This window comes from Pelophylax lessonae, assembly GCF_965119305.1.
Source record: "Pelophylax lessonae genome assembly, chromosome: 8".
Lineage (NCBI taxonomy): Eukaryota > Metazoa > Chordata > Amphibia > Anura > Ranidae > Pelophylax > Pelophylax lessonae.
This window is the reverse complement of record NC_138775.1, coordinates 108,252,301-108,395,937: the sequence shown is the minus strand read 5'-3', so window position 1 is coordinate 108,395,937 and position 143,637 is coordinate 108,252,301. Positions and strand designations below refer to the sequence as shown.

Below are 143,637 nucleotides of genomic sequence, written 5' to 3'. Positions count from 1 at the left end.
CCAAATTGCCTAGACAGACTAGCAGTTAGAGGAATGAGGCAATCCATTTAACACTGACATTGATGCCTAAAATGGACATCATTTATTCATTTATGTAAAATGTTTATCCCAAAAGGAAAAATAAACAGTTTGTTCTGTGTCTAAAAAGTGTTCCTTTAAATATATGTAATAATCAACTGTGATTGAATCTATCAAAAAACAATGCAGCAATAAAGTATCAGTGCACGGTTTCTTGAAATGAAACTTGCATAGATTCAACCTTGCATAAATTAAGACAAATGAGGTTGCATATAAAGGCTCAATAACGTGCAAATGTTAAATTGCTGTGCAAAGGTGCAGTAAGAATCAACAAATTAACATGATGAATATAAAGTCCATAAAGAGTGGCAACAAAGAAAAGTGCTGGGTGCTCTACAATGTAAAAACCACTTCAAAAGGTGCTTCAATATGGCAAGAGGTGCTCCCAAATAAAAGCAGATGGCCTCTTACCCAAATGAGTGAATCTCGATTACAGAGATCATAGACAGCCTGCGCTCATTATCCAAGGCGTAGGTTTCATTCAAAGCATGTCTTGACAGCAAAAGTCAGATGAAATCCATTCATCAGAGTAACATGTATAAAGCAGGGAGAAGCCTCATAGCGTGAATCAGTCAAATGTATTAATGAATAAAAACACTTACAATGAGGCAAAGAAAAACAAGCATAACAGATGAGCCAAATACATTTATTAATGAATAAAAACACTTACATTGAGGCAAAGAAAAACAAGCATAACAAATGAGTTAGCCGCTGTGTCATCCGTACAGCCAGCCACAATGATGTCACGTAGTCCCCACCCGACACATTTCCCCAAAACTGGCGTTTTCTGGGATTGGAGAAGACGCCAGTTTTGGGAAAACGCGTTGGGTGTGACATCATTCTTTAATACATTTATTTGACTGATTCACGCTATGAGACTTCTCCCTGCTTTATACATGTTGCTGTGATGAACAGATTCCATCTGACTCTTGCTGTCAAGACATGCTATGTATGAAACCTACGCCTTGGATACTGACTGCAGGCTGTCTATGATCTCTGTAAACGAGACCCACTTGTTTGGGTAAGAGGCTATCTGCTTTTATTTGGTTGCACCTCTTACCATATTGAAGCACCTTTTGAAGTGGTTGCACGTTGTGGAGCACCCAGCACTTTACTTTGTCACTCTTTATGGACTTTATATTTATTATGTTGATTCATTTTGCACAGCAATGTAACACTGGCACTTTATTTAGCCTTTATATGCAACCTAATTTGTCTTAATTTATGCCATGTTAAATCTTTGTGAGTTTAAAGTAACAATGCACTGTCGCTTTTTTGCTCCGTTTTTTTTTTTATTGATTGTTACATATATTTAAAGGAACAACGCACCATGTTGTTTTTTGTTTTATGTGCATTCCTTATCCGGATTTATAGTTGCAGTTCTATAGGGGGTCTAGCGCAAAATATAATTGTTTTGTGAGTTTATGTAAAGTGTTAGCTTCAGTTTAGCTTCAGTTTGTTAGTCAAGTCCAACTAAATCTGATAGTCTAATGGTGCTTTTCCACTGCATGGAACCGAACGGTTCGGCTCGCTTTTGTGCTTTTGCACTGCTGGTACCGCATGTTACGGTTTAGGAACAGTACGGTACAGTACGGCGGCACTTTTCCACTACATGGAACTGAACGGTACGGCTCTCTAAAACAGTACCACCTCGATTGTGGTTCCAAGAGGTACCATACCTGGTACCATATCCCACAATCCTTTGCATGCAGTCACTACTAGCCACTGATTGGTCAGAGAATCGTTGTTATCTCACCCACTTACTTTAGTACTACTTTAGTGGAAAAGCAAACCATACCGAACCATTCCAACACCGTACCATGCGGTACCATGCAGTGGAAAACCAAACCGGGCCGAGTAGAGCCGAGCTGGTACTTGCAGTGGAAAAGTGCCATAACACTATCCTACCCTCAGATTGGCAATGCTGCTGCCCAAAGGTAGCTGCTGTACTACTTCATCCAGAATGCAGATGCAGGAAGTGCGTTACCGGCAGGATCACAAGGTGAATAAAGGGAAAAAGTGTTTTTTTTTTTTACGGCTTTAAAAGCCCACTTGAGAAAACAAAAGGTCCTAATTAAAAACCTCTGCAAAACCAATTAGAAACAAAATATTGGTGGTGCTATGCACACTTGTCAACCCTAAATATACAAAAGTACAACGTCTTGAAATATTTAAAACAAATCACCGGAACTAGTTGGACCACGGTCCAATTAGTTCTGTTGGTTTGTAAAAGTAAGATTTTTGTATGAGCCGTTTTGGCATTACAGATAGTTTTTATTGTCTCCCCATCACCCCGCCCCCTCCTTCCCATTTCCAAGGGCTCAAAAGTTGTTAGATTATCTAACCTTATTGTAAAAATATTAATAGTTTTCAGTGCTTTGTTTAAGATCCTCTGTGGTCGATGACTGCTGAAGTCTGGAACTGCCTTCAGTTTTAAATTTAGCAAGTGAATTTTATGTTTAAATGGGTTAAGGTTAGGTGACTGACTTACAGTTAACCACTTAAGCCCCGGAAGATTTTACCCCCTTCCTGACCAGGGGGTATTTTGCGATTCGGCACTGCGTGACTTTAACGGACAATTGCGCGGTCGTGCGACGCTGTACCTAAACAAATTTGGCGTCCTTTTTTTCCCACAAACAGAGCTTTCTTTTGATGGTATTTGATCACCTGTGCGATTTTTTGATCACGCGCTATAAACAAAAAAAGAGCGTCAATTTTGCAAAAATAGCAATATTTTTCACATTTTTTTATATGAAATTCCCCCCAAAAAAATGTAAAAATCAAAATTTTTTAACATTTTCGGCCAATTTGTTTTATGCTACCTATGTTTGGTAAAAAAAATCGCAAAAAGCGTATTTTGATTGGTTTGCGCAAAAGTTATCACGTTTACTAACAAAGGGAAAGATTTTTGTCATTTTTGTTGTTTTTTTTAACGCATAATGGCGGCTATCTGCGATTTTTTTGCGGTACTGCGACATTGCGGCGGACAGATCGGACCCTTGACTGACATTTTTGACACTTTTGGGGTTACCAGTGACAGTTCTACAGTAATCAGTGCTATACATATGCACTGTTACTGTATAAATACACTGGTAGTGAAGGGGTTAACTTTATTAGAGAGGGAGGGGCTGTGTGTGTCCCTAGGGGCGTGCTTTCTACTGTGATTGGCTGTGGCTTCAGATGTATGAAGAGTGATTGACGGTTCTACATAGTAGAACCGTATGATCAGCCTTCATACACTGGAGAGAATGACAGGTGGCTTGTTTACACAAGCCGCCTGACTTTCTCCCTCTCCCCCGCCGATCGCCGAGTGACCGGCGGACATCGGGTCCGCTGGTCACACGCGCGGGGGGGTCCGTGACCACGCGGGAGCGCGCCTCCGGGGGCGCGCGCTCGCTCCCTAGACCCTCACAAGCTAGTGACGTAGCCCTACGTCACTTTGCCTGTGAGGGGCTGACTGCCGACGTAGATCGGCGTTAGGCAGTCGGCAAGTGGTTAAAGTGGTTGTAAAGGCTGAAGGTTTTTTACCATCATACATTTTATGGAAGAAGGTAAAAAAAAACACCTGTTTGCTGCTCCCCCCTAATACTCACCTGAGCCCCCTCCCGAACCAGTGATCTTCACAGGTGCCTCTATCATGGGTCTCTCTCTCTTTCCCTTCCATGTGCCTGAGACACAGCAGTGGGAACCAGTGGCTTCCACTGCTGTCAAACACAACCAGTGAGCCATTAAGGAGAGAGTCGGGGGCAGGGCTGAGCTATGGCTTTATACAGTGCCTTGCGAAAGTATTCGGCCCCCTTGAACTTTGCGACCTTTTGCCACATTTCAGGCTTCAAACATAAAGATATAAAAATGTAATTTTTTTGTGAAGAAGCAACAAGTGGGACACAATCATGAAGTGGAACGAACTTTATTGGATATTTCAAACTTTGTTAACAAATATAAAACTGAAAAATTGGGCTTGCAAAATTTTTCAGCCCCTTTACTTTCAGTGCAGCAAACTCTCTCCAGAAGTTCAGTGAGGATCTCTGAATGATCCAATGTTGACCTAAATGACTAATGATGATAAATAGAATCCACCTGTGTGTAATCAAGTTTCAATTATAAATGCACCTGCACTGTGATAGTCTCAGAGGTCTGTTTAAAGCGCAGAGAGCATCATGAAGAACAAGGAACACACCAGGCAGGTCCGAGATACTGTTGTGGAGAAGTTTAAAGCCGGATTTGGATACAAAAAGATTTCCCAAGCTTTAAACATCCCAAGGAGCACTGTGCAAGCGATAATATTGAAATGGAAGGAGTATCAGACCACTGCAAATCTACGAAGACCTGGCTGTCCCTCTAAACTTTCAGCTCATACAAGGAGAAGACTGATCAGAGATGCAGCCAAGAGGCCCATGATCACTCTGGATGAACTGCAGAGATCTACAACTGAGGTGAGAAACGCTGTCCATAGGACAACAATCAGTCGTATACTGCACAAATCTGGCCTTTATGGAAGAGTGGCAATTAGAAAGCCATTTCTTAAAGATATCCATAAAAAGTGTAATTTAAAGTTTGCCACAAGCCACCTGGGAGACACACCAAACATGTGGAAGAAGGTGCTCTGGTCAGATGAAACCAAAATCGAACTTTTTGGCAACAATGCAAAACTTTGTTTGGCGTAAAAGCAACACAGCTCATCACCCTGAACACACCACCCCCACTGTCAAACATGGTGGTGGCAGCATCATGGTTTGGGCCTGCTTTTCTTCAGCAGGGACAGGGAAGATGGTTAGAATTGATGGGAAGATGGATGGAGCCAAATACAGGACCATTCTGGAAGAAAACCTGGTTGAGTCTGCAAAAGACCTGAGACTGGGACGGAGATTTGTCTTCCAACAAGACAATGATCCAAAACATAAAGCAAAATCTACAATGGAATGGTTCACAAATAAACATATCCAGGTGTTAGAATGGCCAAGTCAAAGTCCAGACCTGAATCCAATCGAGAATCTGTTAAAAGAACTGAAAACTGCTGTTCACAAACGCTCTCCATCCAACCTCACTAAGCTCGAGCTGTTTTGCAAGGAGGAATGGGCAAAAATTTCAGTCTCTCAATGTGCAAAACTGATAGAGACATACCCCAAGCGACTTACAGCTGTAATCGCAGCAAAAGGTGGCGCTACAATAATTTTGCACGCCCAATTTTTCAGTTTTTTTGTATATAAAAAAGTTTGAAATATCCAATAAATTTCGTACTACTTCATGATTGTGTCCCACTTGTTGCTTCTTCACAAAAAAATTACAGTTTTATATCTTTATGTTTGAAGCCTGAAATGTGGCAAAAGGTCGCAAAGTTCAAGGGGGCCGAATACTTTCGCAAGGCACTGTATGTCTTATGAACGCATAGAGCAGGGCTCGGGCGAGTACGCACCAGTGCCCTTATAGCAAGCGGCTTGCTTTTGAGGGCACTTGTCAAGGGGGAGGAACAAGGAGCGCTGGTGGGTGAACCAAGAAGAAGAGGATCAGGGCTGCTCTGTGCAAAACCATTGCACGGAGCAGGCAAGTGTGACATGTTTGTTTTAAAAATAAAAAACAACCTTTAAAATCACAGGATCATGCCACTTCTTTTACCTTCAAATGCTCTGGGCTTGCTTTTGCAGTATAATTTGGGGTCATTATCCATCTGTATTGTGAAAAGCCATCCTATCCTGATAGCTTTTGAACCCACCCTGTTTGAATTACATAAGGCAATCCTATGATGTCATATTGCATATTGTCTGAGACTGCTGTTGGTCATTTACATGACTACATTACTTGTTTAACATAATTGGGCTTTTTTTTTTCTTGTATACTCCTTGAGAACCATTTGTCCTCACTGTCAAAAATGTACACCCTTCGGTTCTTCAAAGAAAATACGTTTTCCCCTTGGTAGTAATAGACTCAATGTGGTTTATTTACTAAAGCTAGTCATAATTCTGCAGAGAAACCAGTCAGCTTCCAGGTTTTATTGCTAAAGCTTAATTAAACAAGATTAGAAGCTGATTGGTTTCTCTGCAGATTTGTGACTAGTTTTGCACTCTCTAGCTCTAGTAAATAAACCCCAATGTGTTCTGTTTCTCCTCTCTGGATGTTTTATTGTCAACCTTTTCTGTGTAGCCACAAAATACTAAATTTCATGAAGTCTTCTTTTGAATTTAGGCCTCATGTACACTGCTGCTGATAAACGGACGTTTAGGAGCAGTTGGGCGTTTTTTTCAGCAGCCCCTGAACCCTCCTCTGTTATCTGTCCATGTACACTGAGTCGTTTACAGTCATTTAGAGGCAGTTGAGTTTAGTGTCGTGTTTTGGAAAGCAATTATTTGCGTTCAGGATGTTCAGAATGTGTGTTTACTGGCATTCCAAACGCCAAACGTGGTCACCTGCGTTTAGCGCTTGCGTTTTTACTATTTAAAAGGGGAATGATTTTTTGACCTCTAAAAATTGATCTGAGCGCAAACGCCCGCTAAACGCTGCATGCAAACGCGACACAACGGACGTTTTAAACGCCGTTTACATTAGCTGTTAAATTCCAGTGTTCAAAGGAGTTTTACAAACGTCCCGTGTACATTTAGCCTTAGACTTTAACAATGATACACCTACCTCTTTGAAAGTCTTCTTGACTTGGCTAGATGTTGTAAAGGTTTTTTTTTTTTTTTTCAATGTTTTTACTAAGGATTTTCAGAACATAGAAAATGTGTAAACATTCAGATATGATATATTCCGTGTCCGATTATTGACATAGTAGGAACATGTATATTAGGCTAAACACAGACAATGCGATCTAGAGGAGCAAATTGAGCTGATTAGTAAGTATGATAAAGAGTAAGAGGGGAGCTTTATAATATACTGCTGGAGATGGAGATGCCGGCTGTGCCCCCAGAACACCCGAACACCTGTGATCAACTGCGATCGGGTGGGGACCCAGCCAGTCTTCCCCACTCTTCTCCATCTTTTCTTTTCCCCTATTAGTTTGAACGGTCGAGTTTAAGAAAGACATAGGTGCACATAAAACAGTGAATTATACACTTAAACGGCAAGAGGCGGCTGTAGGACGCGTAATATCACAAATAACGTGTATAATATAAAGAACTATCAGAAGTGAGCATTCAACTCAAACAAGTGGGGGGATTGGGAAGGGGGAATGCAGAGTATAATTGGACGGGTCTGTGCGTAGTTTTACCAGGATTTGTAAGTCCCAATGAGTAAAGGGGGTCGTAAAAGGAAAGTATGAGGATAACCATGGAGATGTCAAATCGGGTGAGAGGGGCAGGTATTTGAGTGGTACTATACCAGGAGGGGAGGGAGGGGGTGTGTGGGGGTCGTTTACTTTATACTGTCCCCCCTTAGATTTCTGAACCTCTCTCCTCTTAATGCCTTTGTGCCCTTTTAGGCCAAGCTCCTAAAAGTTATTGTTATGGTGTGGGTTTGATAACCTGGCGAATACTGAAGAGTCCTCAAAATTTAGCCAACATGCCCAGGTTGTACAGAATTTTGCAGGTGTCTCTCTTGTCTGATGAACTAAATCCTCCATATGGCGTTGTTTTTTTTTTTGTTTTTTTGTTTTTTTTTAACATAGAAAGAGTTCTCCTGTTATCCAGCACAGTTCTATTCCATGGTCATTCAGACCTTTTAAAGTTACCTAGCTCACCTGCACATTCCTTCTTTTTAACAATTTGTTTAAAAAATTGTTCACCTGGCCACTCCTAATCCAGCTCTTTGAACTTGAGAGCTCACAGCAACAACTTTCAAATGCAAATCCCACAATTGGAATAAATTAAAGGCTTTTTACCTGCTAATAAGGATACTATTCAAACCTGGATTTGGTACCACTCGTCGCATAATTTTTATTGGCTTTGGTCTCTTGAAAAGGTGGTGACTACATATAAAAAGTGCTGCAATTCCTAAACTACTCACCTAATTAGGGTACAAATACCCTGGCATTACAACTGTCAAACTACCAATTATGAGCTTTGCTTTATTGGATAAAATTGAGTTTTGGTAAATCCAAAGGAGTGGATGCAAAAATTGTACAATCTCATTCGGATTGTAACTTGCATGTTAAGCTAAACTGTATGCAGTGTATATGAAAACTATTGCAATCTTTGATGAAACTGCTGTAAATGTGTTCAACTCACAAATAATTTAGATTGCGGGGGATATATCTGTTTAAAATTAGGTTAGAAGTAGTTAAAGTATATGTAAACCCAGATGCTAAAATCTCTCTCTTTAACAATTCAGGATAATTTCAAAAGCTTTTATATAACTCCTAATTGTCCATGAAAGTCCCTGTTTTGTCACTCTAGTGAAAGGCTGACAATGCTCTATTCCTGTCTCCCATTTGTACTTTTGTATTGTCCTCATTACACTGAGCTTCCAATGGAGAGTACAATTTCAACACACATGTAGGCATTGGCCAAATTTATCTTGTATCCTGCCCTGAGAAATTGCTGCACTGCATGCATGTATACAAGAAGTGGCTGTAAAGATGCTACAAGAGATCAGCAGCACTAAAATGCAACAAAAAGGTGAGTTGCAGTTGTTTGATGCACAGTGCTTTAAAAAACTGGCATCTAGTTGGGATTTGCATATACTTTAAGTATTATAGACTCTTCTATGACTTATGCCCATATGAAAAAAGCAGAATGCCAAGGTGACTTGGTATTCACAGAAGTGGCAAATCTTGACACAAGTAAAGTATGCTAATCCAAGGGGCGTGACCCAGTGAATGGGTGAAGCTTCACTACCTCTGAAATGTTTTGCAATACAGGAGTCAATAAATAGCGGCTTCCATCAGAGCCCATTATGGCCCCGTTCACACTGGGGCGACGCTACTTGCCGGGGCGACCTCATAGGTCGCGGCGCGCTGCTCGCACCGCGACCTCGGAGCGGCCGGCACGGACTTCATAACACTGAAGTCTATGCAGGTCTCTCCAGGTCGCCCCAAAGAAGCTCCGGACCCTTTTTCTAAGTCGGAGCGACTTGTGTCGCTCCTATTAGAACGGGTCCGCAGCTTCTCTATGGAAGGCGACCAGGTCGCCTGACAGGTTGCCCCAGTGTGAACGGGGGCTCACACATGCTTTACTTTGTTTCACATTCATAAACTTAAACATGTATTTGTAACAAATGTATGGCTCTGAAAATGGCATATGCTACTTGTTCAAAGCTGTACTGGCAAACAGTATAGCACCACACCATTCACATGAGTCAAGGGATATACTTTAAAAGAATGTTATTCCAACTGCTAAGTATTAAATTGTGGATCTGCCTCTCAGTACTCATCTGGTGTTTGTATTGCACTATAGTCTTCAGAACTGCAGGCCAGTGGGTGCTACCTTTTTATGTACCTTACTGTTTTTTTGTTCAGATTTGCCTACATATATTTGATAATATAAATATACTGCGTTGGACTTGAAATAATTAAAATGTAAAAAAAAAGGCAGCTGACACAAAATCTTTAAATGTATACAAAAGATAAAAGACAATTAAAATAAAAGGTGCAGCGCTGAATAGTCTCTCCCAAAAGCCTCATCAGAAGAGGAGAAAACTTGGCGCCCTTGGAGTCCAGGACACCGCAGCCATTTTAATTTTGATTTTTATTTATCTCCACATGACGATATTACCTGAGACCTTGAGGAGAGACAGTACATTGGAGGCTATTGGGACTGGACACCATGTTACCAAAGGAATCATCTGTTGATCTGCCTACATAGACCTTTGTAATGGGGGTCTATGTTATTTTATAAGAGGCTGTCAAGTTGGGTGTTTATGGTGGTTCCCTCTATACATGATCCAAAGAACTTTCTCCTCTTCTGATGAGGCTTTTGGGAGAGACTCTTCAGCGCTGCACCTTTTATTTTAATTGCCTACATATATTTGCCTGCAGTTTTTTAAATCTAGGGCTATTTGAATAAAGGAATTTTATATAGACAACAATTTATTGTATTTTGCTGCTACATTGCCATCTTTTGCTTTTGCTGTCAATTCTTAGAAAATAAACACATGGAAGCTTGTTTACTAAGGGATTTGAGGATGTTCACACAATAAAATGCATGAAGATTCCTTTTATTTGTCTATCTATGTGCATATTAATTTGTTTATTATTCACAGGATTGAATAATTGAAGGGAATCTTCACATGCATTAAGATTGTGAACATTTTGAAATCCTGTAAACCTTATTTAGAATGTGGGCAGGTAGGCAGCTGTGTTCAGATATGACTTAGCCCTTGTTTACATTGATTGCGGCTTTGAAATTGTGTGACTTCCCCTGAAATCACACCATTTCAAAGCCACATCTCCAAAAATAGTGCATGTGCTATTATTTCAAATCAGTGCGGCACTGCAAAGTTGGTGTCGCACTGATTTGAACAGCGTCATTGCCGGCTATAGAATACCACAAGTCGCTCCAATGTGAACGGGGCTAAACGTTGCCATTAATGCAGCAGTCAATTCTATTGACGCATACAAATTGGTCTGGTAAAGGCGAACAAAAACTGTATCTGATCACCACAAACATTTTAATATTCAACACAAACCCCCATCTGTCCATGTCTTCATTGTTTTTGTTGAGAAATCAAAATAAAAACACCCCCCTAGCATTTCTAGCTGCGGCCACTTTGAATAAGTGCAGATGATTCATGTAGCATTTACTTACTGTAATCCATCTTCCCTTAGCTCAAGCAGGCAGGATGGTATGCTTGGCTAGGAGAGCCCCTTTTTGAAAGAAAAAAAAATGGCTGGGATATATGACAATATTTTGTTCTAGGCCTGACACAAGGGAGCAACTGAAGTGTAAAAAAAAAAAAAGTGATTCTTTTTTTTTTTTTTTTTTTTTTTTTTTTCTTTTTTAATGTAATATATACCTGCTCTGTGTAAGCCCCTGGCTCTTCCTCTGAATGCCCCTATAGAAAGCTCCTTCCTATGGGTGCACTTGTGCCTGCTCAATCCTGAGCCGCGCTGCCTGCATCCTTAGAGACAAAGTATGGCTTGGCCTTGTTCCCCCACTCCCTTGTCACAGGATTTTGATTAACAGCAGCAGGAGCCAATGGCTCCTGCTGCTTCCTCTCTGTTCTGTGAAATGAGAGAAGCCGCTGCTCTTGAGCACATCGCTGTTTCGAGATTGGCTCAGGTAAGTATTTAGGTGGGCTGGCTGGAGAAACATTTGAAAGGTTTTTACCTTAATGCAGAGAATGCATTAGAGTAAAAAACCTTTAGCCTTTAGAACCACTTTAAAAACAAGTAAATATAATCTACATTCATATCTATTTACTAACGTTAGCATCATATAGATTAGAAATAGTTGATGCTGATTGGGAGAGTTTAGTTCCACTTTAGCTGACTGGTTTGTATATGTCCAGAAATACTACCCCTGGATATGAACTGCTTCCAGTGCTGGTCAGAGTCCCTAATTGCATGCGACTGTTTCGAATAGGCAGTTTAAGGTAAAACAGTGGCGGCTCCTGCCATTGAATATACAGTATACAAATCTGGCTGTAGATGCTTTTAAGTGTGCAAAGAACTGAAGTTTCTCCACCAGCAAGAATCCCTCTTTCCTGTCACCAAAGGGCCTTGCCTGTATGAATGAAGCCTTGATAAATCAGTCTCTCATGACTGTTTACACTTTTTAAGAAGAAATACACAATACAGTACAGCTTGTCGCTTGAATTCTGCAGGAACATACAAACGTAGTGTTTCTGTCTTGTATGCCGAATGAAAGCTACTCAGGAGTAAGGTAAAACATAGCATCTTTCATGAGTAAAATACATGGTGTAAAATGTGCTGCTAATATTGAGTCTAAAGTATAGCCATTTTAGTAGTTGTGCATTTCAAAAGTAAGCAAGCCATGTTTTCAATAGTGATCACCTTTTCACTGTATCATTAGTAAAGTGGGTCACTATAACATTTAGGCAGCCTTAAACTAATTTCTTCTGCATACATAACTGCATGCATACACATACCTGTTCGTGACTAGTCGGCCAAACTTCATGAGAACAGCCATTTTGTTAATCAAAACCTTTGGTTATACTCAACATGCTATACCAAAAATGTGCTGCATGTCCTAGCTTAAATCTGCCCGCAAACAACCCCTTTGCTTTTCTATTCCAGCATGGAATAAGCTGTTAAAGGGAACAACTACACTCTGTTCAAGTTTATGCAATTCAGGTGATGCATCTATATTGCTAATCAGTACAAGCAACAATGGCATAGGTCAGTTTAAAAGTAGAAAATTTAGGGGTCCATAACACAAAGTGTTAGTGGTCCAGTAGGGATTTTTATTTTTTAAAGTAACTGGGGAAGCTACTTTTTGACACTTGAGGAGCCATCACTGTTTCTGTTTTTATGACTTTTTGTAAAAGGATGAATTAATCTTCTCTTTTTGGCGGGTGGTGATATCCATAGTCACTCCATCATATGAGAAACTTCCAGGGGTGTCGGATGCCTGGTTTCCTGCTGTTCCTTGTGGTTCCTCTCACTGGTTACTACATCACTACTGGACACCAGATGATGAGCTTTCTTTGGCAGCCATAGTTCCCCAGAAAATAAAGCATCCCCTGCTAAAAGGGAACTATGTAGTATTACATTTTCTAGAGCTAATTTCTTGAAAAAAAACATTTCAGGTGACAATGCTTTGCAATTAAATAGCACTGTTGAAAAATACAGTTTAAACAAATGACCAATTAAAAAAATAATGGGCAGGCTTCAGTCTGTGTATGACATGTAAATTAATTTTAAATAAATTTAATAAAGATTTATTTGGGCTAACACTCCTTAAAATGACAATTTGCATACCTGTGAAACACTATTAATCCCCAGCAGACATCGTAATAGAGTAAATTCATAATTATCTCTATAGGTATGTATATACTGGTAAATGTTTTCTTACTGGGGGTTTTCTCTTTTTTTTTCTTTGCACATTCCATTAGCAAGTTGCAGTCAACCTTTTGTATGAATGGGGGGAAAAATCCTGCAATGTTTCTGTAATGGTGCTATTTGTCAAGTTTTTGTGTAATGGAGAGTCTGGCTGATTCAATAAACTGTGGGAGGAGATAATTACAAAGTGTGCTACCCCTTAGTGACCAGAGGACATTCACTATAGTGAGTTCAGCCCAGCATTAGATATGTTTTGGTTTTGAATACAGAATTTTGCAGTTAACACTTTTTGCTTGTGTTTTGTTTAACCAGTTTGTGTATGTTTTGTTCTGGGTGCTTTTTATCTGGAATAGGTAGAAAACCTCTCTTCTGTCATTAGCAGAGTCAAAACCTCTCCTCTATCCCATAAAGAGTCAGTGTTATCAAAGAATAAATTGTTGTTCTTTGGTTTTAACACTATGAATGCTAATGTAAAAAAATGTATGATTAAGTGCCGGTTCACATTTCTGCGATCACAGAGATCGCATGTAATTCGGAGCGCACTACTCCTAAAATTACATGCAATCTCTGTGCAGTTGTATGGCTGAATTCGCACTGCAATGGCACCCAACTCGCACAGGACCCTTTTTTTTGGTCCGCAGCAGAATCAGATCGCATGGTGGTTCACACTAGTACGATCCGATTCTGTGCGAACTTTCAGATCGCATTGCGATATGCGATCGGATCTGGGGGTGTCGTTAACTTTTAATTGACACCCCCAGCGTATCGCATATGGCAGTGTGAACTGCCAGGGGTGCGGATGCGATGCGGGAACATGCTGTATATTCGCAGCGTTCCCGCATTGCAGAAATGTGAACCGGCACTAAGGGCTTGTAAGTGTTAGTTGTGTTTTACCAATCATACCTATGTCTTGTAAGGAGGAGTAAAAAAACAAAGCACAAACTAATTTTACCAGATTTTACCATTATTCATAATGGCACTCCAAACGCTGTACAATTTTGCCACACAATAGAATCATACAGCAAAAGCGTGTTTAAAAAATATGCAAAGCTTGTCACCGAAAAAGGAGCAGGAGCTTCTTTTGAGTGACAAATGCATATACTGTATGGTCGCCCATCGATGTAAATGTAGTGCCCTGTGTGCAACACACCTAAATGCATGTAAATCACGCTTTAAAAATTGCAAGTGGGAGTGCTCATTTCCGCTGTGTGATATCTGAATTGGGCCCAATGATTCTAAAGCATTGCAGCACCAAGATATCTTTCTGTATTTTGTGTTTGCACCATTTACTACATATAATTCCTCTACTTTAGACTCAAAATATTAAGTAACAACAGTAACTGTAATGTTCCTAACAATAAAGACTACCAGCTGTTTGAAGGTACATGGGTTCTTTTAAAAGTGGAATGAGTTAAGCCCCTTTCACACCGGTGGACCTGATCGGACCACCCATTGTTCTCTATGGGGTGGCGGATGTCAGAGCATCCGATCCAATTAAATTCCGCTAAAAACAGACGTATGGCCATATGTTCACTATCCGTCTGACGGATCTGATGGAAATGCAGTCAGTTTCCATCCGATAGCCCCATAGAGAAAAGCACACTGTGTCCACTACGCATAGTAGAGTGGACACGGACCTGTCATCCGCCAGTGGGGATAAGCGGAGAGATCCCCTGCTGAGAAGATACATTCTGCTTGAACAGATCCGCTCCTTCTGAAAGGGACCTTAGGGTTGGTCAGTACAGAGTAAGAGTGTATTTAATTGTGTTCCAGTAAGTAAATCTTTTTAGCGGTTTAGGGAACTGCAGATACATTTCAGAATTGTTTGCCTAATTCAATGCAGCTTCATAATTAAGTTAAGCTACTAAACATTTGTGTTTTATAAAAAATTTCTAAGTTTTCAGATTTGGTTTATTTAATATGGCAGTCCTTCGTCCAGATACAATATCGTAGTAGCCTACAAAGCCAAAATTGTGTGTTTTTAAATGAGATTAGTAGAGAAAAATGTGTAACTGTGTTTTACATAATTTACATATGAAGAGCAAGCTAAAGGATATTATCTCATTCGAATGCTCATACAGTATCTCACAAAAGTAAGTACACCTCTCACATTTTTGTAAATATTTTATTATAACTTTTCTTGTGACAACACTGAAGAAATGACACTTTGCTACAATGTAAAGTAGTGAGTGTAAAGCTTGTATAACAGTGTAAATTTGCTGTCCCCCTTAAAATAACTCAACACATAGCCATTAATGTCTAAACCACTGGCAACAAATGTGAGTACACCCCTAAGTAAGACTGTCCAAATTGGGCCCAATTAGCCATTTTCCCTCCCTGGTGTCATGTGACTCATTAGTATTACAAGGTCTTTTATGTGAATGGGGAGCAAGTGTGTTAAATTTCGTGTTATCGCTCTCTCACTCATACTGGTCACTGGAAGTTCAACATGGCATCTCATGGCAAAGCACTCTGAGGATCTGAAAAAAAGAATTGTTGCTCTACATAAAGATGGGCTAGGCTATAAGAAGATTGCCAACACCCTGAAACTGAGCTGCAGCACGGTGGCCAAGACCATACAGCGGTTTAACATGGCAGGTTCCACTCAGAACAGGCCTCGCCATGATCGACCAAAGGAATAGAGTGCACATGCTCAGCGTCATATCCAGAGGTTTTTTTGGCAATAGACATATGAGTACTGCCAGCATTGCTGCAGAGGCAGGAGGGGTCATCCAGTCAGTGCTCACAACATACGCCGCACACTACATGAAATTGGTCTGCATGGCTGTCGTCCCAGAAGGAAGGGCACTTCTAAAGATGATGCACAAGAAAGCCCACAAACAGTTTGCTGAAGACAAGCAGACTAATGACATGGATTACTGGAACCATGTCCTGTGGTTGTTGAGACCAAGATAAACGTATTTGGTTCAGATGGTGTCAAGCGTGTTTGGCAGCAACCAGGTGAGGAGTACAAAGACAAGTGTGTCTTGCCTACAGTCAAGCATGGTGGTGGGAGTGTCATGGTCTGGGGCTGCATGAGTGCTGCCAGCACTGGGGGGCTATAGTTCATTGAGGGAACCATGAATGCTAACATGTACTGTGACATACTGAAGTAGAGCATGATCCCCTCCCTTCAGAGACTGGGCCGCAAGGCAGTATTCCTTCAAGATAACAACCCCAAACACACCTCCAAGAGGACCACTGCCTTGCTGAGGGAGGGTAAAGGTGATGGACTGGCCAACCATGCCTCCAGACCTAAACCCTATTGAGCATCTGTGGGGCATCCTCAAATGGAAGGTGGTGGAGTGCAAGGCCTCTAACATCCACCAGGTCTGTGATGTCACCAGAGAGGGGTGAAAGAGGACTCCAGGGGCAACCTGTGAAGTTCTGGTAAACTCCATGCCCAAGAGGGTTAAAGCAGTGTTGGGAAATAATGGTGGCCACACAAAATTTTGACACCTTGGGCCCATTTTGGACATTTCCACTTAGGGCGTACTCACTTTTGTTGCCAGCGATTTAGACATTAATGGCTGCATGTTGAGTTATTTTGAGGGGATAGCAAATTTACACTGTTCTACAAGCTGTACACTCACTATTTACATTGTAGCAAAGTGGCCTTTCTTCAGTGTTGTCACATAAAAAGAAATAATGAAATATTTACAAAAATGTGAGGGGTGTACTCACTTTTGTGAGATACTGTACCTAACTTGTGTTCCATATTCTGCCTCTCATGCATAGAAGTCAAAAGAAGAAGCCATGCGTAAACTCAAAGCTTCTTTTGTTGGAGTTTAAGCCCAGGTTTACACGGAGGCCGTTTTGAAATCGTGCAAGTTCAGCTGAACTTGCACGATTTCAAGCCAGTATTCCAGTCCGACTTCGGGGATGATTTCACAGACATCTGTGTGGGTTCCTGCACAGATGTCTATGGAAATCGCCCCCCAAAGTCATTAAAAGTAGTACAGAAACATGTCATGTTTTGAATCGCATATCAAATCGGACCAATGTGAACGTGGGCTTAATGCCAGTATAATAGACTCATTCCACAACTTGAAAATCTTTTTGAACATTTCTGCAAGTAGAGGTTTCAGTTGTGATAAGTAGTTAGTCTTGGATAAAAATGCATTTCCATGGTTTTGGCAGGATTTATCATGACACTTCTTTTATAATCTCTGATCTCAGCTTAATCACCCTGTTGTATGAAAGCTGCTTGATCAGCAGCTGCAGTACTGATTTGTGCATTCCAACAGCCAGGAAGTCTCCCCACTGTCAGAATACAATAGCACAGTGTGGAGGATTCCACCTTGAACGTGGAAAAAAACTGAACCATGTATGGCCAGCTTTACAGCTGACAGAAAAAACATAGTACACACAATTTCATAAACGTTAACTGATCATTGTGATCCTGACCACCTGTTTCCTGCAAATCTAGCCATGTGTTTTGTCTTGTCATGGAAATGGTTACCCTTTGTATTTAAGAGTGTTTGAATGATAATAATGCTGTGTTTCTAACATTTAGAGCAGTGTTAATAATCTAGCTTCTGAGATTTGAATCAACATTTTTCAGTAATTCTTGCTGGTTTGAAAAAATTATCATTTTTGGTATTAAACAGCGTTAAGATGTGTACAACCAGTTCAGACACAATACAAAATGTAGTTAACACTAAACCCATGATGAATTTATTCTTGCCATTTGTTCTGGATGCTACATGCAGGGGTCATTTGAAGTTAAATTTTGGTTTAGATGTAAAACCCCTGTAGAAATAGTTATGGTTACGGAAACAGCCGTGTGTTAAGTGCAGGACTTGGTAATTTCTGAATCTTCGTGCCTCTGTTGGAGATGTGGTATTTAAAAAAAAAAATTAAAAGTACTGAATTTTCTTTGTTTCAGCAAAAACGTAATACTTTCAATTGAGTATACAATACCTAATTATTGTGTGTTTTCCTGGGGACAAACTCGGGATCTCCTGCACAGGGTAGAGCAACATTGACCCCTCAGTTGTAGCTGAAGTTCAAATCAACATCAGAGTTGCTGGAGTTTGATCTTCATATAATCACAGAGATGCAGCATAACATCCTATGGCACCGCATCCCAATACGATATATACACAAAAGGGAAAACTGGGCAACAAAAGCTAAGGATTTTGAAGGTACCAGCAAGAAACCCTAAAAAGGTCTTATTTTAGCATTTGTATCCAATAAAATTAACTTTATACATCCCACTCAGGGTGTTTTGATCTTCAATAATTTACAGCCTGCAACTTAACTAGGGGCTGCAGACCTATTGCCACTGTTTACTAAGACATGCTGAAAGAATTTGAGAACTTGGACCAAATTAAGATATGTATTTATCTAATTCTCATCAAATTCATATATCCCTTCTGCCAAAATTGACAAATAGCACAAAGCCAATGTGTTTGACCTATAAAGTGGGGTTGATTTACTAGGAGAGCATGTTCACTTTGAAAAAATAATTTTCACTTAGGCTCCATTCACACCTAGGCGTTTTCAGCTCCAAAAACGCTCAAAAGAAACACTTCCAAAACGCCCAACAAGTAAAACCCCATTCATTTAAATGCCCCCTGTTCACATCTGAGCGTTTTGCAAAACGCCTGTAGCTGAAAAAAGTACATGAGCTTCTTTTTGGGCTGATTACCAGCGTTTTTGATAGATGTCAATGAAAAACGCCTGAAAAAATCGCGGTAAAATCGCGGTAAAAAACGCTACGCTCAAGTGTGAATGCAGCCTTAGTGAACGAGGGGGAATGTTAGTAAAGTTTCACATTGAAAAGTAAACAGGATAATGTGCAAAGAAAACTAAAAATAAATTAAAAAAAAAAAAAAAAACATTGATTGGATGATTTACATCAGCACAGCTTTACTACTTTCACTAAGCTGAATAAAAGTTCCTGTTGCAAAAACCACTTAGTGTGGTGAATGAGGTGAACTTTTCCTAACAAATCATACAGTCATGTGCTAGCAAAAAATCTTGTTTTCCTAATTTTCCTTGCACATGAATTGTGTACTTTTGATTTTCCTTTATGATTGCTCCTTCATTCAGATGCAAGATTTTTCTTTATCTAGGTTGATTTTTGCAAAAATGTACTCCATCCATTAGTTAGACATATGTGACGTTGCTGTATATATATGTGTGTGTGTATATATATATATATATATATATATATATATATATATATATATATATATAATATTTGAGAATAAAAAATTTCTGTATCCACTGTGTTGTGTTCACTGCAACAAAAGGAATACTTTGTTTACTTTTAAATTGTTGCAGTTTGTAATACTACTTAAATGCCTATATGTGTCTCTGCTGCTAAAGTCATTTTCGGAATATGCCTAGACAGGGTGGCCATCAGAAATTTTGGGATCCCTTACACAGCTTTAGGCCTGGGCCCCTCCAGGCCTGACAACCAACATTCCCCAGGACCATCCCACCAAATCCACCCGCTAGCTATCCCACTGAGTCATTCAGTGCGCTCACTTTTATTTTAACATTCTTACAACTTAATATATGAAAATGAATCTAATCTAGCAAAGAGACATTTCCATATTTTTAGCAAAAAGACATCCCATCCCAGCAAAGAGATGGCCTCGTAGATTCAGCAAAGAGACAGCCCAATCCAGCAAAGAGACATCCCTTCAGCTGCATCGGCTTACTCTGCGGCCGTCCTGCTTCAGCAATTGCTAATTACTACGGCAGCAACAACTTAAGCTCGTAGGTTGGGCCTGGGCAGCTGGGCCCCTTGGGACGTCTGAGCCCCCTACATGTGCATGGGCTGCCCCCCCCCCCCCCCTCTGATGGCAGGCCCTGTGTCTAGATGAGGGGTTTGATTCTATGGACAGGAAAAGACATCACTCAGGGTTGTTTACAGATCTCTGAATAAGCATTCAATGATGCATCTGTAAGATAACCCACACAAATTATTTTGTCCTTTACACTATGTGCGTGCAGTTTTGACCTTTTGTTTGTCACTCACATAAAAAAACAAAGCTCTTCAGTTCCTACAAAGTGACAGTTATTGTGTTAAGGCAGTATGCACCTGCAGTGAATACTCCCTACACCTATTAATTTCCAGGCCTTTATAGCACTGCATTTTTAAAACTATTGTCTGTTACAACTACTTTTTACCCCATTCTTAAATACATGCACATCTGTAAGGAAACCGTAGCCCTACACAGTCTATGCATATGTGTCATTGCACATCAGTTCTTGTAACATATGAATATATCCTTTTTTTTTTTTTCTTACAAATTTAGATGTTTGTCCTATAGATGCCCAATTGCAGTTATGAATAGTACATTCCTATAAAATAAGCTTCTAAAAGCTGGGCAATTGTGTGATGGGACAAGAAACCATTTTAAAATGATTTATCTTAAGCTTAACTTAAAACCTGTCAGTAAACATTATGACAACCTCAAATGTCTTGATAAACCTTGCCCTGATTTGCAAATATTGACCCTAGCATTGTGAAAACTGCCCCACCTACTCTTGGACTTTGTTTTTGACTAGCAAGGCAGGCCAATTTTCTTAAGCATGGTCTTCTAGGAAGTATTTGCATATTAGATTGCCTATGGGGCAATAAAGACCTCTAAATGAATATTCAGGTACTGACACGGTTTAGATGTCAGTTCTGTGGGCACTTGAGTTTTTTTTTTTTTTTGTTTTGTTTTTTTAATGGTAGGTGAACTTTGCAATTTAAAAAAAAAAAGTAGACCCTTGCAGGATATAGTAAACCGTTCTAGGTTCCAGCACAGTTCAGGATTAATTTAGACATTTTTCCTTTTTCATTAATTTACATTTACATTTCTTAAATATTCATACTGTTTAACAGTTAAAGTTGCAAGCTATGGGAACTGTGTATTACATGCAACTGATCTGATTTAGCTTGCCTTGCAAATAAAAGCAGTAGGAGGCCTTTAAGAAATTGATATTTGTGTACCCCTAAAATTAGCATGTGTAAATGTCGGTAACCCTTTCAGATTGGGCTGATTAAGATGACCAAAAAAAAAAATCCTCTTATTTTGTAAGTTGTGCTTTTTATAGTTTTTTTAAGGCTGCCATTGATTTTCCTAGTCTGTGCTTTTTTCTTTTACCATATTGCAGTTTGGACCTCTGTAATTTTAAATATACTATTATACTATATATATATATATATATATATATATATATATATATATATATATATATATATATATATATATACACACTATATTTTGACTGCTCCGCATGGTAAATATGTATTGTCATCATTTAGTAGTACCACAAAGCATTTAACTTTAGTGTGCCAGCTGATTCATTTTTGCATGTGTATTCTCTTTGCCCTAGCAGAATAAACCATTTGTTTATGTTTAACAATCGCAATAGTTGTTGTTTTAGAAAATTTTAAATGCTCAATCACATTAGTTAACTAAAATGTTGACCTGTTCTGTCCCCTAGTTTTTATTTTAATTTCTGCATTTTTACAGTTTTTGCCCAAACTGGAAACCATTTACCCTGCTTTCTCTATACCGACTACTGCATTCAGCATGGATGGTATTGTAGGAGAATCTAATGCATAAAAAGACCCCTTTTCTCTGGGTAGAAAATTGCTTTTTTATATAACACTTTAAAATGTTATGAATGATCCAATTTTGGCCAAATAAAATGCCTTCAGTATGTGTCCACTGGTCACTTAATTAAACTCCTCATTGCCAATAAGTCAAACACAGTAGTAAGTCTTTCTGGTAGCAAAAAAAAAAAAAGTTGATGGCTTTTTATACTTGTAATTCCTGTGCCTGATTTTTTTAAATTATTGATAGGTTGTCATGTAATGAAGATTCAGTTTGGAAAGGTGTATAAAAGAAATTTATTGGATGTGAAAGGGATATTTTTTTAACAAAACAAGAAAATATTGGGATTGCTTAGTTAGGTTTTGCAAAGTACTGTGAATATTTGTTGAATAATACAAACATACACTTTTTCTAAATGGAATATGCTTATGAAGTGTTTGTACCAGAAATTACTATCTACATTTTTAATTTTGCCAATGCATGTGAGGAATTTTTGGCATTATTTTACCCCAATTGGATGTAATTATTTTAATGCTACAAAACCTGAATCTTGACAGCCTGTTTTAAAGTAGCTTGTTAAAATGCACAGTAGATTATTTTTGTACAGCTATACCTGGCCAAAATAGAGCTTCAGTCTGTAATTTATTTTGACAAGGAAGGGAACAAAAAAAATAAACACAAATACTTTGTTGTACGCTTGAGTTACAAGGGTTGTAAAAAAAAAAAAAGAATTAAATTAAAAATGTTATCTTAAAAAGCTTAGTTGCTAAATTAATTTATCTAGTTTGGAGTTGCCACAAGAAGATTGCGTTTTTGTTTGTCTGTTTCCCTTTGTTTTTCTTAATGGTTAGTTTTAACATCTGCATTTGATTCACCGGTTTTACCCTGTGTTAGTGTTACAGTATGTGGATTGAATGATTTAATTATATAAACATGGTGCAGACAGCAGCTGGTTTTGAGTTTTTCATTTTAAAGGGGATGCTAGAATCAAGTGCCTGTAGACAATGGTTTGCTGTTAGACTTTTTTTTTTTATATAAAAACCAGTTCACGCATAAACATACACTCTTTTAACCTATAAGCTAAGTGAACTACTCTGCAGTAACCGTCAAGAAAAGTGTGCTATCAGGCAAAACATTTCAACTTGTCCAGTCTACCCATCCTTTGGGGAATTCATTTTTTTGACACAGCCATCAAACACTGCTAGATGGTTGGTTAGACCTGTTGAAATCACAGCTTATCAACAGTCCTCTAATGTTTATGGAAATAGTATCCTTGCTGCTGTTAAATTAATATGTACACATTGTTATTTAGCAAGCCTTTAGGTGCTGTATAGTAATTTGATCTGTTGTGCTGTTCTAGGTAACTTAAAGTTCTAATCACTTGTACTACAACCCCTCTGAGGATACATGCATCTCTTGCTCCCTGAAAAGAAGATGGGGGGGGGGGGGAGACTTTAACTGACTTTCCATTGTTTACAATCCATAAATGGAAATAAAGTCAGCGCCATCCCATCTCAGTCCAATTCCTTATATTTGCAATACATCATAAAAAACTGCTTTACTTATCCCCCTTCCCATTGCTGCCAAAGGTATTATCTTTGTAAGAGTTTAATACAGTTTAGTTTTTTGACTTTGTTCAAAAGTTACATTTTTACTGCCAGATGTTGATGGTTCTCAGACCAAATGCATCTTGCAATTTGGATAGATGTTTGAGATATATAAGGTATGGTAACTTTTTATTTGTAATCTAGACTTTTGTGGGAAATGTCTTAAATCATTTCTAGATTCCTTTACCTGCATCAGCAAAAAGAAGAAAAAATACATCAAGCAACTGACATTTTTAATAATTTTTCAGTCTGTTGTATTTTTATATACATATTTTAGGCTACAGTAAAACGTTTCATGGTTCTAAAAAGATACCTTAGAACTCAAGGCTCTTGTTTTTCCTAGTCTACATAGAAGCAGAAACAAAATGGGTGAGCTGCAATAGATATGATGGCAAGAAAAAAAAAGTGCAAGACTGGAATGCCATAAAATCGCTGATTCTGGTGTATTTAGGTCTGTTTAGTTTAAAATTTTAGGTTGATTAGAACAACCTGGTACTTAATATTGGAGCTTGATTTAAGGTTTTACAGCAGATGCTTGTGCCACCTCCAGGAGGTTACAAGCAGACTAAATTGTCTTTAAATGTGCTAAAGTGATCATTTATCCAAAATGAGGAATAGTTTGAGTGTATATAGAAACTTTTCATTGCTGCCTGATCTGTCAAAAATATATCTTAGACTCTGGCAGTTCACAATTTACAGTTTAGTTCTGAATGCACATTGAACCTCTTAAAGCCTTCATTAGAATTCAGTGTTCCGTTCTAATCTATACTTGAATGTGCTCTGCTTTGTCTTGCAAAGCGTTATGGGTCCTGATTGCTATGCGTTAGCTATACCTAATACTCCTTCCAGCCTTTTTAGGTCATTTAAAACCATGGCAATTCTGTGGCTGCAATGCTTAGCAAGCCTTGTCCATATAAATATTTGCTTCCAAACCGGTAATGTAAGGAAGCTGTTGTCTAGCAAGAAAGATTCCTTTGTAGGAAATGGAGAATTCTAAAAAAACTTTGTCCAGGAGGTATATTGATAAGGTACCAGATGTCCTATCTGGCACAATGTCCTAACATTGCAGGAGTGATGCTGCTTTTCCAGCAGCCTAAATTCATCTGGCAAAAAAAGAAACAAAAAAGCTACCCAGTACAGCACTTTAGAAGTTTTTATTTTGGTATGTTATAATCACAGTTACCAAGACCAGTTTTTTTCCAGATTGACATGACTGGTTATGCCAAATTCTGTCCAGAGACACTGCTGACAAAATCAGGTTCAACATCCTTATGACTTCCTCAGGCTAAAACGTTTGGTGTATTACAGATATTTCCTTAGCCTCCAAAACCAACAGTCACATTTCAGCATATCCATCCAATTCAATACCCTATTTTATATACAATGTTTCTACATACCATGTTTAAAATTCTAAATAGTATTGTGGTACTTGCAAGAAGGAATTTTCTGCTTTTGTCAGATAATGCAAACTAAATGTTTCAACTCTATATTAAGCAGTGTATAAGCTGAGACTGAAGTCTTTTTATTTTACAATTATTTGTGTTTTGCAGCAGCTGGTACTGTATCATTACATAAGACTCAGAGGCAAACACCCAGGTTATTGGGATGAGAGGGTGGGGGGGATTACCAGGAAATTTCTGGAAGCTTTAGTTACTGTCTGTGTAACTTTTCAAGAATACTTGTCAAATGTTATATATTTATCTATTCTCTACCAGCAACTCCTGAACGTAAGGGCATTTCTGGTAGAAAACGGATTTACATGTGGAGTCTTCTGATTTTTTATTTTTTTTTTCCAAAAGGGGGTGGGTGGAGCTTTAACAAGCTTATTTTTCTTGTTTTAGAAAATGTTTGATTGTATTATGTGCAACTCTGTTGCTTCACATTATAACTACGACAAAATATTTTTTGGGGGGTTCTTGGAATACAAAGTCTATTAAAATGTGTTTGGCTGCTAAAGCATTAATTAAATTGGCTCCTGTTTTCTTTTTTTCAGTCTTATTATGTAGTAAGAACTTTAAGTTAAAAGCTGTCAATTTATTAATACCACTGTCCCGTTTTATGTGAAATATTGAAGCCTAAAATTACAGCATTTGATTGATATACATATTAACAATGTCAATAGATGGTCTTTCTGTATAGTTACTTTTTTTAAATGTCCTGACAGATGTGTATAATGTGTCAGTACATGACCATTTAGAGTAAGTAATTTGGAGAGGAATGATATACAAAAATTTTACTAACACAAGAAAGAACATATTGGTACATGCAGGGGGAACACTTTTACAAAAAGTTATGAAGGACAGTGAGCAATTGGCATCACAAGGTGATTAGCGCAGAAGAGTTTAGTACCGAGACGGGTGATGTGGCATACAAAAAAATATACATTTCAATTTGCAATGATTCTGAAGGGTGTGAACACCACAAACATTGAAGTAGATATTGGATACCCCTTGAAAAATAAGTTGTCTGGGGGAAAAATGCACACAGTTGGGAAACTGCTGCAAAAGAGCCTGAAGGTAGTGCACACAGTGGGAGTAACTGATTTAATAGAAAATACTGTGAATTATGGTAAAAATCAAAAAGAACAAGTGAGCTGATAACTTGTAAACATTGACGTCAATTATCCAATAGTGTGAAAAGCAAATTCCCGTTCACTTTAAATACCCAATCACTTGAGGATGAGTAATTTGCTTTATTTTCTGCTAATCAGAAAATTGTTTGATAGTTATTCTGGTTGAAAAAAAGACACTAGTCTATCAAGTTCGACCAACATAGGGAAAAAAACATTTATATTCAAAAGTGGTGCTACACCCCCAAATGCTAATGTGCTGGTATCCCTTAAATCTGTTTGCAGAGCAATTTTCAAAATCAGCATATCACATCAAACCATATAGAACATAAACAAAACAATGCATTAGTCCACAAAGTGTCCTTTGGTATTATTTTGCTTGCATATGCTCAATCTTTCAAAAAAAAAAAAAAACAGGCTTGTGTACATATTCCTTAATTAGTGTCCACCACTATGTGCTCCAATCATCCACATGCATTAGTGATTTCTCTGTCGCTCATTGACAGACGCAGAGTCCATATCTTGATATCCGTAGGGTATTACTGCCCCCTACAGGAGTAGGACACTAGGCAGAAAAAAAGTTCTGGCTACACCTATGGGCAGTCCCAGGGGGTATACCCTCTCTCTCCCTGCTATAGGATGTCAGTTTTTTTCTGCCTAGTCAGGAGTAAGGACCTAAGTTCCTTCCTGGGATCTCTGGTCCTGGCAAGATTTTTTAGATAATTCCTTTTTTAGCTAGCTTTTCTCTAGCGCTCATCGACAGACGTAGTCCTCGGTGATACACCACCTTCGGGTTATGTTACCTCCGCAGGAGCAGGACTAGACAGGAAATTAAAAAGCTCTGGCCACACCCTAGGGGCAGTCCCAGAGGGTATATCCTCTCTCTCTCTGCCTCAGCAAATCAGTTATTTTCTGTCTAGTTAGGAGTAAGGACCTAGACACCTTGCTGGGATCTTAGGTCCTGGCAAGAATTTTTTCTTAAAGGATTTTTTTAGACAGCTTTTTTCTCCAGTGTTCCTGTGAGATCTTCAAGCAAGAAAGCTGAACTGGGCGACGGGCTGGATGTTGAGATCCGGTGGTCACCCCAGTTCAGCCTACGAGCGCGTGCAGGCCATAGCTCCGCGCTGGGTCGGCCGCGACAAAGTCCCATTAAAGGACTGTCCACGCGAGTTAAACGTCTCGCCGAAACGCCAAAGACCATGAGTCACGGCGTCCGTATCGGTCGACAGCCCTCCCGCCCCGGTGGAGAGGGGTACTGTCAGGAGTTGGTGCCCGCCTGGTTCCGGTATGGTGAGTAGTATGTTCCCCCTTTTTCCCTGACGGGTTTTGTGGTGAACGCGGGCCCCTCTCTGTATGGTAAGAAAGAGTCCTTTCTATCCTATAACATGTCACAAATCCTCCTACTTTGAGTGTGATTTATGTGTGCAAAAGCCAGGAGGCTTGGCTTGGGAGCTAACAATCTATTGTATACATGTTTTAAAGATGTAATCTGTGGCATTCTGGAATCTTATGGGTTAAGTATAAGCTACCTACCAGTCAGAAGCCACGGACATGTAGACTGCCTTCCAAATCAGATCTCCAGCTATTAGCAGGCCTCCCGAACGGCCACGCGGTCCGCCAGGGCCGGTACCGCCAACCACGCCATATCCCCATGCAGAGAGAGTGTTGTGTGCCCTGCAGCACACCGCTATTCAGTTTAGGCCGCCGCCATTTTTTTTGCTGGATCGCACGAGCCGCCATTTTGGCGTAGCCTCGTGTCTCCAGCATGGGGGCGGCCATGTTTGAGGTGATCCTACACCTCGTGGAGCTTGGGGGAGGCGCCGGAAGGCGTGCAGAGGGGCGGAGCCGCCTCCTTTCTTCCTGGGCAGCCAGCCAAAAGACTTCCTGTTTGTCAAGACAGCGCTGTAAGCTGTTGCAGTTTAACTCTGAGCATCAAGTGGTGAGCCTGGGGGTCTATCTCTCTCTCTCTCGATCGATAGGGATCCCTAAGCAGGTAACACTAAGGGGCTTTTTTGTGGCGCTGGGGGTCAGAAAAAAAAAAAAAAGTTTTTTTCTTTACTTTTGAATTATATTATCCAGGAAGTAACTGGAGTTATTATGGACCCTGCCACACATATTCCCCCACCTGTTTCCCTCGAGGGGGCCTCGGGACCCGCCGGTGCACAGAGTATAGAGTCATTTACAGCAATTTTGGAGTCTATGGTGGCTCGGGTGGAGGCGGCCTGTCAGGGACGGGGGTCAAGGAAGCGACCCCCGCCTACCCCTATACCATCTGACACCTCTGACTCAGATTCAGAGATGGTCACGGCAGTTGCAGGTTCCTCTGCAAGGGCTGTTATCCCAGGTAAAGCCCCCTCAGACAGTGAGGAGGACGCTTCTTCTCCTGCTATAATTCAGGAAGAAGCATTGGTGGACGCACTAGTTGTGGCAGTGCAAGAAACCTTAAAACTTGAGGCTTTACCGGCAGAGGCAACTGAAACAGAGAGGCCTTTTGGGACTAATAAGCCCATCAAGACGGCGAAGGCTTTTCCTGTACCTAAATGTTTTGGTAATCAGATTAAAGGAGAATGGGAGCATTCTAAACGTACCTTTACTATTTCCAAGCGTATTGCTAGACGCTATCCGTTTGAGGAATCCATCATTAAGAAATGGACGGTACCACCAGTTGTGGATCCGCCTATTTCCAGGCTGAATAAAGCCACGGTTATTCCAGTGGAGGACACTTCGTCCTTTAAGGACCCGGTGGATCGAAAGATGGAAGCAGAGTCCCGCACTATCTTTTCTCTGATAGGGTCAGCATTTAGACCAGTAATCGTTATTGGTCTAGTTTCCCAGACACTTACGGAATGGGCGAAAATGGTACGCCAAGATCTTAGGGGAAAAGATATTCCCCAGGAGACATCTGATTTGATGGAACAGATCATACAAGGGCTACGGTTTATCTGTGACGCAGCCTTGGACACTACTCCCCTATTAGGGCATGCATCTAAGTTAGCAGTGATCCTCAGACGTGTGCTGTGGTTAAAATGCTGGTCAGCTGACCTAGGTTCCAAAAAGACCTTGACCAATCTCCCCTTTCAGGGGAATCGTCTATTTGGAGCCAACCTAGATGAAATCATTAAGGATGCCACTGGGGGCAAGAGCACTTTTTTGCCACAGGCTGCAAAAGCTAAGGGACCTCGCAACAAGCGAGGACCTTTCTTTACCGCCCATAAAGGGCGCCCGGCTGGTACTAGCGGGAAAGGCAAGACTCCTCCAGGAGGGTTCAAGAAGGGGACCAACCCAGCCAAACCCGAAGCAAAGGAGTACACAGCCTGAAGGTGCGCCCCCACCCGGTTTCAGGGTGGGGGGACGTTTTCACCGGTATTCAGGACATTAGATCGAGCATCAACCACTACTACCGGTGCGATTCTTCCCTTCCAACATTTAAGTACCACAGGAAGCGGTAGTTACCGTTCCCTGAAAAGATCTTTTCCTTTACCTTTTCCTAAGATTAGTCCCGATACCTCACAGGAATCGGATCTGGTTGACCAGATAGGCCAAGTAGCCTCTAGTCGGGTGACTTCGGTCCCTGAGGTTCAACCAGAAAAGATCACCTTTCCTGATAACTATCAGGTATCTGATAAATGTGTGGGAACAGAAAACGACCAGACTTTCTCGGATGGTCGGGGCCAGATAGCTCTAGGGACGCCTGGTTCAGATCCAATCAGCGCCAGTGGTCCTAGAAATTCTAGGCTGGCCTCCTCAAGCCGGCCTGGCCGACTTGGACATGTTAGTCGCAGACGTTCCGTGGGAACTTTGTCTCAGGGAGTGTCTGTGGTCTCAAGGACCAATTTACCTTCGTGCTTTACAGTCGCTGGTTTTAATGGCCTGGCCATTGAGACCCAAGTACTGAAGGACAGAGGTTTGTCTACTTCAGTCATTCCTACCCTTATTAAAGCAAGGAAAGCGACTTCCAGCAAAGTCTATTATCACACATGGAAGACTTATATTGCGTGGTGCGAATCTTTAGGATTTCCTCCACGTACCTATTCGGTGACTCGAATATTGGCCTTTTTGCAACAAGGGGTTGAGCAGAAGCTAGCCTTGAGCACCATCAAGGGTCAAGTTTCAGCATTAGCAATCTTCTTTCAGAAGCCTTTAGCTACCAAATCCTTGGTGCGGAATTTCATCCAGGGGGTGCGGCACCTGGCTCCTCCAGTCCGCACGCCCTTACCGCCTTGGGATCTTAATTTGGTTTTGTCGGTTCTACAGAAACCTCCCTTTGAAAACATCAGGGAGATTCCCTTGCTTACTCTATCCCGAAGGTGGCCTTCTTGGTGGCTATTACTTCTGCTCGCAGGGTGTCAGAACTGGCTGCATTATCATGCCAGTCACCATACCTAGTGATTCATAGGGATAAGGTAGTACTTCATCCTAAGCCATCTTTTCTTCCCAAGGTGGTTTCAGATTTTCATCTGAATGAAGATATTGTACTACCTTCCTTGTGTCCTCAGCCCAAGCATCATCGGGAACATGCGTTGCATTCCTTAGATGTGGTTCAGGCAATCAGGGTATACCTGAAAGCTACGGAATCATTCCGTAAGACGGATTCACTTTTTGTGATCACGGATGGCCCCAGAAAGGGTTTGCCTGCATCTGCCGCGACCATTGCCAAATGGATTAGACAAACGGTGGTACAGGCTTATTCTATTAAGGGTCAGAGTCCTCCGTTCCCTGTTAGGGCGCACTCCACTCGAGCGCTCAGTACTTCCTGGGCCTTTCGCCATCAGGCGTCAGTGGTCCAGGTATGTAAGGCGGCCACCTGGTCGTCGGTACATACCTTTACAAAATTCTATAAAATTGATGTGACGGCATCGGCGGATGCCTCATTTGGCCGCAAGGTTTTGCAGGCCGCAATTTGAGGAGACCGGTGGTCTACCTCGAGGGTTTTTTTTTCTGTTTGAAAAAAAAAAAAAAAATTGTTTTCTCTTTTTTTGGTTGAGTCTCATCATTAAGGATGAGCATTGTAAACTTCTAGTTGGCACCGGTTGGGCCTTCTAGATTGGGATTTGATTTCCATTTTCCCACCCCTCAGTTGTGATACTGCTCTGGGACGTCCCGAAGGTGGTGTATCACCGAGGACTACGTCTGTCGATGAGCGCTAGAGAAAAATGGATTTTTGTAAAATCTTACCGTAAAATCCTTTTCTCTTAGCTCATCGACAGACGTAGTCCCCGCCCCTCTGTTTTGGAGTTGGGTTGGGTTAAATTCTCTAAGCACTGCTTTTTCACATAACTGATTTGCTGAGGCAGAGAGAGAGAGGATATACCCTCTGGGACTGCCCCTAGGGTGTGGCCAGAGCTTTTTAATTTCCTGTCTAGTCCTGCTCCTGCGGAGGTAACATAACCCGAAGGTGGTGTATCACCGAGGACTACGTCTGTCGATGAGCTAAGAGAAAAGGATTTTACGGTAAGATTTTACAAAAATCCATTTTTTTTCTCCGAAATTGTTCCTGTGAGATCTACAAGCAATTATCCCAGATCTGGGGGACGGGCTGGATGCTGAGATCCAGTGGTCACCCCAGCCGGCCTACGAGCGTGTGAACGCCCTAGCTCCGCGCTGGGTCGGCCGCGACATAGTCCCACTGGACGGGGACTGGCCCGCGGGTTAAACGTCCCGTCAGGTCTCATACGACCGCTCTGTGACCTAGTCGCAGCGTTCCTTTTGGCCAACACCCCCCCCCCCACACACTGAGCGGCGAGGGGTTTTGTCTGGAGTGGCGCCCGCACTGTTCCGGTATGGTGAGTAAATGTCCCCCCCCCATTTCCTCATGGCTGGCTCTGGGGTGGACGTGGGCCCATCCCTGGGACGGTCGGACCCCCATTTCTCTGGGTTCCCCTCTGTTCCCCTGTGCACCCCCACCTGTGGTGTCTTCCACCCCCTTCAGGGGGGTGTTTGTATGTGTGGGGTGGCTGGCTGTTCATGCAGGCCGCTAAGGGGGTGGGGGTTTCCGACGGTGCGGACGGCTGTTGTGCGGGGGGGGCTTCCTTCCTGGCTCCCCAGGGCCTACCTGCCGATCGATCACCAGTCAGTGTTGGTGGGGACCCCCTTTCCCCGCCGCAGCGCGCGGGGCCGCCATCTTCTTGTAGCCTCCTCGTGTTGTTTATAGCGGGCTTCAGTGGGAGTTCCTGGAGGCGTGTGAGGGGGTGGAGCCCCTCCCTAGACCCGGGCACATCGTTTCACAGGCCTTTCTTTTCATGCGGACAGCGCTGCTGAGCGGACCTCTGGGACAATTCTGGTGCATCTGGGTGGTGAGCCTTTGGGGTTCTCTCTTTCTCTCTCTGCGGGGGTCTCTAGGCACGCTGCCTGGCCACTGGGGGGCGCTGTAGCTCTGGGAGACATTTTAAAAAAAAAAACATTTTTTCGTTTTGTCATATTTTGCTGACGGGTTCCTCTGGTGTACCATGGACCCTGCTGCACATGTGTCCCCACCTGATCCCCTCGAGGTGGCCGCAGGGCCCTCCGGTCCCCAGCTCACCATTGATCCGCTTTCGGCGGTCCTGGAGTCTTTTGTGTCCCGGGTGGAGGTGGCCTGTCAGGTGCGGGGGGCTAAAAAGCGACCCCCGCCTACCCTTGTCACGTCTGATGCCTGATTCTGATTCTGAGCCAGTCGCTGCTGACGCTGGTCTCCCCTCTGGGGCTGCTGTCTCGTGCCCCGTATCCTCTGAGACAAGGCACTGGTGGACGCGCTGATTGCGTCTGTCCGGAGACCCTAAAGCTGGAGGATGCGGATGCGACTGATACGCAGGTTGCCTTTGGCACTCACAAGCCCTCCAGGGTGACAAAGGTTTTTCCTTTTCCCACATGTTTTGACGATATCATTAAGAAAGAGTGGGTCAGTCCGAAACGACCCCCTGGGATGCCTAAACGGATTGCTAGGCGCTACCCATTTGAAGAGTCCCTCCTTAAGAAATGGACGGTGCCGCTTTCAGTGGATCCGCCGGTCTCCAGGCTAAATAAGGCTACTGTTATCCCAGTGGAGGATTCCCCGTCCTTTAGGGATCCGGTTGATTGTAGGGCGGAATCTGTGTCCCGCACTATGTTCTCCCTGGCGGGGTCGGCCTTCAGACCAGTGTTTACCATTGCTCTGGTTTCGCAAACATTGACGGAATGGGCCAAGTTGTTACGCCGTGACCTGGAGGGGAGAAGCCTCCCTCCTGCCGTGGCGGAGTTGCTGGACCAGATGGTGCAGGGGCTGCAGTTTGTTTGTGACGCCGCGCAGGATACTACTCCGCTGCTGGGGCGTTTGTCGTTTTCGGCGGTGGTCCTCCGGCGCATGCTATGGTTGAAGTGCTGTTCGTCGGATCAGGCTTCTAAAAAAGCCTTGACTGATCTCCCTTTTCAGGTGGATCGCCTGTTTGGTGCTACCTTGGATGATATTATCAAAGGTCTCACTGGGGGAAAGAGCACCTTTCTCCCGCAGGCTGCCAAGGGTAAGGAACCTCATCGCAGACGGGGACCCTCCTTTTCAGCCCACAAGAAGTTTTTTCGTTCCTCTGGGGCGGGTGACAAGGCGAAGCCCTCCAAGGCCCCCTCGGGGGGTTTCAAGAGACCCTGGTCTGGTAAGCAGAAATCCGGTTCTTCCAGACATGAGGACAAGTCTGCTTCGGCCTGAAGGTGCGCCCCCACCCATGTCAGGGGTGGGGGGGGCGTCTTTGCCGGTTCCCGAACCCGTGGCTCTCCAGGATTCAAGACAAATGGATTCACAAGGTCATACGGTCTGGATACAAGATCGAGTTTTGGTCAGTTCCACCGGTGAGGTTCTTCCCTTCCAATGTGCGTCTGTCCCCGGATCGACTAAGGGCTCTGTTGGGGGCAGTACAGGACTTGGTACAACAGGGAGTAATAGTTCCGGTTCCCTGTGGGGAACGTTTTCGGGGCTTTTACTCAAATCTGTTCACGGTGCCCAGGAAGGAGGGTAAGGTTCGTCCAATTCTGGACTTAAAGGCGCTCAATTGTTTTGTCCGGGTGCAAAAATTCAAGATGGAGTTCATTCGCAGTGGTGGCTTCCCTACATCAGCGGGACTTTCTGGCCTCCATAGACATCAAGGATGCCTATCTTCACATTCCCATTTACACAGGACACCAAGGTTTTCTGCGCTTTGCTGTGGGAGAGGACCATTATCAGTTTGTGGTGTTACCCTTTGGTCTCGCCTCTGCTCCCCGGGTCTTCACAAAGAGTTTGGCTACAGTTCTGGCGCTGTTGCGTCAGTGAGGCATATCGGTCCTTGGCTACCTGGACGACCTCCTCCTCCGTGCGGAGTCTCCGCAGGCTCTGTTGTCAAACTTGGAGATCACCATGACCTCTTTGGAAGAGTTCGGGTGGCTTGTGAACCTGCAGAAGTCATCCCTGGTTCCCTTCAGGAGGCTGGGCTATCTGGGCCTGACTTTGTATGCGTCCTTGGCCAAGGTGTTTCTCCTTGCGGAAAAACTCCAGAAAATACAGTCGGCGACTCAGCAGTTACTGTCCGCCAACTGGTCGTCTCTTCGGACCTGCATGGGGGTTCTGGGACTGATGGTGGCATCTTTCGAGGCAGTACCTTTTGCTCAGTTTCATACGAGGACCCTCCAAAAGGAGATTCTTCTCAAATGGAACCGGAATCCCGATTCCCTGGACAATCAGATCCGGCTGAGCGAGCGGACCAGGGAGTCCCTGGTTTGGTGGCTTCGGTCTCCGATGCTCAGTCAGGGGAAGTAATTTCTTCCGATCTATTGGACGATTGTCACCACGGATGCCAGTCTATCCGGGTGGGGAGGGGTTCTCGGCAGACTTTCTGCTCAGGGGCTCTGGTCCCTGGAAGAATCCAGATTGCCGATAAATGTGTTGGAACTGAGGGCGATCAGGCTTTGCCTGGTTCACTGGACCGAGCGTCTTCAGGGCTGCCCGGTGCGGATTCAGTCAGGCAATGCCACGGCCATGGCTTATGTCAATCACCAGGGGGGCACCAAGAGTGTTCTGGCGGCCATGGAAGTGGCCGGCATCCTTCGTTGGGCGGAACGTTTTGTTCCAGCTCTCTCCGCGGTTCACATTCCAGGCGTGGAAAATTGGCAGGCGGATTTTCTCAGCCGTCAGACCTTGGATCAAGGGGAATGGTCTCTTCATCCAGAGATGTTTCGCCAGTTGTGCCTTCGTTGGGGCACCCCGGATGTGGATCTGTTGGCGTCTCGGCTCAACAGGAAGGTGTAGCTCCCGCAATCCTCTGGCGGACGCCACAGACGCGCTGGTGGGGGCAGTATCAGCTGCTGTATGCCTTTCCTCCTCTCAAGTTGCTGCCGAAACTTCTTCGCAGGATAGAGGCGGAAGGGATTCCGGTAATTCTTGTGGCTCCAGACTGGCCTCGTTGGGCCTGGTACGCCGACTTGGTCAGGCTGGTCGCGGACGCTCCTTGGCGGCTTCCTCTCAGGGAGGATCTGCTGTCTCAGGGGCCGATCTTCCATCCTGCTTTACGGTCGCTAGCTTTGACGGCTTGGCTGTTGAGAGCCAGGTGCTGAAGGACAGGGGATTGTCTGCTTCAGTTATTCCTACTCTCCTTAAAGCGAGGAAAGATCTATCATCGTACATGGAAGTCTTTTATTGCGTGGTGTGAGTCCCTCGGGGTTCCTCCACGCTCTTACTCGGTGGCTCGGGTCTTGGCCTTCCTGCAACAGGGGGTTGAGCAGAAGCTGGCCTTGAGCACTATCAAGGGTCACGTTTCAGCCTTGGCGATTTTCTTCCAGAGGCCACTGGCGACTCATTCCCTGGTGTGGAATTTCATCCAGGGGGTGCAGCACCTGGTTCCTCCGGTGTGCTTGCCCTTACCGCCCTGGGACCTTAATTTTGTTGTTGTCGGTTCTCCAGAAACCTCCCTTTGAAAATATTAGGTAAATTCCCCTGCTTACCTTATCCCAGAAGGTGGCCTTTTGGTGGCTATCACTTCTGCGCACAGGGTGTCGGAACTGGCTGCATTGTCCTGTTGTTCCCCCCTATCTGGTGGTTCATAGGGATAAGGTGGTTCTTCGTCCGAATCCGTCCTTCCTTCCTAAGGTGGTTTCCGGTTTTCACTTGAATGAGGATATTGTGTTACCTTCCCTGTGTCCTAAGCCAAGTCATCCTCAGGAGTTTGCGTTTCACTCCTTGGATGTGGTTTGGGCAATCGGTGTACTTGGCTACCACTGACTCCTTTCGTAAGTCTGATTCGCTTTTTGTGATCACGGATGGCCCTAGAAAAGGGTTACCTGCTTCTGCCGTGACTATCTCCAGATGGATCAGGCAGACGGTGGTGCAGGCTTATTCTATTAAGGGTCAGGTTCCTCCGTTCCCTGTTAAGGCGCACTCTACTCGGGCTCTTAGTGCTTCCTGCGCTTTCCGCCATCAGGCGTCGGTGCTTCAGGTTTGCAAGGCGGCTACCTGGTCGTCTGTTCATACCTTTACTAAGTTTTATAAGGTTGATGTGCTGGCATCGGCGGATGCCTCCTTTGGCCGCAAGGTTTTGCTGGCTGCTGTTTGAGGGAACCCTTGATCTACCTCTGGGGTTCTGTTTTTTTTCAGGTGGGTCTCATCTTCTTGTTTCGATGAGTCCTCTGTTTCTTCTGGTTGGCTCTGTTTTGGCCTTCTGGATTGGGTTCTTCTGTTATCCCACCCCTCATTTATGGCACTGCTTTGGGACGTCCCTACAGATATCAAGATATGGACTCTGCTTCTGTCAATGAGCGACAGAGAAAACTGGATTTTTGACTTACCGTAAAATCCTTTTCTCTTAAGCTCATTGACAGACGCAGTATCCGCCCCTCTATTTTGAGTTGGTTTGGTTCTCTGACACTGCTTTGTTACATAACTGACATCCTGTAGCAGGGAGAGAGGGTATACCCCCTGGGACTGTCCATAGGTGTAGCCAGAACTTTTTTTCTGCCTAGTGTCCTACTCCTGTAGGGGGCAGTAATACCCTATGGATATCAAGATATGGACTCTGCGTCTGTCAATGAGCTTAAGAAAAAAGAATTTTACGGTAAGTCAAAAATCCAGTTATGCGGTTTCACTCTTTTGCTGACAATTTTGATATTAAAATCCTCCTCCTACACTTATCTCCATACGCCCAAATCATAAAGAGAGAAATCTGGACATTGTGCTTTATCTTTTAAAACAGCCGGTTTATTAAACACGAAAAACATTCACATTTTTCTGGTGCTTAGAGTGCACTAAACTTAAAAAAGCATCCAGTCCACACAGACAATCACGGTATTACCACAGTATGCGCACAATGCACGCCTCAGCATGACGGCGGAGTAGCCCCTTCCCTACACGTTACACCACAGGGTCACATGGCTTCCTCGGGGGAATGTACCTGCCATCATGCCGTGCCACCTTATATATAGCCTGATTGGGCTTCATTTTACTGAAACTCTGATTCCACAACATAAGGCGCCATCTTGCCTTAGTCCCTAGACCTCTAGTAGCCAGTGTCGGCACCATTTTGCTGTGGATCCAGAGCTCTGTATACTTCTCTATACACCACACAGTGTGATCCTATATACAAATCCCATCATGATCTCGTTGGTGCTGCATATATGTGCTCCGACACTCTGCCATTGTTTTTTTTTTTATTATTTAATTTTTTATAAAAACAATGTTTTCGTTCATTGACGGACACCGTTGCTGATCTTAACCATTGGGTTATACTGCCCCTTACAGGCGTAGGACACTGGGCAGAAAAAAGCCTGACTGTCTATGGGCAGTCCCAGGGGGTATACTCCCCCCTCTCTGCTACAGGTACTTAGTGTTTTCTGCCTAGTCAGGAGTGAGGACCTAGTTCCTTGCTGGGATCTTTGGTCCTGGCAATTTTTTACTTTTGAGATAGATTTTTCTAGTTTTTCCTGCAAGATCTACATTCAACTGCCAGACTGGGCGATGAGGTGGATAATCTAGATCTGGTGGTCACCCCAATCTGGCCAGTGAGCGTTAGGTCAGCTGCAACATATCCCCACCAGATGGGGGGGGCTGGCCTGTAAAGTAAACACCTCACGAGGTTGCATACGACTGGGTTTTTTGCCTGCGTCACAGCATTCCTCCTGGCTGACAGCCCCCCATTTTAATAGGAGGTTCTGTCTGCAGCGGTGCCTGTCTGGTTCCTGGTATAGTAAGTGGCTGTCCCCTCTCTCCCCCTGGAGAGTTTTGGGGTGGACCTGGATCCCTCCATGGGACAGTTGGACCCCTGGGTTCCCCTCCTTTCTGTTAGGCACCCCCTTTTTTTTCTGTGCCTGGTGGTTCCTGTGGGTCATCTAGACCCCCCACCCCCCCCCTCCACCTCCTCCGGGGTTGTGTGATGGTCTGACCTACCTCCTGGGGCAGGGGGTGTGTTGTGGGCGATCGAGCCTCGTGGTGCTGCCGTTTTGTTGTGGCCTCTGTGCTGTAATGCACGGCGGCCATGTTTGTTTATTCCGGCAGCCATTTTGTGGTACTTCAGCATTGGAAATAGCGGAAGCCATGACAGCAGTGGAGCCTTTCTTCATGGCGATTTTCGGCTGTGGAAGCCCCTCATTCTCTGATGCTGACTCCAGGGTCTCTGTCTTCCCTGGACGCAGCACGTGGAGTGCAGGTTCTCCTGGTGCTGCCAATGTGGGTGTTCTGTGGGGTGGTGAGTCTGGTCGGGTCCTCTCACTCTCTGCTGCAGGATCGAAGGGTGCTCTGTTGCTGGCAATCAGGTGGTGCTGTCAGTGCGATAGGGGTGTCCCTTAGCAGTGTTTGCACTTTTTTGTGGGGGTCCCCCTATTGTCTCATGGAGTCCTTGGAGCATGTTTCCCCACCTGACCCCTTCTCAGAGGCTGCAGGGCCTTCCGGGCCCCAACCATCTATTGATGCACTGACAGCAGTCCTGGGGTCATTTGTGTCCCGGGTGGAGGTGGTTTTTTGGCTAAGCAAAAAGCTAGTGCTAGCAAAAAGCGCCCCCTGCCTCATCTGTCTCCTCAGATCCTGAACCTGATTCGGCCTCTGTGGACATGGCTCACCCGGCGGGGTCTGCGACCACGCGCCCTGAATTCTCAGATAGTGAGAATGATTCCTCTACACACGTAGCTGCGCATTAGAAGGCGCTTGTGGATGTCTGTGCGTGAGACTTTGAAAATGGAGGATGCAGCTGAAGCTACGACAGAGGGGCCGGTTCTCTTTGGCACTCAATTCGTCTAGAGCGGCAAAGGTGTTTCCCTTCCCCTCCTATTTTGACAGAATTGTCGCAAGAGTGGGGGCAGCCAAAACATCCCCTTGTGGTCCCTAAGCGATTTGCTATGCGGTACCCCTTCTCAAAAAGTGGACTGTTTCACCGGTTGTGGACCCTCCAGTTTCCAGGTTGAACAGGGCAACCAGGTTTCCGGTTGAAAAGACTTCGGTCTTTAAGGATCCAGCTGACAGGAAGGTGGAGGCAGTGGCCTGCAATATGTACACGGTGGCTAGTTCAAGACTTGGATTGGTATTCACCCTCGTCCTGGTGTTGCAAACTGTGACTGAGTGGGCTAAACTTTTACACCGTCGCCTTTGCTGAGCTAGCAACTTGCTAGGCTATCTGTTTTGGTAGTGGTCCTTAGGTGTGTTTTTTGGCTCAAATGTTGGTCTGCGGACCAGACTTCTACAAAGGAATCAAGGAGATCGCCTGTTTGGAACTACCCTGGATGGCATCATTGGGGGCTCACAGGGGGGAAAGAGTACTTTTCTTACGCAGGCTAGCAAGGATCCTCATTATAGACGTGGCCTGTCCTTCTCGGCTCACAAGACGTTTTTTGTCCCTCAGGGTCGAATGACAAGGGATCAAAGCCTTTCAAGGTCTCCTCGGGAGAATCAAAGCAACCTTGGTCTAGCAATTCAGAAACGGGCTTCTCCAGACCCGCGGACAAGGCTCCTTCAACATAGGGTGTACTCTCACCCGTATCTAGGGTGGGAGGACGTCTTTGCTGGTTCCCGGACCCGTGGACATCCTTGGTACAAGACAAGTGGGTCCACAAAGTAATACGGTCCGGCTACAAGATCGAGTTTTGTTCTTACCCTCCAGAAAGGTTCTTCCCTTCCAACATGCACTTGTCCCCAGACTGCTTACTCTATGGGGCAGTACCTGGTACTTCAAGGGACGAATGTTCCGGTTCCGACTTGGTAACGTTTTTTGGGGTTTTATTCAAACCTGTTTACAGTTCCCCAGGATGGAGGGCAAGGTGCGTCTAATCCTGGACCTCAAGGCACTGAACTACTTTGTGCGGGTACAGAGGTTCAGAATGGAGCCCATTCACACGTTGGTGGCATTCCTGCATCCGGGGGATTTCCTTGCCTCTATCGACATCAAGGACGCTTACCTACACATTCCAATATGTGTCGGTCACCAGCGCTTCCTCCGCTTTGCTGTGGGGGAGGGCATTATCAGTTTGTGCCATTACCCTTTGGTCTTGCCTCTCCTCCTTGGGTCTTTACAAAAGTTTTGGCCCCGTTGCTAGCATTGTTACATCGACGGGGATCACAGTACTAGGCTACCTGGATGACCACCTCCTGCGAGCGGAGTCTCCTACTGCTCTGATGGACGATGTGGAGATCACTATACGAACTCTGAATTTTCAGAAGTCTGCTCTGGTTCCTTCCACAAAATTGGACTATCTGGATCTTATTCTGGGCTCGGCCTTAGCCAGAGTGCTCCTTCCTCTGGACAAACTCCAGAAACTGCAGGCTGCAATTCATCCTCTTCTGTCCAGCAGATGGTCATCCCTCTGGACTTGCATGCGGATTCTGGGCCTGATGGTCTCTACCTTCTAGGCGGTCCTGTTTGCACAGTTCCATATGAGGGCCCTGCAAAGGGAGATTCTGGCCATATAGGACAAGTGTCCGCAGTCTCTTGACAATCAGATCCAGCTGAGCCGGGTAATAAGAGGGTCCCTGATCTGGTGGCTTCGTTCTCTGGTGCTTCCACAATGCAAATCCTTTCTCCTCTTGTTTTGGACAGTGGTCCCCACGGATGCCAGCTTGTCTGGGTAGGGAGGCGTCCTATGCTGCAACTCTGCTCAAGGGGTCTGGACTACTGTCCTGGACCTGGTGCAGCTGGTCGCAGACATCCCTTGGAGACTACCTCTCAGGGAGGATCTGCTGTCCCAAGGGGCGTTGGCTTTGACGGCTTGACTGTTGAAAGCCAGGTGCTGAAGAAAGGGTTTTTTCTGCGTCTGTAATTCCAACACTGTTGAAAGCCAGGAAGTCTACCTCTATGAAGATCTACCATTGTGGAAAACGTACATTTCGTGTTTTAAGTCTCTTGGGGGTCACCCTCTCTCTTTCTCAGTGGCTTGGGTCTTGAACTACCTTCAACGGGGGGGTTGAGCAGAAATTGGCTTTGAGTAACACGAAGGGCCAGGTGTCGGCCTTGGCGGTCTTTTTTCAACAACCTTTGGCCACGTACTCCCTGGTGCATACTTTCTTCAGGGGGTTTGTCACTTGGCTCCTCCAGTGCGGTCTCCCTTACCACCTTGGGACCTTAACTTGGTGCCCTCAGTTCTCCAGAAGCCTCCCTTTGAAAAGCTTCCGGAGACTCCCCTGCTTGCGCTGTCCCAGAAGGTGGCATTTTTGGCGGTGATCACCTCTGCGCAGAGGGTGTCGGAATTGGAGGCTTTTCGTGTCATTCACCTTACTTGGTGGTTCACAAAGATAAGGTGGTGCTTCGCCCCTTCCAAAGGTTGTCTCGGATTCTGATTGTCATTTGAATGAAGACATTCTGTTGCCTTCCCTGTGTCCCAGGCAAAAACATCCTAAGGACATTGCTTTGCATGCCCTGGATGTGGTTCGGGCAATTCGGGTGTACCTTGCAGCTGCTGAGTCTTTTAGGAAGTCAGAATCACTATTTGTGCTTATGGATGGGCCTCTGAAAGGACTGTCCACTTCCTCTGCAACCATTTTCAGATAGATCAGACAGATGGTGACTCAGGCCTATTCAATTAGGGTCAGGTTTCTCCTTACCCCATCAAGGCGCACTCTACTCGGGCGCTCGGTGCTTCCAGGGCCTTCCATCAGGTGTTCGTGACGCAGGTTTGCAAGGCAGCCACCTGGTCGTCGGTATACACTTTTACAAAACTTTATAAAATGGATGTGTTTGCATCTGCTCATGCGTCTTTTGGCCGCAGAGTTTTGCAGGCTGTTTAGAGGATCTGGCCCTCTTTGAGGTGTCGTGCATTTTACACGTTCGAGAATATTATTCTGAACGAATATAATGAGTTATTTTTAATCTATTAATTTCTTTTTAGCAGCATATACCAATCTTAGTGAATACAGACTACAGTAGGGAATGTATAAGTATATTTATTCACAAGACATGTATTCACAATAAATGGTTAGACTTGAGGTGACACAGAGATATCTGTTACATAAAATACAAACTTAAAACGATAAATGCAATGTGATATTTAGTTCAATGATAAAATTAAAAAGAAAGCAAGATTACGTTTTCCCCAGGTATAGTAGAAACCATAGATACATTTTTATATAATCAGACCACAATTGTCTGCGAATTGCGCAGCCAACAGTCACTCCGCTGCAGTTGGAGTGAGAATAGGCTATGCAGAACGGGAGACTAAATCGATAATATTGCGCTAAAAGTGATACTAATAAAAACGTAGAAAAACAAAAATCAGTCTTTAGAGAAAAATCTAATATGGTTACTAAGGCTGGGACTGTAATCTCGTTACCCTTTTTGCATGAAATTTAAAACATATAAGGAAGGAAATAAACGATAGTAAATAATCAGATAAACAGCTAAGTATATTTACCACACTTAAAATGGCTGCTAGCTTAAAATGGTTGTTACAAGAGTCCTTAAGCTGGCTGCCTTTCCTAAAATGGTGGCCGGTTAGGGAGGAGTTTCGTCTGGCGTCCTTCAAAGTTTCAGATAAGGGATGGAGCAAGATGGAGTATGTATAGATGAGTATATGTATGGATGTAAGTAGCGTGTATGTTGAAGTGTAATAAATGTTATGTGTGTGTCCTATCACATCTGGGGATCCCTTTTTATATTGTGTTGAACAAAAGGGCAGTAAAAATTACCATAAGCCAAACCCAGAAGGAGGAACTTTATCCCCATTGGTTGGGATTACTTATCCATTACCTGGTGAGGTCATTGGGCGACACCTCTACTGGTCATCCAGTATATTGGATATTAGAATTATATGATAAGTTCTTCATTTAAGAATAATCATAAAAACAATATGAGAATCTGTCCACACTCTCATGGTATATTCGTGTCCATCTAATATTTCCATCATGCATCTAGCTAAGGGATGGACCTGGTAACGCAGTTTAATAAGGATATATTATTAATACGATATATGTATAGATTGGAAATGGCTGATTTACCCAGATACTGTATATTTACATTTAGTAGCAGTCACCAGAGGGCAGTGTTGTATTACTATTAGATTAGGTATATAAAATATAATTGCATTATTTTCCTACAGATAACCCTTTGACCTTAGGCTGGGTAAAGGCCTTAAATTACCAAAATCCTGTCAAACACTTCAGACTTTTTGGCATGGAAAATCTATGGTGGTCATAAAACTTTACAAGACCTTACATAAACATTTCTAAAATGAAGTAATTAGCGAAAGACACAGAAGTCCTTACACATAAGAGAAGTATTCTAGTATATATATCTACCTAACATTATATATATATATTCCAAGTTCACACTACTATATCAATAATAAAACAATACATTGTTGTTAATATACATCTGACACATGATGATGCTTTCTGAAAATGTACAATGCTTTGCGAAAGTATTCGGCCCCCTTGAACTTTTCGACCTTTTGCCACATTTCAGGCTTGAAACATAAAGATATAAAACTGTAATTTTAAAAGTGGGACACAATCATGAAGTGGAACGAAATTTATTCGATATTTCAAACTTTGTTGACAAATAAAAAACTGAAAATTTGGGCCTGCAAAATTATTCAGCCCCCCTTAAGTTAATACTTTGTAGCGCCACCTTTTGCTGCGATTACAGCTGTAAGCCTCTATTAGTTTTGCACATCGAGAGACTGAACTTTTTGCCCATTCCTCCTTGCAAAACAGCTCGAGCTCAGTGAGGTTGGATGGAGAGCGTTTGTGAACAGCAGTTTTCAGTTCTTTCCACAGATTCTCGATTGGATTTAGGTCTGGACTTTAACTTGGCCATTCTAACACCTGGATATGTTTATTTGTGAACCATTCCATTGTAGATTTTGCTTTATGTTTTGGATCATTGTCTTGTTGGAAGACAAATCTCCGTCCCAGTCTCAGGTCTTTTGCAGACTCCATCAGGTTTTCTTCCAGAATGGTCCTGTATTTGGCTCCATCCATCGTCTCATCAATTTTAACCATCTTCCCTGTCCCTGCTGAAGAAAAGCAGGCCCAAACCATGATGCTGCCACCACCATGTTTGACAGTGGGGATGGTGTGTTCAGGGATATGAGCTGTGTTGCTTTTACGCCAAACGTAACGTTTTGCATTGTTGCCAAAAAGTTTGATTTTGGTTTCATCTGACCAGAGCATCTTCTTCCACATGTTTGGTGTGTCTCCCAGGTGGCTTGTGGCAAACTTTAAACAACACTTTTTAGGGATATCTTTAAGAAATGGTTTTCTTCTTGCCACTCTTCCATAAAGGCCAGATTTGTGCAGTATACGACTAATTGTTGTCCTATGGACAGAGTCTCCCACCTCAGCTGTAGATCTCTGCAGTTCATCCAGAGTGATCATGGGCCTCTTGGCTGCATCTCTGATCAGTCTTCTCCTTGTATGAGCTGAAAGTTTAGAGGGACGGCCAGGTCTTCGTAGATTTGCAGTGGTCTGATACTCCTTCCATTTCAATATTATCGCTTGCACAGTGCTCCTTGGGATGTTTAAAGCTTGGGAAATCTTTTTCTATCCAAATCCGGCTTTAAACTTCTCCACAACAGTATCTCGGACCTGCCTGGTGTGTTCCTTGTTCTTCATGATGCTCTCTGCACTTTAAACGGACCTCTGAGACTATCACAGTGCAGGTGCATTTATACGGAGACTTGATTACACACTGGTGGATTCTATTTATCATCATTAGTCATTTAGGTCAACATTGGATCATTCAGAGATCCTCACTGAACTTCTGGAGAGAGTTTGCTGCACTGAAAGTAAAGGGGCTGAATAATTTTGCACGCCCAATTTTTCAGTTTTTTATTTGTTAACAAAGTTTGAAATATCCAATAAATTTCGTTCCACTTCATGATTGTGTCCCACTTGTTGTTGATTCTTCACAAAAAATTACAGTTTTATATCATTGTTTGAAGCCTGAAATGTGGCAAAAGGTTGCAAAGTTCAAGGGGGCCAAATACTTTTGCAAGGCACTGTATATAAAAAACGCAGAAAGCTTGCCAGAGCAGGAACTGCAGGTTAGTCGCATGGTGCAAAAACAGGATGGATTTCAAGGCCACTGAATTTTAAAAAAATTCTGCATGCACCTTTTTTTCTGCGGAAAATGAGGGCATAGCAGCCCATTCAAATCATTGGGCTGCTATGCCTGTGCAAATGTGGGCCACCAACCCGCATACATGTGGGCCACCAACCCGCATACATGTGAACCAGGCCTAAAGCAATAGTAAAGTAATCTATAAATAACAACACCGGTCCTCCTTCAGGTTTAACTACTTCTGGACTACAAGGATTTGCCCACTTAATGACCAGGCCATCGGAGCCGAGCGCGTCATCACCAGGTAGGCCAGACACTGCTTGATGACTTATTTTAGGCCTGGTTCACAGAGTCTGTACTGACTGACTATTTAATAATGTGCATAAGTGAACCAAAGTCCCTAAATTAAGCAATGAAATTGAAGTGAGGTAGAAATTTAATAATTTAAATTTAATAATTGAATACCGTGATAATACCGTATACTGTGGCAAAATCTTAATTAATCGCAGCATGAAAATCTGATACCGTCACAAGCCTAGCTGTCACTATCAGTGAAGCAAGCCATCATTAGGCTGAAAAAACAAAACAAACCCATCAGAGAGATAGCAAAAACATTAGGTGTGGCCAAATCAACTGTTTGGAACATCCTTCAAAAGAAAGAACGCACAGGTGAGCTCAGCAACACCAAAAGACACGGAAGACCACGGAAAACAACTGTGGTGGATGACCGAAGAATTCTTTCCCTGGTGAAGAAAACACCCTTCACAACAGTTGGCCAGATGAAGAACACTCACCAGGAGGTAGGTGTATGTGTGTCAATGTCAACAATCAAGAGAAGACTTCACCAGAGTGAATACAGAGGGTTCACTACAAGATGTAAACCATTGGTGAGCCTCAAAAAGAGGAAGGCCAGATTAGAGTTTGCCAAACAACATCTAAAAAAGCCTTCATAGTTCTGGAACAACATCCTATGGTGCTAGGTGTCCCTTTTAACTGCATTTTAAATGTACTATAATGTACTATAATTGGAGCCTGAGTGGTGGCGCTGTAACTCAGTGAGTAACTCAAAATGAACCAATTCACTTCAAAGAGTCGAACTTTCCACTAGCAGACACTGCTGCCAGCCCATAACAACTGCCTTTTCACATTACGGTGATGAATTCTGTCATGGAATATTTTGCCACAAGTTTTGGGAAAATTACAATTTTTTATTTTATATTTTTTACACAATGTCACTAAAAGATAAATTTCTCACACATGAAATGGGTATATGTGGAATGAAGCCCTAAAATTCCAAGATAGCACAAAACCCCCCCAAATGACCCCATTTTGGAAAGTAGACACCCCAAGCTATTTGCTGAGAGGCATGGGCCTCTGAAACTGTGACAGGTAGTCAGGGGTAAAATCAGCAATTTACGCCATTAGAAAACCTGAAGATGGGGATTGGTTTTCGGGGTCGCGTACACAGCTAGGCTGCCAAAAAGTCTCACACATGTGGTATCCCTGTACTCAGGAGAAGCAGCAGAATGTATTTTGGGGTGTCATTTCACATATACCCATGGCATGTGTGAGCAATATATCATTTAGTGACAACTTTGTGTAAAAAAAACAACAAAAAAAAAAAGGAAATAATTTTCCCGACACTTTTGGCAAAATATTCCATGGACTCACCATGCCTCTCAGCAAATAGCTTTGGGTGTCTACATTTCAAAAAGGGGTCATTTGGGGGGTTTTGAACTGTCCCGGCATTTTATGCTTAATCTATCTTATCCACACATTACCCACTCTTCTAACCATTTGAAAACCAAGCCTTTTCTGTGACTTTTTGTTTACATGAAAAAATATTTATTGCACAAATACACTATATAATTCCAATTTGTTTGTTAAAATTTAAAAGATGATCTTATGCCGAGTACATAGATACCAAACATGACATGCTTTAAAAATTGGGCACGCCTGTGCAGCGGCAACAATGTACGTACATTTTAAAAACCTTTAAAAGTCTTTACAGGTTACCACTTTACAGACTTACAGAGGAGGTCTACTGCAAGAATTACTGCACTCGGCGTGGCGTTCGCGGTGATACCTCACATGCATGCTGCAATTGCGGTTTACATATGACACTAGACGTTTGCGTGCGCCATTGCGCGCAAGCACGAGGGACGAGGGGGGGGGGCTTGATTTTTTATTTTGCTTTTTTATGTTATTTTGACACCTTTCCTTTCATTTTTTTTTTTTAATCATTTTTATTGTTATCACAGTGAATTTAAATATCCCCTATGATAGCAATCTGTAGTGACAGGTACTCTTTTTTAAAAAAATTGGTCTTTTAGACTCTAGATCTCTCCTCTGACCTTAACGCATCTGACCACACCAAAATTGGTGTGATAAAATACTTTCCCAATTTCCCAATGGCCTTGTTTATTTCTGGAGAAACAGAAGTCATGAAATGCTCGTAGCTTCCGGTATCTTAGGCCATAGAGATGATTGGAGCCATTCTCATCTCCAATTAGCTCTATGGTTAGATAATTGAACCACTGGCTGCACTCTCGGGTTAACTGGTGGGACAGGAGAGCCTGAGAAAAACCACGGAAGGTGGCGGGGGGAGGGGGGAGTCCCCTCCCACTGCATGTAAAAGCAGTCTAGCGGCCAATTACCTGCTAGGATTGCTTTTACATGTAAGCCGACCGCTGGCTGTAAAAAACGATACCAAGATGATGCCTAAATCTGCAGGCAGCATCCTGGTATAACCACTTAAAGTCCAGCAACGTACCAGTACATTGCTGGTCCTTGTTTGGCATATAGTGTAGTTTTTTTGTTTTTTTTTCATGCAGCCTGTGGGTTGAACGAAAAAAAAGAGAACCTATCAGAAATCAGCACAGGAATAATGTGTAGTATTACACACCATTAACCGCCCAAACATCCACCCACTTAATTTAATGATAGGTATACACGACACTATCCATGTATACCAAAATAGGATTTTAACTGCAGTGCTGAAATCAGAAAATCACCACAGCTGCTGCCAGCAAAGGTATCCATATATGCTGAGCGCAAACGCTGTTTGTGTCAGAATATTTAAAATCAATGTCGTGGCAGCCGACGAATACCTGCAAGAGAAACAGGTCACAAAAAAATGAAAAACAAACAAAGTACAGTAGAAAGAGTATAAGAACATATAAAATGACTATTGGATCCTTTTATTTTTCTTTCTAACTGTTGTTTTTCGATTTGCGACTGCAATTTTCCAGCTTGGGTCTCTCAAAATGTCGATGGACATCCAACATCTTTCGAGACCCTGTGTTTGTGTGCCCTACACTGTGTCGTGCTGTACCCCACACTAATACTCCACTAGTGTATGGTAGCGCTCAAAATATTACCCGATGCAGAGACCAGGTTGGTCAGGACATTTGGGACAATAAAAGCGGGTGTCACGCCTAAATCCACGCCTGCTACAGACACTACATCGCTTCTTTGGGGGTGTCTTTGGGTAGGGGTACTCGGGAGGACATAAGGAAAATGTCTCTCATGCAGCCGGCTCACTGCATCTGGAAGGGGAAGTTGGGCAGGCATGCCTCCTGGGTACAGGTAGGCAAGGATGATCGCTTCCTGGAATTCCCGGAAGGATCCAGTTCGTCCTGACGCCCTGTATAGGACAAAGGCGTTCAGCATAGCCAATTGGTAAGGGTAAACAGACACTTTTTTTGTACCAGCGTCTGACTTTACGGGCAACTAAATATGGCGTCAAAAGCTGGTCATTAAGGTCCACCCCTCCCATATTAAGGTTATATTCGTGGACACAGAGGGGTTTCTCCATAACGCCAGTTGCCGTAGGAATTTGGATTGTCGTGTCTGCGTGAAGGGAGGACAGAACATAAACATCCCGTGTATCCCTCCACTTCCCCGCAAGCAATTTGTCCGTTTTCAAGCAGGCTCTCTCCACCCGACTAAGACGGGAAATTACAAGCTGTTGGGGGAAGCCCCGGCGATTATGTCGCACGGTGCCACATGCGCCAATTTGTAATTCGAGCAGGTGACTAAATAGTGGCACACTTGTGTAAAAGTTGTCCACGTACAAATGGTACCCCTTTCCGGATAAGGGTGACACCAAGTCCCAAACAATCTTGCCGCTGCTCCCTATGTAGTCTGGGCAGTCCGGGGGCTCCACACAGCTATCTTTTCCCTCATAGACCCGGAAACTAACTGTATAACCTGTGGCCCTGTCACACAATTTATACAGCTTGACCCTGTACTTGGCACACTTGCTGGGGGAGTACTGTTTCATAGCAAGGCGGCCAGTAAATTTAATCAGGGACTCGTCAACGCAGACAACTTGTTCGTGGGTAAACAAGGCTGCAAACCGCTGATTGAAGTGGTCTATGAGGGGCCGAATTTTGTGGAGCCGATCATATTCAGGGTCTCCCCGAGGACGACAGATTTCATTGTCGCTGAAATGCATAAATCGCAGAATTTGCTCATATCTCGCCCTGAACATGGAGGCAGAGTACATGCGCATATGGTGAACTGGGCTAGTGGACCAATATAGCCGCAATTCACTCTGTTTAGTTATGCCCATGTGGAGGGAAAGGCCCAGAAAGATTTTAAAATCGGAAACAGTTATAGGTTTGCAGCCGAATGGTCTGGCAAGGGGCGAATTTGGGTTGGCGGCGATGAATTGTTGTGCGTATAAATTTGATTGATCCACAATAGATCTGTAAATCCATCGTCCTGAGCCCCCCAAGACCCATATAGGTACTCTTTAGCTCCTCCATTTCCATACCACTCCTCTCCCCCAGAGAGGAGAGAGAAGGGGTGCTTAACCTACCCCCGAATCCCCCCAGTCGCCCCAAAAAAAAAAAAAACCCAAATATAGTTAGGCCATCACCTAATGGGCTGGTAAATATTTCCCAAGGGGAGAGGGAGGGAAGGGAGAGTAAAGGGAGAATAAAGGAATGTAAAACCCCAATATGTAACATCAACATACATGCTGTATTGTCAACTTAATCTCTCAAGACACATATCTTATTTAGAGGTAACTGTTACCATCTATCCCATCTCGTAAAAAAAAACTCTTAACTTATGCAGATAGGTCACACATTCCTATCTCGTTCGATGACATTTACCTCAAGCAAAAAAAAAAAAAAAAACCCACCAAAGAGAGGCTATTCCCCACGGCCTCATGTTTGCCCCGACCGACTCCCGCAGCAACGTCCAGCATCCCAAGTGTATATACATATATGGTGATTATATAACAATTCTATTTCTTGTGCAGTTAGAGTATTCTAGTAGAATCTCATCAATATTCAAAAGACCCAAAAAAAAAAAAAACCATACCTTTTACTTGCTGAGCGTTGCTGTGAGTCGGTCAAGGTCCCCCGAGGCCCTATGGGGTTCCTTCAACATCTTATTATAAAACCCCCATTATCCAGCCTACTCCATATTACACAGCTATGAGAAAAAAAAAAAAAGGAAAAAGTATTTAGCAGGTCTCTCCCATTACATTTCTCCCTCCCTCCCTGAAGAAGGAAAAAAAAAAAAAAAAAGGGACCCCTCGATCAGTTATTCATATCAAGCCAGTTACTCGGGTCTCCTTAGGGGACCCTGCTTGTGTCTCATCCAATTCCTGTCTTGACTGGGGTCTCCTTCCTGGTGTTGCAATGTCTCTGTTTCTCCCAGGACCCTGACCCCTGAAAAAAATCAGCCAATCTGGGACTTGAAAGGGATCAGTACCCATGAATGAAAAAAGATTTGGTAGGTCGTTTATTGAGCGTAGAGAAAAAGAGCCCTGGGCATTGCGAAGAGTAACCGAGAGGGGAAAACCCCACCGGTACGTTAAACCCAACTGTTTTGCTTTGTCCAATACTGGGCGAAGGAGAGCCCTCCTCTGTAAAGTAGCTTTGGACAGGTCTGGGAGGATTTTAATAGGTACCCCCTCCCAATCTACTGTACCTTTGTCCCAGGCTCCACGCAGAACTAGCTCTTTATCTGCAAAGTGGTGAATCCGACATATCACATCCCGCGATCGGTCAGAGTCTGCATAGCGGGGGCCTGGAGCTCGATGGATTCTGTCGAACTGTAGTCTGTCGGGGTATCGGTCACCAAGGATTTTCTGGAATATGCTTTTTACGGTATCTCCCAGGTTCTCAGTATTGATAGATTCGGGAAGCCCTCGTAGACGCACATTGTTTCGTCGGCTTCTGTCCTCTAATTCCTCCATTCGTAGCTGTAGTGTCAACTCTGTTGCTGTGTTTTGTTTAACTTGGTTTTCCAAGACGGCCACTCGTCCTTCCAATGAAAAAAGGGAGGACTCGCTCACCTCCATTCGCTGAGAAACAGTCTGAATCTCCTCTCGTACCTCCTTGATGACAGCTTGTTGTTTCTCCTCTATCCGAGCCACCATTGCCGCAATGTCCGCGTTGGTAGGCAATGCCTGCAGTAAGGCTCGTAATTCGGCATCTGCCCTCAAAGACAGTACCCCTTCTTCCACTCTGGGCTCAGTCAAGTTGTCCATATGGGGCTCAGGTGTCTCCGTACGCACCAGGGAGGCTGGCTGAGCGATCCCCATAGAAGCAGGATCCGCAACGGCAGCCTGCACTCCACGCGGTGCGGCCATCTTGGACCCAGACAGACCAGGTACTGAGGCCGGGAAAAACTGGGAGATTTCCCCCTCGGTTTTGTTCAGGCTAAGTCTCTTCACTGAGCCTTTAGTTTTACGCTTCTTTGTGAGTGTCATATCCTCCAGGGAATTCAGTTTGTGCCGGGTAGGGCTGGAGGTACCCGGGAGCTCAGTCCATGTGTGTCTCTACTCCGCCATGTCTTGGCCACGCCCCCCCCTATCAACAATATTTTTCTACTTTGACAGTTAAAAAAAATATATTTTTTTTGTCATATTTAGGCCAAAATGTATTTAGCTACATGTCTTTGACAAAAAATTCTCAATGAGCATATTTTTAACCGCTTTAAGACCGGAAGATTTTACCCCAATTCCTGACCAGGCCATATTTTGCAATTCGGCACTGCGTTACTTTAACGGACAATTGCGCGGTCATGCAATGCTGTACCCAAATTAAATTTTTTTCCCCACAAATAGAGCTTTCTTTTGGTGGTATTTGATCACCTGTGCAATTTTTACTTTTTGCGCTATAAACAAAATAAGAGCGACAATTTTGAAAAAATACCAATATTTTTCACATTTTTTTTTTTTTCCTTTTTTTTAATATGAAATTCCCCCCAAAAAAATTTTAAAAAAAGTTTTTTAACATTTTAGGCCAATTTGTTTTCTGCTACATATTTTTGGTAAAAAAAAAAATCGCAATAAGCGTATTTTGATTGGTTTGCGCAAAAGTTATCGCAGCTACTAACTACGGGAAATTTATGTCATTTTTATTGTTTTTTTTAACTAGTAATAGCGGCGATCTGCGATTTTTTTTTTTTTTTTTTTTTTTTTTTTTTTTGCGGGACTGCAACATTGCGACGGACAGATCGGACCCTTGACTGACATTTTTGACACTTTTGGGGGTACCAGTGACATTACTACAGTAATCAGTGCTATAAATATGCACTGTTACTGTAAAAATGACACTGGCAGGGAAGGGGTTAACTTTTATTGGTGATTAAGGGGTTAATGTATGCCTAGTGCTTACTAACGTGTGTGGGGGGAGGGGACTGAGTGACACAGGCACAGATCGCAGGTTCAGCTATGCTGAATCCTGCAATCTGTCCCTGCCGGTCACTTAGGAGATTTCCACACTCGATCCCCTACGATCGGGGAAGAGCGGCGGTGATCACCGCCTCTCTTCCCCTGGCCCAACTCCCGCTGTGACTGAAAACAGCGGAAGCAAGTCTCCGGCGGCGCGCGCCGCCCACAAGGGGAGGAGTCCAGCAACGTAGGTCTACGTCGCTGGACGATATTGAGCTACTTTGCCGCAGTACAGTCAACGTGACCGGTCAGCAAGTGGTTAAGGGAATAAAATAGCACTCACATTTAAAAGGTGCTTAAGTGCACCAATCTCTAGCCATTTAAAACAGTCTCCCATCGGGGAATCAATCGTGGTGGTGTGGTGAGAAGACGCCACCTAATCCGCTTAAAAGTAGCCGACAGCCTCACTGAATAGGTGTAGTGTTCTGTCCGTCCTTGCCCCTCCCCTATGCGTGACGATACGGGGGACCACGTGTCTTCATCAGGGGGATATGATTGGACAGCTGTCTACAGTACATTTATATAGGAGAAGCGGGCGCCATTTTCCCGAAGAACAATGGGCGCCACCATTTTGCGTGTGACAATCCCTATTAATTCAATAGACCGAGATATAATGATGGATATTATACTCCCAAACCCCAAAGAGCAAATCCTCGAAAACCACACCAGGAAAATTACTCCATCTCAACACAAAATAGATATACCCCTCTGAGGGATGAAGAGCAAGATGTACATAACTCCACCTCTCCTTTTTTAGGGACAAGGTGGGGCGAACCCACCGAGGAAGCAGAAAATGTTGCAAGAGAGGGTGTAGAGCAGGAAGAAGGCTACAACAAAAAAAGAAGAAGGGACCAATAGGAGAAGGGATTTATGATGAAATGGCCACTCTTGATAAAGGCATTAAGTTTGCTCTGAATAAAGGATTTAAATAAGTTTGACACCTATGTGGGTATACAGAAATTTATTAGAAAACTCAATATTAAAAAATACTATGAGATGAACCCTCAAGAACGTATATGTACTGTATGAGCCATTCCCCACACCTTATTGAAGAACAGATCTACCTTCAATCCTAAATTATCTGATAATAAATGTGTTGATATGTTTAAAAAACTGGTCACCACAGAATTGGACAATTTACCTATCAAGAAGATGTAAAGACAAGATAATATCCGTAAGGGGATAAAATCCCTGGAAAGCAGAAAGCAGAAAAGATATAGTGGTCCGCCCTGCTGATAAGAGAGGAGGGATTATGGTCTTATTAAAATAACAATACCAGAATGAAATTAATAGGTTACTAGACGATAGGGATACTTATGAGAAGCTGCTGACCAACCCAACTAAGAGATATAGGAAAGAATTGGAAGAACTAATCAAATATAGAACTAAAAGGGACCTACTTAACAAACATGAAGCAAAATATTTATTGCCATTATCTTGCCGAATACCTGTGATATGCTATCTTCCGAAAATCCATAAGGATAATATTAACCCCCCAGGAAGGCCCATAGTGAGTGGGATTGATTCCCTCACTGCACGTTTAGGAGAATACATTGATATGTTTTTACAACCCTTGGTACGTGATACAGAATCTGTTTTAAAGGACACCAAACATACACTGCAATTGTTGGATGAAATCGAAGTAGACGCAGACACTATCATGGCTACGGCGGATGTTTCCTCGTTATACACGAGTATTGATCACAAGGGGGCTATGGAGGCAGTCCAATGGGCTGCCTCCATAGCCCCCTTGAATTTAGTCTATACCACAATTATTTTTGGTATGACAATACATACTATTTACAGATAAAAGGTGTCGCCATGGGAGCGAAGTTCACACACAGTGTAGCGAACTGATATAAGGCGAAGTGGGAGGAGGGATTGCGAATGTCTATTCATATACCACATATAATCATGTACAGACGATTTATAGATGATCTCATCATGATCGCTAAGGGGGGGGGTCCTCTGATATGGAGGATCTCTTCACTAGTTTGAACACCAATGACCAGAATATACAGCTCACATTGTCTATCAACAGTAAATGCATAGTGTTTTTAGATTTGGAGATAGAGATCACCAATTGGATGATTCAAACTAGGACGCATTTTTAAAAAACGGATAGAAATTCTTACATTCCGATTTATAGTCGCCACTACAAATCATGGATTTTTAACGTACCAAGAGGTCAATACACTCATTTGAGGAGAAATTGTACACATCTGGAGGACTTTGAGACCCAAGCAAAAAAACTCACTGATATGTTCAAAAGTAAAGGTTATCAAGTAGGCTTCTGACAAGGGGAATTAAATAAGGTTAAAAATATAGACAGGATAGCTCTGGTGAATGGCGTTAAACCAGCTACTCAAGTGGACAACATGGACATGAAATGTGTTCTGGACTTCAATAAACAATATAAAAAGGTGTTAGGTTACATAGTTAGAACCGCAATATAGTTACATGGTAGGTGAGGTTGAATAAAGACAATAGTCCATCCAGTTCAACCTGTGTAGGTGTGTGTGTGGACATATTCATTTCTCATACCCCTGAATGTTTAGATCCTTAAGATGTACATCCAAGAGTCTTTTAAAAATAGCCATACTACCATTTGTGGCAGGGAATTCCACAGTCTTGTAGCCCTAACAGTAAAGAACCCCCTGCGTAGCCTGTGGGTAAATCTCTTCTCCTCTAAATGCATTGTATGTCCTCGTGTCCTCATGCATTCGTTGCGACTGAATAATTTTTTTCTATGCTCTGATCACCGTTGAGGTATTTGTAAATCGCTATCATGTCCCTCTCACGCGTCTCTTCTCCAGGGAGAATAAATCTAGTGCTTCTAAACGCTCTTCGTAATTAAGGTCCTCTAATCCCCTAATAAGTTTTGTTGCCCTTCTCTGTACTCTCTCAAGCTACAATACATCCCTTCTGAGGACTGGAGACCAGAATTGGACAGAATACTCCAGATGTGGACGGACCAGAGTTTTATAAAGTGGTAGGATTATAGTTTTATCCCTGGAATACATCCCCTTCCATATGCATGCCAAAATTCTGCCAGCTTTGGCAGCTGCAGCTTTACATTGCATGCTATTGATTAATCTATCTTCCACTAAGACTCCCAGATCTTTCTCCATTTTTGATACCCCCAGAGGTTCCCCCCCCCCCCCAGCTTGTATATTGCTTTTATGTTATTGGTCCCTAAGTGCAATACCTTGCACTTATCCACGTTAAACCTCATTTGCCATGTAGTTGCCCACTCTGTTATTTTGTCCAGGTCATTCTGTAAGATTTCTGTCTCCCGATGTGAAGCTATTGCCCTGCTCAATTTTATGTCATCTGCAAAAACTGAGATCAAGCTACTGATCCCGTCCTCAATGCTACTTAGGAATAGATTTAACAAAATTGGTCCCAGAACTGAGCCTTGGGGGACCCCACTTACCACCCCAGACCAGTCCGAGTATGTGTTGTTTATTACCACCCTTTGGACACGCCCCTTTAACCAGTTCTGTATCCAAGAGCAAACCTTGTGGTCGATGCCTGTCGCCCTTAATTTATAAATCAAGCGTTTGTGGGGAACTGTATCAAATGCCTTAGCAAAATCCAGGTACACCACATCCACAGGTCTCCCACTGTCTAGCTCACAACTAACCTCCTCGTAGAATGTTAACAGATTGGTGTGACAAGAACGCCCCTTTGTAAACCCGTGCTGATTACTGCTGATGACGTTGTTCAGTTTAGCAAACTCTTGGATATAGTCCCTTATCATCCCCTCCAGAAGTTTTCATACGATTGACGTCAGGCTCACTGGCCTATAATTTCCCGAGACATGCCTCTGCCCTTTTTTGAATATCAGTATCACGTTAGCTTTCCTCCAGTCACCTGGTACATTTCCTGTCAAAATACTGTCAGCAAAGATCAGGAACAGTGGTCTAGAGATATAACCTTACTGAGTTCTTCAAGTACTCTCGGATGTATGCCATCCGGGACTGGTGATTTATTTGTGTTAATTTTATCTAGCCTTTCCTTTATTTCACCCTCTGATAGCCATAGTGGCAAGTCCTGTGAAGTACTGCTAACCAAACCGTCATGGTCAGTGTACCCCTCCTTTTCCTGTGTAAAGACTGAGGAGAAGAAAGCATTAAGCACAGTTGCCTTATCCGTGTCCTCTGTAACTCCCCCCATCGTTAATTATGTGTGCAACATGTTCTGACCTCGTTTTTTTGCTGTTGATATATTTAAAGAATTTCTTAGGGTTCTTTTTACTATCCTGCGCTGTTTGCCTCTCGAAGTTGATTTTAGCCATTTTGATTTCGGATTTACATTTCTTATTTAATTCCTTGTATTGCTGGAAAGCCGATAACATCCCCTCAAATTTATATTTCTTGAAGGCCATATTTTTTTCCCTAATAAGTTTATTTACATTACGGCTAAGCCAGCCAGGTTTGGCTTTGGCTCTTTTAAATTTATTTCCCACTGAAATGCACTGCGAGATGCATTTGTTTAATATGTTCCTAAAACAATCCCATTTTTCCTCCATGGTCAGTGTTCTTAGGGTTTGGTCCCAGTTTATTTCCTCTATCAATGAGCACAGTTTGGGAAAGTTTGCCCTTCTGAAGTTTAGGGTTCTTATGTTCCCCTCAGGCCTTGCTATGTTGTGATTTACGCTAAATGTGATCAACCTGTGATCGCTAGAACCCAGGTTGTCACGGACTCCTACATCTGAGATCAGATATGGGTCATTAGTAATTAATAGATCCAACACTGCATTCATTCTAGTAGGAGAATCCACCAACTGAGACATGTAGTTGTCCTGTAAGGTTTCCATAAAGAGACGGGCCTTAAGTGATTGTGCAGTCCCCTCTTCCCAGTTAATGTCGGGATAATTGAAGTCCCCTAATATGATGACTGGCCTCAGCTTTGCCACGCTACTCAACATTGACATAAATTCCAACTCTACCTCCTCCCTTTGGTTTGGTGGCCTATAACAAACCCCCACCATTACTTTCCCCTTTTCACCTTCCCTACGGAGCTCTACCCACACGGATTTTAACTCCGTACTCATCCCTTCCATAATATCACTCCTTTCCACCACCCTTACATTATTCCTGACATAGAGACATACCCCTCCCCCTCTTTTTCCTTCCCTGTCCTTTCAATACACAGAATACCCTTGGATATTGGCCAGCCAGTCATGTGAGGAGTCGAACCAAGTTTCTGCTATTCCCACAAGGTCTATGTCCTCCTCATGTACTAACATTTCCAACTCATCCATTTTATTAGCTAGGCTCCTGGCATTTGCATATACCCCTCTTAGTTTTGTGGAAGTTGATATTGCATAGTACTTAATTTTATTTATGTTTGATCTGAGGTTTGTCCCTACAGACCCCCAATTTTAGACGATACGGACCTGCTGTCGCTTCTGCCCCCAATAATACTCTCTGTCCTTAGCTCCCTCCTAACTGACTCTACCACTGGACCCTCCTCCTAGTTTAAAAGCCCCTCCAACTTGGTGGCCATCTTTCTCCCCAAAAGAGCTGTACCATCCCCATAAGGGTGCAGCCCATCCTTACTAAAGAGCCAGTGGCCGACTGAGAAGTCAGCCCAGTTGTCCAGGAACCCGAACCCCTCCTTCCTACACCAGTTCCTCAGCCACTTGTTAAGTTCCCTAATCTCCTTCTGCCTCTCTGGTGTGGCTCGAGGAACAGGCAGTATTTCAGAGAAAACCCCCTTGGAAGTCCTATTCCTCAATCTAGTCCCTAAATCCCTGAAATCATTCTTTGGGATCCTCCACCTTCCTCTTACTTGGCCATCGGTGCCAACATGCACCATAACCGCTGAGTCCTCCCCAGCCCCGCCCAATATTCTGTCTACTCGATCCGCGATGTGCTGAACTCGAGCGCCCGGTAAACAACATACTGTTTGGCTACCGCAATCGTTTTGACAGATTGCCCTCTTGATAATTAAGTCCCCCACTACCACAACCTGTCTAACCTTTCCTGAGTCTCGGCCCCCCTCCTTCCTGGAGCCGCCGCCACTGCCTTGGCAGCTGGGGGAGGGCCGCTAACCCCCAGTCGCTAAGGCTACACTCCTTGTCCCTAAATATTCACCCAGTCGCTAACACCCAGTCGCTAAGGTTACATGCTCGCTATCCCTCTGGTCACTAAGGCTGCACGCCTTGTCGCTAAATATTTACCCAGTCGCCAACCCCCAGTCGCTAAGGTTACACGCCTTGTTACTAGATATTCACCCAGTCTCTAACCCTGAGCTGCTAACACCTGGTCGCTAACACCTGGTCGCTAACACCCAGTCACTATCATCCAGTCGATAACACCCAGACGCCAACACCCAGTCGCTAAGGTCACACACCTGCACACCTTGTCGCTAAATATTCACCCAGTCGCTAAGGTTACACGCCTTTTCACTAAATATTCACCCAGTCGCTAACCCCAAGCTGCTAACACCCAGTCGCTAACAGCCAGTCGCTAAGGTCACACACCTTGTCACTAAATATTCACCAGTCGCTAACCCTGAGCCGCTAACCCCCAGTCGCTAACCCCAAGCGGCTAATACCCAGTCGCTAACCCCAAGCCGCTAACAACCAGTCGCTAGCACCCAGTCGCTAACCCCAAGCCGCTAACACCCAGTCGCTAAGGTTACACGCCTTGTCACTAAATATTCACCCAGTCGCTAACTCCCAGTCGCTAACACCCAGTCACTAGCCCGAGCCGCTAACACCCAGTCGCTAACACCAACACCCAGTCACTAAGCTACACTCCTTGTAACTAAATTTTCCCCTCTGGCTCCCTCCTCCCCAAGTGGCTGACCAGCTGATCAGTCACTTACTTAAGTCCCTGCTGCTGCTGTCGCTCCCTTAGTCCTTCTTACCGTCCTCCGCCGCCGCTCAAGCCCCGTACACACGTACCGATCGTCGTCATACAAACGTCGGCGGACGAAAGATCTCCCGATTGTACGCTTGTTAGTATGGTGCCTCCGACAGCTGTCATAGTTACATATAGTTACATAGTAGGTGAGGTTGAATAAAGACAATAGTCCATCCAGTTCAACCTGTGTAGGTGTGTGTGACTGTAATCATCTAACATAGCCCTCAATCTCCTGATCCTTGAGATGTAAGTCTAAGAGTCTTTTGAAAGTCACCATACTACCCGCAGAAACCACCTCTTGTGGTAGACAATTCCACAATCTTGTAGCCCTAACAGTAAAGAACCCCCCACGTTGCCTGAGGTTAAAACGCTTCTCCTCTAATCGCATTGTATGTCCTCGAGTCCTCATGCAATTCCTTCGAATGAACAGCTTTTCTTCTAAGCTGAGATCCCCATTAAGATATTTATAAATTGCTATCATGTCCCCTCTCAGACGTCTTTTCTCCAGGGAAAATAAATCGAGCGATTGCAGCCGCTCTTCATAGGTAAGGTCCTCCAACCCCCTAATCAGTTTAGTTGCCCTTCTCTGGACTTTCTCCAGCTCCAACACATCCCTCCTGAGGACGGGCGCCATTTTTGCGCACATTCTGCGGACAAGAGTCTTTCTTGCAAACATGAAAATTTTTGTATGCCGACACCAGAACGGACGATTGTTCGCCAGTCAGTACAGAATTCTGCCGACAGACCGCAGATTTGCAAGACTGGGCATGCTCAGAAAAGAAAAAACACAGGGAAAGTTAACCATTACATGACATCACTTCTGCAGTCGGCTGTAGTCGGCGGACAAAATTCTTGGGCAGTCTTTGCACTTTTCAACAGACACCGACATCCCGGGGAGAAAAGACGAACGTTTGTATGCCGACGATTGGTACGTGTGTACAGGGCTTCAGTCACTAGTCACCGGTCCACCGCACTTGTCCCCCCGCAGCTCCTCTGCCTCCTCGCACACAACACACGCAGTACAGCACAGCACGTGGCACTCGGCTCCCTCGCTGCACGCCCGCCACACACACACACAGCTTCCGGCTCCGGCTTCTCTTTCAGCACTGCCCCTCTGTGAGATCTCCTCCTTCTCCTCACACAGCGCCAACTCCCCCTCACACCACCTCACAATATAATTAAGTTATGCTGTTATTTATTTATATATAATTTGAGCCGTGTTGGTACAAATAGCCATTAATAATATATGGTTAAATTGTGCTAATAATCGATTTCTGAAGTCACATTTACCCATTTATTTAAGTTAATATTGTACCGCTGCTGGTGTATGAGAAGTTGCCCACTGACAGTCGGTTCCTCTCCTGTCCTTCATTCAATAAAGATTGTCACACGCAAAATGGCGGCGCCCATTGATCTTTGGAAAAATGGCGCCCGCTTATACTATATAAATGTACTGTGGACCGCCATCCAATCATATCCCCCTAATGAAGACACGTGGTCCCCTGTGTAGGGGAGGGGCAAGGACAGACGGAACACTACACCTATTCATTGAGGCTGTTGGTTGCCGTTAAGTGGATTAACCACTTCCCGACCACCCGCCACCTTTTTACTGTCGCAGGGTGGCCCTCATGCGCAAACCGACGTAGACCTACGTCGGTCCCGCGCGGAAGCTAGTGCGCTGGTCAGGCGGCTCCGATTGCCGCCTGACACCCGCGATCGCTCCCCGCTTGAGAGAGAAGGCCGGTCGACTGTTGTAAACACAGCCGACCGTTCTTCTCCCTGAAATGATCACAGAGCTCATGTGATCCTTCTATATGGGATTTCATGTCTCTATGGTCATTTCACAAGCCACGCCCCACTACAGTTAGAATCACTTCCCTAGGCTCACATTTAACCCATTGATCACCCATAGGGTTAACCCCTTCCCTGCCAGTGTCATTATTACAGTAACCGTGTATATTTTTAGCAGTGATTAAGTAGTAATGTCACTGGTACCCCCCAAAAGTGTCAAAAATGTCTGTCCGCCACAATGTCGCAGTCCCGCAAAAAATCGCAGATCGCCGCCATTACTAGTAAAAAAACAAAAAAAATAATTACATAAATCTTTCCCGTAGTTAGTAGATGCAATAACTTTTGCGCAAACCAATCAAAATACGCTTATTGCAATTTTTTTTACCAAAATATGTAGCAGAAAACAAATTGGCCTAAAATGTTAAAAAATTTTGATTTTACATTTTTTTTTTTTTGAGAATGTCATATAGCAGAATGTGAAAAATGTTTTATTTTTTTCAAAATTGTCGTTTTTTTTGTTTATAGCGCAAAAAATAAAAATCGCACAGGTGATCAAGTACCACCAAAAGAAAGCTCTATTTGTGGGAAAAAAAGAACATCAGTTTTATTTGGGTACAGCGTCGCACAAGCGTGCAATTGTCCGGTAAAGTAATGCAATGCCGAATCGCAAAATAGGGCCTGGTCTTTAACGGGGCAAATCCTTACGGTCTTAAAGTGGTTAAGCGGCGTCTTCTCGCCACACCACCACGATTCCTTCCCCGATGGGAGACTGTTTTAAACAGCTAGAGATTGGTGCACCTTTTAAATGTGAGTGCTTTTTTATTCCCTTAATAAATCAATTAGTTTTAAAAGGATGTCAGCACTATCTTCAGTTTCTTTTTTCTATGGTACACATCTGATGATTAATGTAAGAGTTGCTGTATGGGAAAGGATTCTTACCTGGGAGTACCAAGCAGACCCTACTATATGCTATCCGACTATAGCTTAATCGCATAGTCGCATACCATGAGGTGAGCACCCACTCACAATGGGGTGCACAGTTTGCTGTGATACTTTGTCACTGTGGCACCTTGGAAGCATTGGTCACTTTATGTGGCTTTTTCATCAACACTACCTAGCACTAGTGGCACTTTCTGGAAGAAGCCATTCCTATTTAGGTTTGCAGTAGTTCAGCAGGAATATTTTGCACAATATGGACTCTGCACATGTTTTTTACTAGAGACTCTTATTTTGGACATTATGGACTTTGCACATTTATATTATTAACTTTATTTAGCACTTTATAGAAGTCCACTACCACACCATTTGGTCGGATCTCTACACTTGTGCGTTTTTTCTCACATGGGGCACTTGATTTTATTTATATATTATTTATATATATTGATATGTATTTGATGGACCTGCTATACTTTTACTATAATATTTTTTTATATATGTTTATACACGCATTGGAGGTGATTTATGTATGAATTGTTTTCATATATTCAGTTCGCTATATATTTTTGCACTGCATTTTTTGGGATATATTATTTGCACTGTATGAGATAGTTGAGTGTTGCAGCAATTATATTATCACTTGGTTGCTCGTGGGATTTCTTGATCATATCTGGAGAAACCGTTGGTGTCCTGCACATATCAGGATGTGAAGGTAGGCATCTTTAATGTCTATAGAGGCCAGGAAATACCATTGTTGTAGGGAAGCCACCACCGTGCAAACTGATTCCATCTTGAATTTTTGAACTCGAGCAAAGCAATTCAGTTCAGGTCCAGGATTGGATGCACCTTGCCTTCCTTCCTAGGGACCATAAACAGGTTTGAATAAAAGCCCAGAAAAGGTTCTGCACACGGAACAGGAACTATTACTCCCTGTTGTACTGCCCTGCCTGCCCCCCAAAGAGAGCCTGTAAGCGATCCGGGGACAGTCGCACATTGGAAGGGAAAAACCTTACCGGCGGGACAGATCGAAACCTGATCTTGGAACCAGACCGTATGACCTCTTGAACCCATTTGTCTTGAATCCGGGATAGCCACAGGTCCGGGAACCTGCAAAGATGTCCCCCCACCCCAGATACGGATGGGGGGGCACCTTCAGGCCGAGAGTGGCCTTGTCCTCAGGTCTGGAGAAACTAGATTTTTGTTTGCCAGACCAGGGACGCTTGGAACCACCCAAGCGAATCTTGAAGGGCTTTGCCTTATCGATTGACCCTGAGGGACGAAAAAACATTTGTGTGCTGAAAAGGAGGGACCCTGTCTATGACGAGGGTCCTTACCCTTGTTAGCCTGTGGGAGAACGGTAATCTTACCCCCTGTGAGACCTTTGATAATGTCATTCATGGTAGCCCCAAACAAGTGATCTCCTTGAAAAGGTAAATCAGTCAAGGCCTTCTTTGAAGTCTGACCCACAGACCAGCATTTTAGCCATACGCGGGTGGACCACTGCCGAAACCGACAGTCGGCGCAATATGGGAGCAGTATCCAGCGCGGCATTTCGGGAGTTTTGGTGCCTCAAACCAAGCTAGCGGTGGGACTTTATAGGCAAAAAATTGAGTTTATACAAGTTTGTAGTAAAACATATTTATTTCAAAAAAAGGGTGGGGGGAGTAGGATTATATACAATGGGCTAAGGGCCCATAGAGGTGAAGATGGTGAGAAAGGTAGAAAGTGTGACATATTGTGAAATGGTGACTTCTGATGTTGTTTCTCTGCTATCCATGCTTGAAAAAGACTCTGGGTTCGAGAGAGAACATCCGAAAACATCCAACGCGTTTCGGCTAACGTTCAATAGGTGCTTTTGTCAAGGATATCACCATTTCTAAGGGATATAATAATGTATGAATTATCTACACTGTTGCGGGCAATGTATTTTGTCTATTATAAACTTACAAATCATTTTGCGCAGTAGTGCCTGATCCATATAGGGAAACAGTCTTCCTCCCCTCCACTCCCAAAATCGCATCAAGGACTCATGTGGTGGAAAACAGCTGGTTCTGTGAGTAATACATGGTTCAGGTTACATTGTTTCTGTATATATATTTGTGGTGGGGTCAAATGCCTGATGTAATTTTAGTCCACTCACTTAAAAACTGCAGAGTGCTGCGACTATGCTGGGAGATTCCCACCACTACTTCGGGGGTTCAGGGATTCCCAAGTCTGAAGTATAGGGAGAAGACACACTATGTTCTATCCTGTTTGAGTAAAAAGCAAAGGATAATCGTTTGAAATACATTTGATCAAAATGAAGAAAAGACAAGACCCCCTTCTTATAAGGGGTATTTGTGTCTCATTGTGCAAAGACTTACAATTTAGTAGTCATCAGAATGGGGGAGATAGGATTCTTTCAGATGGCAGCGGCTTCCTGGGATGCTCATTTCTCCCTCCAGTGAGGGGGGAATGGCATCCTGTTGAGTTCCCCGGCGCTTTATATGCAGCCACGCATGCGCAGTAATGCGCCGCGAGGTGCTACGTGTCACGGCTGTCGGTCCGTGTTCCTGATGCTCATGCACGAGGGGAGGCTGTGCGCGCATCGGCGAGAGGACCGTCCGGCCGCACAGCATACAGGCACTGCCGACACGGAAATAGAAGAGCCAGGGACCCACAGGGGTCATGAGGAATACTGGATATAAACAAAACATTCCTTGGCTACTGATGCCCCATATACAGGTTGTACTGGGGCTTTCCATGCCAGGTGCGATAACGGGGGCTGGACTGGGGAAAGACAGGAAAATCCATGTGTCTGGACCCGCATATTGTGTTTGGCAGTACAAAATAAGGATTGCATATATCTTGCCACATATATGAATACCATAAAAATAAAAAACATTGTTGATAACTTTCTTGGCGAAAGAGAGAAGCATTACATATTATAACATCAGGCAAGAAATAAAAATAAATATATTTTTCAAGGAGGAGATCTTGTTGTCATGGTTTGAGAAATGGGAGACAGGGGGAGTTGGAATTGTTCATGCGGGGACACAGGAAGCAGAGCAAGGAAGGATTGCAGAGAGGCCAGAATAGCACAAAACTTCGAAAGACTGAAAGATACAAATGAAGTAGGAAGATTCCTCTATTTAACCACTTGCCTACAGTGAACTTTCACCCCCTTCCTGCCCAGACCGATTTTCAGCTTTCAGCGCTCTCACACTTTGAATGACAATTACTCAGTCATGCAACACTGTACCCATAAAAAATTTGTGTCCTTTTTTTCACACAAATAGAGCTTTCTTTTGATGGTATTTAATCACTACTGGGTTTTTTATTTTTTGTGCTATAAATAAAAAAAGACTGAAAATATTGTGAAAAAACACATTTTTCTTTGTTTCTGTCACAAAATTTTGCAAATTAGTCATTTTTCTTCACAAATTTTGGCCAAAATTTATACTGATACTTATCTTTGGTAAAAATAACCCAAATAAGTGTATATTATTTGGTCTTTGTGAAAGTTATAGAGTCCACAAGTTATGGCGCTAATCATTAAAAATTGATCACACTGATCACACCTGATGTACTATCTCATTTCTTGAGACACTAAAAAGTCAGGAAAGTACAAATACCCCCCAAATTACTTTTTGGAAAGTAGACATTCCAAGGTATTTAATAAGGGGCATGGTGAGTTTTTTGAAGTTGTCATTTTTTCCCACAAGTCTTTGCAAAATGAAGATTTATTTATTTTTTTTAACAAATTGACGTATTAACAGGTTATTTCTCTCACACAGCATATGTATACTTGCAACTACATCCCAAAACACATTCTACTACTCCTCCTGAGTATGGCGATACCACATGTGTGAGACTTTTTCACAGCCTAGCCACATACAGAGGCCTAACATCCAAGTAGCACCGTCCGGCATTCTAGGAGCATAAATTACACATATCATTTCCTGACAACCTATCGCACTTTTGAAGGCCCTGGAGCACCAGGACATTGGAAACCCCCATAAAAGGACCCCATTTTGGAAAGCAAACACCCCAACGTATAATTTTTGAGGCATAATGAGTCTTTTGAACGTGTCATTTTTTTCCACAAGTTTTTGGAAACCGTGGAAAGAAAATGAAAATGCATTTTTTTTTTACACAAAGTTGTCCATTTATGAAATATTTCCAACACATAGCATGTACATAGCAAAAATTGCACCCCAAAATACATTCTGCTATTCCTCCTGAGTATGGCGATACCACATGTGTAACACTTTTACACAGCCTAGCCACATACAGAGGCCTAACATCCAAGTAGCACTTTTCACAAAGTTGTCCATTTATCCACTTTAAGACTGGGCCTATTTTTGACACTTGGTGTTTACAAGCTAAAATCATTTTTTTTGCTAGAAAACTACTTAGAACCCCCAAACATTATATATTTTTTTTTAGCAGAGACCCTAGAGAATACAATGGAGATCGTTGCAATATTTTTTATCACACCATATTTGCGCAGCAGTCTTCCAAATGCAATTTTTTTGAAAAAATGCACTTTTTTGAATTAAAAAATAAGAAAACAGTAAATTTAGCCCAATTTTTTTCCATAATGTGAAAGATAATGTTACGCCGAGTAATTAGATACCCAACATGTCATCTTTCAAAATTGCACACGCTCACAGAATGGCGCCAAACATTGGTACTTAAAAATCCCCATAGGCAACAATTTAAAAATTTCTACAGGTTACCAGCTTAGAGTTACAGAGGAGGTCTAGGGCTCAAATTATTTCTCTCGCTCTAACGATCACGGCGATACCTCACATTTATGGTTTGAACACCGTTTACATATGTGGGCGGGACTTGCGTATGCGTTCGCTTCTGCGCGCGAGCTAACGGGGACAGGGCGCTTTAATTTATTTTTCCTATTTTATTTATTTTATTTTTTATTTTTACACAGTTTTAAAAAAAATAATGTTTTGATAATTTTTATTCCTCTTACAAGGAATGTAAACATCCCTTTTAATAGAAATAGGCATGACAGGTCCTCTTTATTGTGAGATCTGGGGTCAAAAAGACCTCACACCTCACAACTACACTAAAAAAGAAAAAAAAATTGTTGAAAAAGAAAAAAAAAATTGTTGAAAAAAAAAAAAAAAAAGCGGCCCTTTAAACCGGTTTCTAGGCAACGACTTTTGACGTAGCTCCGGTCCTCCAAGACCATAGAGTCAAGTGAGGGCCATCTTGCCCTCACTTGACTTCCTGTCTCTGAGGATCCGGGACCGGATCGTTTTCCCCGCTGCTGGCGGGTCCGGTAAGCTGGAAAAACATCTGGTACGCGGCGGGAGGGGGGGCACCTCTTCCCCTGCACCGTAAGGGTAATTCCACGGTGAATCCGCCACTTGGACCACCCTTATCTGAAAGCCGACCCCCCGCCGTTTAAAAAAATACCGGGGTTATGGCAGCTATCTGCTGCCATAACGCCAGTATTTAGCTTTTAATGACCGACGTATATAGTCGTTAGGCGGTCGGTAAGTGGTTGCATGTATATAGCAAAAATTGCACCCCAAAATACATTCTATAAAGGAAAGTGTACAGGAATAGTCCGAGTCCATCTCCGATCCGCTACTATTAGCGATTTCAAATTCCGAATCGGATTTGGATACTGATGAGAGCTCCCCGGTGCTCTCATCAGTCATGGAGAGGACCTGAAGGGCCTCCTCGCTGCTGTACATCTTTTTTGACATGCTGGCTGTGATGGGCACTGATGGGGTGACAGATGATGATGACTGATGGGGTGACAGGTGACGATGACTGATGGGGTGACGATGACTGATGGGGTGACAGGTGACGATGACTGATGGGGTGACAGATGACAATGACTGATGGAGTGACAGATGACAATGACTGATGGGGTGACAGATGACGATGACTGATGGGGTGACAGATGACGATCACTGATGGGGTGACAGATGACGATCACTGATGGGGTGACAAGTGACGATGATTGATGGGATGACAAATGACGATGATTGATGGGGTGACAAGTGACGAAGATTGGGGTGACAAGTGACGAAGACTGATGGGGTGACAAGCGACGATGACTGATGGGGTGACAAGTGACGATGACTGATGGGGTGACAAGTGACGATGACTGATGGGGTGACAGGCGATGGTCACCGATGGATGACAGGTGACAGGCGATGGTGCACGGCGGTATTGATGGCAGTCTCACTTTTTCTGGCTCTGCTCTCCTCACACTGGAAATTGTGTGAGGGGAGAAGAGCTAGTAACAGTGAGTTACTGCTCTGTGTTTACATTTTGTGATCGGCTGTGAATGGATTCACAGCCGATAACATAGTAAACAGCCACTGTCAGTGACTGTTTACTACTGCCGGTGACTAGCTGTGTTCCTAGGGAACACAGCGCCACCGACATGACCGCGCTGCGCGCTTCCGATCGCGCATGCGCGGTCTTCTTCTGGGCTTTCCCATTGTGATCGGCTGTGTGATTGGAACACAGCCGATCACGTCAGAAACAGCCACGCTCATTGGCTGTTTCCCCAATGCCGGTGACGCGCTGTGTCCCCCGGGACACGCCGCCACCGACAGTGCAGGGCGGCGCGCACACGATCGCGCGCCTGTCCTGCCTGAATGGGCCGACTTCATATGACGTCCGCCCAGAACAATGGCCACACCGTCCCACCGTCATTTGACGGTGGGCGGCAAGTGGTTAAGTTGAAAAGGATTCCAGAAATTATGAAAGATGAATGAAAAGGAAAATGATGAGGACAGAATGCAGTAGGTATCGGGTAGGCAGGGGAGATGAGTACCTCATGCGTGAAGCCTTGTTTTTCTATCTTCTGCATACTTGTTCCAATATCAGAAGGGTGGAGAGGAAGGACTAACAATAATAAACCTGTCATCCCACGTTCTAACACCAAGTGAACATGAGGTTTTATCTCTAGGACTTTCTTTTTGCCCAAATAAAATACCGACAAGTTTGAGACAGTAAAAGATATAAACCTCTTTGCAAGGAACTTAATGTTTAAAGTCATGTACGACAGGAATCCTCCTAAGGAGAACAAGATCCACGCCTAACAGCAGCAGAGTTTAGAGCGATTAGAGACCTCAACCTGCTGCTACAGGAAGGTGGTCTAGACGATTTAACAGAACCACATGATCTTTTCCGCTCTTGACCTCAATCCAACCATAGCCCTATTCGTTTGGCAAGCAACCAAGGACATCGAGGAGATACGAGAAAATAAAACTACGCACAACCTGACAAAAGAACAATGACAAGCACTAAAAGAATTATGGAGCAATGTGGCTATCACCATCAAGCCCTCCGCAAAGGGGGAAATATTGTCTTGATGGACAAACAAAAATACAAGACCATGTGCCTTAAGATATTAGAAAATGACAAATGCTACAGAAAGATCTCTCCTGTCATGTTAAATCCTATAATGAGGATTTTTACAAAAAGGTGGACAAAGCCTTGAATGATGGGGCAATATCCCAAACACTGTGGGAATATGTACAGACTAAACATCAACGGACTCCGACATTTTATGCCTTGCCAAAGGTACCATCCGGGCAGCCCCATCATTTTGGTAAATGGAAACATTTCTGAAGCTACAAGCCAGGTGATCGTTACATAGTTTGTGAGGTCGAAAAAAGACACCAGTCCATCCAGTTCAACCTATGATGTGTGTGTGTTTGCTGTTAACTGTGCATTGTATACCCCTGTATGTTGTGGTCTTTAAGGTGCCCATCTAATAGTTTTTTGAAACTATCGATGCTCCCTGCTGATACAACTGCTTGTGGAAGAGAATTCCACATCCTTACTGCTCTGAAAGTGAAGAACCCCTACGTATTTTAAGGTTAAACCATTTTTCCTCAAGTTTTAGTGAGTGGCCACGTGTCTTATTGTATTCCCTTTCTCTGAAAAGTTTGTTCCTTATGCTAGGGTCGCCAGTACAGTATTTGTACATTGATATCATATCCCCCCCCTCAATCGTCTCTTCTACAGAGAGAATAAGTTCAGTGCTTGTAGTCTTTCCTCATAGCCGATGCCCTCCATTCCCCTAATATTTTGTGTTGCCCTTCTCTGGACTCTCTCCAGTTCCAGCACATCCTTCCTGAGGACCGGTGCCCAGAACTGGACAGCATACTCCAGATGTGGCCAGACCAGAGTCTTGTAGAGTGGGAGAATAATCTCTTTATTTCTGGAGTGAATCCCATTTTTTTTTATACAGGCCAGTATTCTGTTGGCTTTGCTTGTAGCGGCTTGGCATTGCATGCCACTGCAAAGCTTGTTGTCCACCAGTACCACCAGGTCCTTTTCCATCCTAGGACTCACCCAGAGGTCCCGTCACCCCCCCCCCCCCCCAGTGAGTAGCTTGCTTCCCTGTTTCTGACGCCCAAGTGCATTATTTTACATTTTTCAACATTAAACCTCATCTGCCATGTAGTTGCCCACCCCATTATTTTGTTCAGGTCCGCTTGTAAGGTTTCCACATCCTGCATAGAAGATATTGGCATGCTTAGTTTAGTATCATCCGCAAATACTGAGATTGTACTCGATATCCCCTCCTCTAGATCATTTATGAATAAATTAAACAGGATTGGCCCCTGGACAGAACCTTGGGGGACCCCACTTTCCACACCCGCCCAATCTGAGTAGTCCCCATTAATCACCAACCTCTGTACTCTCCCCTGGAGCCAGTTCTCTATCCAGGTACTCACCCTGTGGTCCATACCTACATTCCTTAGTTTGTACAGTAAGCGTTTGTGGAGAACGGTGTCAAAAGCCTTTGCAAAGTCCAGATACACCACATCCACTGGCTTACCTTTATCTAGGTGGCAGCTCACTTCATCGTAGAAGGTTAATAGATTGGTTTGGCGAGAATGATTTTTCATGAATCCATGCTGATTACTACTAATAATACAGTTTTCATTACTAAAGTCTTGTATGTGGTCCCTTAACACCCCCTCCAAAATCTTGCAGACTACTGATGTTAGGCTGACCGGCCTATAGTTACCCGCGATATATCTCGGCCCTTTTTAAATATTGGTACCACGTTGGCTTTTTTCCAATCAGCTGGCACCATACCAGTCTGTAGACTATCCTTAAAGATAAAAAATAATGGTCTGGCAATCACCTGGCTGAGCTCTTTAAGAACCCCCGGGTAATTTATTTATGTTAAGTTTCTCTAGTTTAGTTCTAAGTCTATCTTCTGTTAGCCATGGCAGTACTTCGTGAAGGGGAATTATTTAGTTTAGCAATACAAGCTGGGTTAGTGTAGCCCCCCGATTCTTTTGTGAAGACTGAAGAGAAGAAATTATGTAACACTTCCGCTTTTTCTCTGTCCTCTGTGGCCATATTTCCTTTGTCGTTTTTTATGAGGCCAATGTGTTCTGGCCTCACTTGTTTATATACTTAAAGAATTGCTTGGGGTTCTTTTTACTCTCTTCCGCTATATGTCTCTCGTGTTCTATTTTAGCCACCTTGATTTCGTCTTTACATTTCTTATTACACTCTTTGTAATGCTTGAATGCTGCCATAATGCTTGAATAGATGCCTACCTTAGGACACATGTACATGTAACCAAATTTGCATCATACACAAAAGATACCGTACACTTTTTACAAACATTGGATGGTATGGTAATCCCAAAAGATGCATTTTTGATCACAGTGGACGTGGAATCACTTTATAATAACATTCCCCATGAAAAAGGAATTGACAGCTGTCAAACAAGCACTGGGATAACAGAGCAGACATGACAAAAATTTCAACGATTTCATTGTACAAATGCTAGAATTCATACTCCACCACAACTACTTCTCCTTCTCAGGCTCGTATTACCTCCAAACATGCGGCGTAGCAATGGGTACAAGCTGCACCCCATCTTACGCTAATATACATCTCGGGGTGTGGGAACAAGACTTCCTAGCTGATGAAGCAAATGCCCCATACGCCAGCCACATCATGCTCTGGCAAAGATATATTGGCGATATCTTCATCATTTGGAATGGCCCGGAACATATGATAAAGGAATGCCTCAACAGAATGAATAACAACCAACATAATATGTTTTTTACGATGCAGTACAGTAAGGACAAGGTAACATTCCTGGACACATGGGTATATAAGGATGCAAATGGGAACCTCAATACCACATTATACAGAAAGGAAACCGCGTGAAGCACAATCCTCCACGCAGAAAGTTTTCACCTAATTACCTTGAAAAAAATCCATACCATACAGCCAATATTTGCGGATTAAACAAAACAGCACCAATCCGGATGATTTCCCTAAAGATTCGGACGCACTTACCAGACGCTTATTACAAACAGGCTACACAAAAGCCTCCCTGAGGAAAGCTTTCAATAGGGTTAAAATTAAGGACCGACAAGAGATCCTATTCAAAGGAAGTGCAAAGTCAGGACCCACTGAAGGAGGACCCTACTGTGAAAGACCTCATCCCCAAACATCCGCTGATCACTTTCAGAAAAGCAGGATCTCTAAAGGAATCACTAGTCCATAGTGAATTCAAGGAAGGATCAAGAAGGGACCCATGCAAAGATAAAGGCACCTTCCCATATGGCAGCTACGCACAATGCAAAGTCATACATAGATGTACCTCCAAAACACTCCCAAATGGGGACCTTTCAAGTGAAACACTTTGCCAACTGCAAAACACAAGGAGTTGAATATTTGATGGAGTGCAAATGTGGTGCTTTTTACGTGGGCAAGACTCGGCAAGAATTTGGAAAAAGAGTGAGTAAACACGTACATGGCATGCAAGTTGGAAACTTCTATCTCCCCCTAGGGAGACATGTTGCGTACACACATTACTATAGGATGCCCAGGGTCAGCTTTATGGCCCTGGATAGACTTCATATCCCAATGAGAGGAGGAGATTGGAATACAATGCTCCTCCAACTTGAAATGCGCTGGATCAGGCACCTTAGATCCACCTCCCACCCAGGCCTCAAGCTTTCGCCCCTTTCTAGAAGGCTTTGCCTCAGGTAAAACAGACTGGGACCTGGTCACAGGAAGTATCATCTCTGACAAAAAGGTCCTTTGAACTACATGCAGCAGACAGCCCTTGCCTATTTTCTAAAGGCAGGGTCCTACCAAGCAGTCCAATTCAGACCCAGGCCCTTTCTTTCTCCCCCCCCCCCTTTTTCTCCAAAATTGTAACCAAGCCGAATGAACCAGTATAATATTACCAATATTTCCCTGCCTCTCCACCCCCATGTACAGTGCCTTACGAAAGTATTCCCCCCTTGAACTTTTCAACCTTTTTGCCACATTTCAGGCTTCAAACAAAGATATAAACTGTAATTTTTTGTGAAGAATCAACAAGTGGGACACAATCATAAAGTGGAACGAAATTTATTGGATATTTCAAACTTTTTTAACAAATAAAAAAAACGGAAAAATTGGGAGTGCAAAATTATTCAGTCCCCTTAAGTTAATACTTTGTAGCGCCACCTTTTGCTGCGATTACAGCTGTAAGTCGCTTGGGGTATGTCTCTATCAGTTTTGCACATCGAGAGACTGAAATTTTTGCCCATTCCTCCTTGCAAAACAGCTCGAGCTCAGTGAGGTTGGATGGAGAGCGTTTGTGAACAGCAGTTTTCAGTTCTTTCCACAGATTCTTGATTGGATTCAGGTCTGGACTTTGACTTGGCCATTCTAACACCTGGATATGTTTATTTGTGAACCATTCCATTGTAGATTTTGCTTTATGTTTTGCATCATTGTCTTGTTGGAAGACATATCTCCGTCCCAGTCTCAGGTCTTTTGCAGACTCCATCAGGTTTTCTTGCAGAATGGTCCTGTATTTGGCTCCATCCATCTTCCCATCAATTTTAACCATCTTCCCTGTCCCTGCTAAAGAAAAGCAGGCCCAAACCATGATGCTGCCACCACCATGTTTGACAGTGGGGATGGTGTGTTCAGGGTGATGAGCTGTGTTGCTTTTACGCCAAACATAACACTTTGCATTGTTGCCAAAAAGTTTGATTTTGGTTTCATTTGACCAGAGCACCTTCTTCCACATGTTTGGTGTGTCTCCCAGGTGGCTTGTGGCAAACTTTAAACGACACTTTTTATGGATATCTTTGAGAAATGGCTTTCTTCTTGCCACTCTTCCACAAAGGCCAGATTTGTGCAGTATACGACTGATTGTTGTCCTATGGACAGAGTCTCCCACCTCAGCTGTAGATCTCTGCAGTTCATCCAGAGTGATCATGGGCCTCTTGGCTGCATCTCTGATCAGTCTTCTCCTTGTATGAGCTGAAAGTTTAGAGGGACGGCCAGGTCTTCGTAGATTTGCAGTGGTCTGATACTCCCATTTCAATATTATCGCTTGCACAGTGCTCCTTGGGATGTTTAAAGCTTCGGAAATCTTTTTGTATCCAAATCCGGCTTTAAACTTCTCCACAACAGTATCTCGGACCTGCCTGGTGTGTTCCATGTTCTTCATGATGATCTCTGCGCTTTAAACGGACCTCTGAGACTATCACAGTGCAGGTGCATTTATACGGAGACTTGATTACACACAGGTGGATTCTATTTATCATCATTAGTCATTTAGGTCAACATTGGACTGACAACAGAGATCCTCACTGAACTTCTGGAGAGAGTTTGCTGCACTGAAAGGAAAGGGGCTGAATAATTTTGCACGCCCCAATTTTTCAGTTTTTTATTTAACAAAGTTTGAAATATCCAATAAATTTCGTTCCACTTCATGATTGTGTCCCACTTGTTGTTGATTCTTCACAAAAAATTACAGTTTTATATTTTCATGCTTGAAGCCTGAAATGTGGCAAAAGGTCGAAAAGTTCAAGGGGGCCGAATACTTTTGCAAGGCACTCTGTGTATATATATATATATACATATATACATTGTTGCATATTGTTTTTTGTATATATGGCTATTTTCAACAATCGCATGGGATGCACATACTTATGCTACATATAAATCTAAAATTTACCCTTCTGATACTTGAACAAGCATGCAGAAGATAGAAAAACAAGGCTTCACACATGAGGTACTCTTCTCCCCTGCCTACCCGATACCTACTGCATTCTGTCCTCATCATTTTCCCTTTCATTCATCTTTCATAATTTCTGGAATCCTTTTCAGCTTAAATAGAGGAATCTTCCTACTTCATTTGTGTCATTCAGTCTTTCAAAGTTGTGCTATTCTGGCCTCCCTGCAATCCTTCCTTGCTCTGCTTCCTGTGTCCCCACATGAACAATTCCAACTCCCCCTGTCTCCCGTTCCTCAAACCATGACAACAAGATCTCCTCCTTAAAAAATATATATTTTTTTTTTTTTGCCTGATGTTATAATATGTAATGCTTCTCTCTTTCGCCAATAAAGTTATCAACGTTTTTTATTTTTATGGTATTCATATATGTGGTGTGATATTTGGGGTGATCGCTCCAAGGGATCACGTGCACAAGCCAGGTAAACTTAAACAAGACGTGGTTTATTTTCTTCCACAACAGAAACAAAGCTTCCAGCAGCAAACCGTTCAGAAAACAGGTATACCTTAAAAGTCCGCTTAACTCTAGCATAAATGGTAAATTATAATACAATACTGGCTTTTGGCATGGGGTGTTTACCCCAGGTATGCAGTCCCAAGCAGCCGCCAAGTCTCCAGCCACCATGCAGCACACAAACACACTTGTTTTTAGCAGCTCAGTCTCCCAGGTGTGTGTCCAGCTCCTACTCTCCCACCCCCACTGACACTACTTCCTGTCTTTAAGAGCTGGTCATCTGGGAGAGGGCTTAACCCTTGCCTTCCTGAGATCCCATACTTCCCTTACAGGGACCACAGTCCAAATATTGGTGCAATGTAACATCCATCCAGGACCCAAACTCTATGACCTCCACATATCCCCCCCTCTGCCTCAACGCGGAGGTGTCGGAGGCACCATCAGACACCATACAATGCACTCGGGAGAGCGCATCAGCATTCTGATGCTGTCTCCCGGGTCCATGCTCTACCATAAAGTTGAATTCCTGGAGGGACAGGAACCACCTCGTCACCCTGGCATTGGTCTGCTTGTTTTGTCGCATCCAGGTCAACGGGGCATGGTCGGACACCAGGCGAAACTTCCTACCCAGCAGGAAGTAGCGCAGAGAGTCTAGTGCCCACTTCATGGCGAGACACTCCCGCTCCACCACAGCATAGTTTCTCTCTGCCGCCATCAGTTTCCTACTGAGAAAAACTATGGGGGGCTCTTCCCCATTGACCACTTGCGACATGACAGCACCCAGTCCAGCATTCGAGGCATCCGTCTGTACTACAAACTCCCTGGAAAAATCTGGCGCTACTAGCACTGGATGCTCACACAATGCTGTTTTAAGCTTCTGAAAAGCTTCCTCGGCCCTGCATTCCACGTTATCATCACTGACTTCCTACCTTTTGTCAAGTCCGTCAATGGGGCCGCAATAGTAGCAAAGTTGGGGACGAACCTTCGATAGTAACCAACTATGCCCAGAAAGGCCCTGACCTGGTTTTTTTTTGTTAGGGGGCAGGGCCAGTTCTGGATGGCTTATACCTTATTTATCTGAGGCTTTACTAGTCCCCTACCCACAATGTACCCCAGGTACTTCGCTTCCTCCATCCCAACAGCTGACTTCTCTGGATTTACAGTAAACCCTGCTCTTTTCAAAGAGTCTAGGACAGCCTGGACCTGAGATAGATGGGACTCCCAATCAGTGCTGAAAATGACGATGTCATCCAGATATACTGAAGCGTATCATCCAAGGGGGCGTAATGTTTTGTCCATAGACCTTTGAAACGTGGCTGGGGCGTAGTGTAAACCAAACGGCATTCTTTTATATTGCCAGTGGCCTTCTGCAGTGGAAAAAGCTGTTTTTTTCCCTGGCAGCCTTGGTGAGGGGAATCTGCTAATACACTTTTGTAAGGTCTAGTGTGGTAATGTACCGGGCGGGACCCAACCTCTTAATCAATTCGTCTACCTGGGGCATCGGATATGCGTCAAATTTTGAGATTTCATTACGTTTTCTGAAGTCATTGCAAAATCGCAGAGTGCCATTGGGTTTTGGTACCAGAACGATAGGACTTGACCACTCACTCTGCGATTCTTCAATGATGTCAAGTTCCAACATTCTTTTTACCTCTTCAGACACCGCTTTCCTATATGCTTCTGGGATGCGATAGGGCTTTAAGCAGACTTTTACATTGGGCTCTGTAACAATGTCATGCTCAATTATGTTGGTTAAACCTGGCAGTCCTGAAAACTTCTCTTTATTTCTCTGCAGGAATTCTCTCACTTGTTGGTTTCGGGACTTAGTCAGAGTGGCAGCAACATACACTAGCTCAATTCCTGCAGGGTCTTCTACAGTGACCCCTCCCACAGCGGATACCTGATCTCAGTCTTTTCAGGGTTTTAGCAAATTCACGTGGTAGATTTGATAGGGTTTCCTCTTCCCTGGTTGGTGTACCCTGTAATTCACATCACCAACTTTTTCCACCACCTCAAAGGGACCCTGCCACCTGGCCAAGAATTTGCTTTCTACTGTGGGTATTAGCACAGCTACCCGGTCTCCTACCTGGAACTGTCTTATCCTGACGGACCGATTATACACCCTCCTCTGGGCATCCTGTGCCTTTTGGACGTGTTCCCTTAACAATGGCATTACTTTTGCCACCCTCTCTCCCGGATGGCAAATAACAAGGCCGGGAGCAACATGTCCCAATCTTTGCCATCCCTGTGGACCACTCTTTTTAGCATGGATTTTATGGTCTTATTAAACCTCTCAACAAGGCCATCTGTCTGCGGGTGATAGACGGACGTTCACAACTGTTTAATCTGAAAAAGTTTGCAGAGGTCCGCCATCACCTTTGACATAAACGGGGTGCCCTGATCCCTCAGGATCTCTTTGGGCAGCCCAGTGCGTGAAAACAAATGAAACAACTCTCGGGCAATAGCCTTAGAGGTTGTTTTCCGTAATGGGACTGCCTCCGGATACCTGGTTGCGTAGTCTAATACTACTAATATATATTGGTGTCCCCTCGCAGATTTTACTAAAGGCCCCACCAGGTCCATAGCAATCCGCTCAAACGGCACCTCAATTATAGGCAAGGGAACTAAGGGGTTCCTATAGTGTGACACTGGGGCTGTTAACTGACATGTGTAGCAGGAAGCACAGTACCTCTTTACCTCCGCCTTCACGCCTGGCCAGTAAAACCGGTCAGTTATTCTGGCCTCTGTTTTCTTCGCCCCCAGGTGTCCGCCTAATGGGTCATTGTGAGCTAAATCGAGGAGCCTTCGCCGATACGACTGGGGAACCAGCAACTATTCAATAATTTCCCCTCGGCTTTCAGCCACTCGATAGAGCAAATCCCCAATTAACGCAAAGTGCGGAAACTTCTTTTCTGCCCCTGGTATTTGTGGGACTCCATTCACCTCTGAAATCTGTTCTTGGGCATTGACTAAAGAGGGATCCTGTAACTGGGTGGAGCTAAATGCCCCCTTGGATATGTCCAGGTCTGGGTGCATTGGTCTGGGGGAAACCTCCCCTTCAGCCTCCCCAAGGGGAATCTGCAGTGGGGAGCGTTCCTCCTCATCTTCCCCCAACATGACCTGTAACAGAGAGTCTCCCCCCCTCAGGGGTCAACTCGGGCTTGAGACCTGAAACATGAACGTAATCAATCATATTAACATTTTCTAGTACACCACTACCACCCCTAGGTGTTTCAAAGCTAACAGGGTGTGTTGTGGGCAGTTCTGCACCGGACCCCTGAGACTTTAGCCCTTCAGGCCCCACTGTCTCCAGTTCTCTTGGCCGTCCAGGTAGTCCACTCTGCACCTAGTTCCATAGTTCAAGGAATAGTAGACAATCCCGCCCCACTATGATATCGTGGACTAAGCTGTTTACCACCCCTACTTCCTGTGTCACTGCCATAAGAAACAGTCACAGGTACCAAGGGGTACTCCCTGGTATCCCCATGGATACACACTACCCGAACCCGTGTTACCTACTACCCGTGTCACCATACTCCCGGAGTCCAGTAATGCCTTGGCAGGAAGGTGGTTCACCCAAATCTCGCATTCAAACTGTCCAAGTCTCCAGGGCTTAACCCTTGCCTTCCTGAGATCCCATACTTCCCTTACAGGGACCACAGTCCAAATATTGGTCCAATGTAACATCCATCCAGGACCCAACCTCTATGACCTCCACAGTGGCAAGATATATGCAATCCTTATTTTGTACTGCCAAGTCCAGGCCCCGAGATCGCACCCGGCACGGAAAGCCCCAGGAACACCTGTATATGGGGGATCAGTAGCCAAGGAATGCTTTGTTTACATCCAGTATTCCTCATGACCCCTGTGGGTCCCTGGTTCTTCCCTTTCCATGTTGGCGGCGCCTGTATGCTGTGTCCGGCCGGACGGTCCTCTTGCCGATGCGCGTGCAGCCTCCCCTGGCACATGCGCATCGGGAATATGGACCAACAGCCGTGACACGTAGCACCTCGCGGCGCAGTACTGCGCATGCGTGACTGCATATAAAGTGACGGGGAACTCAACAGAACGCCATTCCCCTCACTGGAGGGAGGCATGAGCATCCCAGGAAGCCGTTGCCATCTGAAAGAATCCTATCTCCGCCATTCTGATTACTACTAAATTGTAAGTCTGCACAATGAGACACAAATACCCCCTATAAGAAGGTGGTCTTGTCTTTTCTTCGTTTTGATCAAATGTATTTCAAACTATTATCCTTTGTTTTTTACTCAAACAGGATAGAACATAGTGTGTCTTCTCCCTATACTTCAGACTTGGGAATCCCTGAACCCCTGAAGTAGTGGCGAGAATCTCCCAGGATAGTCGCAGCACTCTGCAGTTTTTAAGTGAGTGGACTAAAATTACATCAGGCATTTGACCCCACCACAAATGTACAGTGCCTTGCGAAAGTATTCGGCCCCCTTAAACTTTTCGACTTTTTGCCACATTTCAGGCTTTAAACATAAAGATATAAAACTGTAATTTTTTGTGAAGAATCAACAACAAGTGGGACACAATCATGAAGTGGAACGAAATTTATTGGATATTTCAAACTTTGTTAACAAATAAAAAACTGAAAAATTGGGCGGGCAAAATTATTCAGCCCTTTACTTTCAGTGCAGCAAACTCTCAGAAGTTCAGTGAGGATCTCTGAATGATCCAATGTTGACCTAAATGACTAATGATGATAAATAGAATCCACCTGTGTGTAATCAAGTCTCCGTATAAATGCACCTGCACTGTGATAGTCTCAGAGGTCTGTTTAAAGCGCAGAGAGCATCATAAAGAACAAGGAACACACCAGGCAGGTCCGAGATACTGTTGTGGAGAAGTTTTAACAACCTCCCACCCGGCCTCTGTACATATACGACCGGGTGGGAGTCTCGTCCTTCTGATGGGACGTTCCCGAACGTTCTGTAGAAGGAGCGAGTTCTTGCCACCGCGGGCACTCGCAGCGGCGCAATCTCGATGTGCCCGTGTCCCTCGGACACAGAGAAACAAGCTTTCTCTGTCGCTCATTGACAGACGTAGTCTTCTTGATTCACAAGAACTGGGTTATGCTGCCCTCTACAGGAGTAGGACAGGGCAGAAAGAAAAAACGTTCTGGCTCCACCCTAGGGGCAGTCCCAGAGGGTATATCCTCTTCCTGTCTGCTACAGAGAATCAGTTTTTTTCTGTCTAGTCAGGAGTAAGGACCTAAGTTCCTTGCTGGGATCTTTTTGGTCCTGGCAAGATTTTTTCTTTAGAAAAAATATTTTTTAGGTAGTTTTCTCCAGTGGTTTTTTCCTGTGAGATCTTCAAGCAAAAACGCCGGACTGGGCGACACTAGTGGTCACCCCAGCCGGCCTACGAGCGCGCGCAGACCATTGCATTGCGCTTGGTCAGCCGCGACACATTCAAGTAAGTATGCGGGGCCAGGCGACGGGCTGGATGTTGAGATCCAGTGGTCACCCCGGTTTCTGCCTACGAGCGCGTGCAGACCAGAGCTCCGCGCTGGGTCGGCCGCGACGGAGTCCCATTGGAGGGACTGACCTTGCAAATTAAAAGTCTCGCTTGGACGCCAGGAACCAGAGTCGAGGCGTCCGGAGTGGTCCACAACCCCCCACCCCGGTGGAGAGGGTATTGTGAAGAGAGGGTGCCTGTCGGTTTCGGTATGGTGAGTAAACGTTCCCTTTTTTCCTCGTTATGAGGCAGTATGAATTATGGGCCCCTCCATACATGGTCAGTATATATCTGACACTATAAGTCCCCCTTGTAAATACAGTATGTGTTTGGTGGGAAGTGGACTTGGTTTGAGAGCTAACACTCTACCCAGCAGACTGTAGTATTACAGCAGACATAGGAGGTATAATCCTACCTTAATTGTAGTGTACCTCCTGCAGATCGATAAACCGCCACTTAGCAGAGATGCAGGTGGATTTGCTGGGAAAAACGATTTCGGCGGTCCGCCGCCATTTTGCCGTAGACCAGGTGCATGTATGTCCTCAGGTCACGCCGGCCGCCATGTTTTTGGAGTCTATTGTCTCCTGTATGGGGGCGGCCATGTTTGATGAGCCCAGCTACCTCGTGGAGAGCTGGGAACGCCGGAAGGCGTACACAGGGGGCGGAGCCACGTCCTTCTACCCGGGAAAACGAACACAGCTCTTTCCAGTCTGTAAAAGACAGACGCTGACTGCAGTTGGTTGGAAACTTGAGCCTTGGGGGTCCCTCTCTCTCTCTGTGGGGATCGAGAAGCAGGTACTCTGAGGGGCGCTATTGCGCTAGGGGGAGACACATAAAAAAAAAAAAAAAAAAATAAAAAAAAAAAAAAGAGGTATTTTTTTATTTAAAAAAAAAAAAAAAAAGAAAGTTTTTTTGTTTTTTCTGGCAGAGGTGTCCTGAATTAACATGGACCCTGCCACTCATGTATCTCCACCGGATCCCCTCGAGGTGTCTGCAGGATCCTCCAGCACCCCACTGATGGTTGAATCATTGTCAGCTATTATGGAAACTTTTGTGTCCCGGGTGGAAGTGGCTTGTCATTGACAGGGCGCAAGAAAGCGACCCCCGCCTAACCCCTTATTATCTGAAACTTCGGATTCAGACTCTGAGCCTATTTCTGCAGTTGCAGGTACTTCATCTGGGATTGGTGTCTCGGGTACTGTCTCTTCAGACAGTGAGGAGGATGTTTCGGCATCAGCCATAGCCCGAGAGGAAGCGTTGGTAAACGCACTCATTGTATCTGTTCAAGAAACCTTAAGATTACAGGGTATTCCGTCGGAAATAGCTGAAACTGTAATCCCTTTTGGGACTAAAAAACGCATGAAAATGGCGAAGGTTTTTCCATTGCCCAAATGTTTTTGGCAATCCAATCAAAGAGGAATGGAGTCTGCCAAAATGCACCTCTGCTATTTCTAAACGCATTAACTGGCGTTATCCGTTGAGGAAACCCTCATTAAGAAATGGACAGAACCACCTGTGGTGGATTCACCAATTGCTAGATTGAATAAAGCCACGGTTATTCCTTTAGAAGACGCTCCGTCTTTTAAAGATCCAGTGGATCGCAAGATAGAAGCTATGTCTCGCACCTTGTTTTCCTTGATTGGATCAGCTTTCAGACCAATAATTGCTATTGGTCTGGTTTCGCAGACTGTAACTGAATGGACCAAGTGGTTACTCCGGGACTTAGAAGAGGTCCCTCAGGCGGTATCAGATTTGTTGGAACAAATGATACAGGGGTTACAATTTGTGTGTGATGCGGCGTTAGACGCCACTCCATTATTGGCGCGAGCATCAGTTTCAGCAGTGGTTCTCAGGCGTACACTGTGGCTAAAAGGTTGGTTGGCCGACCAAGGTTCCAAAAAAGCATTAGCTAATATCCCCTTTTTAGGAGAGCGTCTATTTGGAGCCAACTTAGATGAGATCATTAAGGATCTCACGGGTGGAAAGAGCACCTTTTTACCGCAAGATGTTAAGGGTAAAGGAACTCGTCAAAGACGAGGGCCTTCTTTCTCTGCTCACAAAAAAGTTTTTTCGTCCCGCGGGTGAAAAAATTAAGTCCTCCAAAGCTCCTTCAGGAGGCTTCAGGGGACGTTGGTCGGGCAAGCAAAAGCCCGCCCCCTCCAGACCTGAAGATAAATCGTCCAAAGCCTGAAGGTGCGCCCCCACCCATAATTGGGGTGGGGGGGACGTCTTCGCCGGTTCCCGGATCCATGGCTTTCCAGAATCCCGGACAAGTGGGTTTGCGAAGTCATAAGGTCAGGGTACAAGATCGAGTTTCGATCTCTCCCACCGGCGCGATTCTTCCCTTCCAATATCCGACTATCCCCGGATCGTTTAGAAGATCTGCGGAGAGCAGTCAAGGATTTACTACAACAAGGAGTGGTAGTCCACGTTCCTTGGACAGAACGTTTTCAAGGGTTTTATTCAAACCTATTTACAATACCCAGGAAAGAGGGCAAAGTGCGTCCAATTCTGGACTTAAGGGCACTCAATTCCTTTCTCGACATAAGGAAATTCAAGATGGAATCCATTCGCACAGTAGCAGCCTTCCTGCATCCAGGGGATGTCCTAGCGTCCATAGACATCAAGGACGCCTATCTTCACATTCCCATTTTTCGCAGGATATCAGCGGTTTCTACGCTTTTCCGTAGAAGAGAACCACTATCAGTTTGTGGCGTTACCTTTCGGTTTCGCCACGGCTCCTCGGGTCTTCACGAAGGTGTTGGCCCCAATGTTGGCACTACTGCGCCAAAGAGGCATATCGATTCTAGGTTACCTAGACGATCTCCTGCTTCATGCAGAGTCTCCTCAGACCCTGCTACAAAACATAGAAATTACTATAATTTCTTTACAGGAATTCGGGTGGCTGGTGAACCAGCAAAAGTCATTTCTGGTTCCCACCCAGAGGCTCGAATGTCTGGGTCTAATTCTAGACACAGTCAGGACAAGAGTTTTTCTTCCGGTAGGGAAACTCCGGAAGATTCAGTTAGCAGTCCAGTTGTTACTATCCAACAGCTGGTCTTCTCTTCGAACTTGCATGAGGGTTCTGGGGTTGATGGTGGCTTCCTTCGAAGCAGTTCCATTTGCCCAGTCCCATACCCGAATTCTTCAGTAAGAGATTCTTCTAAGATGGAATCGGAATCCGGAATCCCTGGACAATCAGATCCGATTGAGCAAACAGTCCAGAGAGTCTCTGGTCTGGTGGCTTCGGTCTCCGATGCTCAGCCAGGGAAAGTCATTTCTGCCAATATATTGGACGATAGTGACCACGGATGCCAGTCTATCCGGATGGGGAGGAATTCTCGGTCAGTTATCTGTCCAGGGACTTTGGTCCCTGGAAGAATCCAGGTGGCCGATAAATGTATTGGAACTGAGAGCGATCAGACTTTGTCTGATTCACTGGACCGAGCAGCTCCAGGGCAGCCCGGTTCGGATCCAGTCGGACAATGCCACGGCCGTGGCTTATGTCAATCACCAGGGGGGCACCAAGAGTGTCCGAGCGGCCAAAGAAGTGGCTTGCATTCTTCGCTGGGCGGAACGATTTGTTCCAGCTATCTCTGCGGTGTTCATTCCGGGGGTGGAAAATTGGCAGGCAGATTATCTCAGCCGTCAGACTCCGGATCAGGGGGAATGGTCCCTCCATCCAGAAGTTTTCCACCAGGTGTGCCTACGTTGGGGCACCCCGGATGTGGATCTGTTGGCATCACGATTCAACAGGAAAGTACAGAGATTCGTGGCTCGCTCCCGCGATCCTCTAGCAGAGACCGCAGACGCACTGGTCACCCCGTGGGGGCAATACCAGCTAATGTATGCCTTCCCTCCTCTTGGGTTACTGCCAAGACTTCTTCGCAGGATAGAGGAGGAAGGAATTCCAGTAATCCTGGCAGCTCCGGACTGGCCTCGTCGAGCTTGATACGCCGACTTGGTCAGACTGGTGGCGGACGTCCCGTGGAGACTTCCTCTCAGGGAGGATCTACTGTCTCAGGGACCGATCTTCCATCCTGCTTTACGATCGCTGGTTATTGAGACCCAGGTGCTGAAGGACAAGGGATTGTCAGCTTCAGTTATTCCTACTCTAGTTAAAACAAGGAAAGCGACTTCCAGAAAGATTATCATCGTACATGGAAGTCTTATATTGTGTGGTGTGAATCCCTTGGGTTCCATCTACATCTTTATTCGGTAGCCCGAATATTGGCTTTTCTGCAACAGGGAGTTGAGCAGAAGCTGGCCTTGAGTGTTATCAAGGGTCTGGTTTCAGCATTTGCTATCTTCTTTCAGAAGCCTTTGTCTACTCATTCCTTGGTGCGGAATTTCATCCAGGGGGTGCGACACCTGGCTCCGCCAGTGCACGCGCCGTTACCATCCTGGGATCTTAATTTGGTGCTGTCGGTTCTTCAGACACCTCCCTTTGAAAATATCAGGTAGATTCCCTTGCTTACTTTATCCCAGAAGGTGGTCTTCTTGGTGGCTATCACTTCTGCACGCAGGGTGTCAGAACTGGCTGCATTATCCTGTTGTTCCCCAGATCTGGTGGTTCATAGGGATAAGGTTGTTCTTCATCCGAATCCATCCTTCCTTCCTAAGGTGGTTTCAAAGTTTCATTGAATGAGGACAGTGTATTGTCCTTCCTATGTCCTTAGCCCAATCATCCTCGAGAATTTGCATGGCATTCCTTGGATGTAGTTCGGGCGATCAGGATATATTTGAATACTACGGATTCAATTTGTAAGACGGATTCACAGTTTGTGATCACGGATGGCCCTAAGAAGGGGTTGCCCGTTCTGCTGCGACCATCTTTAGATGGATCAGACAGACGGTGGTATAGGCTTATTTTATCTAAGGGTCGGGATCCCCCGTTCCCTGTTAAGGCGCATTCTACTCGGGCGCTTAGAGTTTCCTGGACCCTCCGCCATCAGGCGTCAGTGGTTCAGGTTTTCAAGGCGACTGTTTAGTCGTCGGTTCATACCTTTACAATATTGTATAAGGTTTATGTGATGGCATCGTCAGATGCCTCTTCTGGCCGCAAGGTTCCTGCAGGCCACTGTTTGAGGAGACTGTTGGTCTACCTCGAGGATTTGTGGGGTAGGTCTCATCTGTTTACTCGATGAGTCCTTTGATACTTCTGGTTGGCTCCGGTTGGGCCTTCTAGTTTGGATTTTGATTTCGGTCAATCCCACCCCTCATTTGTGGCACTGCTACTGGATGTCCCAGTTCTTGTGAATCAAGAAGACTACGTCTGTCAATGAGCGACAGAGAAAATCGGATTTTTGTAAGATCTTACCGTAAAATCCTTTTCTCTTAAGCTCATTGACAGACGTAGTACCCGCCCCTCTATCATTGAGTTGGGTTGGGTTAAATTCTCTGTTGCTGCTTTGGGACAGAACTGATTCTCTGTAGCAGACAGGAAGAGGATATACCCTCTGGGACTGCCCCTAGGGTGGAGCCAGAACGTTTTTTCTTTCTGCCTAGTCCTACTCCTGTAGAGGGCAGCATAACCCAGTTCTTGTGAATCAAGAAGACTATGTCTGTCAATGAGCTTAAGAGAAAAGGATTTTACGGTAAGATCTTACAAAAATCCGATTTTGGCAGGAGGGCCCTGTGATTGGCCCTCCTGATAACATGACGGCTGTGTCCAATCACAGCCGTCATGTAATGTAAATACAGCCGTTGTAACGGCTTTGATCTCTTCTTCTCCTCACACAGATCCTGTCAGTGAGAAGACGACGATCTGGGGGATCAGTGAGTTTTACTAATTACTCATTAATCACGGGGGGGGGGGTCTGTGCTGGTAATCAGAACATTGATTACCAGTGCAGCCCTGGGGGGGGGGTGCACCTAGAGCCACCAGGGATGCCCAACATGGCCACCAGAGATGCCCACCATGGCCACCAGGGATGGCAATCAGGGTCCATTATTGCCATCTATCAGTGCCGTCCACCAGTGCCCATTATTGCCCACGAGTGCTGCCTATCAGTGCCACCTATCAGTGCCCATCACCGCTGCCCATCAGTGCCCACCAATGCTGCATATCAGTGCTACCTATCAGTGCTGCATATCAGTGCCACCCCATCAGTGCCTCCTCATCAGTGCCTGTCAGTGCGGCCTCATCAGTGCAGGAAAAAACGTATCTATTTACAAAATTTTATAACAAACAAAAAAAACTTTATTTTTTTTCCAACTTTTCAGTCTTTTTTTATTTGTGCACCAAAAAAGAAAAAACCTTGCGGTGATCAAATACCACCAAAAGAAAGCTCTATTTGTGGGGAAAAAATTACACAAATTTGATTTAGGTACAGTGTTGCATGACCGCGCGATTGTCATTCAAAATGCAACAGCGCTAAAAGCTGAAAATTGATCTGGGAAGGAAGGGGGGTTTAAGTGCCCAGTATTGAGGTGGTTAAAGCCGGATTTGGATACAAAAAGATTTCCAAAGCTTTAAACATCCCAAGGAGCACTGTGCAAGCGATAATATTGAAATGGAAGTATCAGACCACTGCAAATCTAAGAAGACCCGACCGTCCCTCTAAATTTTCAGCTCATACAAGGAGAAGACTGATCAGAGATGCAGCCAAGAGGCCCACGATCACTCTGGATGAACTGCAGAGATCTACAGCTGAGGTGGGAGACTTTGTCCATAGGACAACAATTAGTCGTATACTGCACAAATCTGGCCTTTATGGAAGAGTGGCAAGAAGAAAGCAATTTCTTAAAGATATCCATTAAAAGTGTTATTTAAAGTTTGCCACAAGCCACCTGGGAGACACACCAAACATGTGGAAGAAGGTGCTCTGGTCAGATGAAACCAAAATCAAACTTTTTGGCAACAATGCAAAACTTTATGTTTGGCGTAAAAGCACACAGCTCATCACCCTGAACACACCATCCCCACTGTCAAACATGGTGGTGGCAGCATCATGGTTTGGGCCTGCTTTTCTTCAACAGGGACAGGGAAGATGGTTAAAATTGATGGGAAGATGGATGGAAACCTGATGGAGTCTGCAAAAGACCTGAGATTGGGACGGAGATTTGTCTTCCAACAAGACAATGATCCAAAGCATAAAGCAAAATCTACAATGGAATGGTTCACAAATAAACATATCCAGGTGTTAGAATGGCCAAGTCAAAGTCCAGACCTGAATCCAATCGAGAATCTGTGGAAAGAACTGAAAACTGCTGTTCACAAACGCTCTCCATCCAACCTCACTGAGCTCGAGCTGTTTTGCAAGGAGGAATGGGCAAAAATTTAAGTCTCTCGATGTGCAAAACTGCTAGAGACATACCCCAAGCGACTTACAGCTGTAATCGCAGCAAAAGGTGGCGCTACAAAGTATTAACACACCCAATTTTTCAGTTTTTTATTTGTTAAAAAAAGTTTGAAATATCCAATAAATTTCGTTCCACTTCATGATTGTGTCCAGTGGCAGCTGGTGCTCAAAATTTTTGGGGGGCGCAAAAAGAAAAATGGAATAGGTATTGCTTCGCGCCAAAAAACGCAGTAAAAAAATTGCGTGACTTTGAAGTCATGATACAGGCATGGCACAGGTGATGGCATAGGTGATGGTACAGGAGATGGTATAGGCATGGCACAGATATGGTATAGGCATGGCACAGGTCATGGTACAGGAGATGGTACATGCCCCCTTTCAATGCAGAGACCAGCGTACATGCCCCCTTTCGATGCAATAAACACTGTGCTGTGCCCCCTTTCAATGCAGAGACCAGCGTGCGTGCCCCCATCAATGCAATAAACACTGTGCTGTGCCCCCTTCAATGCAATAAACACTGTGCTGTGCCCCCTTCAATGCAATAAACACTGTGCTGTGCCCCCTTCAATGCAATGAACACTGTGCTGTGCCCCCTTCAATGCAATGAACACTGTGCTGTGCCCCCTTCAATGCAATAAACACTGTGCTGTGCCCCCTTCAATGCAATAAACACTGTGCTGTGCCCCCTTCAATGCAATAAACACTGTGCTGTTCCACCTTCAATGCAATAAACACTGTGCTGTGCCCCCTTCAATGTAATAAACACCGTGCTGTGCCCCCTTCAATGCAATAAACACCGTGCTGTGCCCCCTTCAATGCAATAAACACCGTGCTGTTCCACCTTCAATGCAATAAACACCGTGCTGTGCCCCCTTCAATGCAATGAACACTGTGCTGTGCCCCCTTCAATGCAATGAACACTGTGCTGTGCCCCCTTCAATGCAATGAACACTGTGCTGTGCCCCCTTCAATGCAATGAACACTGTGCTGTGCCCCCTTCAATGCAATAAACACTGTGCTGTGCCCCCTTCAATGCAATAAACACTGTGCTGTGCCCCCTTCAATGCAATAAACACTGTGCTGTGCCCCCTTCAATGCAATAAACACTGTGCTGTTCCACCTTCAATGCAATAAACACTGTGCTGTGCCCCCTTCAATGTAATAAACACCGTGCTGTGCCCCCTTCAATGCAATAAACACCGTGCTGTTCCACCTTCAATGCAATAAACACCGTGCTGTGCCCCCTTCAATGCAATGAACACTGTGCTGTGCCCCCTTCAATGCAATAAACACTGTGCTGTGCCCCCTTCAATGCAATAAACACCGTGCTGTGACCCCTTCAATGCAATAAACACCGTGCTGTGCCCCCTTCAATGCAATAAACACTGTGCTGTGCCCCCTTCAATGCAATGAACACTGTGCTGTGCCCCCACAATGCAGAGTTCAGCGTGCATGCCCCTTTCAATGCAGAGCGCCACAGCATTGTCCCCAATCACTGCAGAGCGCCACAGCATTGTCCCCAATGATTGCAGAGTGCCCACAGCATTGTCCCCCAATGATTGCAGAGTGCCTCAGCATTGTACCCCAATGATTGCAGAGTGCCCACAGCATTGTACCCCAATGATTGCAGAGTGCCACAGAATTGTACCCCAATGATTGCAGAGTGCCCACAGCATTGTACCCCAATGATTGCAGAGTGCCCACAGCATTGTACCCCAATGATTGCAGAGTGCCCACAGCATTGTACCTCAATGATTGCAGAGTGCCACAGCATTGTACCCCAATGATTGCAGAGTGCCACAGAATTGTACCCCAATGATTGCAGAGTACCCACAGCATTGTACCCCAATGATTGCAGGGTGCCACAGAATTGTACCCCAATGATTGCAGAGTGACACAGCATTGTACCCCAATAAATGCAGAGTGCCCACAGCATTGTACCCCAATAAATGCAGAGTGCCCACAGCATTGTACCCCAATGATTGCAGAGTGCCACAGAATTGTACCCCAATGATTGCAGAGTGCCCACAGCATTGTACCCCAATGATTGCAGAGTGCCACAGAATTGTACCCCAATGATTGCAGAGTGCCCACAGCATTGTACCCCAATAAATGCAGAGTGCCCACAGCATTGTACCCCAATAAATGCAGAGTGCCCACAGCATTGTACCCCAATGATTGCAGAGTGCCACAGAATTGTACCCTAATGATTGCAGAGTGCCACAGCATTGTACCCCAATAAATGCAGAGTGCCCACAGCATTGTACCCCAATGATTGCAGAGTGCCACAGCATTGTACCCCAATAAATGCAGAGTGCCCACAGCATTGTACCCCAATAAATGCAGAGTGCCCACAGCATTGTACCCCAATGATTGCAGAGTGCCCACAGCATTGTCCCCCAATCAATGCAGAGACCAGCGTGCGTGCTCCCTTCAATTTAAAGCACTTACCTGGCGGCGGCGGGTTCTTCCCTCCTCGATCCAGTTGTCCTCTCTGCGGCGGCGGGAAGGTGAGCGGCTTCTCCCTCGTCCTCCGAGCGGCGGTGACGGTGAGTGACTGACTCACGCACCGGCACCGCCCCCATTGTGACGTCAGGGATCGGATGTCCTGGATGATGATTGGTCCAGGCTGGAGACTGGACCAATCACAGCCAGGATATCAGAAAGTGGAGGTGTCCAATCGCAAAGGCTTGCGCCCGGGTTATGCCCCCAGAAGGCAGCCAATCAGCGCCTCTTCTGGGACGTAAACCCCCCCCCCCCCCCTAGCCACCAGTTCCATCACAGAGGCCGGCGAACCCAATTTTTTTTTCTTACAACTTTATTTGTTCGCTTTGTAATTTTTTTTTCTTTTTTTTAGGGGTAGGGGGGCGGCGCCCTGGCGTCCCCTATGCACAGGCCGCCACTGATTGTGTCCCACTTGTTGTTGATTCTTCACAAAAAATTACAGTTTTATATCTTTATGTTTGAAGCCTGAAATGTGGCAAAAGGTTGAGAAGTTCAAGGGGGCCGAATACTTTCGCAAGGCACTGTATATACAGAAACAATGTAACCTGAACCATGTATTACTCACAGAACCAGCGGTTTTCCACGAGTTCTTGATGCGATTTTGGGAGTGGAGGGGAGGAAGACGGTTTCCCTATATGGATCAGGCACTACTGCACAAAATGATTTGCAAGTTTATAATAGACAAAACACATTGCCCCATTGGGATTTGGGCAGCAACTGTGTAGATAATTTATACATTATTATATCCCTTAGACAGGGGCGTAACTACAGGGGTTGCAATCGCCTGTGCAGCTCCCCTGTACACCTGGATAGGAGGGGCAGCATGTAGAGAAATCACTGTACTCCTCCTTTTTTCTCCTGTAGCTGCAGGCCCCAAGATGGAAAGAAAGGGGCCCACTGTAGAATTTGTGAAAGGGTCCCGCTGCAGGACTGTAATAAAGGGCCCCGCAACGTGAGTAAAGCACCCCAGGATCAGTGGGAAGAGCCCAGGCTTGAAGGGAAGGGCCCTTCGTGGTTTCTTGCACCGGGGCCCTGAAGGTTCTAGTTACGCCTCTGCCCTTAGATATGGTGATATCATTGACAAAGGCACCTGTTGAACGCTAGCCTAAACGCGTTGGATGTTTTCAGATGTTCTCTCTCGAACCCAGAGTCTTTTTCAAGCATGGATAGCAGAGAAACAACATCAGAAGTCACCATTTCACAATATATCACACTTTCTACCTTTCTCACCATCTTCACCTCTATGGGCCCTTAGCCCATTGTATATAATCCTACTTGTGTATTCATTATAACCCCTCCCCCCCCCTTTTTTTTCAAATAAATATGTTTTACTACAAACTTGTATAAACTCAGTTTTTTTTACTATAGGCTACTTAGAGAATCACAACCCCACAAACATATCCAGCGCGGCATTGCAAACAAATTACAGCCCCTGCACCAGCTGGTTCAACAGCTCCTCAAAGGCAGGAGAAAGAGGTTTCCCCTCCAGGTCACGTCATAGTAACTTAGTCCATTCAGTCAATGATTGCGAGACCAGGGTAAACGTAAACACCACGCTGAGTGCAGACCCCACCAGGGAATACATATTGTGGGCAACAGACACCGCCTTTCTATCCGCCAGATACTTAGAGGACGGAGAATCCTTCACTGGGGTCATGGTAGCTTTATTCGGTCTTGAGACCGGGGGGTCCTCCGCTCTGGTTGGCTTGTGATTGCCAAACATAACCTGCGCCGCAGTCGTAGCTGCATCCTCCATATTCAGGGTCTCACGCACAGATACAACCAGTCCGTTCACCAGCACCTTTTCTTGCGAGGTTGCGGTGGTAGAAATGTCATCTTCACTGTCAGAGGAGACAGGGTGCGAGGTGGTAGACCCGGCAGGGAGACCCGCGTCTGCGGTGGCTGAGACTCAGACTCAGAATCTGAGACATCAGATGAGGCAGGGGTAAGCAGAGGGTGTTTTTTAGCACCTCGCCCTTTAAAGGCCACCTCCACCCAGAACACAATCAATCCCAGGACTGCCAAAAGTGCATCTATTGACAGCTGGGATCTGGAAGGCCCTGCAGCCTCTGTGAGGGGGTCAGGTGGGGACACATGTTCTGCAGGGTCCATGTTGCACCAGGGGAACCCGTAAGCAAAAAGTTTTTTTTTAAACGTCCCACCGCACTACAGCGCCCCCCAAGAGGTCAGGCAGAGCGCACTTGCGACCACCAGCAGAGAGAGAGAGAAACCCCCCCAGACTCACCACCCTACACAAAAAGATGCACCAGGAGGCCCAAAATGTCTGCACAGCACGTGTCAGCAGCGATCTCGATCCAGGCAGATGGAACGGAAGATCAGCACCAGGGCACAGGGTATAGGGAGGGGCTCCACGCAGAAAATCGCCTCCAGGAACTCCCATTCAGTGATTCCTATCAAAAAAACACAGAAAAATGGCACTGGGTGTACCAAGATGGCCGCAGAGTCATGCAGAACACATGGGCTACAAGAAAATGGCGGCCTGTGGATCTACTGAGGAACCTTGAGGGGACATCCCAGCCTTCTGGACAGGATCGATTGCAAGGTGGGCCCTGGAGCGACGGGTAGAAAAGCCCCCCTGCACAATTGGTTGCCGGCGGCGCACCCCCCCCCCCCCAGGACTGAAGCTCAGACCCAGCTTCCTGGGAGTAGTTACAAACGTCCCAATGGCCCCAGTAGTGGGGGGTGCATGACAGGACAGAGGGGACCCAGGGGTTGTGAGGGTCCGACCGTCCTAGGGAGGGGCCCGAGTCCACCCCAAAACCCGCCAAGGGAGAGGGGGAACAATTACTTACCATACCAGGAACAGGCAGGCGCCTAGAGTGGGGGGGCTGTCAGCCAAATAGGAACGCTGCGACTCGGGCCTAGACCCGGTCCTATGCGACCTGGCGAGCCGTTTAACTTGCGGGGCCAGTCCCTGTCCAGTGGGACTATGTCGCGGCGGACCCAGCGTGGATCTAAGGTCTGCGCGCACTCGTTGGCTGGCTAGGGTGACCACTTGATCTATATATTTCCAGCCCGTTGCCCAGATCCAGCATAGTTGCTTGCAGATCTCACAGGAAAAAAAAATCCGGAGAAAAACTTTGCCAGGACCAGAGATCCCAGCAAGGAACTAAGTCCTTACTCCTGAGTAGGCTGATTAAAACTAACATCCTATAGCAGGGAGAGAGAGGGTATAGCCCCTGGGACTGCCCATATGCGTAGCCATAACTTTTTTCTGCCTAGTGTCCTACTCCTGTAGGGGGCAGTATAACCCTACTGATATGAAGATCAGAAGATTGCGTCTGTCAATGAACGATAGAGAAAAAATATTTTAAGCAACAGACAGCATGGAATTATGAAAGACAGAAGTTGTCAAACAAACCTGGTTTCTTTTTATGAGAATGTAAGTAAAACCTTGGACAGAGGGGAGGCTGTGCATGTAGTATACTTGGATTTTGCAAAAGCATTTGACACAGTTCCCCACTCACAACTAATGTGTAAAGTAAAGTCTACAGGCTTGGAAAGATGTTTGAATTCAATCTTTTAGCCAATATTCTATCCATTTACAAAGAGTAGTGGTTTAGGATTCTTACTCTGAATGGTCTAAGGTTATCAATGGCGTACCCCAAGGTTCAGTATTGGGATCCTTACTTTCTCTATCGCTCATTGACAGACGTAGTCTTCTTGATTCTCAAGAGCTGGGTTATGTTGTCTCCGCAGGAGTAGGACTAGGCAGAATGACAAAACGTTCTGGCTCCACCCTAGGGGGCAGTCCCTGAGGGTATATCCTCCCTCTCTCTGCTACAGGGAATCAGTTTTTTTCTGTCTAGTCAGGAGTAAGGACCTAAGTTCCTTGCTGGGATCTTTTGGTCCTGGCAAGACTTTTTTTCTTTAAGAAAAAGACATTTTTTAGGTAGTTTTCTCCAGTGTTTTTTTCCTGTGAGATCTTCAAGCAAAAATGCCGGACTGGGCGACACTTGTGGTCACCCCAGCCGGCCTACGAGCGCGTGCAGACCATGGCATTGCGCTTGGTCGGCCGCGACATATTCAAGTAAGTATGCGGGGCCGGGCGACGGGCTGGATGTTGAGATCCAGTGGTCACCCCGGTTTCTGCCTAAAAGCGCGTGCAGACCAGTGCGCTGAGTCGGCCGCGACGGAGTCCCAGTAAAGGGACTGACTTTGCGAGTTAAAAGCTCGCTTGGACGCCAGGACCAGAGAGTCGAGGCGTCCACAAACCCCCACCCCGGTGGAGAGGGTATTGTGAAGAGAGGGTGCCTGTCGGTTCGGTATGGTGAGTAAACGTTCCCTTTTTTCCTCATTTATGAGGCAGTATATATTATGGGCCCCTCCATATATGGTCAGTATATATCTGATACTTACAAGTCCCCCTTGTAATACAGCATGTGTTTGTGGGAAGTGGACTTGGTTCAAGAGCTAACACTCTACCCAGCAGACTGTAACATTACAGCAGACATAGGAGGTATAATCCTACCTTATGTGCAGTGTATCTCTGTAGATCCATATGTCACCTCTCAGCAGAGTGCAGGTGGATGTGCTGGGAAGACGATATCGGCGGTCCGCCGCCATTTTGCCGTAGACCGAATGCATATATGTCCTCAGGTCACGCCGGCCGCCATGTTTTTGGAGTCTTATGTCTCTTCTATGGGGGCGGCCATGTTTTGTGAGCCCAGCTTCCTCATGGAGGGCTGGGAACGCCGGAAGGCGTACACAGGGGGCGGAGCCACGCCTTCTGCCCGGGAAAAAGCAAACCGCTCCTTCCAGTCTGTGTAAGACAGACGCTGGCTGCAGTTTGTTGGAAACTGCACTGCATCGGTTGGTGAGCCTTGGGGGTCCCTCTCTCTCTCTCTGGGATCGAGAAGCAGGTACTCTGAGGGGCGCTATTGCGCTAGGGGGAGACACACAAAAAAAAAGAAAAAGTTTTTTTGTTTTTGCTGGCAAAAGTGTCCTGTATTAACATGGACCCTGCCACTCATGTATCTCCTCCGGATCCCCTCGAGGGGTCTGCGGGATCCTCCAGCACCCCATTGACAATTGAATCTTTGTCAGCTATTATGGAAACTTTTGTGTCCCGGGTGGAAGTGGCTTGTCAGGGACAGGGCGCAAGAAAGCGACCCCCGCCTAACCCCTTATTATCTGAAACCTCGGATTCAGACTCTGAGCCTATTTCTGCAGTTGCAGGTACTTCATCTGGTATTGGTGTCTCGGGTCCTGTCTCTTCAGACAGTGAGGAGGATGTTTCGGCATCCGCCATAGCCCGAGAGGAAGCGTTGGTAAACGCACTCATTGTATCTGTTCAAGAGACTTTAAGGTTACAGGGTATTCCATCAGAAATAGCTGAAACTGAGATCCCCTTTGGGACTAAAAAGCGCATCAAAGTAGCAAAGGTTTTTCCATTGCCCAAATGTTTTGGCAATCCAATCGATGAAGAATGGCGTCTGCCAAAACGCACTTTTAATATTTCTAAACGCATTGACAGGCGTTATCCGTTTGAGGAAACCCTTATTAAGAAATGGACAGAACCACCTGTGGTGGATTCACCTATTGCTAGATTGAATAAAGCCACGGTTATTCCTTTAGAAGACGCTCCGTCTTTTAAAGATCCAGTGGATCGCAAGATAGAAGCTATGTCTCGCACCATGTTTTCCTTGATTGGATCAGCTTTCAGGCCAATAATTGCTATTGGTCTGGTTTCGCAGGCTGTAACTGAATGGACCAAGTGGTTACGCCGGGACTTAGAAGAAGTCCCTCAGGCGGTATCAGATTTGTTGGAACAAATGATACAGGGGTTACAGTTTGTATGTGATGCGGCGTTAGACGCCACTCCATTAATGGCGCGAGCATCAGTCTCAGCAGTGGTTCTCAGGCGTACACTGTGGCTAAAAGGTTGGTTAGCCGACCAAGGTTCCAAAAAAGCATTGGCTAATATCCCCTTTTCAGGAGAGCGTCTATTTGGAGCCAACTTAGATGAGATCATTAAGGATCTCACCGGTGGAAAAAGCACCTTTTTACCGCAAAATTTTAAAGGTAGAGGAACTCGTCAAAGACGAGGGCCTTCTTTTTCTGCTCACAAGAGGTTTTTTCGTCCAGCGGGTGAAAAAACTAAGTCCTCCAAAGCTCCTGCAGGAGGCGTCAGGGGTCGTTGGTCGGGCAAGCAAAAGCCCGCCCCCTCCAGACCTGAAGATAAACCATCCAAAGCCTGAAGGTGCGCCCCCACCCATAACTGGGGTGGGGGGACGTCTTCGCCGGTTCCCGGATCCATGGCTTTCCAGAATCCCGGACAAATGGGTTTGCGAAGTCATAAAGTCAGGGTACAAGATCGAGTTTCGATCTCTCCCACCGGCGCGATTCTTCCCTTCCAATATCCGACTATCTCCGGATCGTCTAGAAGATCTGCGGAGAGCAGTCACAGATCTACTACAACAAGGAGTGGTAGTCCACGTTCCTTGGACAGAACGGTTTCAAGGGTTTTATTCAAACCTGTTTACAATACCCAGGAAAGAGGGCAAAGTGCGTCCAATTCTGGACTTAAGAGCACTCAATTCTTTCGTCAACATAAGAAGATTCAGAATGGAGTCCATTCGCACGGTAGCAGCCTTCCTGCATCCAGGGGATGTCCTAGCGTCCATAGACATCAAGGACGCCTATCTTCACATTCCCATTTTCGCAGGACATCAGCGTTTTCTACGCTTTTCTGTAGAGGAGAACCACTATCAGTTTGTGGCGTTACCTTTCGGTCTCGCCACGGCTCCGCGGGTCTTCACAAAGGTGTTGGCCCCAATGTTGGCACTTCTGCGCCAAAGAGGTATATCGATTCTAGGTTACCTAGACGATCTTCTGCTTCATGCAGAGTCTCCTCAGACCTTGCTACAAAACATAGAAATTACTATGATTTCTTTACAGGAATTCGGGTGGCTGGTGAACCAGCAAAAGTCATTTCTGGTTCCCACCCAGAGGCTCGAATATCTGGGTCTAATTCTAGACACAGTCAGGACAAGAGTTTTCCTTCCGGTAGGGAAACTCCGAAAGATTCAATCAGCAGTCCAGTTGTTACTGTCCAACAGCTGGTCTTCCCTTCGGACTTGCATGAGGGTTCTGGGGTTGATGGTGGCTTCATTCGAAGCAGTCCCATTTGCCCAGTCCCATACCCGAATTCTTCAGCAAGAGATTCTTCTCAGATGGAATCGGAATCCGGAATCCCTGGACAATCAGATCCGATTGAGCAAACAGACCAGAGAGTCTCTGGTTTGGTGGCTTCGGTCTCCAATGCTCAGCCAGGGAAAGTCATTTCTGCCAATATATTGGACGATAGTGACCACGGATGCCAGTCTATCCGGATGGGGAGGAATTCTCGGTCAGTTATCTGTCCAGGGACTTTGGTCCCCGGAAGAATCCAGATTACCGATAAATGTATTGGAACTGAGAGCGATCAGACTTTGTCTGATTCACTGGACCGAGCAGCTCCAGGGCAGCCCGGTTCGGATCCAGTCGGACAATGCCACTGCCGTGGCTTATGTCAATCATCAGGGGGGCACCAAGAGTGTCCGAGCGGCCAAAGAAGTGGCTTGCATTCTTCGCTGGGCGGAACGATTTGTTCCAGCAATCTCTGCGGTGTTCATTCCGGGGGTGGAGAATTGGCAGGCAGATTATCTCAGCCGTCAGACCCTGGATCAGGGGGAATGGTCCCTCCATCCAGACGTTTTCCACCAGTTGTGCCTACGGTGGGGCACCCCGGATGTGGATCTGTTGGCATCACGATTCAACAGGAAAGTTCAGAGATTCGTGGCTCGCTCCCGCGATCCTCTAGCAGAAACCGCAGACGCACTGATCGCCCCGTGGGGGCAATACCAGCTAATATATGCCTTCCCTCCTCTACCCTGCGAAGAAGTCTTGGCAGTAACGCGAGAGGAGGAAGGAATCCCAGTAATCCTGGTAGCTCCGGACTGGCCTCGTCGAGCTTGGTACGCCGACATGGTCAGACTGGTGGCGGACGTCCCATGGAGACTTCCTCTCAGGGAGGATCTACTGTCTCAGGGACCGATCTTCCATCCTGCTTTACGATCGCTGGCTTTAACGGCCTGGCTATTGAGACCCAGGTGCTGAAGGACAAAGGTTTGTCAGCTTCAGTTATTCCTACTCTAGTTGAAGCAAGGAAAGCGACTTCCAGAAAGATTTATCATCGCACATGGAAGTCCTACATTGCATGGTGTGAACCTTTGGGGTTCCGTCCTCGGTCTTATTCGATTAGTCGAATATTGGCTTTTCTGCAACAAGGGGTTGAGCAGAAACTGGCCTTGAGTACTATCAAGGGTCAGGTCTCAGCATTAGCTATCTTCTTTCAGAAGCCTTTGGCTACTCATTCCTTGGTGCGGAATTTCATCCAGGGGGTGCGACATCTGGCTCCGCCAGTGCACGCGCCGTTACCCCCCTGGGATCTTAATTTAGTGTTGTCGGTTCTTCAGAAACCTCCCTTTGAAGATATTAGGGAGATTCCTCTACCCACGTTGTCCCAGAAGGTGGCCTTCTTGGTGGCTATTACTTCTGCACGCAGGGTGTCAGAACTGGCCGCATTATCTTGTCGTTCACCATATCTGGTGGTTCATAGAGATAAGGTGGTTCTTCGTCCGAATCCATCCTTCCTACCAAAAGTGGTTTCAGAATTTCATCTGAATGAAGAGATTGTATTACCTTCCCTGTGTCCTAAGCCCAGTCATCCTCGGGAGTTTGCGTTACACTCCTTGGATGTGGTCCGGGCGATCAGGGTATACTTGAAAACGACAGACTCGTTTCGCAAGACGGATTCACTTTTTGTGATCCCAGATGGACCCAAAAAGGGGTTGCCTGCATCTGCCGCGACCATTTCCAGATGGATCAGACAGACGGTAGTACAGGCTTATTCTATTAAGGGTCGGGAGCCCCCGTTCCCTGTTAAGGCGCACTCCACTCGGGCACTTAGTGCGTCATGGGCCTTTCGCCATCAGGCGTCAGTGGTCCAGGTGTGCAAGGCGGCTACCTGGTCGTCGGTGCATACCTTCTCTAAACATTATAAAGTTGATGTAATGGCATCGTCTGATGCCTCATTTGGCCGCAAGGTTTTGCAGGCCGCAATTTGAGGAGACCAGTGGTCTACCTCGAGGGTTTTTTTCCGTTGGAAAATTTTTTCTTTTAGTCTCATTCTTTGTTTATAATGAGCCTTTAAAACTTCTAGTTTGGCACCGGTTGGGCCTACTAGATTGGATTTGATTTTGTCAATCCCACCCCTCATTTGTGGCACTGCTTCTGGATGTCCCAGCTCTTGAGAATCAAGAAGACTACGTCTGTCAATGAGCGATAGAGAAAAATGGATTTTTGTAAGAACTTACCGTAAAATCCTTTTCTCTTAAGCTCATTGACAGACGTAGTACCCGCCCCTCTATCATTGAGTTGGGTTGGGTTAAATTCTCTGTACTGCTTTAAACAGAACTGATTCCCTGTAGCAGAGAGAGGGAGGATATACCCTCAGGGACTGCCCCCTAGGGTGGAGCCAGAACGTTTTGTCATTCTGCCTAGTCCTACTCCTGCGGAGACAACATAACCCAGCTCTTGAGAATCAAGAAGACTACGTCTGTCAATGAGCTTAAGAGAAAAGGATTTTACGGTAAGTTCTTACAAAAATCCATTTTTTCAATATCTTTATAAATGATAAAGGGCCTGGGATTAAAGGTACCATTTCACTCTTTGCAGATGACACCAAGCTTTGCAGTGGAAAAAACTTCCTTACAGGAAGTTTCCAACTTACAAACTGACCTCAATGCACTGTTTCATTGGGCAACTATGTGGCAAATGAGGTTTAATGTTGATAAATGTAAAGTTATGCACTTGGAGGCTAAGAATATGCATGCATAATAGGGAGAGTAGAACTGGGGGAATCCATAGCAGAGAAGGATCCCTGTCCAGTGGGAGTAGAACTGGGGGAATCCATAGCAGAGAAGGATCTGGATGTTCTAGTAGATCCTAAGCTTAATATTAGCATGCAATACCAAGCTCTGGTTTCCAAAGCAAGCAAAGTCTTTTCTTGTATTACCAGAGGCATGGACTCCAGAGAGAGAGATATAATTTTGCCCCTATACAAATCATTAGTAAGACCTCATCTGGAATATGCAGTTTAGTTTTGGGCACCAGTTCTCCAAAAGGATAATCGGGGAACTGGAGAAAGTGCAGAGAAGGGCAACCAAACTGATAAGAGGCATGGAGGAGCTCAGCTACGAGGAAAGATTAGAGGAACTAAATTTATTCTCTCTTGAGAAGAGGAGATTAAGGGGGGATATGATCAACATGTATAAATACATAAGGGGTCCATATAGAGAACTTGGTGTTGAGTTATTCACTTTAGGGTCAACCCAGAGGACAAGGGGCACTCTTGAAGTCTAGCAGAAAACAGATTTAGTCTCCAAATACGGAAAGGTGGAAACATGTGGAATAGACCCCCTCCAGAGGTGGTTCTGACTAGCTCACTAGATAGCTTTAAAAAAGGCCGGGATTCTTTCCTAGGTGAACATAATATAAATGGGTACTAATATTTATAGGTAAAATTGATCCAGGGAATATCCGATTACCTCTCGGGAGATCAGGAAGGACTTTTTTTTCCCCTGCTGTAGCAAATCGGATCATGCTTTGCTGGGGGTTTTCACCTTCCTCTGGATAAACTGCAGGTATAGGATTGTGTATATGGGATTGTATGGTTGGATTTTCTTTACTGGTTTTTGTTTTTTTATTGGTTGAGCCAAATGGACTTTGGTGTTTTTTTTTTCAACTTGACTGTATATATGTAAAAAGTGACAGAATCTGCCTGGGAGTCAAATGGTTAAATTGATTCTTAAGGAACCTCAATGTTCCCTGTATTCTGTCGGTTCCAACATGGTCCATGACAGATATGTCATGCCCAGCCCTTCCCAGTAATTTATCAACTCAGTCGGTCCACCAGCTGCTGAACCCTGGTGCCAGGGAGACAGTAGGAAGTTGAGGCGATCCTGGCGATATTCTTTTATTAGTCCTTCTGATTATAGAATCCCCAATTATCACCAACTGTCTAGGCATTCCTGCAATACCATCCCCACCCCTCCTAGACAGTCTGCTCTCCTGGCTGTTAGGGGTAACAGTCACGTCTATGGCTGCCACCTCAGACAATTTGACTGTGCCACACAGTGTCAAACACAGCAATGGTGGTTGTGGCATGTGGTTTTTCAATGTATAATGCTCCAAGGATTTAAAAACAGGCATTAAGGAGGCAGTTATATTGCCTTCTGCTCACATGTAATCTGACTCTAAACTGAGATCTGAAAAGCAAGCCACCATGAATCACTTTTCAGAGCATGCTGTGCACATAAAAAAAAAAGCCTAGCCGAGCCTCACAATGTATAAACAAACTTTTCTTCTGGCTACCTCTAGGCATTCGTGACTAAATTCAGCAAAAATTTCTATTGGGGGGGTGGGGGTGGGGAGTACATTTGTTGCAGTAACAAAGTAGCGGAAAATATAAGGTAGACCCTCTGCTGCCTACAATAGCGCATTTCAGCATTAGAGCTAATTTATTCTGTAATCCCAGCGTTTAGTGTGCAGTTCCACATGTGCCTTTACATGCATGCGTTATTCCGGTTTTCTTGGCATTAATTTTAATTTCACAAAAACTGAATTTTTGTAAAATCTTACCGTAAAATTCCTTTCTCTGAGTCCTCTGACAGTCGCCGCCCACTCATACAGTCTTCACCAATGGGGTATTGACTTCATCTCCACAGGAGTAACTGGGCACAAGACTTGTTAAAAAACAAAGCATTTACATAGACACACCTATGGGGGCTGTCCCACTGGTCCAATACCCCCCTGGAATCAGCCATCCCAACTCAAGTTTGGTAGCAAGCAGTTAAGTCTATAAGAACCCCAATAGAGGGGCGGGGGCGGCGGCTGTCGGAGGACTCAGAGAAAGGAATTTTACGGTAAGATTTTACAAAAATTAGTTTTCTCTTACGTCCTCCGACAGTCGCCGCCCACTCATACAGTCTTCACCAATGGGGATGTCCCAAAGCAGTGTAGACATGAGGGGTGGGAAACGCAACCGTCAGAAAGGCAACGCAGTACCCACATCAGAGAAAGGAACCTTACCTGAACAGAAAAGGTAACCCTCTGGGTAACAAAAAAAAGGCTCAACAGGAGCAACAACCCAGGAAAGCAAATAACCAAGGGGATAAACAAACCCAACAGTCAGGGACCTGCAATAGTGCCACACAGCGAACTTTGCAGCCAAAGGAGGTATCAGCCGATGCCAGAACATTAATTTTGTAGAATTTTGAAAAGGTGTGCACTGACGACCAAGTCGCAGCCTTACACACCTGGGCCACCGAAGCCTGATGCCGGAAAGCTCACAACGCACTCACCGCCCTGGTAGAGTGCGCCTTGACAGGGAAGGGCGGTACCCGTTCCTTCAAAGAATAGGCCTGTACAATTGGCTGTCTGATCCATTTTGAAATGGTCGCCGCAGATGCAGCCATAACCTTCCGAGGTCCCCCAGGAAGGACAAAGAGAATCAGATTTCCGAAAGGATTCAGGTCGACGACAGGTAAACCCTGATCACCCTGACAACATCCAAGGAATGCAAAGCAACCTCCTTCGGATGCTTAGGATTCACACAGAGCGAAGGCAGAACAATGTCTTCATTAAGGTAAAAAGCCGCCAACTCCGACACTCTGCGAGCAGAAGTGATCGCCACAAGAAAGGCAACCTTTTTAGACAGCAGAGTCAACGAGATTTCCCTGATGTTTTCAAACGGGGAACGTTGTAACACGGACAGAACCAAGTTCAAGGCCCATGGAGGTAAGGGCTCCCTTAGAGGAGGGGCCAAATGAGGCACACCTTGAATGAAGGTGCGAATCAAAGAATCAGATGCCACGGGGCGCTGGAAAAGGACAGCCAGAGCAGATACCTGGCCCTTAATCGTGGCCAACACAAGGTCCACACCAGACTGAAGGAAAGCCAACACTCTCGCCACCGAGTATGAACGAGGAGAGAAGCCCCTGGACTCACACCAGGCAAAATAAGCTTTCCATGTACGGTAACAAATCTTACCAGATGAGGCTTTTCTAGCCTTGTGTAAGGTAGGAATGACCTCTGAGGAGAGACCCCTGTCTCTCAGGACCTGGCTTTCAACAGCCATGCCGTTAAAGCCATCGACTGTAAAGCAGGATGGAAGATCGGTCCCTGAGACAGTAGATCTTCTCGCATTGTTAGCCGCCCTGGAGGCTCGACGGACAGCTGAACGATGTCCATGTACCAGAACCGGCGTGGCCAGTCACCCACGTTGGTTCCGAGGCCAACCTGCGAAGGAACCTGGACAACAACTGAATCGGAGGAAAGGCATATATCAGATGATACCGATGCCAAGGCACCACCAGCGCATCCAGGGCGTCTGCCAGAGGATCGCGCACTCTTGCCACGAACCTTTCCACCTTGTGGTTTAGCCGAGACGCGAACAGATCCACATCCAGGGACCCCCATTTCGCACACAGCATTTGAAATACCTCCGGGTGCAGGGACCATTCCCCCTGGTCCAGGGTCTGGTGGCTCAGATAATCGCTCCAAAACAATACGGTGATACCACCTCTCTCCTGCGCTTAGAATCCAAGCTCCCCGACCACACTTCCCACAGGACTCACGTATGGCGTCTCGGATGGCTAGAGTCTTGCTGCCCAAAAAGGACTGGGGTAGCCCAACAGTACTACAGGTAAAAAGAAACAAAAAAAGGGTGCACCGACCTAGCGCATTATCCTCAATAATAGGCTTTATTAATACAACATATAAAATGGCTACTCACAAAGGTAGAAAATAGTGATATCAAGCTCAATCCCTCCAATGTTAGGAATAGTCCATGCATTAGTCCATAACCCTGTTGAGATGACGGCTGACGCGTTTCAAGGCTCAGCCTCTTCCTCAGAGCCACTGTGTTATGACCTACTCATAAGTTTAAATTGCAATCAATAACTTGAACCTCCTCCCTCAGGTCTTAGGAACCCCCTGAAGAGGCTGAGCCTCGAAACGTGTTAGCCGTCATCTCAACAGGATTATGGACTAATGCATGGACTATTCCTAACATTGGAGGAATTGAGCTTGATATGACTATTTTCTACCTTTGTTTGTGAGTAGCCATTTTATATGTTGTATTAATAAAGCCTATTATTGAGGATAATGTGCTAGGTCGGTGCGCCCTTTTTTGTTTTTTACCTGTGGCTCAGATAATCGGCCTGCCAATTCTCTACACCTGGAACGTGAACTGCCGATATTGCCGGGACACGAGTGTCGGTCCAAGACAGAATGTTGGTCACCTCCTGGGCCGCCCGGGCACTCCTGGTGCCCCCTTGGTGATTGATGTAAGCCACCGCAGTGGCATTGTCCGTCTGCACCCGTACAGGGCAGCCCTGAAGACGATCCGACCAATGGAGCAGGCACAGCCTGATCGCTCTCAATTCCAATATGTTTATGGGGAGGGAGGATTCCTCCACCGACCAAGTGCCCTGGGCAGACAGGTTGCCCAGGACTCCACCCCGGCCCGACAGGCTGGCATCCGTGGTAAGTACTGTCCACAGTAACGGCCGGAAGGATTTTCCGTCCGCCCCAGCCGGGGACTGAAGCCACCACAGAAGATCCATTCTGGTTTGGTGACTCAGAGACACTCTCAGATCCAAAGACTGAGGGAGCCTGTCCCACCTGGCCAGGATCTCCGCTTGGAGAGACCTTGTGTGCAAACGGTATTGTCTCGAAGGCAGACACCATCAACCCCTAGGGACCGCATACAGGTCCTGAGTGACGAGGATTCGTTGTCCCTGAGGGCCCTGACCTCGTTCTGTAGGGTCCGGAGCTTGTCCTCCGGCAGGAACACCTTCGCTTGAGCAGAGTCCAGAACCATTCCCAAATACAGGAGACAAACCGAAGGAGACAAGGTCGACTTCTGCACGTTGATGGTCCATCCGAACTCCTGAAGCGTCTGAACTGTTGTGGACAGATCGCATATCAGGCTCTGGCTGGCACTCGATCTTAACAGGAGATCATCCAGATACCCCAAGACCGCAATGCCCTGTGCCCGTAACAGGCCCAGAACTCGAGCCAGCACTTTGGTAAACACCCTTGAAGCCGAAGCGAGACCGAAAGGTAACGCCACAGACTGATAATGTTCCTCCGCGATAGCGAATCGGAGGTACCTCTGATGACCCTCGAAAATGGAGATGTGTAGATACGCATCCTTCAGGTCGACAGAGGCCAGGAATTCGCCTGGACTCAGGGAGGCTACCACCGAGCGAAGCAATTCCATGCAGAACTTCCGAACGCGTACAAAGCGGTTCAGAGCTTTTAAGTCCAGAATAGGACGCACCTTGCCCTCCTTTCTGGGCACAGTGAACAGATTCGAGTAAAACCCCCAAAACCTGTCCCGATGAGGCACCGGGAAGATCACCCCCCTGGGCGAGGAGATCTTGTACCGCCTGATGCAGGTCCTGTAGCCGCCCTGGGAAAGAATCTGTCCGCCGGCCGCGAAAGGAATTCGATCTTGTAACCTGATCAAATGATTTCCTGAACCCACCCGTCCAGAATTCGGAGCAGCCAAGGTTGGAGGAAACCACGCAAACGTCCCCCCACCCCTGAGTGGGTGAGGGCGCCCCATCAGGCAGAGGCGGACTGGGACGCCGCACCAGCTTGGCCGGGTTTAGGTTTGCCCGCCCAGGGCTTTTTCTGGCCACCTTGGCCCTTGAAGGGTTTTCCCTTGTACTGTGCCTTGAAGGCACGAAAGGACCCCTGGTTTCGTTTAAAGGGGGGCCCTGCTTACCGCGGAAAAACTTGCCTTTAGGATTCTGGGGCAGCAGAGTGCTCTTGCCCCCAGTGACCTTTTACCAATTCATCCAGGGATTCCCCAAACAGGCGAGACCCCGCATAGGGGATGTCAGCCATCGTTTTTCTTGAAGTCTGATCAGCCGACCAGCTTTTCAACCATATCAGGCGACGGTTAATCACCACGACACTGGACAGGCGCGCAGCTAATGGGGCCTCATTCAAGGCCGCGTCGCACAAATACGTGACTCCTTGAGAGATCTGGTCCACCATCGCCACGGTAGTAGGGGGAGCAGAATCCGCCACGAGGGTGCGTCTTAGCACCTTGGTCCAATCCGCCACAGCCTGAGCCGCCATGACAGAGGCAAAAATAGGCTTTAGCAGGGAACCCGCCACCATGTAGGCATGGCGGGCAAGGGATTCCATCCTCCTATCCGTAGGATCCCTAAACACCGGAGAATCTTCAGTGGGTACCAGAGTGGCCTTGTTCAATCTGGCCACAGTGTGATCCACCTGAGGGGCCACACACCCCGCAGCAGTCGCCACACGTGTCTGTACCTCCAAATAGCACCCTAAAGTGACACAGGAGAGGGACCCCCACAAACCCACACAGCGCACTTGCTGTGAGAAAACCCCCCGCAGGGACCGGGATCAGGGAGCCCAAAAAAAAAAAAAAAAAACAACAACACACAGACATGAGGGGGTAACACAGACACCCAGGACTGCCAGCCCCAGACAGAGGTCCCACACAGAATGTACTTACCTGTACTCGATGGGGTGCCTCATCAACTGGAAACCACCCACCCTCAGATGGCAGGGGTGCCGTCAGCCAAAAAAAGCAGGACGCATTTGCGAGGCCAGGGCGAACACACAGTCTGCTAAACGCTCGAAGGCGGGCTGGGATTCCATCAGGCCCTCTGTCCTGGAAAACCAGGACGACCAGTCCGACTCCCAGCTCCGCAAACGCCGTCTTCATCCGAAGATCCGACTAACGCTGACAAAATAAACAGCTAGTAGTGCAAAGAAAAAAAAAACATTTGCAGCAAATAAAATCATAAAAAAAGAAGAAAGGCTGAGACTGTAGCCCCAGCACAGGGAAGCTTATCTTACTCCTTAACTAGGCAGAAGACAAACAGTTAGGATGGCTGATTGCAGGGGGGTATTGGACCAGTGGGACAGCCCCCATATGTGTGTCTATGTAAATGCTTTGTTTTTTAACAAGTCTTATGCCTAGTTACTCCTGTGGAGATGAAGTCAATACCCCATTGGTGAAGACTGTATGAGTGGGCGGCAACTGTCGGGGGACGCAAGAGAAAAGGGCATTTAAGAAAAAACAAAAAAAACCAAACACACAGCACAAGATTGTTTCCTCCCCACTGCTCCCTTAACAAATCTCTACTTTTTTATTTTTGTAAATAAAAATTCCAACAACCATTCATACCTTCCTTAAGCCATTGTGCTACAACAGCTGGCACCCCAGCAATAAAACCCTGACAGAGGTTCTTTTTTTTTTTTTTTTTTATATTTCTTTATTAAATTTTCCAGGTAAAAAATTGTTTACAACACTCCAATCGCTGGAGAATTTTTTCATATACATTTTACACATATTACCTTTTATCCCTTTTTTTTTTCCCCCTCCCTTCCTTATCCCTCCCCCCCCCCCGTCTCTTCTTATCATTCGACTCCTATTATTTCTCTGTATTCCCTTGTGTCCTTAAACTCTTGCCACTCATCCCAAATCTCCTCTTCATTCCCCTGTTCTTCCTCCTCCCAGGTCCTCAGCTGCTCCAACTTTCTTATTTTCTCTACTTTTAACAGCCATTCTTTCCTGGAGGGGGCCTCTTCTTTTTGCCAATTAAAGGGAATCAAGCTCTTAGCTGAGTTTAATAAGTGAGGGAGTAATGTTTTTTTATATTGTTTCACTGACATATGGGTTCCATGAAACATGCATTTCCAAGGATCCAAGGGAATATCTATTTTAGTAATTTTACTTATTAATTCTATAACTTCACTCCAGAATACTTTAATTTTTGGGCACTCCCACCATATATGGGCTATAGTCCCTACCATCTGACATCCCCTCCAGCAAAGTCTTGAACTCTCTACCTGAATTCTTCCCATCTTATCAGGAGTGTTGTACCACCTTGTGATCAATTTATAGTTCATCTCCTCCGTGTTGGTGTCTATCGCGGATTTATGTACTAATTGAAGGCTCTTATCCCACTGTTTGTTGTTACTACACGGGCCGAGGTCTCTTTCCCATTTTTCTTTTAATGTTATTCCTCTCTCTTTTGTTATTGTTAATAGTATTTTATACACATTCGAAATATTGTTTATTATCTTATCTTTAAGACATAATTGCTCAAGAGGGCGGAGGTCGTTTTTATCTCTCAATGGCTGCGGTAGTGACAATGTGAAGTGCTTTAGTTGGATATACCTCCACTCATTTATCTTCCAGTTTTCTTTCCTTTGTTTCAGCTCCGCCAAGGTTATAATTTTCCCCTTCTCTACTATATCCCCTAATTGTGCTTCTCCTTCTTCTATCCATTTACCCAATTCCTTCTCTTCCCCTGGTGCAAAAAATTTTGTGCCCTGTAACGGGATCAGTGGTGAATTGTGTTTCCAATTTTCTTTTTTATGTATATTATCCCAAACCTTAATAGCATGTCTTGTGATTATATGCGTGTTAGTGTCCAGATTTCTAAACCTCTCAGGTATCCATATAACTTTTGCTAGGTGTGTACCACTCATCGTGCTTTCTATTACCACCCAATTTCTATCATTATTTTTTTTTGTCCATTCTATCACCCTTGTGAGTATTGCTGCAAAATAATAATTTTTAAAGTCAGGTAGGGCTAGTCCCCCTTGTCCCTTACCTTTACATAGTGTAGTGTACTTTACCCTTGGCTTTTTGTATTTCCAAATAAAGCGGGATATTAATCTTTTCAGTGTTTTAAAAAATACTTGAGGTAATGAAATCGGAATCATCTGGAATTTATATATAATTTTTGGCAGGATTATCATTTTTATCGTATTTATTCTCCCTATCCAGGAAAAAATTCTCGGAGATAATCTATTTAATTCTGATCTTACTTCATTCAGAAGTTCTAGAAAATTTGTTTTGTAGAGTTTTTCTGGAGTTGGGGTTAATTTTATCCCTAAGTATTTAATCTCATCTTTTCTCCAGTTAAACTGAAATTCTTTTTTTAACATCTCCTCTTCTTGTTTAGGGATATTAATATTTAATATTTCTGATTTTTTTTGATTAATTTTTAAATTGGATAGTTCTCCATATTGTTTCATTATTTTAATTATGTTGGGCAAAGTAATCCTCGGATTACTTATGTAGAGCAGGATATCATCTGCAAAGGCAGATACCTTATGCTCCACTTGTCCCACCTTTATGCCCCCGATGTCCACACTATTTCTAATAGTTGCCAGTAGTGATTCCAAAGATAAGACAAATAACATCGGAGACAAGGGACATCCTTGTCTTGTTCCATTGAGCATTTTAAACGAGTCTGACAAAGTTCCATTGACCTTTACCTTTGCAGTTGGTTGATTATACAAAGTTTTGATCCAGGCTAACATTCTAGGTTTTATTCCCAACTCCACTAGGGTGTTTATCATGAACTCCCAGTCTACCCTGTCAAATGCTTTTTCCGCATCTATTGACAGAAGTAGACTGGGAGCTCTGCTTTTTACCATATGGTCTATCAACAGTATAGTTTTTATCCCATTGTCCCGTCCCTGTCTCCCCGGGATGAATCCTACTTGATCATTGTGTATCCACTCCCCCATTAGGTTCTTCATTCTAGTGGCCAAAATTTTTGTGAATAATTTAGTATCAACATTAAGTAGGGAGATGGGTCTAAAACTAGAACATAGTACCGGGTCTTTTCCCTCTTTCCGTATAACTGTGATTGATGCTGACAGGGCCTCTCTACTCATCTCGTACTGAGTCCCTATTCCGTTTATATATTCTTTAAATCTTGGGATTAAAATGTCCTTAAATTTTTTATAATAACCTATGGTAAACCCATCCGGTCCTGGGCTTTTACCTAGACTCGTTTCTTTAATAGCTCTCTCTATTTCTTGTTCTGAGATTGGTCTTTCTAGGAATGTTAACTTTTCCTCATCTATCTTTGTCAATCCTGCGTCTACAAGGTATTTTTTGATTTTCTCCCTCCTTTCTGTTTCATTCCCCTGTATCTCACCTTTCTTTACTGCATACAGATTTGCGTAGTAGTTTTGGAATTCTTTGGCTATTCCTGTCGTTGTTTGAATTATTTCCCCATTTTTATTTTTAATTTTATCTACAAAATTTTTTCCTTTCTTCTTTTTCAGGATTTTTGCTAGGTTTTTCCCAACCTTATTACTTTCAATGTATTTTTCTTTTATGCATCTTTTCATTTCCTGCTTTATTTCCTGTTCTAGTAGATCTTTCAATTCTTCTCTCTTCACCTCAAGTAAATTATTTATTAATATATCTTGTGTATTTTTATGTTTTTGCTCTAATTGATGTACTTCTGTCATTAGCCTAATCTTATCTTTTATTCTTTCTTTTTTCCTTTGGGTCCCCTTTGAGATAAATATGCCCCTCATAGAAGCCTTATGAGCTTCCCATACCATGTCTTTTGGTGCATCTTTTGTATCGTTTATTTGAAAATAGAATTCCAACTCTTTCACTATTTCTTTTTCCCACTTTTTATCTCCAAAAATCTCCTCATTTATTTTCCAAGCATCCATCCTAGGCCGCTCTTTCGCCATTTTTATTTTTACCATAATGGGGGTATGGTCCGACCAAGTCTTGACCCCAATCTCAGCCTCGCTTACCCTTTCGATCCACCTATGTTCGATTAGTATATAATCCAATCTTGAGTATGTTCCATGTACACTTGAGTAACATGTATAATCTCTATCTTTCGGATGGAGAATTCTCCAAATATCTGCCAGTTGATTTGTAAATAATTTTTCCTTTATTTTCTTTGCCTGTACTTTATTTATCCGTAGGGTTTTTGATGTGGTATCTACTTTAGGGTCGAGGCAGAGATTGAGGTCCCCTGCCAGTATGACTCCTCCTTTTTTAAACTCCATTAATTTTCCCAGTACTTTACCTAGGAAGTCTACTTGTCTCTCATTAGGGCTATATATATTTACTAGGGTCAAATCTTCATCTCCTATTTTTCCTCTTAGAAAGAGGTATCTTCCCTCTGGGTCTACCATTCTCGACTCGAGAGCAAATCCAAGGCCCCTAGAGATGCCAATGGCTACTCCCTTGGACTTCCTCCCGGGTGAGTCCGCGTAATACCAGGTAGGATGGCTCTTAGAATATAATCTAATATTAGTTGCATGAGATAAATGAGTCTCCTGTAAGAATGTCAGATCTGCCTTCAAATAACTAATTTCTTTTAAAATTTTTTTCCTTTTTTCTGGAGAGTTTAAACCTCGGACATTGTAAGATAATATGTTAACTATAACCATTGTTTCTTAATCTTCATTACTGTCTTTCTCTATCATCTCTTCAACTCTAAGGTGGCCATAAAAACTGTTCAACCAACACCAGGGATCCCTAAGAGATGGCATTAATCCCTCTGATTTTTCTTGTCTTTTGGGTTCTCTTAATTCTTGTATTTTCTTATAGGAGACGTTTTGATCTATTGACTTCTTTTTCCCTCTTTCTTCCCCTTTCCTCTTCCCACCCCTACCCTCCCCTCCCCCAACTATTCCCGGTCCCTCCATCAGGGTTGTCGATTCTCCTTCCTCCCTTTCCAATCGACTTGTGGCCGAGGTCGAGCTCTGCTAATGGTCACCGTTCCCTCCCATCTTCCCTACCGTAGGGTCTAATGGTGACGGCCCGCTGATCTCCATAGGGCCACCTGTTTTTTATTCTTACTTGCTCCTCCTCCCCTCCTCCCCTTCTTCCGCCAGCCCTCCCCCCTCCCCCAATCCCCCCGGTCCCCCCAGTCCCTTTTCATCCTTTTGTTTTCATCTTTTTCTTCTGTTTCCACTGATTCAATTCTCCTTCATCAACTTCTTCCTCTGGGCACTCCTGGTCTGTCCAGCCTGGAATATCTATGAGTGGGATTTTTACTGCTTCACAAAAGTCTTTGGTTTCCTCTGGGTATCTAAGTAGTACTGTCCTCCCATCTCTTCTCACTCCTAAGCCTGCAGGGAAGTTCCAAAAGTATTGTATATCTTTTTTCTTTAATATTTCTACCATTGGTCTAAGAATGCGTTTTCTGTTAATTGTCTCTTTTGCCAGGTCTGGGAAAATCTGAATGTCCTCCCCGTCATATTTTAATTCCGGTCTACTTCTCATTTTCTCCCAGATCTGGGCCCTTGTCTCGTATTTATGGAATCTTGCAATCACATCTCTTGTTTTCTCTTTTGGTAGATTGATTGGTTTACGCAACCTATGAATTCTCTCAAACTCAATTTTATCTGTGGTCGCCTTTCCCAGCAGAGGGTTAAATAACTTCTCCAGGGTTTCTTCTAATTTTTCTGTTGGCCCTTTCTCTGGTAATCCTCTTATTCTCAGATTTTTTCTACGATTTCTATTCTCCTGATCTTCGATTTTGTATAACATATTTCTCTGCTCCATTTTCATTTTTCTCATTTGTTCTTTTAGATTTTTTAGTTCTTTTCCTTGGGACTCCACCTTCTCTTCTATTTCTTCTACTCTGCCCAGAATATGCCCAAAGTCGGCGTGTAAGGTAGCCATCTCGGCTTTGATGGATCTTTCAAGACTGGCAAACATTTCCCGCATTTCTGATTTTGATGGTGGATAATCTTTTTCATTAAATTTCTCTTCTCTATTCATGTCTCCATCCTCTATTGTTATACTGCTTTCTCTTGACACTTGTAGGCTTTCTTCTCCACTTACTCCTATATGCTTTTGATTCTTAATTTTCTTGGTTCCCTCTGTATTTTGTTTGGGTCTAACAACCGGTTGATCCTCTTGCTGTGTGTTTTGATCTTTTCCCTCAGATGTCATGTATTTTTTAATTGTTCCTGGGCTTGCTGTAGTTTTTGGAGGTTTCCCTGCCACTTCCTTTGCCGGTTTACCTCTCATTGTGGATTCGGCTCTGGGGAATAAGCCCTCAGTGTAGCTTCCTCTTATGTCTCAGTATGAACTAAATATCATATATATCATTCAGTGATTCAGGTAAGAGAGGTCCCACACTTTTTGCACGACGGTCTCCCTAGTTCTTAAGCTATAGACTCACGCATGATAATATAGCTGTGCTACCAGGGGAAGCAGTTTGTTGAAATCAAACGTATGAAAACCCTGGTGGTTTCCCCTCTCACTCAAGCACTCAGACTCCCGCACATCTCTCAATGCGCGCAAGCAAGATCTGAGGGGCCTCCGCACTCACCCAAGTGAGTAGAGTCTCGCACTTTTTCCAGGGCCGTTCAACTGGCTCCTAAGCATACACTCGTAAATAAATACTGTAGCAGTGCTTTCTAAGAAAGCTAGTATTTGAGATTGGTCATATAGGAATTCTGGGGGGTTTCCCCTCTCATTCAAACAGGCAGAGTCCCGGACCTTTTCAACACAAACCCACCTTCTCTTAAGCCTTATACTCATAGATGACAATATGTCTTTGCTTTCAGAGAGGGCCGGTATATTATATCCAATGAAGGAGGATTCTAGGGGGTTTCCCCCCTCCCTAAGTAAGCAGAGTCCCACACATTTTTTCCAAACAGTCCCGACAATTCTTAAGCTATACGCTCATGAAAGATAATCTAGCAGTACTTCCAAGGAGGGCTGATATTGAAATCCTGTGCAATAAGTCCTGGGGGGTTTCCCCTCTACCATAAGTAAGCAGTGTCCCGCACAATTTTCAGAACCATCCCCCTGAATCATTAAACTGTAAACTCATAGATGAAAATATACAGATGCTTTCACAAAGGTCTGGGAATGAGATCAGGTGTAGTGCAATTCTATAGGGGTTTCCCCTCATACTTTGGTAAACAGATTCCCGCACATTTTTTCTCAACAGTCTCGTTGACTCTTAGGCTATATACTCCTGGGTGATAATTTAACAGTGCTTCAAGGAAGGCTGATTTTAGGATCCAACGCAGGGGGGTTCTAGGGGATTTCCCCTCTCGCTTAAATAAGCATAGTCCCGCACTATTTTCAGATAAGTCCCTCTGTTCTATTAAACTGCATGCTCATAGATGATAATAAGACAGTGCTTTTTAAGAAGAGCTAATGTTGAGAAATAAACGTACAACCTCTCTGGGGGGTTTCCCCTCGCACTCAAGCAAGCAGGGTCCCACACCACTTTTCCATCACAGTCACATTAGCTCTTAAGTTATATAAGTAAGCAGAGTCCCACACATTTTTTCCAAACAGTCCCGACAATTCTTAAGCTATACACTCATGAAAGATAATCCAGCAGTACTTTCAAGGAGGGCTGATATTGAGATCATGTGGAATAGAATCCTGGGGGGTTTCCCCTCTACCATAAGTAAGCAGCGTCCCGCACAATTTTCAGAACCATCCCTCTGACTCATTAACCTATAAACTCATAGATGAGAATATACTGATACTTTCACGAAGGACTAGGAATGAGATCAAATGTAGTGCAATTCTATAGGGGTTTCCCCTCATACTTTGGTAAACAGAGTCCCGCACATTTTTTCTCAACAGTCTCATTGACTCTTTAAGCTATATACTCCTGGGTGATAATTTAACAGTGCTTCAAGGAAGGTTGATTTTATGATCCAACGCAGGGGGGTTCTAGGGGATTTCCCCTCTCGCTTAAATAAGCATAGTCCCGCACTTTTTTCAGATTAGTCCCTCTGTTCTATTAAGCTACATACTCATAGATGATAATAAGACAGTGCTTTTTAAGAAGAGCTGATGTTAAAAAATAAACGTACAACCTCTCTGGGGGTTTCTCTCGCACTCAAGCAAGCAGGGTCCCACACCATTTTTCCATCACAGTCACATTAGCTCTTAATTTATACACTCCAAAATGATGATAGTATTTTTAAGAAAGACTGTTTTGATATCGTTCATATGAAAATTCTGGGGGGTTTCCCCTCTCACCAGTCCCCTTCGGCTAATCTGTGGCGTCCCTTGTATAGTGGTATGGTGGGGATGATTACGATATCCAATGTTGCTGGGTCTCTCCAGACTGGATCCCTCCAGCACTGGCCCCTCGACGGTGTTCACTCCAATCAAACCTTCTCTCCTGATCCTGGACGCCGGCTCTCCCAGCTTCTCAGCAGCTCCTGCACTCGGCAGCCACCTCTCCAATACACAGCCGATTCCAGTCTCCCGGAGGGACCCAGGGTGCTCGTTCTCCCTCCTCCAAGCCTCAGGGGGGGTCGGCAACCAGGACCGGGTCGGGGCCTCCGGGTAGCGGGGTGGGTGGGGGGGCAGCGGGATCCAGCTAGGCAGGCATCGAGGCTAGGTGAGAGAGCATTCCCTCACATCTCTCTGGGCGGTGGCTCAGAGACTCAGCAGGCCGTCGGGATCAGCTCCATTAGCAGGCTCCTCCCTCCATCAGCAGGCTGACAGAGGTTCTAACCATGCCACACTCTATCCAAAAACTAAAGGATCTGGTTGGAGGGGCACTTTTAACTTGTATAATTTAAGTCTCTTTTACACAGGTGCTGATTTCTACTGCTAACTCAAAAGTGATCCATGATGAAATCCCCACAACTTTTTCAGGTACAGCAAATGTATCACACAAACCATGTAATTTACACTCCTTGATCAATTTTATTCTGAAATATTTTATCTAAATTCTCCACTAAGCATCATAACACATTTTAGAAGAAAAAGAAAAAAAAATACTTTATTTTTACAAGATAAACTGCTTCGAGTGTAAAAACACTGTGTTACCAGCCCCACATATAAAATAATGTATGACATAGGAATTTGCAATGTTATATTTGAAGCTCCTGTTACATGGCCAGTGGTACATTGTGGTGTTAAAGATTTAGATAGCATCCCAATGCCCCTGTGTTTCAGAATGCCACAATGCCTGGTAACCACCGTGTGTTGTGATGCACTGTGTCACACTGAAAGGTGCAGGTTCATTTTTTTTTTCATTTGTTTTGATATGTGGCAGCCTATTCAAATGAATCAAGGCATCTTAACCAAACGCATGTACATTAACACAGACAGCTGTAAAGCAAGCCTAAAAGTTTTTGGCAAAATGGAAACATGACAACACAAACTCAAAAGATAAAATACAGTCTTCGGCTGGATATAGATTCAGAAACTCCTAGCACCCTGGCCAGGGGTCCTGCCGAGTCTTCCGAGATAGGAATGATACTTTACGGGTCATTTCGGAATTATAAATGCGTTTACAGGTCTCAAATTTAATTCTCCGTTTCTGGATACACGGCTTTTCATAATAACGGCCCCTTTTGGCTTTATCGACAATCCCATCCACGGTGAGGATCCTATACAGAAAAGAAAACAGAAAGATTATTACAGACACTCATAACCCAAGTCAAAATTTAGTGTGCAATAAACAGTGTGCGTTGCCTAATTATACATTTTTGCCAGCTATTCTTGATTTTCTCTCAACTAGGCTGCTTCAACCATCTGCAGTCTTAAAGCTGAAATTATTTAAATATAATTCCACTTTGGGTGTACCAATTGCCTTTGCAAACCCAGTTAGGTATTACCTTGTAAAAGTAGCAGTGACATTAGCAATGTGTTGTATATAACCTGTGCAGAGGGCACAACTGGGAGCAGCAGACCCCCACCAATCCTGACCCTAGAGGGGGCAGAGAGCTGTCAAACCTGGAGAAATTGGGCCTTAATGGGTGTGGTATTGTCTAGCTCCATGCAAGCTGCTGTTAGTCACAAAGTGGCGGTATAGTAGCTAACTGTCCTTATCACTAAACACAAGCAGCCTCAAGGCCTGAAGTAGTATTTTTTTGAACGGTACCAGTGTGGTTGAACTGTGTATGTACAGGGGGGAACACACCTCAATTGACAAGAATTGATCAAAACTGTGTATATGGAAGGAGTGCAGCGTTAAAAGTAATAAATCATAGGTGTGTACATTCATATAAAAAATCACCACAAATGAAACAGAAAACATATGCCAAGATACACAATGTGTGAAGACCTCTAAATAACTGAAGAAAAAAATCCAAAAACATACATGCCAGTATAATAATCATTCATAATGTGCATCCACATAAACAGTAAGTCCAAGGGATAAATCGCAAAGGAATCTTGGCAGATCTAAAAAGATCCCTGGCCCCAAAGTCACGCAGTGATCCACCACTTTAAGTACAGCAAACACGCTTACCAGAGCTAGTGGACTCATATACCATAAGTATAGAGTCAAATAGGCGGTTTGTGATTTCCAAGCTTTTTTTTTTTTTAGCAGATTACGCACATCTACAGAGGGTACGGAAAGTATTCAGACCCCCTTAAATTTTTCACTCTGTTATATTGCAGCCATTTGCTAAAATCATTTAGGTTCATTCTTCTTCCTCATGAAATGTACACATAGCACCCCATACTGACAGAAAAACACAGAATTGTTGATTGTTGCAGATTTATTAAAAAAGAAAAACTGAAATATCACATGGTCCTAAGTATTCAGACCCTTTGCTCAGTATTTAGTAGAAGCCCCCTTTTGATCTAATACAGCCAGGAGTCTTTTTGGGAAAGATGCAACAAGTCTTTCACGCCTGGATTTGGGGATCCTCTGCCATTCCTCCTTGCAGATCCTCTCCAGTTCTGTCAGGTTGGATGGTAAACGTTGGTGGACAGCCATTTTTAGGTCTCTCCAGAGATGCTCAATTGGGTTTAAGTCAGGGCTCTGGCTGGGCCATTCAAGAACAGTCACGGAGTTGTTGTGAAGCCACTCCTTCGTTATTTTAGCTGTGTGCTTAAGGTCATTGTCTTGTTGGAAGGTAAACCTTCAGCCCAGTCTGAGGTCCAGAGCACTCTGGAGAAGGTTTTTGTCCAGGATATCCCTGTACTTGGCCGCATTCATCTTTCCCTCGATTGCAACCAGTCGTCCTGTCCCTGCAGCTGAAAAGCACCCCCACAGCATGATGCTGCCACCACCATGCTTCACTGTTGGGACTGTATTGGACAGGTGATGAGCAGTGCCTGGTTTTCTCCACACATACCGCTTAGAATTAAGGCCAAAAAGTTCTATTTTGGTCTCATAAGACCAGAGAATCTTATTTCTCACCATCTTGGAGTCCTTCAGGTGTTTTTTTAGCAAACTCCATGCGGGCTTTCATGTGTCTTACACTGAGGAGAGGCTTCCGTCGGGTCACTCTGCCATAAAGCCCCGACTGGTGGAGGGCTGCAGTGATTGTTGACTTTCTACAACTTTCTCCCATCTCCTGACTGCATCTCTGGAGCTCAGCCACAGTGATCTTTGGGTTCTTCTTTACCTCTGTCACCAAGGCTCTTCTCCCCCGATAGCTCAGTTTGGCCGGACGGCCAGCTCTAGGAAGGGTTCTGGTCGTCCCAAACGTCTTCCATTTGAGGATTATGGAGGCCACTGTGCTCTTAGGAACCTTAAGTGCAGCAGAAATCTTTTTGTAACCTTGGCCAGATCTGTGCCTTGCCACAATTCTGTCTCTGAGCTCTTCAGGCAGTTCCTTTGACCTCACGATTCTCATTTGCTCTGACATGCATTGTGATCTGGAAGGTCTTATATAGACAGGTGTGTGGCTTTCCTAATCAAGTCCAATCAGTATAATCAAACACAGCTGGACTCAAATGAAGGTGTAGAACCATCTCAAGGATGATCAGAAGAAATGGAAAGCACCGGAGTTAAATATATGAGTGTCACAGCAAAGGGTCTGAATACTTAGGACCATGTGATATTTCAGTTTTTCTTTTTTAATAAATCTGCAACAATGTCAACAATTCTGTGTTTTTCTGTCAGTATGGGGTGCTATGTGTACATTCATGAGGAAGAAGAATGAACCTAAATGATTTTAGCAAATGGCTGCAATATAACAAAGAGTGAAAAATTTAAGGGGGTCTGAATACTTTCCGTACCCACTGTATATAGCTGGTAACAGGTCTCCACACATTACGGGATAGGATCAATATGAACAATCAGAGCGTTTACAGGTCAGTCTCCATCTCATAGGTTTATGTAAAAGACAACCAAGCATTCGCACATAGTGTAAAACCATCTCTAAAAACTTTATTAACATAGTTACATAGTTAGTCAGGTTGAAAAAAAAAAAAAAAAGGCAATCTGGCTCAACCAATAAAAAAAAAAAAAAAACCCAACCATACAATCCCATATACACAATCCTTTACCCGCAGTTGATCCAGAGGTAGGCCAAAAAACCCAGCAAAGCATGATCCAATTTGCTACAACAGGGGAAAAAAATTCTCCTTCCTGATCCCCCGAGAGGCAATCTGATATTCCCTGGATCAACTCTATCTATAAATTTTAGTACCCAGTTATATTATGTACACTTAGGAAAAAATCCAGGCCTTTTTTAAAGCAATCTACTGAGTTAGCTAGAATCACCTCTGGAGGGAGTCTATTCCACATTTTCACAGCTCTTAAGGTGAAGAAACCTTTCCGTATTTGGAGACGAAATCTGTTTTCCTCTAGACGTAAAGAGTGCCCCCTTGTCCTCTGTGTTGACCTTAAAGTGAAAAACTCAACACCAAGTTCACTATATGTTCCCCTTATGTATTTATACATGTTGCTCATTCCCCCCCCCCCCTTAATCTCCTCTTCTCAAGAGAATAACTTCAGTTCCTCTAATCTTTTCTCATAGTTGAGCTCCTCCATGCCTCTTATCAGTTTGGTCGCCCTTCTCTGCACTTTCTCCAGTTCCCCGATATCCTTTTTTGAACTGGTGCCCAAAACTGAACTGCATATTCCAGACAAGGTTAATACGAGAAAGGACATTGCTTGCTTTGGAAACCGCAGCTTGGCATTGCATGCTATTATTAAGCTTAGGATCTACCAGCAGATCCTCCTCCGCTATGGATTCCCCCAGTTCTACTCCCCTAGTATGTATGCTGCATGCATATTCTTACCCCCCCAAGTGCATAACTTTACATTTATCAACATTAAACCTCATTTGCCACATAGTTACCCAATGAAATAGTGCATTGAGGTCAGCTTGTAAGTAGACATATGCCGGTTTTCGGTAATTCGATATATCGCGGTATTGCATAGCCACGGTATTGTTATTGTGGCATTTTTAAAATACCGAGTTCTTCTGCTCCTGGGTCTGACTTGTGAATTGATACATTTCAGTGAGCTGGATGACTCATTCACTCACACAGCAGTTCACTCACTCAATAGAAAACAGCTCTGGTAATATGATCCTAGAGTGAGAGACTTCGCTCCTCCCTGTAACCAATCAGATGGCTCCCACTCAGCACACACCCACATGCTTTTCCAGGGCTCAGACACAGAAACACTGCTAATACAAGCAAGTTTCTGCAGATAGAATTAGATATATATATATATATATATATATATATATACATATACATATACACACACATATACACACATATATACACATACACACACATATATATATATATATATATATATATATATATATATATACACACATTAGGGCTGCAACTAACGATTAATTTGTCTGTCGACTAATCTATCGATTATTTTTACGATTAGTCGACTAATCTAACGATTTAAATTTTTTGTTTTTTTGCTTAATCTAGTGTTCTTTTGCTTAATCTAGTGTTCTTTCTTTGATTAGTTAAATAATCCTTTGAATAACTTTACAAAAAATGATACGTACAACTTCTAATATAATATTTCAACTTTTATTAAAGTTTTTCCAAAAAATACTTCAATGTGGTTGAAGTTTCAGTGGCAAAAATAAAATGTAAACAACACTTTAACATCAGGCAGGAATAATGCCATTAATTCAAAACCAAAAGCATTCAAAATGCCATATAAATTATAAAGCACTGCAGTGCTCAACAACACTAACTTGTGCAACTGTGCAAAAATACAAGAGACACATAAAGTGCCAAACACTTTAGGGCATCAGGCATGAAAAATGCCATATCTGCCTAACACTTTAACTTCTTTAAACTACAAGTCAGCTCTCTGCCTTCAGGTAATCTTTTGCTGTATTGGCCATTATTTTTGGCCATTACTTTTGCACAGTGTTGAGCAGTGCTTTTGTTGGACTAGTTGGCTCCTTTAAAACTTGGTTACTTTTTAGGTATGTTTTCCATATACAGTGTTTGACCAGTATTTTTTTGGTGTGTGTGTTACTTGTAAATGTAAAACATACCTAAAAACTAACATAGTTTTAAAGGAGCCAAGTCCAACAAAAAGCAAGCACCGCTCAACACTGTGCAAATTATAATGGACAATACTGAGGAAAGATTACCTGAAGGCAGCCAACAGCCATCTTGTAGTTTAAAGAAGTCCAACAATACAACCCAAGAGAGTGCAACAGGTACAGGTTGGGGGCCTGTACCTACCTATAATATACTAGCATTTGCAATGAATGGAGGAAGGTTAGCATCCAACACTTGTGCAAAAATACAAGAGAGTGAGACACATAAAGTGCCAAACACTTTAGGGCATCAGGCATGAAAAATGCCATATCTGCCTAACACTTTAACTTCTTTAAACTACAAGTCAGCTCTCTGCCTTCAGGTAATCTTTTGCTGTATTGGCCATTATTTTTGCACAGTGTTGAGCTGTGCTTTTGTTGGACTAGTTGGCTCCTTTAAAACTTGGTTACTTTTTAGGTATGTTTTCCATATACAGTGTTATTGTTGACCAGTATTTTTTTTGGTGTGTGTTACTTGTAAATGTAAAACATACCTAAAAACTAACATAGTTTTAAAGGAGCCAAGTCCAACAAAAAGCAAGCTCAACACTGTGCAAATTATAATGGCCAATACTGAGGAAAGATTACCTGAAGGCAGCCAACAGCCATCTTGTAGTTTAAAGAAGTCCAACAATACAACCCACGAGAGTGCAATAGGTACAGGTTGGGGGCCTGTACCTATAATATAGCATTGCAATGGAGGAAGGTTAGCATATTGACATGCTCTGCAGTTAGGCTTGCTCTTTTTTTAGTCACAATGTTGCCAGCAACTGAGAAAAGCCTTTCAGATGGGGTTGATGTTGCAGGCACACACAAGTAACTCTTTGCCAGCATGGCCAAGATGGGAAACCTCCCTTCATTTTCCTTCCACCATTTCAGTGGATTGTCTTCCTTTGGAATGGCCTGCTCACTAAAGTACATGTGTATCTCATTCCTCACAACTTCACTGTGAATTTCTGGATCTTGGATGTGACCAGTGTCATCCTCACCATTACTGTGGTGTTCATCTGAATCTGAACCGAGCAAAGAGTCCAACATAGACACTTGCCTCTTTTCTGAAAGTTTCATGTCTGGACTCATTGCACTGGCTGACTGAACCTGTTCCTCACATTGACGTTGATGTGTTTGCTCTTCCTCATATCTTCTTTTCTCTTCAAGAGCAAGAGCTTGGACCTTGAGGTGAACTTTTAAACTATCCTCTGCTGCCAGGAATTTTAGCTTGCGGAATCTGGGGTCCAGGGCTGCTGCAATAAGACATATATTTTCTCCTCCGTCATCTCTGAATTTAGTTTCCCTCTCCCATCTTGTGGTCATCTCCTGTGCAGCAACATTTTGGAAAGCCTTGACTGCCGCTATCTCGCAAATTGTGCTCTGTATGGATTTCTGGAGGCCTTTTACCAAAGGAGGTAGAGCGGAACCAGTCACATAGGACTCTCCACTCAAGAAAACAGTAGCACACTCAAAAGGCTTCAAGACTTGTTCCACTTCCTCAAGTAAGCTCCACTGATCATGTTTTAAATCCAGGAAGCGCTTCCCTCGTGGTGCGACATCAGGATCGGAAAGTGTGGCAGTCACAGGCCACCTCTGTTCAAGCAGGCGACTGATCATGTGTAAAGTACTGTTCCATCTTACAGATACATCATTTATTAGTGCATGATCAGGGGTACCCATTTGTTGTTGCTTTGCTTTAAGCTTTGTAGTGGCCAGCTCACTTTTTTTAAAATGTTCCACAAGGCACTTCGCAGCCCTCAGTGTCTTGCTGATCTGGGGATCCCTCAGGGCATGGTTGACAACTAGCTGCAATATATGACCAGCACACCTGAGAGAAGAGATGCCAGGATGCTTTTCTTCCAAAATACGCAGAGCAGCGACAACATTTGAAGCATTATCATGAACAACTGCAATTACATTGGCCATGGATATCTCAAACTTCTCAGCTGCTTTTTCCACCGAGTTAGCAATGTTTTCAGCTGTGTGGCGATCTTCAAGTGGCATAGTGGTCAGATTGTAGGATGTAAGCTTCCAGTCTTCATTAATGAAGTGGCATGTGACACCCAAGTATGCCTCTTTGGCAATACTGGTCCATGCGTCTGTGGTGAGAGCTATTTTGGATTTGACATCTTTGATTGACGCTTTCAATCTTTCAAAATTCTCCTCATATTTCCTCTCCATCAGCTTCGTGAAATGGGACCTGGAGGGAAGTGTGTATCCTGGGTAAAATGTGCTGATCATCTCACGAAATCCTTGACCGTCTACAATAGAAAGAGGTCTCATATCTTTTACAATCATGTTGAGTATGCTATTGGTAAGTGTAATGGCCACTTGGGGTGTGCAAGCAGTGACATCCTTTTTATGAAAGTAGAAATCTTGTACACAGCTTTGCCTCTTCCTGAGGAAAAACAACAATAATAATAATTAATAATAATAATAATTAATAACATTACCAATTTACACATCTATGAATGCTCAGCCTCAACGCTAACAATATTAATTGTATTTTTTCTAGTAGAATTTTGAGATATCCATGGCCAATGTTGTAATTAATAATGCTGCAGAGTGCAGTCACAGTCAAAATAGCTCTCAGGTGTGCTGGTGGTCATGGTCAGATCATTGCACTTGTTGTCAATCATGACCTGAGGGATCCACAAGACAGACACTGAGGGCTGCAAATGCAAAATGCCTTGTAGTCCATTTAAGAAAAGTGAGCTGGCCCGGCCTAAGCAATCATCAGCTAGCAATGCATTAATTATATTGTTGAAATTAGTAGTACTAGTACTTACAAAGATGGCTCGTCCTTTGTGGTCAGTGCGCCAGGATGCTTTCTTCTGAGGTGCTCATGCATAGCAGTTGTGCTGCCGTGGTATGCCATTTCACTTTTGCAAAGGGAACAGAGGACCATTTTATTTGGCCTCTGCTGAAAGTATTCCCATACCCTTGATGACCGTGATCGGGCTCTCGCTGTCTTTTGTACTGGTGGTGTGCTGCTGGAACTGCTGCTGGAAGCCTTTTGTACTCTGCTGCTTGACGTGGAACCGCTGCTGCTGCTGGCTTTTTCTCCCCCAGGATCAGATGTCGCCATTACCGCTCCTGTTCCGCTATTTTAATGCAACTCGCGCGAGATGCGTGTGACGTCACGTGTCGACGCGTCGTGGCAGCCCTAATATACATACATACATACATACATGGGCATAGCAGCATTATATACACATACACACGCATAGCAGCCCACATTACATTATTATATAGCCATCAAGCAGTGTCTGGCCTACCTGGTGATGACTGGTCCTGGCGCTCTGATCCGATGGCCTGGTCTTTAAAGGGGCAAATCCTTGCGGTCCAGAAGTGGTAAAACCTGCAGGAGGACCGGTGTTTTTATCTATTAATGACTTAACTATTGCTTTAGGCCTGGTTCACATGTATGCGGGTTGGGGGCCCACATTTGCACAGGCATAGCAGCCCATTGATTTGAATGGGCTTGAGCTGCTATGCCTGCGTTTTCAGCTGAAAAAAGGTGCATGCAGAATTTTAAAAAATGCAGTGGCCATGAAATCCATCCTTCTTTTGCACCATGCGACTTACCTGCCGTTGCTGCACGCGCAAACTGTTTTTAAATGCCGTGCCCACGTATACAAAAAATGCAGAAAGCTTGCCAGAGCAGGAACTGCAGGTAAGTCGCATGGTGCAAAAGCAGGATGGATTTCAAGGCCACTGAATTTTAAAAAAATGCTGCATGCACCTTTTTTCTGCGGAAAATTAGGGCATAGCAGCCCGTTCAAATCAATGGGCTGCTATGCCTGTGCAAATGTGGGCCGCCAACCCGCATACATGTGAACCAGGCCTAAAGCAATAGTAAAGTAATTTATAAATAACAACACCTCCTTCAGGTTTAACCACTTCTTGACCACAAGGATTTGCCCTCTTAATGACCAGGCCATCGGATCGGAGCCGAGCGCCAGGACCAGTTATCACCAGTTAGGCCAGACACTGCTTGATGACCTATTTTAGGCCTGGTTCACAGAGTCTGTACTGACTGACTATATAATAATGTGCATAAGTGAACCAAAGCCCCTAAATTCAGCAATGAAATTCAAGTGAGGTGGAAATGTAATAATTGAATACCGTGATAATACCGTATACCGTGGCAAAACCTTAATTAATCGCAGCATGAAAATCTGATACTGTCACAAGCCTACTTGGAAGTTGGAGACATCCTGTAAAGAAGTTATTCCACTGCAAAGCTTAGTGTCATCTGCAAAAACTGAAATTGTACTTTTTTTTTTTTAATTCAAATGAGTCTTTATTGCGCAGATAGGTGTAAACAACAGTAACAGGAGAATGCAGTAAATCAGAGTTAATGAAGTAAGCAACATAAGGTACAATTGGACATGAGTATCAAACAGAGCATACAAAAAAAAAAAAAAAAAAAAAGGAACAAGCACATTGCGAAAGGTATGTCAAGGAGGCGTCTAGTATGGAACAGATTCCGAACATAAGGCATGAAGACCGAGGCGTACAATAGATGGCGAGTAGATCATCTACGTAGGACAACATAAGAAGGGGACCTAGGTTAAACACACGTTTCCGGGACCTGCGTCCATCTATCCCATATCTTATTAAATTTTGTGGGGCAACCACGATGTGTGTACACCAGCTTCTTGTAAGGCACAGTAGCGTTAACTTCTCTAAGCCAGTCGTGGAACGTAGGGGGTCTGTCACGCATCCAACGGCGTGCTATCAGTTTCCGGGCGGAGAACAAAGTTTTGTGCAAAAATATAGTAGTAAATTTATTCATACTGGCATCAGGGAAAATTCCTAACAAACACGGTTTGGGGAACAGTGAGAGGGGAGAGCCCATAGTGTCATGAAGAAATTTAACTATCTGAGCCCAGTAACCCTGGATTTCGGGGCAGCTCCATAGCAGATGATAAAAAGTACCCTGTTCTCGGCCACACATAGGGCAGGTGTCTGTGGCGTCTCGTCGGTATTTGGCAGTCAATAGGGGGGTGAGGTACACTCGATGTATGATGCAAGTCTGGGTAAGTCGGTCGGACAATTTAGGGGAGACCAATTCACAGGCATCCAGAGCGTCACTCCACTCGTCGTCCTCAAGGGGACCCACATCCTCCTCCCACTTAGCCTTAGGTGTATACGCAAGGACCGTGGAGGCCGGTTCGTGCAGCATAGTGTACAATATCGAGATAAGGTGACTAGGGTTCGAGCAACTAACTACTTCAAGCACTGGGACCGGGGGCAGAGCTGGCAACGGGTGAGGAAATTGCGTGCGGAACGCATGCCGCAACTGGAGATACCGGAAGAGCATAGTACGCGGGAGGTGAAATTGACCGGCTAGGGACTCAAAGCTCCTAAGTGTTCCATCCGCAATAATATGAGATAGAAAGATAATACCGTACCGAACCCATACATGCACATCAGGGATAGTACGGAATTCAGGGAGGGACACATTGCACCATAACGGAGTATAGTCATGGAGCTCAGGGAGAGCCAGTTTGCTCGAGACAACGTCCCACAATCTCCTGTATTGATATAGCATTGAAGCCCGACCATCCCTGTGATCCGCCCCCCGAACCCCTGAGACAATAAGAGAAAGGGGGTCTGTGAGTGCATGGGTCCGAGTTGGTGCCAGGAGCGCTAGAAATCTATCCTTGTCAGAGGAGTTCTAATGGAAAAAGTGGGACAACTGCGCCGCAATATAATATAAATTAAAATCAGGGAGAGCCAAACCACCCAGGTTGGTAGCGTTCTTCAGCTTCCGCCAGGACAGTTTGTGCCTGGAAGCTCCCCAGACAAACGGTTTAAGGAGGGACTCCAGCTGGAGAAAATAACGGAGCGGGATATAAAATCGGAGAATGCCAAAGCACAGAGCAATTTAGGAAGCAACACCATTTTTATCAGGTTAACGCGACCCATTACCCCCAACGGTAGTCTAGTCCACGTCCGAGTCCTCGCTTTGACCATAGTAAGGAGGGGTAAGAAGTTATCCGAAACATAGTCTGCCGCCTTGGTCGTGACCTGAACCCTCAGGTATTTAATGCGGTCCACTCTACATAAGGGGAATTCAGGATTGGAAGGGAATGACGAAATATCACTAATAGGTAAAATTTGGGACTTATCCCAGTTGATCCTCAGACCAGAAAACTGGCCATATCGACCAATCAGGGAGAGTGCAGTATTTAACGAGGGCCCCGGGTCGGCGAGAAACAGCAACGTATCGTCAGCGTACATACTGATTTTCTCCTCCAGGGGCCCGGAGGCCTGTGATACCCGGGTGATCCCTAATAGCAATAGCCAAAGGCTCGGCCACCAGGGCATATAATAGCGGTGATAGCGGACAGCCCTGGCGTGTCCCCCTGCTAAGAGGGAAACTCCCAGACGTCCAGCCGTTGGCCAGCACCCTAGCAACCGGGGCCTGGTAAAGAACCTGCACCCATCGGACAAACCGCGGGCCAAAGCCGTAGGACTCCAAACACCTCCAAAGAAATCCCCACTCCACAGAGTCGAAAGCCTTGGCCGTGTCCAAGGACACAACTACCCTGGCTCCCACATTGTCATGAGTAGCTTGTAAATTCATTAATAGCCTTCGCAGGTTGAATGAGGTATTTCGGCCAGGCATAAAGCCCGATTGGTCAGTGTGAATCAGTGAGAGAATGATCTTGTTGACCCGAGTGGACAGGATTTTTGCCAGAATTTTAACGTCTACCTGGAGGAGGGATATCGGTCTGTAGGATTCAGGTCGCTGCGGATCCTTACCAGGCATGGGTATCAGAACCACCAAAGCCTCCCTCATGGACGGGGGTAAGGAAAAGGTCTCAAAAATATCCTCAAATAACGCTAGTAGGCGTGGGGCCAGGTCTTCAACATACATAGAGTAGAATTCTATCGGGAGGCCATCCAGGCCGGGCGACTTAGCTCTCGAGAACTGCGCTATGGCCTCCGAGACCTCCTCCACCTTGAGCGGGACCTCCAAGGACTCAACCTGCTCGGCAGTTAGCTGATGAAAGGTCACCGAGGCCACAAAGGCATCCATAAGAGAATCATCCGCCGGGGCCGTAGAAGTATAGAGATCCTGAAAAAACTCCTGGAAAATGTCCGCCACCAGTTTAGGGTCAGTAACTAGGGTTCCCTGCGTGGAGCGCAAACGAATCACCACAGGAGGCCTATCCTCACAATGTACTAAATAAGCCAGAAGCTTACCCGCTCGCTCCCCGTGTTCAAACAATTTCTGCTTCTGGAAAAACAGCTTCCTGCGGGCCCTGTCATACTCCAACTGTGCTACCACTCTAGTGGCTAGTTTAAACTGCGCAGCTCCCTCCTGCGTAGGAGCCGCCTGGAAGGCCTGCTCCGCCGTGGACAGATTGCGCAGGGCACTGCGATAGCTCTCCAAAGAGTCGGACTTGAGCTTGTTAATTGCAGCAGTTAAATGGGACCGGACATTGATCTTGAACGTTTCCCAGACCACTGACGTGGATGCAGAGTGGGCATTGTCCACAAAAAACTGACGCCAAACCGACACCACATCTGCCTCCGCCGGAAGAAGCCCAAGCCAATGAGGGTTGAGCCTCCACGCTGGGAGGGGGAGGTCGCGGCCAAAGCCAATCTGCACCCAATAGGGACAGTGATCTGATAGCCCACGAGCCGAGAATCCAGCATCCACCAGGCGTGGGAGGAGGGAGGGGGAGACCAATATAAAGTCTATACGAGACATGGATTGACGAGCAGAGGAGTAACAGGAGTAGGCCCGCGTGTCAGGGTACTTGGCTCTCCAGGAGTCAAACAGGTTAAATTCTGTCAACAGTCTAGCAAATCTAGTCGTGGTGGGTAAAGGGGAGGGTGGAGCAGTCGTGTGTAACCTGTCTAGGGAGGGGTTCAAGGTATTGTTGAAGTCGCCCAACCAGATCGCAGGAATATGGGGGTTTGATAACATGAAGTCTAGACCTTCGGTAAGGATAGTGGAAGAGAAAGGGGGGGGGCACATAAAAACGCCATGAGTAGGAAGGGCTCCCCGCATAGCATCACAGATAGAAATACATATCTACCCTGAGGGTCTACTAGGGATCCCCGAAGCTCAAACTGCACCGATTTGGCCACCAACATCGCCACACCCCGGGAATGGGAAGTAAACATGGAATGGAACGTCCGAAAGATCCACGGGCGTCGAAGCGCCATCTGGAGACGGCCCTCCAGATGGGTCTCCACCAGCACAACCACATCTGCACGCTGGCCCTTAAGATAGGCAAACACAGCAGAGCGTTTAATTCTATCGCCCAATCCCCGGACGTTCCAGGTCAGAAATTTAAGTTGAGCCATCAAGTACTAGGGGAGATAGGTAACATAGGAGCCTCGGGGGTCCCGTTCGGCACGAAAGGAGAAAACTCAAAGCGTATTAAGTGAGTAGCCTCGGTCAGACAGGCATACAGCTGTTCCTGAGATAATGTATCCATATGTAAAAGACATACCAGAATATTAGATATACATTCCCATAGACATAAAGCAAATGTGAACAAGAAAACAACACCCCCCACCCCGCCCTGCACCAACCCAAACATGTGCGGGCATACCATTTCCCAGTCCAACCACAGCAAAGACCGGACCTGCAAAACCTAGAAAAATAAAAACAGCCCAAAAGGAAATGGGACAAGCAGGTCCAGCATTTGGCCCAGAAAAACAATAACCTGAGCATAGGCCCCCACTGACCACACAGACAGTGGAAGGGTGGTTGGTGCGCAGCTCTGTCAGTCCCAGAGCCTGCGGGCGAAACTTCGCTGGGTAGCAAGGCACAAGCGTAGGAAAAGGCTAGAGAACCAGAGAAAAACACAGAAAATAGGGAAAAGAGAGAAAAAGGGGAGGGGGAGGGAAGAAGAAGAGTTTTCTGAAGCCACAGAGAGACAGAAAACCAACAGAAAAAGAGGGAAGAGGGAAAAGGGAAACAGAAGGGGAGACATGTATGGAAAGAGGAGGGAAGAGAAAAGGGAAGGGAAAAGAAGACCAGGGTTTGCCGGCCATAGTCACGGATAGCAGCATCCGGGCGGACAACCCGAGGCATCCAAGGAGAAGGCAGAGAAGGTTGAGACAGGCCAGGAGTAAAGAAACGGCAGGGATCAGGAGGTAGGCATGGAGGGAAAATGCAGGTACATGAGACAAACGAGTCACTGTGGAGAACAGTAAGGTCCTCCTCCAGACTGAGTGAGAAAACTAAGATGACAGGTGGCCGGAGGGTATATAAGTGAGGCATGTCCATTCAAGCCAGTAATTCCACAGCCACTCCGCAGATGGGGGTGCAAAGCCTCCCCCCATACCGTAAACCAATAAACAGGAAAGGATATCGTGGAGAAACCATTCACTTGCAGGTATCAGGGAAAAAGATCTTGCGGGAGAGGAGTTCAGTTCCGAGTGTCCAGGCGTTCCATCCATGAAATGACAGCCTCAGGATCATCAAAGAATTGCACTCTTCCTTCCCCCTCAACCCGCAGGCGGGCAGGAAATAGCATGGCATATTTGATATTCTTAACACGAACTCTGCGCTTGGCCTCAAGAAAGGTCTTGCGTTTCTTCTGTACTTCGGCCGAAAAATCGGGGAATATTGCAATCCTCCCATTCCCAAAGGGGATATTGCCCTTTTCCCTGTTCAGGCGCAGAATGGTGTCTCTATCCCTGTAGTTAAGCATCTTAGCAATAAAGGTGCGGGGGGCGCCCCCTGAGGAGGGGGCTTCCCCGAAAAACGGTGGGCACATTCCACGGTGAATGTGGAGGAGAAGGCCTCCCGGCCATAGGTATCAGTCAGGAAACGTTCCAAAAAAATCAGCCGGGTCCCTGCCCTCAGCCCCCTCTGGTAGCCCAATTAGCCTGATGTTACATCGTCGCAGACGATTTTCCATGTCGTCTTGCTTGACTAAAAGCTGGCTCACCTGAGGTTGGAGGCGATCAGAGACATGTTGCAGGGGGGGGCAGGGAATCCTCCACACCACTGATTCTACGTTCGGCCTCGTCGACCCGGTCCCGCAGCTTCTGCTGGTCCTGGCGGATCAGGGATATGTCCATCTTGACTTCCTCAATCTTCGCCGTAAGGGAAGCTTGGCACAAAGAAATCGCATCCAAGACACGGGTAGTGTCTGCAGCCACCACGCTCACCCCCGCTCCCGCCTCGGCGCCATCTTGGGCAGCACTGTCCTTCTCCAGGCGGCGGAACTTATCAAGCTTCGCTACGGTGTCCGTGGATTTCTTCGGTGGTGACATGATACCTGGGGTGTCAGGACACAGGTAGGACGCTGTGGAGCCAAAAGTAGGGTCCGGGATGCAGGATAAAAGGGGTAATCGGATAATCAGCCGGCAGAGCTCTGTTCACTAGCTTCCTACTCCATGCCGCTCCAGGCCACGCCCCATGAAATGGTACTTTTAATCCCAGACCCTAGATCATTTATAAAAAAGGTATTAAAAAGTAAGGGTCCCAACACTGAACCTTGGGGTACACCACTGATAACCTTAGACCATTCAGAATAAGAATCATTAACCACTACTCTTCGAATTCTATCTTTCAGCCAATTTTCTATCCATTTACAAACTGATCTTTCCAAGCCTGTAAGAACTATTTACACTATTCACAGCACTTTTAAAAGAGACAACATCCTGGGAATCACAGTCTGTATCCTGGATCAGGAGACCAGTTAACAGCTAGAACAAGTAAAACATTTCTCGATGGCAGAGTTTCGTGCTCTGCGGGATTTAGTGTTGCTGTATGAGGGTAATACTGAGGGCCATACGGAATCCATTGGCCCCCTGGATCCCACGGGCGCTCCGTCTCCCCCTCCTCAGTTGCAGCAGCATTTGTCCAAAGCCCTTAAACTTAAATCACGCAATTTCCTGGATCTCACTACTTGCCCAAATATATGGACATTTGTTCAACAAGTAACCAAAATATATGGACATTTGTGCAACAAGTAACAACAATTGGCACCCAATATCAATGAATTTGTCGCAGGAACAAAAATTTAGCTATAATGGAACTGCAAAATAATACGCATATTGTGATCAAACAATCCGATAAGGGTGGTAATATTGTGATCATGACACAATACCAACTTATGTGCCAGAATGTATTGAATAATAGAGAGTGGTATCGTCTGAATTTCAGAGATCTCGGTTGACACATATGTCAGAGAGTTTCGCTCTTTAGTAGTAGGGGCATTTTTGGATAGCCTTATTAATAATAAGGACACATTGGATTTCTTGAATAACAAATACCTGAGATTACCTACCTTTTATTGCCTACCCAAGGTACACAAAAAAAAAAAGGAAGAGCCCCACAGGGAGACCTATAGTGTCTGTGATTAGATCCCTAACTAAAAACGCCAGCAGATATGTGGATTAATTTCTACTTCCCCACGTACTTCGCCTACCCTCATAGATCAAGGACACGTCTGACTTTTTGAGGCATTTGGAGGGGATTCATGTTCCTCCGGGCGCCCTTCTTGTGACAGTTGATATTGAGGCTCTGTACTCAAGTATCCCACACGAGCGGGGGGCATACGGATGACTGAATTCTTCCTTAGAGAACCGGATAGGCATACATGGCCCTTAATGATTAATTTTTAGTGACTCGTTAAACCTGGAATAGTACCACTGGATTGGCGTAGGGCCAATGTGGTGCCTATATTTAAAAAGGGATCAAAGTCTTTTCCAAGTAACTATGGACCTGTTAGTTTAACTTCTATAGTCGGGAAGATAATGGAGAGTTTAATAAAAAAAACACATAGATGAGTTCTTGCTGGAAAAAAAATATTTTAAGCAACAGACAGCATGGATTCATGAAAGACAGAATTTGTCAAACAAACCTGATTCCTTTTTAGGAGGAGGCAAGTAAAACCTTGGACAGAGGGGTGGCTGTGGACGCAGTATACTTGGATTTTGCAAAAGCGTTTGACACAGTTCCCCACACACGGCTAATGTGTAAGTTAAAGTCTACTGGCTTGGAAAGATTGGTTTGTAATTGGATAGAAAATTGGCTAAAAGATAGAATTCAGAGAGTAGTGGTTAATGATTCTTACTCTGAATGGTCTAAGGTGATCAGTGGTGTACCCCAAGGTTCAGTGTTGGGACCCTTACTTTTTAAATATCTTTATAAATGATATAGGGTCTGGGATTAAAAGTACCATTTCAGTCTTTGCAGAAGACACCAAGCTTTGCAGTGGCATAACTTCCCTACAGGATGTCTCCAACTTACAAGCTGATCTCAATGCACTGTTTCATTGGGCAACTATGTGGCAAATGAGGTTTAATGTTGATAAATGTAAAGTTATGCACTTTGGGGCTAAGAATATGCATGCATCATACATACTAGGTGGAGTAGAACTGGGGGAATCCATAGCGGAGAAGGATCTGGGTGTTCTGGTAGATCATAAGCTTAATAGCATGCAATGCCAAGCTGCGGTTTCCAAAGCAAGCAAAGTCCTTTCTTGTATTAACAGAGGCATCGACTCCAGAAAGCGAGATATCTTTTTGCCCCTGTACAAATAATTAGTAAGAACTCATCTGGAATATGCAATTCAGTTTTGGGCACCAGTTCTTAAAAAGGATATGGGGGAACTAGAAAGAGTGCAGAGAAGGGCAACCAAACTGATACGAGGCATGGAGGAGCTCTGAGAAAAGATTAGAGGAACTGAATTTATTCTCTCTTGCGAAGAGGAGATTAAGGTTCACTTTACGGTCAACACAGAGGACAAGGGGGCACTCTTTACGTCTAGAGGAAAACCGATTTCGTCTCCGATTACGGAAAGGTTTCTTCATCGTAATGTGGAAATAGAGGTGGTTCTGGCTAGCTCACTTAAAAAGGTCTGGATTCTTTCCTGGGTGTACTTAATATACAGTAAGTGGGTACTAACTTTTTTTTTTTTTTTTTTTTTTTTTTTTTTTTTTTTTTTTTTTTAGGTAAAGTTGATCCAGGGAATATCCGGTTGCCTCTTGGGGGATCAGGAAGGAATTATTTTCCCCTGCTGTAGCAAATTGGATCATGCTTTGCTGGGTTTTTTCGCCTTCCTCTGGATCAACTGCAGGTATAGGATTGTATGGTTGTGTTTTCAATACTGGTGGTTTTTTTTTTCTTTGTTGTTTGAACCAGATGGACTTATGTCTTTTTTCAACCTGACTAACTATGTAACTATGACATTTGTCACCAAGTTGCTTTACTTCATTCTCACTAGGAACTATTTTTTTTTTTTTCAGAACAGATGCATCTCCAAGCCCAGGGGGTGGCTATGGGCACTTGCTGCGCAGCATCTTATGCCATTTTACACCTTGGTGGTTGGGAAATGGCTTTGGATAATTCAATGGAAGAATGGTTATCACAAACCCTATGTTGGTATAGGTTCATTGATGACCTATTTAAAATTTAATTTATAATTTAGACGGGGACCCCACAGGACCTACATCAATTCTTGATGGGTCTAAATAATAATGATTTCAACCTCAAATTTACCTATTCCATCCATCATCAAGGACTGCCCTTTCTGGACATGGGGGTCTGCATCCAGGAGGATGGTACTATGGCCACCAACCTCTAGGAAGCCAAGTGCTGGCAACACTATACTCTGCGCAGCAAGTGCCCATCCTGCCCCCTTGGTAAGCAGTATACCATATGCTCAATACCTCAGATTGCGGAGGAATTGCTCCTCGGAATCTGACTTCAAAACCCAGGCAGACAACTTACAGCAGAGCCTTCTTGAGCGTGGATATTCCCGGTCCACGCTCAGAAGGGCGTTTATTAGAGCTAAAAGTCAATCTAGGACCGCCTTGCTTTGCAAAACCCCAATTAAAAAAAGAAATGAATACAGTCAAAATGATTACTAGGTTTTCAGGAAATGAGAATGATTTACGTACTGTAATGGGTAGACACAGGCACCTCTTAACCAGTCATTATACCCTAAAAAAGTATGTGAGGGATTCACCGGCATTGATATTCAGAAGGGCTAGATCCCTGCGAGACCAGCTCACAGCGAGTTATTATACCACAGAAGGAACAATTTACACACAACTAAAGGGCACCTTTAGATGTGGACAATGCGCACGTTGCCCATGCGTTAGAGAGGCCAATGAAATCCACTCGACGAATGGCGAGTGGCATAAATCTAAGCAATACGCTGATTGTACTACCCAGGGAGTAATTTACTTAATTACCCGTTGCTGTGGTACATTCTACGTAGGCAAAACAATCAGACAGTTTGGTCAGAGGATTGGGGATCATTTGTATTATGCAGGGGGTGGTAACATTCCAACTACAGTAACAAGGCATATTGGACTGTATCACAAATATGACAACTTGGTGGTGTTATTTTTTGTGCTTGAGGTCATCCCTCCAGACCCACGGGGGGGGGGGGGGGTGATTGGGATAAGCATATTCTGCAGAGGGAAACCTTTTGGATTGAGTGCCTTAATGCCATCTCCCCCCCCCCCCCCGGGATTAAGGAAGTACTCACATATAAATAGTTCCTATGAATCAGAAGTAATACCCCTTCCTTGATCCATACATTGGCTTAGACCCTGTGGCTTGGCGCCTAATCTTTTTGGACCCCTCATATGATATTCTGTGAGGAAGCTGCTCGTTTGTCTTATTGATCTTCTCAGACACTGTTGTTGGATTTGCTATCCCCTTTGTCCGTGGTGATGGCTCCTGGAGGTGCGGTGGGACAGGTGGGTAAATTCGAAATACAGGCACAATTTTGTCTCATTATTTCAATTATGAAATTTCATATATGTCAATTGTATGTTTTATTTGATTGTATGGTTATGTATAATGTTTGTTTCCTTTTCTCAAATCAAATTGTTATTCATGCATACACCTTTTGTATATTTATATAAACTAATTGAGAGTTTGCTAATTGCAGTGCCGCCACTTATCCACAAGGGGGTGCCTGGATTTTTGTCCCCACAAGCGGGTGTGCGTTCCCTGGGAGGGGTGGCACCAATGGTTGGGAGAAATAGCATTGCTTCCCTGTCGTTGCCGCCCCTGGCTGGTACTTCCTCTTTGGCGGACGTTGTTCCACTGTTTGGATGGGGACCAGCACTGGGAATGCACGGTTTTCCACACGTGCACAGTTTAGGTAACGGGTCCAGCGCGTCACTTCCGCCACGGGGGGGATTGGCGCTGCACGGATTGAGGCGCCTACTTCACATCTACCGCCAGTCTCATGTTAAGGCTGCAGCGGGCATTTGTGTGGAGGGCATTATGGAGAGGTAAATCACGTTAAGGTCTTACCCTTCTTCATCATGATTGGGAATTCTGGATAAATTAGCCATATCCTAATGCAACCTCTATTTCTCATTAGATCCATGGAACTTTTCCCTACTGGCTAATACTGCTGTAGTGTGGTACTTTATGGAATTAGTCTCCCATTGGCGAATGGTGCAGCTTCCTTCTTCAGCTTGATTTGAGGCACCTTACATTTTCCATTTGTGATCACCTCCATCCTTGGCCTGCTGTCTTCGACCTTTATACAGTCATAAGTTTGCAGGGTAAATATTTATTGCTTCTATATCCCTGTGAAACAACCCTGTACACGGAGGATATACTAACCCTTACACATCTATACTTCTCCTCCATATAGGACTATGCTTTGCAACAGTGCTCCGTTTGGTTTCAATTCATATGGAACAGCAACAACAGTATTAACTAAGGAATGTAGGTATGGACCATAGCCTGAGTACTTGGATAGAGAACTGGCTCCAGGGGAGAGTCCAGAGGGTGGTGATAAATGGGGAGTACTCGGATTGGGCGGGTGTGGAAAGTGGGGTCCCCCAAGGTTCTGTTCTGGGACCAATCTTGTTCAATTTATTCATAAATAATCTAGATGAGGGGATATCTAGCACAATCTCGGTATTTGCGGATGATACTAAACTAAGCATGCCAATATCTTCTATGCAGGATGTGGAAATCTTACAAGCGGACCTGAACAAAATAATGGGGTGGGCAACTACATGGCAGATGAGGTTTAATGTTGAAGAATGTAAAGTAATGCACTTGGGCGTCAGAAACAAGAAAGCAAGCTACTCACTAGGGGGGGGAAACCTCAGGGTTAATCTAGATGGAAAAGGGGGTCCTAGTGGACAACAGACTTGACAGTGGCATGCAATGCCAAGCCGCTGCAAGCAAAGCCAACAGAATACTGGCATGTATAAAAAAGGGGATTCACTTATTCTCCCACTCTACAAGACTCTGGTCCGCCACATCTGGAGTATGCGGTCCAGTTCTGGGCACCAGTCCTCAGGAAGGATGTGCTGGAACTGGAGAGAGTCCAGAGAAGGGCAACAAAAATAATTAGGGGAATGGAGGGCATTGGCTATGAGGAAAGACTACAAGCACTGAACTTATTCTCTCTGGAGAAGAGACGCTTGAGGGGGGATATGATATCAATGTACAAATACTGTACTGGTGAGGACCCTAGCATAAGGAATAAACTTTTTAGAGAAAGGGAATACAATAAGACACGTTTCCACTCACTAAAACTAGAGGAAAAACGGTTTAACCTTAAAATACGTAAGGGGTTCTTCACTGTCAAAGCAGTAAGGATGTGGAATTCGCTTCCACAAGTCGTATCAGCAGGGAGCATTGATAGTTTCAAAAAACTATTAGATGGCAGGGTTCATACACATTTTCACCAATGAAATTCCATGACTTTTCCATGACTTTTCCATGACTTCACGTAAATATTCATGACCTAATGTTTCATGAAATGTCTATGTATAGCCCACAGTACCTCCGCTGTTAGAGTTTTGTTTCTGGATACAGCGTGACTCAAAATGGTCCCTTGTTTTACAGAGGATGAGGTGGAAGCACCGCTGCCGCAGCTGGGAGCCAGTGTCACTTCAGGCGCACGGGTGAAAAAGCCAGCGATCGGATTGGAAGCTGTCGAGCACGCAGCTGCAGACTGGTGCTTTGCACCTTTAGCGTGGCTAGACAGCGCTGCCTCTCCCATGTTCGAAATGTCAAATGTTTTACGACACACTGTACATTTAGCACGTCCCGGCTCCTGATCTTTCTCCAGCCACCTCGCATACTTTTCGTCATGAAGCCATAAATTTTTAAAGCTGCATTTCCCTGGCATTGCTGTAACTGTGAACGGACTGGTATGGATGGCACAAAATGCAGCACTTAATCTTTTTAGGCCCAAGCAACAGTCATAAGGTGCAAGCGGACTGGTATGGATGGCACAGACAGTGATATGCACAAAATGCAGCACAGTAATCTTTTTAGGCCCAAGCGACAGTCATGAGGTGCAGGCGGACTGGTATGGATGGCACAGACAGTGAGATGCACAAAATGCAGCACAGTAATCTTTTTAGGCCCAAACGACAGTCATTATAAGGTGCAGGCGGACTGGTATGGATGGCACAGACAGTCAGATGCACAAAATGCAGCACAGTAATCTTTTTAGGCCCAAGCGACAGTCATTATAAGGTGCAGGCGGACTGGTATGGATGGCACAGACAGTCAGATGCACAAAATGCAGCACAGTAATCTTTTTAGGCCCAAGCGACAGTCGTAAGGTGCAGGCGGACTGGTATGGATGGCACAGACAGTGAGATGCACAAAATGCAGCACAGCAATCTTTTAGGCCCAAGCGACAGTGTCATGAGGTGCAGGCGGACTGGTATGGATGGCACAGATCTGATGGTGCACAAATGCGGCACTTACTTTTGGGAGAAAGAACAGTGGTGCTCCTGCTTGCCCAATTAAAGCTGTTCAGGTGGTAGTGAGTCATGAAGGTGCAGCTGGACAAAATGCGGCGCTTACTATTCTTAGGCCGAACCCAACTGTTAGTAACAGTTCCATGAGGCAGAAAAGAGTTCTCACAGAAACTAAGGCGACTCAGGATTGGATGCTTAATTATTTATTTACATTTATTTTTAACATTCCCGTAGGACTGGTACAGTAGGTGCTCGCAGTTTGCCCTACGGTCGGTCACTGGCCAGCAGCAGCCGAGGAAATGATCGTGCACCAATGACAGGCAGCGGGGAGGGCCGGGCCGCGGTTTGCCTGGATGGGACTGGCCAGCAGCAGCAAACCAATCACAGGCAGCGGAGCGTCACTGGAGAGCGGGCCGGCCGCATGAACGTGATGACGCGGGGGTGCGGTAACTGAAACGGTTACTGCCCCCTTCCGCGTCATCATCACGTTCATGCGGCCCACCCTCCAGTGACGCTTCCGCCGCCTGTGATTGGTTTGCTGCTGCTGGCCAGTCACATCCAGGCAAACCGCGGCCCGGCCCTCCCCGCTGCCAGCGATTGGTGCTTGGTGCATGATCTACTCCTCGGCTGCTGCGGACCCGGAAATCAATGTGCACAAGCATAAAATAAAATTATACATTTGCAATAATAAAGTTTTAAGCATCCGCTCCCCCCGCCGCTGCCCACCGCTCCCCCCCAGATTTCCATGACTTTTCCAAAACATTTCTAAAATCGTACTTTTCCATGACCTTTCCAGGCCTGGAAAGTGTCATCTCAAAATTCCATAACTTTTCCAGGTTTTTAATGACCGTACGAACCCTGAGATGGGCACCTTAAAGACCACAACATACAGGGGTATACAATGTACTAACACACACACATCATAGGTTGAACTGGATGGACTGATGTCTTTTTTCAACCTCGCAAACTATGTAACTATGTAACCTCCTATGGGGTTTTTTTTCCCCAAAGGGAATGCCACAGCGAAGATTCTGATCCTAGTGAAACCGGGTAGGTTCGAATTACCTTATTTGAGTTTTATTACTCTGACTACTGGTAGGCGGGATAGAGGGGCCTCCACATCCGCCTAGGGGGGACACTTTTGGTTCCAGGCTGTGCGTTTTTTTTCCCCCTGTTCCATATTGGTGGTGGTGGCACTGCATGATAAGTATCTTTTTTTTTTTTTAAACATGGAGTAAAAATGGAGAATTATATTGTGGTTGTTATTACAATGTATTTTCTATCCACTGTAGTTAAACTGCTAGAACTTCTGAAGAAGCGGCATATGCCCGCGAAACATGTAAAGTATGGATGGGCATGAACTCGGCTTGTACAGTTACATAATCAGGATTGGATAACTTGGATACAATGCTTAGACCTGCCATCACTAAATGGCGGCCCGCACGATGCTTCCGCCCGGACCGCGAGGCCGCCTCCTGTTATCAGTCATTGGTTTGCTGGGACCGCGGGTGTCCCAGCAACCAGTGACGTGCTGTGTGTGCACCACGCCCCCCTCCTTACTGCGGTTCCCGGCTCACTCCCAGCTGGTGTCCTGTCGGGCCGTGAGTAGGGCGTGACGTCACACGCGCGACCCCTGCTCCTGACTGAGGCTCCCATTCAGGCGGGCAGTGAGTTGGGGCGTGACATTATGTGCACGCCCCGCCCCCCCTGCTGCTCGCGGCTACTGGCTCCAGGTATGTGGAGCACAAGGGGAAAAAACAATGTGGTCCCCAATTTCATAGCTGCACTTAAAGCTGATGAGAGGTTTTTAAAGTGATGGGCATATCAGGTTGCATGAGCAGATCCCGGGAAGGATCCACACAAGTTGGGAGATCCCAACCCATGAAATGCTGCAGCTGTGACGCAAAAAAATACATCTGTGCGTGAGGGAGGGCCATCCCACCCCTATCCTTAGGGTATTGCAGGGTTTCAAGTTTTAAACGTGCCGTACCACCCCTCCAAATGAGCGCCCGAAACTAAGAATCTATTTTGTCAAATCAGTACCTAGGTATCCACACTGGGGAATTATGCAGGAAATAAAGTAATTGAGGCGCCCAGATCATTTTGATTAAATTCACTCGACTCGGCCCCTAACAGTAAGAGGGAGCTTGCACCAACTAATACATTTAGCACGAAAGTGGTGAAGGAGGGGTTTAAGATTTAGAGAAATATAATCCCCAGGGTCAGTGGAGACCACTACACCCAAATACCGAAAAGTGGAGACCACCTGGACCTGGGAGACTGCAGGTGGTAATGCCATCGGGAGGGGATCCAGAGGAAGCAAAACTGACTTATTCCAATTGATGGCAAAGCCCGAAAAAGTTCCAAACCGTTTAAAAAAGGGACATAGCTTCCAGTAGGGACCCCTCAGCATCTCCCAGATACAGTAGGGCATCATCAGCGTACAGGGAAATCTTGTCTTCTCTAGCAGCCCTTCAGAAACCTACGCCCTCTCTAGCTTTAGCAAATAACCCCATAGTGTCCCACAGAAAATGTTGATTCTGAAAGGAAAGTAAAGGTTTTCTGACAAATCTGTTGGGGTGTACTCATTTATGCTGAGCACTGTATATAACTTCAAAGTTTTAAACACTTTCCCAAAATGTACATTATACAACAGAATAGGGGCGTTTGTGTGAATATATACACACCCTACATTCACTGTTGGGTGCATTTCTCCAATAAAGTTGAACAAATCCTGCCACTTCATATTAGATAAACACTCACCTGTTAAGCACCTTGTAAGCTGCATCAAGGTTCCCATTCTGCACCATCACCGTACGGGCAATAAATCTCAGATGGTTTGCCATGGCATGAATCTACGGATGAAAGAGTATACATTAGTACCCATGCACTGCAACTTACCAATTTGAGTACCAGACTAAAATCATTTCATTATCAGGTTACTTTCCAGTGATGTGATAGTTTGACAGGCAATGACAGTCATACATTGTACCCAAATGAAATTAACCACTTGACCTCCAGAAGGTTTTACTCCCTTTCTGACCAGAGCATTTTTTTGCTTTTCGGCACTGCACTACTTTAACTGGTAATTGTGCAGTCATGCAAAGCTATATATTTTTCACAAAAATATAGCATTTTTTTGGTGGTATTTGATCACCAGTGGGTGTTTTTTTATTTTTTGCGATAAAAAAAAAAACAACACACACACACACACACACACTAATTTTCTACTTTGCTTTTAAACAATATCCAATAAATTCAAATTTCTCCTTTTTTAGGTGTACAAAATTTCCTAATCTTAAATAATTTTCATGTTTTTCTAAAACACATGCCTCTCCCTCTCTCGGGCATAGATCTGTGCCTGGGCTCTGGGTCTGCTTTGGCCAGGGTACGTGGCGTGGAATATGCGCAGAGAGGGGTCTCTGATCACTCTCCGGTGGTGATGGGTGTAATGGCAAGAGCTTCTATCAATTTATTGAAGGTCCCGTGCCGAATGAACGCCTTTTGGTTAAACTTGATACC

The 143,637-nt window shown here is 44.8% G+C and overlaps 1 protein-coding gene across 2 annotated transcripts; it reads right to left on the bottom strand.

Moving 5' to 3' along the window:
* Window positions 1-65,138: 65,138 nt before the first annotated feature.
* On the bottom strand, window positions 65,139-142,982 carry MRPS21 (mitochondrial ribosomal protein S21). 2 transcript variants are annotated; one of them, XM_082265906.1, is made up of 3 exons: window positions 142,879-142,982; window positions 117,345-117,537; window positions 65,139-65,150 (listed from the first exon to the last, which is right to left on the bottom strand). In XM_082265906.1, the coding sequence occupies exons 1-2, from the start codon at window positions 142,959-142,961 to the stop codon at window positions 117,357-117,359; spliced, it is 264 nt and encodes an 87-aa protein (XP_082122032.1). In that variant the 5' UTR covers window positions 142,962-142,982; the 3' UTR covers window positions 65,139-65,150; window positions 117,345-117,356. The 2 variants fall into 2 exon arrangements, with proteins under 2 accessions (XP_082122032.1, XP_082122031.1); XM_082265905.1 differs by lacking the exon at window positions 65,139-65,150 and having other exon boundaries at window positions 117,191-117,537.
* Between the last annotated feature and the right edge of the window lie 655 nt (window positions 142,983-143,637).

What these genes read in the sequence shown, in the direction of transcription:
- MRPS21 (XM_082265906.1), bottom strand. Translation starts at nt 142,961, where the DNA reads ATGGCAAACCATCTGAGATTTATTGCCCGTACGGTGATGGTGCAGAAT. An exon ending in GCTTACAAGGTGCTTAACAG is followed by an intron (nt 117,538 to 142,878) that starts GTGAGTGTTTAT and finishes TTTTCTGTATAG; the next exon opens with GATCCTCACCGTGGATGGGA.